General features: G+C 43.3%; 1 long non-coding RNA gene across 1 annotated transcript; it reads right to left on the bottom strand.

Annotated features, from left to right (window-relative positions):
* Positions 1–77627: 77627 nt before the first annotated feature.
* LOC140486846 (uncharacterized) lies at positions 77628–120200 on the bottom strand. The gene is made up of 3 exons (XR_011962638.1): positions 120115–120200; positions 118882–118982; positions 77628–79574 (listed from the first exon to the last, which is right to left on the bottom strand). It is a non-coding gene; the product is annotated as an uncharacterized lncRNA (long non-coding RNA).
* Between the last annotated feature and the right edge of the window lie 23979 nt (positions 120201–144179).

The raw sequence follows: 144179 nt of genomic DNA, 5'->3' as shown, positions 1-144179 counted from the left end.
CCTTACTGACTTCTGTGCTATCTGTCAAGTTTGAAATTATGCTCTGCACATTCAAGTCTCAGTGACTCATATATATCAAAATGTGTTGAGATTATAACACTATTCCCAGTGAACACCAATGTTTACTTTCTCCTACTCTGAAAAACAACTGTCCACCAACATATTGTCTGCTTTCTGTCCCTTAGTTGACTTGAGCAATTTGGCTGGTTTAAAATTTAACAATTCCTGACGGTTAATTGTCAATTGGCATTAATCAGTGCCTTCTCCATGGCAGTGCCAATCAATTAGTATTCTCCACTCACATAGTATAGATACTTATTTTCATTTCTGAATTTGTATTCTTGAGAAATATCCTGATGAGTGCAAGAAAAAGTTTTTTTTTCAGCAATGTTCAAGTATATTTTATAACACTTCGTCAAAAGCCTTTGGAGAGGCTTTAAACCCATCAACGCATGCTCATCAAATCTCCCTAGAATGTCTTCAACAAATCCATCAAGTTAGGCAAATGCAAAGGCAAAGGCCTATAAAGTCACCAAACAAAGGTATGCCTGATGATTGGGAGGATTTAAATTATCCTGCAAAGGAAAACCAAGAAACAATGAAGAAGTGAAATACAGAATATGAATAAGCCAGCAGGAAACATAAAAGCATGATGATAGCTTCTGTGTGGGGAATAAGGAAATGGTAGAGAAACTAAACAAATACTTTGCGCAGAATATTTACAGTTTTTGTGGTGTGAGTCGTGTCAGGTTTTTTGAAAGAATTCTTTCTGCAACCTTGAGAGATTTCTCACCATATCTTACCAAACATACCTCAGTAAATAGCTACCCCACCTGTATGTCATCTCTTACTTCTGATTCAATCCTTACCTTATCACGAACTGTTCCCAGAATACTGTGGCTCTCACTATATATCCATCAAAAGACGAATAACCTTGACACCAGCACCATACTTAAAAGGTCCCTGTGAACCAAGATGAGCACTGGCATTCCAAAGCAGCCCTGCCCAGTCAAGGATGTTTTATGGAGATATTGAGATGGGAAAAATGGCACCACAATTCTCTGACAATGACACGGAAGTCCTGGTCTCAGGACTAGTGAAAGGGACAGAAGTCATCTTCCTGCAGAATGGCAGAAGAGGTCACATACTACAGCTTGCACACTGACCATGTTGTCAGTCTCATTCACTGCACAACACTTCCAACCACTCACCATGGCAGCTTTATGGTACCTTGCAGATACTGCCAGCATGTCTCCACCATCAATGCAATGAAATGATCAGCTTTCCCCAGAAGCCACAATCTCAACATCTGAGGAGGCCTCTGTGGAAGTGTAGACAGGGCTGTCTTTTGCACCACCTCTAGTCCAGAAACTGACACTTTGATGGGAAATTCTGCCTTAGAAAATGTAGGACCATAACCTGGTGAGCACCTCACTACAACATCTTTACAACTGGCTGAGCAATAAAACCCCCATTTCCTTGGCTCTTAGTTGATTGATTAAGTCTATGTACCTGCTCAGCCCAGTCATGAGATCAACCAATAATATCAGCAATATATTATACACATATTACACATATAGAAATAGGAACAGGTGTGACAGACAAGTGTGTGGGATGAAATGGTCATCATTGCCCAGAAGTTCATCTACCATGAAGAGCCAGGTCCAGCACTTCTAGGGTCTGTTGGCGGGGTGCACATATTTGCTCTTTATCATCCCAGTCAGTTGTCCTCAGGACCAAAGACATATGACAATTGTACAGGGATCCTGGTGTACATTCCAGGTCCCTTACTCACAAGGTACCACTTGGTATCCGGATGCCACCAGGCAGAGGAGGAGCTGCATACAGATCCTTCAGAATTCTCTGCTCAAAACATTCTAGACATGGCCAAGCCCTCCACTGCCATCCTTCCTAGTGTCCTTCATCCCTTGAAGTTCAAGACAAAAAGAGTCCACTTTCTTCTGGCAAGAAGAGTCCGACATGTCTGGCCGAGATTGCCCAATTAAACCTCAGGGTCAACAGGCTCCCTTCATCCCAGTTGTGGAACCAAGGAATACGCAAAAGCAAAATGGTAGGGAAAGGTAAAAGAAAACTTATTGAGAGCACTTTGGTGGCAGAGGTGACAATGCACTCTACATGATTTGGTATGTTTCTGGAAATTGCACTATTTTGACTTTACATATGATTATCTATCTCTCTACATAGCCTCAACTGTAACTGAAACTGCGTGATACATAATGAAAGGGAAGTGATGGACACCTGAAGGTGCTGAAGAACGCCCTCATAAGAATAGGGTACAATGCTCAACTCATCAATCGCCACAGCAAGAAACCATAACGACCTCCTCAGGAGACAGTCACAGGATGCAACCAATAGGGTACCCCTCATTGTCCAGAACTTCCCGGGAGCAGAGAAACTATGCCATGTTCTTCACAGCCTGAAACACATTATCAATGAGGATGAGTATCTCGTCAAGACCTTCCCTACACCTCCACTTCTCACCTTTAAACAACCACCAAACCTTAAACTGACCATTGTTTGCAGCAAACTGCCCAGACTTCGGGACAACGTCGACCACAATACTATACAACCCTGACATGGCAACCACTGCAAGACGTGTCAGAGTATCGACATGGATACTACATTACATGTGGGGACACCTCCCACCCATATACGCGACAGGCACTCATGTGACTCGGCCAACGTTGTCTATCTCATATGCTATAGGCAAGGATGCCCCGAGGAATAGTACATGGGGAGACCAAACAAACACTACACCAGATGAATGGACACCACGCAACAATCACTAAACAGGGATGTTCCCTCCTAGTCAAGGAACACTTCACCTCAGATCTTTGGGTGACCATCCTCCAGGGCAGACTTTGGGATATGCAACAACGCAGAGTGGCTGAGCAATGGCTGATAGCCAAGTTCGGTAGCCATGGGGATGGCCTCAACTGGGTTCCTGTCACACTGCAGGTGACTCCATTACACTACACACTCTCACACACACAAGCACACATACATACACACTCTTACATACACACACACTCACATTCTGTCTCAGACACACAGACACACACTCTCCACCCCACACTGCACACACCCTTTCATTGGCTTTTACTCCATCTCTCTCTCTCTCTCTCTCTCACACACACACTCTCTCTCTCTCTCTCTCTCTCTCTCTCTGTCCCCCTCTGTCTCCCGCCACCGCCCCTCATAATAATGTACGCACACATATAAGTCTATGGGGTGAATTTGCATTTGCAGAATTGTAATTGCATATACATTCTACTTTGTTCAAAGACCACACAATCTACAGACTGTCAACCCATGTAACATTTTATAAATTCCTATTTTGGAAATAGAACCAGTCTGACGCAAGATTGGGATACAGACAGACTCTAACCTCACACCTTTAATACATTGTCTGAGTTGACATGTCACCTATTTTTATAAAACCTTAAGTTATCTTGAGAATGTGACTTAAAAGAAGTTCTAGGATTTACATATTAATGAAACAAAACCTGCAACCCATTTTAAAAGATGAAAGACTTAACAGCAATCTAGGTTTGTTCAATATATCCTTTTAATTGCATGACACTGTGATTTTTTGCTATAAATCCTGTGTCTTACGATCCTGCCCCACTACTTACCTGATGAAGCAGCAGCGCTCCGAAAACTAGTTCTTCCAAATATGCCTGTGGACTATAACCTGGTGTTGTGTGATTTTTAACTTTGTCCACCCAAGCCCAACAATGGCATCTCTACAACATAATTTCATGGCCACACAGGATGTACTATGTATTGATGTGTGTGCTGAGAGCTGTGGAGGCAAGATGAAGAAGGTGTGTAGAGGGCAATTGGTCCTGCTAACACTACTGCCCCTCATCCTGTAACATCCCGATTCTTCCCCTAGCCTCTTTGTCCAAGTATTTTTGTGATTTGGTTAGACAGTGATGTCTGTGGCAAGGAAGTGCTTGGCAAACAGTGAGCCAGGAATTAGTGACCCCATAGCTGTGTGTTCTTCCAACATGTGGGTCGAGTCAGTTACCCTGCTCACTCAAGTGCAGTTGCTGCTTTTTTATCCATTGCACACTTTTAATTTTTAGCATGATGGAAGTTGACAATGAGCTCTCCTTGGCTAGTCTTTTGCAGCCTCCACCTTTTCATGTTGGTATCACTCTAAACTCCTTCCTGGTAGCCTATCCCAAGAACTCCATAGTCTTCAACACATCCTCACGTATCCTTCAAAGCTATCTACATGAACCTTCAGTTGCCCATCTTTCAGTCCAAGTCCTTGTCATATGAGGTGATCGTGACAGGTGTGTTCATACTTTGTAGCAATCCCTTGAAGCCAGAGTGCTCTTGCAAGTATCAGCACAAGCCGAAAGGACAGTATCTCAATTTCTGCTTGGGAACCCTGCAGCCTTCAGAAATCAATATTGAGTTCAATCATTTTCAAGCCTCAACACCTTCATCCATGTCTTTTTCCTACCCCCATCAGAAGAGAAATTAATAGTTAACATTTCAGGTCCAGTGACCCTTCCTCAGAGCCTTCCTCACCAGACCCAAAACATTAGCTTTGATTTCTCTCCACGGTTGCTGCCAGACCTGCTGAATTTTTCCAGCAACTTCTGTTTTTATTTCTGATTTACAGCATCTGTAGTTCTTTTGGTTTTTATTTAGTAGGAATATATGGGTTATTTTCAGGTTGTTAGGTTGTGAATGGTCATATACCACAATGATCAGTGTTTGGGCCCCAGCTATTCACAATGGTTCAGTGAGGATACATTGAACTCCCTGCTCTGCATCATTCTGTAGTCTGTCTCCATTTAAGTAATGTTGTTATTCTATTTTTCATGCCACAGTGGCTAAGTTCACATTTCACACATTATATTCAATCTGTTAATGTTTGCCTCCTCACTTAATATATCTATTTTTGTTTGTTTGCTTCTCACAACTTGCTTTTCTACCCATCTTTGTATCACCAATAAATTTGCCTACAAACACTGGGTTTTTTTTAAGTCTAAGGCCCCAAGACTGACCCTATCACATCCCCTAGTTACAGTTGACATCCTAAAAATCATCCATTTATCATGATTTTGTTTACTGAAAAACAGCCAATCATCTTTTCATGCTAATATGTTACCCCCCAACATCACAAGAATTTACCTTGCTCATTAACCATTTATGTGGAGCCTTACTCGAGTGCCTTTTTGAAATCCAAGTATACCGCACCTACTTCCTCATTATCCAACTTAATTACTATATCTGAAAGAACAGTAATCAGTTTATGAAACTTTTTTTTCTTAAAAGTATGTTGATTCGGTAAAATATAATTTAGGACTTCTATACTTTGAGGCAAGCTAGCTTCATAATCAATTGCCACAGGTTTCCATTTTCTATCCCATTTTATATTCAATATCTTTAGCCATCCAGGGAACTATACCTTTGGTTGCCCTGCCTTTACCCCTCCTGGAAATGTTTCTCAATCTATGTATTCAATCTATTTCTACTTTGAACACCTCTCACAATCCAGTTGCTATTTTGCCTATCAATTTTTAATGCCAATCTCTCTGCACCAGATCTTATTGAAGTTACCTCATATTTTTATTGAAGTTACATATTTTTACACTTGTTTGTTCCACGCCCATATGTGCAACTATTCTTTAAATCTACTTTCATTATTATCACTGTTTCCCAAATGTTCATTGAGTTAAATACACTCCACTTAATCCATTTTATTCCTCCGCTCTATTATCATCCTCACAAGTATAAAAATATATCAATCATCAAACTTGTCTTGTGTATTTTTCAGGAATTCTTACTTTGTTATTCTTTTTAATATTACTATTTTAATCATAATGGGAGAATTCAAGTTCTAATTGTCTAATTGTTCTTGAATCTTTCTGGAATTTGCTTGTAAAATTGCTCCTCCATTTCCTTTCTTAATTTTTTAGCCTATAGTCTACACTCAGTAGCATAGTAGCTCCAAGAGATTCGTCTTTAACTCGAACCAAATAATTTTCTGTCTTTTAACCCTCGATTACATTGTCCCTCTATAATGCTATAATAGTTTCTCTGAACAATCCCCACTTGGTTCCTTGGTAACAAACACAAAAATGGAAGGAGAAAATCCCATCTTTTGTTAGAAGGTAGTACCTTTCTTATTTCTTCCTTTCCCCATCTTTAGGACCAGCTATCTCCCTCATTCTTGATCAACGTTTCTATTATTTTTACCAGAAAATAATTAAATTGCGCCTGCCACTCATCAACATGCAATGTACATTTATGTGCATTAATTCTAAAACGATCTTAACTGCATTACATTTCTCATTGTATGATCCCTCCTACTTCTGAACTGTTTGTTACTCTAGTTTCCATTTCCAGTCCTCTTTGTATCTTTTTTCCTCTCTCTAGTGCCCTTTCCCCATAGCACTAGGTATCCTTCCATGAGGATGTTGATCCCAGTAATAGGATGTAACTTTATTACTATGAGCAGGTTTGTACTCCCTCAAAACCAATCAGAATATCTTGCAAATCTGAAGCCTTTCCTCCTGTGTTTGTGCAACCATGCTTGAACTCATGATTTTTTGGACTCGGAGCTAAGAGTTTTTTGCCGTAGGTTGCCCAAAGTAATTTACAGACTTTATAGCAAATATTTTTAAAAGAGAAAACTTCTCAAACTTAATCAAAAAGAATCGCTATATTTTGGATTTCTAAAGCTTCAACATTTATGATCCCAGAGCAAAGATTAAGATGACTTTTTAACAGTGATCAGAAAGCTAAGGGTTAAAAGGCAAACACTTGGTTCCTTAGTAACAAACACAAAAAGAGGAAGGAGAAAATCTGGCAGCATGGTGGCTCAGTGGCTAGCACTGCTGCCTCACAGAACCAGGGACCAGGGTTTGATCCCAGCCTCAGGCAACTGGCTGTGTGAAGTCTGCACATTTTCCTCATGTCTGTGCGGGTTTCCTCCAGGTGCTCTGGATTCCCCCCACAGACCAAAGATGTGCAGGTTAGGTGAATTGGCCAAGTTAAATTGCCTATAGCCTTCAGGGATATGTCGATTAGGTGCATTAGTCAGGGTAAATGTAGAGTAATAGGGTAGAGGAATTGGTCTGGGTGGGTTATTCTTTATAGAGTCGGTGTGGACGTGTTGTGCTGAAGGGCCTGTTTCCACACTATAGGGATTCTATTATTCTTTTGTTGAGCTGGTAATACCAGTACAGCCAGAACTGAAGCAAGGCAAAACCCGTGGCTTTGCTTACAGGTCCTGTTGTGCAAATGTTTTGAAACACAAATAAGTCCCACGTGGCCCAACCTCCTACCATCTGCAGGCAAGGAGCACGCCAGAGCGAAACAGAAAAACAAGCAAACTGAAACACTAGGTTATGTACATTTGGCAGCATGCCCAGTACAGAGAGTAACCTGCCACACCAGTCCCTTTGTCTTATACAACAACATACGAGGGTGTCTGCTGTTAATCGGCCTTGACTGCTCAGCTCTTATCAGCTACTATCTCTCCTCTGATAAAAGTACATGCACCTGTTTTGTCATGTGTCTCCAATCTTTGTTTGTGTGTAAAGTCTGAAATTCGAGTGTTACACAACCAAAAAAACTAAATGTACATGACCTTTCTTTCATTATCAGTTTAACCACAGCAGCCCCTCATGGAAAAAATCCCACAATATAATCCAATGCAATCTCTCCAGGCTAAGCTTGAGAGGGTCCAACAGAGAAAGGGGTTCCTGGAGCAATCATTTCAATGCAGAAATGATATTTCATTACTAAACCAGTGGGTTATCTACCTAAACAACAGCTTGACAACTTGTATGACTGTTACTCAAACAAACATCAGAGCAGAGGGAAAGGGAGCTGAGCAAAAAGGGGAAAATGTTTAGGAGGGTTCACCAATAGAATACTTGCAAGGACAGCTATGAAAGGGGAGTGTCTCAGGTTTGGGTGAATTGGTGAAGCAAAGCATAAGTTTAAAGAGGAAATCCCAGAGTACACAGACCAGTGGATATGGAAAAAGGAGAGTCATAAACTGATTGCAACTTACGATTGCTGTTAGTGGCCTGACATACTGTTGATTGGACTAATATGCTATGAAAATCACAGCTAGAGGATAGCCATTAAACAAACTTGCTTTACTGATAAAATTGGAACAGATATTTCTCATTCTGAGTGCTGCCAGCAAGCCATCATCGAAAGGAACCCAGACAAAATAATTTCAATCAAACTGCAACACCAAAACTCTTGAAATGGACTAGTCAACCCCAACGTCCATGCTACCAATATCCAATGTAATGGCTGAAATATTTTATCTATATTTATCATGAATGAATCAATATTGATTCAAATATTATTCTTTAACCTTTATCTGTTTTGAATCAGTAATAACTCCAATATCCTATCACCAAGTCACCCTCGTGCATAGTACTTAACACTGATCTGGCTTCCTCACAGCCAGCTTTTAGTGTGAACAGAACATCAACACTTCTGTTTCTGTCTGTCAGCCATAGCTCCCTGATTGGACAAGGTTAACAGCCCCAATCAGGGAAGTCAGATTCTATGAGGTCCACCTGGCTGATCTAGTTATGATCACCACATCCCTCCCTCTAAGTCTGGGGACATAGGCCTGTTCTTTTTCTTGTAGCCTTTCCTGGGCCATTCTTGCAATGGGTCCAGTTCCTCCAATTCAGCCTCAGCTACTGGTAACATGTACTGGACCATAGCTCACTCCTTGCGCCCTGAGCATCTCAGAAGAAATTCAACCTCTTCTTCAGGTGGTATAGGCATTAAGGCTGCAACATTTGCAGTGTCCATCTCAGACTAAGATTTCTTCGACACGAGGTGGTCAGAACCCCAAGGTACCAACAGCCTTTCCAGCTGTTCTGAGAGGCCAGGTGTGCTTTGCTCCTGCCCCATTTGCATGTTTTCAGCTTTCAGTTGGTCCATATGCTTGTTCAGGACTGCTTCACCTATCTGAACTTTGTACATTACAGGGCTTGACCTCACGTCAACCATGCCTTTTACCCATGCAGGGCCATTTCTGTGGTTTAGGCACCAAACTTCGATCCCTGAAGTAAACTGTCTCTCTTGTATCTGACATTGGCATTCCTGGTGCTGTTTCACCATCTACCCCTCCCTTCTACTGCCCCCACCAGGTCTCAGAAGATCAGATTTAACCTGGTATGGTGTTTCTCTCCATTGGCAGTTCTGCTGGAGCTATCCCTGTAGTTGCGTGAGGAGTAGTCTGATATCAACTAGGAACTGGGATAATCTGGTATTGAGTGAAGCTGTAAACTGCTTCTTTAAGCCTGCCTTTAAAGTTTGCACTGCTGTATCCATTGGATTATTGAACAATGGATAGTATGGAGCTTTTCGTTTCTGCTGAATGGCATTCAGCTTTAGGAAATATTTGAATTTCCTGCTGGTTAAATGATGGCCCAATGTTTGTGACCAACACTTCCAGGAGCCCAGGATTGCAAAAGATGCTCATACTTTTCTATCATCGTCCTTCTGTTTGGTGAATGAACTCTATGCACATCCAAAGATTTTGAGTGGGTGTCCGCAATGACTAAGAACATTGAGCTCATGAAAGGGCAAACATTGTTGATGTGTAACCAAGTCCAGGGTTTACCCAGCAATTCCCATGAATGTCGGGGAGCTGCTGGCAGTAATTTTTATCCTTGTTGGCACTCCAGGCACTCCCCAATTATGTCTGCATCTAATCTTGGCCAACAAACATAATTTCTTGCAAACATCTTCATTTTGGACACCCCTGGATGACCCTGCTGGAGATCAGCCAATATCTGGTGGTGACTTTTGCTCGGGATAATTCCTCTTGCTCCCCATAATAAAATGCTGTGCTTCTACGATGATCTGGTCTTGCTTGCTCCAGAAAAGTTTCAATTCTGGTTTTGATGGTCCTTTTGTTTCCCCCATCACCACCAACTGTTTTAATTTTGCCATTATCAGATCTTTTTGCATCACAGTCTGACATTGTCAGCTGTGACCAGAAGGATATCCAGAACTTTAAAAACAGAACAGCCTCTCCTAGTCGCAACACCACAGATGGCGTATCTGCTCACAGGAGGCAGCTCAAAGCACCTGCATTTGTGACTAGGCCTGCTGGACAATGTTCTGGATTAGTGGTGCTGGAAGGGATTAAATGACAAAGCTTTCTACTGTGCCTTGGTACACGTGACAATAAATTGACGTTTCGGGCTTTTGCCCGAAACGTCAATTTCGAAGCTACTTGGATGCTGCCTGAACTGCTGTGCTCTTCCAGCACCACTAATCCAGAATCTGGTTTCCAGCATCTGCTGTCATTGTTTTTACCCTGCTGGACAATGTTTCAACTTTTAATTGCATGCATTTAAAATGACAGCCCACCAATGAATTCAACCTGAAGCTATGAGCAGCATGGCCTTGTCCTCTTTGAGTAGCCTTAGCAGGGGTTTGTGGTTTGTTATGATTACAAATTTATGTTTGTAGAGGTCTTGGTGAAACTTTGTCACGTTAAAATGTCTGCCAAACTTTCCTTCTCTCTCTGGGTAGATTTGCACTCTACATCAGACAAAGTCCCAGAAGCCTATGCTATTGGGTGTTCCTTTTCATTGGGCCATCTGTGAACCAACACTACCACATAATGTGCCAAAACCTTATTCGTTGATAGCTGCTTCTTCACTTCACTGCTATGTCTTGGCTACAAGACCATTCAAAGTTTGTGAGAAGATTTGTGAGACACGTTTTCAGTAGCAGATATAAAAGTGCCAAGCTGGAGGCCAGGTTACTTATGAACTTTCCATAATAATTCATCAATCCAAGGAAAGACCGAAGCTCAGATACAGACGTGGAAGTCGGGGTACCTTTGATTGCTATCATTGTATCATCGAACAGCTGTAATCTAGTCTTGTCGACTCTGTCGCCCAAGTAGATCACTTGAGATGCCTGGAACACATAATTTTCCCTTCTAAGGTAAACACCCTCCTTGGAGATACGTCTAAGGACTATGTCCAAGTTCTCTAAGTGCTCTTTATTGGTCTTCCCCATTATTAGCACATCATGAAGATAAATGGCAACCTGCAGTACACTTTGTAAAATGTTCTCCATCGTCTGCTGAGAAATAGCACAGGCTGATGATACCACAATTGGGAGTCTCATATATTGGTCCAAACCGATATGCGTATTATTGTAGCATACTTCTGGAAATCCTCAGGTAACCGCAATTACAGGTACACATGGCTCATGTTCAGTTTCATGAAGGACAGCCCCCCACCCCCCCCCCCAACCCCCCCCCCCGACACCCCGATCAGCTTTGCATAGAAGTCCTCTATGGGAGAGATTGAGTATTTATCCAGCTGCAATAAGTATTTTGCCATTTGTTTAAACTCCCCAAAAAGATGAACTGACCTGTCAGACTTCACAATTGACACAATCAATGCTACCAATTTTGCAAACTGTACAAGTTTGATGATTCCTTCACATTTTAGCCTCCTGATTTCTGCTTCTGTGTTTGCACAAAAAGCAAATAGAAGTGAGTGGGCTTTGCAGAATCATGGAATTGTGTCCACGTCAGCATAAAGTTGACCTTGGCTCTTTTGATAATCCCTAGACCCTCCTGAAAAACGTATGGTTATTTAAGTAGGACTTCACTCAGGCAGCCATTTTCTAATCAAAAAAGGTTGAGGCAATCAAGATGAATTTTTTTCAACCAATTTTGCCCCATCAGGCTTGGTCTGGAGCCTTTTACTACAATCAATGGTAACTGAACCAACTGTGTCTCATATGAGACTGGAACTGAAGTTGTACCCTTCATCTGTAAAGGTTCCCTGGTATGGGTTCTCAGTCTAGCTAAGGCCTTATAAGCTTTAAGGGTTGGAGTCCAGAACGAATTTTGTTAAAGACTGATTCTGCAATCACTGATACAGCCCTGCCACTATGAACTTCCATTAGCACCGGGTGACCATTTAACCAGGTGTTTATCTTGATTGGTTATGATTTGAATGTTGCTAAGCATTTTAACTGTTCCAAGCCAGAATTAGGTGAAGATTCCAGGAAGTGCACTCTTCTGGATACCAGCCAATGAATTCTGTTACACAATTCCGATCTAGTGGGACTCTTTAGCTGTGTCGAGTCCACATACTGGCAGCAATTGCAATGGCTAGCTGACCTGGATCCTAAAGAAAACATTAACTGTTTAGTTGACGCTTGACTTTGTTTTGGGATTTTGCTGTGGGCTGACCTAGAGTCTGTCTGTTTAGGATATGTCCTGACTGAGGCTATGCAATTACCTTCACTCAAGAGGTGTTCTCCAAGCTCAGTCAGCCTGGTGAGGGTGTCCAATTTCATCACAATACTCTGCAACACATATACTCCTGTTGTTGCATTTCCTAATGACAAAGCTAGTTGTAGAGTCTATTTGAAATTGTTGGGCTTCAGCTAGCAGGTGCATTTGCATGGTTACAGCATGAATCCCACATACAAAAGGTTTCTCAGCATCTCATTAAGGGTTACACCAAAGTCACATGCCTCAGCCAGTCTTCCTGACTTCGTCAAAACTTCCAACAGGAATTCCCCTGGTTTTCAAAAGTATCTCAGAATTAGAGGAGACTTGGGTAATAATATTCCTTAACTATATCTGTCAACTCTTGAAAGGTTTCAGTGTCCGGTACCTCAGAAAATGTTAGGCTCCTAATAACCGATAAAGCTGTGGGTTCACAATCTGTCAGGAGAATGACTCATTGCTTTTCAACTGCCCCAATTTCATTTGCCCAGAAAAAGATAACACATTCTTTCCACATATTGGACCCAGTCTTCGTTGGTAGGATTGAATAAGTCAAGCTTCCCAATTAACAGTACAATGCAAGAGGTGTTCACCCCAACTCCAGGATGACTGTTATGAGCGAATTTCTTCAGGAGTATTTTTCTTTCTCTTGTTGCCACTGAAATAGGCCCACAGAGGCTGGAATCCTGTCACCAAGAAACCCTTTATTTACACTTGCATAGTAGTTGACACTTGTCCATCTTCTGCAGAGCCGGCCCTGAGAGTGAACAGAACCTCTGTCAGCCAGGGCTCCCTGATTGGAGCTGTTAACCTGTTATGACATCCATTTGGCTGACCTTATTACAATCACTACACACTTATTTACATTCCCTTGCCTTCCTTCCTGGTCTTTACACACTTTTCATAAAGTTAGTAATTGTTCTTTTAGGGCTTGCTAATTTTACCTCCTGAAGCCTTTAGTTACTCCTTGTAAAGTCTCCTTTACGAAGGCCTCTGTATTTTCTTAATATAACTAACTGTTCTCTCTTTTCCCAATGCGTCCAGTGCTTCATACTGACTTCTGAATGAAGTTTGCCTTTGGAGTGCAAACTTCACTTTTAGTTTCTTCCATAACTATTGCTCTCTCTCATTGTCAGTAATATCATTTCAGGGGCAGACTAATAGTGTCTTCTTAAAGCCATATTGTTCTTAAAATAGTGAACTGCTTTACCTGTCCTTCTGGGCATTTTGGATTTTTTTCCTTGTGTGGTGATGGGATTTTGCTTTCAGATGGAGATTTTACCTAATGCAGTAATGCTAATGTTGCCTCCTATAACATTAGAAACTAGATAAGAATGGTAAGAATCATGGTAAGAATCCAAAAAAAAAAGTTTATTACAGCTAACTTTTAAAATTCCATTCATGGGATATAGGCTAGGACTAGCATATATTGCCCATCCCTCGATGCCCATGATTAGATTAGATGAGATTCCCTGCAGTGTGGAAACAGGCCCTTCAGCCCAAGCAGTCCAAACCTACCCTCCGAACAGTAACCCACCCAGACCCATTTCCCCGACTAATGCACCTAGCTCTATGGGTAATGAGAAGGTGGTAATGAGCTGTCTTCTTGAACTGTTGCAGTCTACTTCATGAAGGTACACCTTTAATGCTATAAGGAAGGCAATTCCAGGATTATAAAGAATAGTAATATGTTTTAAAGTCAGGGTGGTATTTGGCCTGGAGGAGAACTTGCAGGTGGTGGTGTTCCCCTATATCTGCTAATCTAGTTCTTCTAGATAGTAGTGTCGAGTGTTTGAAAAGTGCACAGTGCTGAAACTGAACATCAGTGGTAGAGGAAGTGAATGTTTATGGATGCAGTACTGATCAAGCAGGCTGCTTTGTCCAGACTGATATTAAGCTTCCTGAATGTTGTTGGAGTTGCCTTCATCCAGGCAACTGGATTACGTTTCTGACTTGCGTTTTTGGGAAACAAGAAGTGATTACTCATTTCAGGAACCTTAGCCCTTGACTTGCTTTTGTAGCCACACTATTTATATGAATGGTCAGTTCAGTTTGTGGTCAGTGTTAATCCCAATGATATCAATAGTGCAGTATTAAGCAATGGTAATTCCATTGAATATCAAAGAGCAATGGTTAGGTTCTCTCCAGCTGGAGATGGTCATTGTTTAACATGAATGTTACTTGCCACTTGTCAGTCCAAAGCTGGACATGGGCAGCTTCACTATCTGAGGAGTCATGAGTATTCTGCAACAATTAGTGTACATCCCTGCATCTAACCTCATCATAGACGAAAGTACATCTCCACATCTGAGCTCATGATTGATGGAAGTTCATTGATGAAGCAGCTAAAGATGATTGAGCTCGGTACACTTCCTGAGGGATTATTGCAGAACTAGCTGATCCAGACCCTGAGAGACAACCGGTCCTGTTCAAGTTGACCATTTACATCATTGCTGCTTCTCATCTTGATTGGAGCATGTGAAGATCATGTGTAGGTTATTTTTATCCATTTTTTAAGAAGATAATTGAGCAGTAAAATCTTGGCCCCTATTTCTGTGATGAGGCAGAATGAACTCGTCTGATAGGTGGATCACCTGAGTTCCACGCTTAAGTATTGAGGAAAACTTCTCAGTTTTAGCCCTCATGGAGTTACTAACTGGATATTTGTTGCCTCCACTAAAGATTTTCATATGTAATTCCATGACACATTTGCATGTTTTAGGTTAAAGTAGTTACTTACAATGGTTGGAAGGTAAGATTCTTTTATGCAGTATCTCTCAGAATTATTTTTTTAGATGAAGACATTGAACCTTTCAAGATTAATATTCTGCAAAGTCTTCAGAGTGTGTACATCTCCTGGATTCTGTATCCTTAAATATATGAAGTCTCTCAAATGACAAGTGGTTCACAGCTAATGCTTGGGCTTTCAGGCAAGTCTGCCAGTGTTGGGGCACTCTGTCCCCAGGGCACAACAGTTGATAACTGGAGTCTCTGTGAAAAATGAAGAACAGGAGGAAGGTATTCAGTCCCATGAGCTTGTTCTGCCATTCAGTCAGATAATAGTTATCCTGTATTTTAACTGCATATTCTTGGCAACTTTACCTAACAAAGATTTTAAAGATCATGAAAACATCAGGTGATTCAGAATTGACAGCCTTTCAGTGGAGCAAAGTTCCAGATTTTATTACTCTTTGTGCCTCTCACACCTCTGTTTCCACAATTTACACCTCCAAGAACAAACATTAGCGGTTCAAGGACTTAATCAATAAAACTAAGATAACGTGGTCAGCTGCCTCTGCTGTTTCCTCTCTAAACTCACTTTAAAGTTTTCCTTCTCTTTGTCTTCAGCTTATAATATTTATTTAATTTCTCTCCTATCTCCTTTCTCCGAACTAATTTTGGGCTGCTTCCTATTCCAACTAAACTGCTCACCATTCAACTTTCTTTTCATCTCCCATGTTAATGTTCTCTCCCCTCAGATATTCCTTCTTGCTCCTTCTTTCAAATCTATTTCCATCAACCATCTTCTAAAAAAAATCAATCCTTTGACCCCACCATCCTTGAAAATTACCACTCCATCTCAAATCTCCCATTCCTATCCATATTCCTTGAAGTTTTTTTCATCATTCTCACCTTTTTTGGATCTCATGTTTGAACCCTTCAAATCAGACCATATCTTTGTCAAGAGTGTGTTGCTGGAAAAGCACAGCAGGTCAGGCAGCATCTGAGGAGCAGGAGAATCGATGTTTCGGGCCAGAACCCTTCATCAGCCATGGACACCTGCATGGGCCCCAGCTATGTCTGTATCTTTGTCAGTTACATAAAACAGTTCATCTTCCGGAGTTACACCGGCATCACTCCCCACCCCTTCCTCCGCTACATTGATGACTGCATCGGCGCCACCTCGTGCTCCCACGAGGTGGTCAAACAGTTCATCAACTTCACAAATACTTCCCACCCTGATCTCAAATTCACCTGGGCCATCTCTGGCACCTCCCTCCCCTTCCTAGGACTCTCCATTTCCATCCATGAGGACCAAAAATAAAAACTCCTGATGAAGGGCTCTGGCCCGAAACATCAATTCTTCTGCTCCATGGATGCTGCCTGACCTGCTGAGCTTTTCCAGCAACACACTCTCGACTCTGATCTCCAGCATCTGCAGACCTCACTTTCTCCATAGAGTGGATAGCAAAGCTCTTTTCCCTAGCTTTGGAGTGAAAAGATCGGAGTGCTGCTCTTTTATCAGGACAGCTCCAAAAACTACTGCTTCCAAATAAACCTGTTGGACTATAACCTGATGTTGTGTGATTTTTAACTTTGTCCACCCCAGTCCAACATCAACCCCTCCACATCATGGATATTATTTAAGAACTTGCCATGAGATGATGAAGCAGATTTACGCAGAGGGTGGTTCATATATAGAATGAATTGCCAGAGGAAGTGGTGGATGCAAGTACAGTTACAACATTTAAAAGACATTTAGACAGGTACATAAATATGAAAGGAGATGGACCATATGCAGGCAAATGGGACTAGTTTAGTTTGGGAAACTTGGTCAGCATGAACAAGTTGGACTGAAGGGTCTGTTCCATGCTGTATGACTCTATGACTCGATGAAGTGTTGAGTATCCTGTTTACATTAAGTTTCCCTGGACAACAGCAGTAGACTTGAGATAGAAAGGTTGGTTTCGGAACATCTTGGTGTATTGCAGTGGCAGGCAATTGGAAACTCGGGGTTATCTTTACAAGTAGAAGGTAGGTCAAAGTGGTCACCCAGTCTGCGACTTGTCTCCCCAGTGTAGAGGCAATCATATTGTGAGCAACGAATACAATAGAATAGATTGAATAAAGTGCAGGTAAATTGCTGCTTCTCCTGGATGGTGTTTGTCAGACTTCAGATGGTGAGGAGTCTTCCAGTTCTTCCGATTACATCTGCCACTTCAACTGTGTTCCCATCTTCTACTTAGACACTTTACAGCCTTCAGGACTCAAAATCAAGTTTAACAATTTCAGAGCATGGACAGTCCTTTCAGTACAGGCAATTCATTTTTAACAACTCAAAGTACCCAATATCATCTATATAGCTTCTTTTCTTCCCATTGTCTCCCTGGCCTTTTTTACCTCTCCGTCGCTGTGCTCCCTCTCCACATACCTGCTCACCCCGCATCACCGCCGCGCCCACCCCCCCCCAACCCTGTCATCAGTGTAAATGCCACCTTTTCTTAGCTGCTTCTAGTTCTGAAGAAGGGTCATAAAACTCCAAATGTAAAATCTCTTTTCTCTCCATAGATGCTGCCAGATCTGCTGAGTTTCTCCAACAATTTCTGTTTTTCTTTGTTTCAGATCTCCAGCATCCACAGAGTTTGTTTTATTTCACAATTACATGACTATTCATCAGGCAAAGAATAACCCTGACTATAAAAACATTTCAGCACACAGTGCAAACCATAAGATTGCATTTTAAATTGCAACATGTAAGTTTTCAACATTACTGCCAAATTGGAAAGTAGCTTTACACTATGGACTTGTATAATTGAATGGTTAGAGAATTTCAGAATCTTTATGTATGATTGTTTAGAGCCAGCAGAGAGAGATTTTTATCCAATATACTAGCTTCAAAACTAGTTTTAGAGATGAAGGATAAGTGTCTGATCAGCTGTCCTGCCCAGTACTAGATGTGCGTAACAACAGTGATTGACTCACTATTTAACACAGTCTCAGAATATGAAAAGACACTATCTGACACACTATCCCAGAATGTATAAGTGACTAATTCGCTGATTCAGACAATGAATGGCGTACAACTCATTGTCCTATATGTGATGATACTATGGCTTTAAGAGGCACATTTTGTCCTGTTTTTTTTCAGAGAAGTTTTGAGCCATAGTTACCAAATTGCCTCTTCCAAGCCAATAAAGTAAATAGTTTATGAGGTTTTGAGGCTTTTTTAAAGTTAGAACAATAGAAGCAGCATAAATGGGTCAAGTCAGGCTCCCACAGAACCAAGGTTTTAGTTTAACTTTGATTTGTTGTTTAGGTTTTCAAGTTGGTTGTGAAAGCTGCTATATATCTCTCAGCCACAGCAAAAAGCTTGAGTTCTCTGTCTCTGCCAGAGGTTTCTCTTGGTAATCTTTTCTCCAGGACTGAAGAAACATCGCATGTGAGAAATTTATTTTACTGAATTTTCCTTTGTCAAGGGTGTGTTTATGGGATGTTGCTATAGTTAAAAAAAAATTCCCCACACTACCGCCTAACAGTAGTAGTGGAGATGTTGCTATATTTGAACAGTTGCTGTTTAGAAATTAAATAATCTATTGTTCTGTTAAATTTTCCAAATGAGTTGAAGTGATACCAGTTCTTCTTTCTTTTGTTTGTATTTTAACTGGGTATAAGAAGAAAGTGCGTTTTGCTTAAAGCAGAGTAGCGTGACCCATCGAATTACATCTGGAATACAGCACCTTACAGCGCCTTGAATTGACAAAAGTTAGTGTTTTGTCTATCTCTGTGATATATTTGAAGGAAGTTTGGTCTGGTACATAATCTTGCAATTCCTGAGTTTGAAAGGACAATGCCTAAATTACTGGTCCAGAGTGAGAAATGGCAAAATTAATCCTACTGTGGAACTGATTCTCTAATTTAACATTTTCAATCAGAAAAGAACATTTGATATTCCTGGATATCCAGTTCTTCACCTTCTCTTATTGCTTGTTAGCCAACACCTTGTCACCTGATGCCATAACTATATATATCCTTTTGTTAAATGTTAGCAATTGTAGACTGTGCATGACAACTTTTTTGATAAATTACTGTCATCTGTTCTATTGGCAAAGGCATACTTTCTGTTTGCAATAATGATATAACTTCCTTCTCACTATCACATCATTTCCTCATGGAAAGCGTACTTCAGTTAGATTAAGTTGGACACAGTTCCCGCCCAGTGGCTACACTGGAATCACTCTGCACTGATAAGAAATAGGATCGGTTTAATTTAACGTTAACAATAAACAAACTTTATATTAAAGTTTCTCATATTAATAACTTTCTATTTGGCCTGGATGCTACTCTTTGATTTACTAATATTTTGATGAGTCTTGATATGAGTTCATTTGTTTAAGTTGTCTCTCTCATACAAGTGGCCTATCAGTACAGATGGTCTCTCTACACCCATGGTCTTTGTACTGGTGGTCTTCTTACATATGGTTTGTGGCTGTCATATTTTTCTTGTGGTTAGTGAGATCAAAGAAAATATATGCTGTGATTGCTGACCTGCAGCCTTACGCACGACAGTAATTCATGTTTCATTGGCCGCTAATTACACCTCATTTAGGACAAATGAACTAGATCATGTCTCAGATTTAAACATGAGCAACCCAACCCATTGACTAATTCCTGTGAGATTTGCATAAACTTGACTTGTTGGTGTTACACAAAAGAAGCTCTTGAATTTTAGATTGTCAATCTCACATGACAGAGCAGGTAGAAAATAACACAACTCATGATCCATGAGAGTGTTTTCAATTGAGTTGTGTTCTCTAGTTCTTTTACATTGCCTTTGTGCTGACAGTTGATTCAAATCAAAGTCACTTCCTTTTAGCTGCAAGCCATGATCCCCAGTGCTTTTCCGAGTACTTTTTGAATCTCCTTTGCAACTGTGCAACACATTTTACAAAAGTTTTCTTCTAGTCCAACAATTAAGGAAGAATGGATTCTGTTTAACTTGGCACACAAGACTTATAAATCCACCACTGGCATTTGATCTCGTTTTCATAAGATCATAGAATCCCTACAAGTGTGGAAACAGGCCCTTCAGCCCAACATATTTTTTCTGCATCAGGTTTGTAGAGTGCCATTTAAAATAAACTCACCTCAAAACCCCTCTAGGTGTTATCAAATACCTTTGCCTGTATTCTGGCATTTCTCCATTCCTATACATCCACATCAGTGGAGCCAGCATACCCACATCTGGAGGTACTGGCTTTACTTAAATTTATGAAAATTTGGGACAAACTAGATAGAAGTTGAATCACTAATACAAGATTTCACAGTTTAAATTAAAACTAAGAGATTTAGGAGAATGAACAGAATACCTTTTCATATACAGTATTGTGAGGCTATAGAATTCATGTGATTGAAGCAAAGACAACAGTAACCTTTAAAAAACAATAGATTGACAGTTGAATAAAAGGATATGGGAACTGGAAAGACACATTAGATTCAGATTACTGCTCATGTGGTAGATAAACACCAATATGTACAATTGAGTTGAATGGCCTGTACCTGTAATTTCTATTTGTGGATTTAAGACCCACCACAAAACTTGGGCATATAAACTGAGTTGATACTTCCAACACTGAGGGAGTGCTGCATTACTGGAGCTATCAACAGCAAATAGTAGCACTTTGTCAAAAGGAGGTTGTGTAATCCAAAGGTGGTTCATGTGATTCAGTCAATAACTTCTTGAATTCATTCACCCTGAAAGTATGATGCAAAACTACCTTAAATTCATTAGTGATTAATTTTCCACCTTTACACATTATTGTGTAGAACTTACAATATGGAAACGGACCATTCACCCAAAACAGTCTATATTGATGTTTTAGATTACTTACAGTGTGGAAACAGGCCCTTCGGCCCAACAAGTCCACACCGCCCCGCCGAAGCGCAACCCACCCATACATCTACCCATTACCTAACACTACGGGCAATTTAGCATGGCCAATTCACCTGACCTGCACATCTTTGGACTGTGGGAGGAAACCGGACCACCCGGAGGAAACCCACGCAGACACAGGGAGAATGTGCAAACTCCACACAGTCAGTCACCTGAGGCGGGAATTGAACCCGGGTCTCTGGCGCTGTGAGGCAGCAGTGCTAACCACTGTGCCACCGTGCCGCCCTAATGTTTAGCATCCAATGAGCAGTAGATCTAATCCTATTTGCTCAAATTCCTTTATTCCCTTTTCCTTGAACTACTTATATAATCCGTTCTTGAATATTGTTGCTGTCTTCAGTTCAATAATTTGAAACTTCCAAAGCTGCAGCTTCGCATTTATACATAACACACACTACTAATTTCCTCTGTCTTTTTGTTGAGACGCTGCCAATGAATTTTTCAAAAGGAAGCTTCTTTTTTGTTATTCATTCATGGGGTTGAGGGCGTTACTGGCTAGTCCAGCATTTATTGCCCATCCCTAATTGCCTAGAGGGCAGTTAAGAGTCAACCAATTTGCTTGCAGAGCACAATAGGATACTAAAACACATTCTGAGTAATGTGTTGCAAGGTTTGGTTCCACAGCACAGTTTCTTGCTGCCAAGTGTACTGTTTTACCACCAAAGTGACATCTACATCATAGATACAAACTCCTGAGTATCATTTCTGGTGAAGACTTTAGCGCACGTGTAGGAAACATTTGCAGAAAGTATGCAAAGTTGGCATATTGAGGCAACACTCAATATTTTTTGTTGCCAGTGCTGTCATTTTGAAGCCCAAAGCTTGACTTAAAACTGTCTCTGAAACATGCACAACTTAGCAGTCTTCTCAACAGTGCTAATTGTAGGGATAATATTTAAGTCAGTTGATGATTGATTTCCACCATGTTTATCTGCAGTTTTAGGTGATTTTGCAAGTTATTTGAAGTTGCCTAAGACTGCAGAGAGTAGTGTGATACATGCTGAAGGATTTTGTCCTGACTGATATCCCAGGGGGAGTTTTACTGGTGCAGTTGATGAGGGTTTAAACTAAAATGGCAGGGGAATGTGGCCTATACAGGGAAATAGGAGAGAGTGAAACCAGAACAAAAATAGAAGACAAGGAGTGCAAAATAGAAAAAACTGATAGGCAGAAAATTCAAGGGCAAGAATCAAACAGGACTACTGAAATAAGGAAATCATGTTTCACAAACTTGATTGGGTTTTTTGAAGAAGTAACAAAGAGGATTGATGAGGGCAGAGCAGTAGATGTGACCTATATGAACTTCAGTAAGGCGTTCGACAAGGTTCCCTATGGAAGACTGGTAAGCAAGGTTAGATCTCATGGAATACAGGGAAAATTAGCCATTTGGATTCAGAACAGGCTCAAAGGTAGAAGACAGAGGGTGGTGGTGGAGGGTTGCTTTTCAGACTGGAGTCTGTGACCAGAGGAGTGCCACAAGGATCAGTGCTGGGTCCACTACTTTTCGTCATTTACATAAATGCTTTGGATGTGAGTATAAGATGTTAGTAGGTTTGCAGATGACACCAAAATTGGAAGTGTAGTGGATAGCAAAGAAGGTTACCTCAGATTACAACAGGATCTTGATCAGATGGGCCAATGGGCTGAGAAGTGGCAGATGGAGTTTAATTTCAATAAATGTGAGGTGCTGCATTTTGGGAAAGCAAATCTTAGCAGGACGTATACACTTAAGGTCCTTGGGAGTATTGCTGAATAAAGAGACCTTGGAGTGCAGGTTCACAACTCCTTGAAAGTGGAGTCGCATGTAGATGGGATAGTGAAGAAGGCGTTTGGTAAGTCTTCCTTTATTGGTCAGCATACAGGAGCTTGGAGGTCATGTTGCAGCTATACAGGATATTGGTTAGGCCACTGTTGGAATATTACATGCAATTCTGGCCTGCTTCCTATCAGAAAGATGCTGTGAAACTTGAAAGGGTTCAGAAAAGATTTACAAGGGTGTTGCCAGGGTTAGAGGATTTGAGCTATAGGGAGAGGTTGAATATGCTAGGGCTGTGTTCTCTGGAGCATTGAAGGCTGAGGGGTGATCTTATAGAGGTTTACAAAATTATGAGGGGCATGGATAGGGTAAACAGGCAAATTCTTTTCCCTGGGCTGAGTGAGTCCAGAACTAGAGGGCATAGATTTAGGGTGAGAAGGGAAAGATATAAAAGAAACCTAAGGGGCAACCTTTTCACGCAGAGGGTGGTACGTGTATGGAATGAGCTGCCAGAGGAGGTGTTGGAGGCTGGTACAATTGCAACATTTAAAAGGTATCTGGATGGGTGTATGAATAGGAAGGGTTTGGAGGGATATTGGCCGGGTGCTGACAGGTGGGACTAGATTGGGTTGGGATATCTGGTCGGGTTGGACCGAAGGGTTTGTTTCCTTGCTGTATATCTCTATGACTCTATGATTCTATAACTACACAGATGCAGGTATCCCATCATCAAGTCATCCTTCACTTACATGAGCACAGTGCGTAGACTCCAACCAGCTAGCTCAGTGTCAGTCACTGGAGAGGAGATTCTCTGAGACTCCGGTTTATTTATTTTTTAATGTTTTAACATTTTTATTTAATCTATTTTTTTAATCAACGTGTTCAGAGATGTTATTACAGGAGCAGGTGGGACTTGAACTCACCCCTGGTCCAAAGGTAGTGACTCTATGACAGCACCATAAAGATGACTGGAACTCAGGGTTCTTCTGAGATTTGAACCTAGGACCCCTTGTACATCTACAATGTATTTGGCCCTAAGTGAGAATCATAAACCTAGACTATTGAGCCATTGCCAAAGCCAAATTAGATTATTGTCCAAGTCCAGAATTGAACCAGCGAATCTTAGATCCTCAGCTCAGCACTCTCCTAACTGAGCTATTTCAGTTAAGCAATCACTAACAATTACAATGAGGCTAGTTCCTCTATTCCACATTTTGCAGAATTCAGATTTCACCATCTGCTTTATCTGGACTTGAGCACAAGGCCCACAAGATTCTAAATTGCTAGTCCAGCAAGATTCCCACCATACCACCACTTCATAGCTGTCAGCCAAGACTCCCTGATGGTTCCAGGTTAACAACCCCAATCAGGGATCTCACACTCAATGAGATCCACCCTGCTAACTTCAGTCCAATCACTATATTCCTCTCCTGCTAAGTCTGGGGATGCATGTCTGTATTTTTATCTTGTAGCTTCTCCTGGGATGTTTTTGCTTCCAGGTCTGGTTCTTCAGATTCTGACTCAGACATGGGCAATGTATACCAGACTGTGGCCTGTCTCTTGTGCCTGGAGTGTCTTGGGAGAAATTCCTCCTCTTAACAGCTGGTAACAGTATCAAGGCTGCATCCATCTCAAATTCTGAGGTTCTTCAATGTTAGAGGATTTGACAAGACAAGTTGATGAGGATCAAGCAGTGGATGTGGTGTATTTGGATTTCAGTAAGGCATTTGATAAGGGTCCCCATGGTAGACTCATTCAGAAGGTTAGGAAGTATGGGATACAGGGAAATATAGCTGTATGGATACAGAATTGGCTGGTTGAAAGAAGACAGCGAGTGGTAGTGGATTTAAAGTATTCTGCCTGGAGGTCAGTGACCAGTGGTGTCCCACAGGGATCTATTCTTGGGCCTTTGCTCTTTGTAGTTTTTATAAATGACTGGTACAAATATGTGGAAGGGTGGGTTAGTAAGTTTACCAATAAAACAAAGGTCATTGGTGTTGTAGATAGAGTCGGAAGCTGTTGCAGGCTACAACAAGACATTGACAGGATGCAAAGCTGGGCTGAGAAGTGGAAAATGGAGTTCAACCTGGATAAATGTGAAGTGATTCATTTTGGAAGGTTGAATTTGAATGCTGATTACAGGATTCTTGACAATGTGGAGCAAAAGCTGGATCTTGGGGTCCACGTACATAGACCCCTCAAAGTTGCTACCCAAGTTGAAAGGGTTGTTAAAAAGGCATTTGGTGTTTTGGCTTTCATTAACAAGGGGATTGAGTTTAAGAGCCACAAGGTTTTGCTGCAGCTCTGTAAAACCCTGGTTAGACCACACTTGGAATATTATGTCCATTTCTGGTCGCCTCATTATGGGAAGAATGTAGATACTCTAGAAAGGGTGCAGAGGAGATTTACCAGGATGCTGCCTGGATTGGAGGGCATGTCTTGTGAAGAGAGGTTGAGTGAACTGGGGCTTTTCACACTGGAGAGGAGGAAAAGAGGTGACTTGACAGAGGTGTACAGATGAGAGGCTTAGATAGAGTAGATAGCCAGAGACATTTCCCCAGGGCAGAAATGGCTGTCATGAGGGGTCATAATTTTAAGGTGATTGGAGGAAGGTATGGGGGAGATGTCAGAGATTGGTCCTTTATGGAGAGAGTGGTGGGTGTGTGGAATGCACTGCCAGCAGTGGCAGTGAAATCAGAGACATTAGGGACTTTTAAGCAATTGCTGGACAAGCACATGGATGGTAATAAATTGAGGGGTGTGTGGTTTAGATTGATCTTAGATTAAGACAAATGCTTGGCACAACATCGTGGGCCGAAGGGCCTATACTGTGCTGTACTGTTCAATGTTCTAGATGGAAGGGCCGAACACACAGTTCCTGACAACCTATCTGGCTGTTCTGAGGGGCCAGGTATGTTTTGCTCCTGCCCCGTTTGCAACGTATCAGCTTTCATGCGATCCACATGTTTGTTCAGGACTGCCTCAATTATCCAAACTTTGTATGTCAAGGGTCACCTCATGGTGACCTTGCCTCATACCTTTGCAGGGCCATTTCTGTGGTTTTGACATGAAACTTCAATCCCTGAAGTAAACTGTCTCTCTCACTTAGAGGTACCTGGCGTTAGTATTTCTGATGTCATTTCACCCTCCCCCTTCCAGAATATCAGGTTGAACCTCGTGCAGAGTTTTCTCCCCACCACCAACTCTGCTGGAGCTGTACCCATAGTTGCGTGAGGAGTGGTCCTATTATCAAACAAGAACTGGGACTGTTTGGTCTTGAGTGAAGCCGTAGGCTATTTCTTTAGGCCTGCCTTCAACATTTGGACTGCATTTTCTGCCAGACCACTGGACAATGGATGTACTGGAGGTATGGAGTTAGTTTTATGACTTTAGGAAATACTCAAAATCCCTGCTGGTAAATGGTGTCCAATTATCTTTGACAATTCATGTCAAGGAATCCATGTATGACAAACAATGCTCGCAGCTTTTCAATTGTCATACCTGAGTTTCTTGAATAACCTTTATGCACGTCCAACCACTTTGAATGGGCATCCACAATGACCAAGAATACTAGGCCATGAAAGAACTGGCATAGTCGACTTGTGACTGAATCCAGCATTAACCTGGTCATTCTCATGAATGTAGGGGATCTGCTGGCAGTCATTTTTGTTCTTGTTGGCTCTCCAGGCATTACCCCACCAATCCTGGCTATCAGACATAACGTTTCACCAACACCTTCATTTTGAAACCCCTGGATGACCCTAGTAGAGTTCAGCCAGTATCTGGAGGTAACCTTTACTCAGGATAACCATTCTTTCTCCCCACAATAATATGCCATCCTGTACGGTGATCTGGTCTCACCAGATCCAGAAAGGTTTCAATTCTGGTTACGATGGTCCTTCTGTTTCTCCCATTACCACCAGCTGTTTGCATTTTGCCAGGACAGGATTTTTTGTGTCCACAATTGGATATTGTCAGCGTTGGCTGGAGGGGTGTCTAGAAAACTAGAACAGGCTATTCCAGGAGAGGCTCCACCTGTAGCATAACTGCCAGTGGGAGGCAGCTTAAGGCATCCACATTAGCCACTTGGCCTCCTGGACAGTGTTCCAACTTGTAAATTGTATGCATTTAGAATAAGGACCCAATGCTGAATTGGACCTGAAGCTATGGATGGCATGGCCTTTCTTCTTTAAGTAGCCCTAGCAGGGGTTTGTGACATTACCATTACAAATTTACATCCATATTGGTATAGATTGAACTTTCTCACACCAAAGATGACCGCAAAGCCTTCCTTCTCTAACTGGGTATATCTGCACTCTGCATCAGCCAAAATCCAAGAGGCGTACACTATTGGGCATTTCTCTTGGCTGGGGCACCAGCAACCAGATACCAAGAGGGGAAGCACCACATCTTGCTTGGGATCATAGAATCCCTACAGTGTGGAAACAGGCCCTGCAGCCCAACAAGTCCACACTGAACCTCTGAAGAGTATCCCACCCAAAACCGCTCCCCTACATTTACCCCTGACTAACACACCTAACCTAAGCATCCCTGAACGCTATGGGCAATTTAGCATGGCCAATTCACCTAATCTGCACATTGTTGGACTGTGGGAGGAAACACCAGCAGACACAGAGAGAACGTGCTAACTCCACACGGACAGTCACCTGAGGCTGGAATCGAACCCAGGTCCCTGGCGCTGTGAGGCCACAGTGCTAACCACTGAGTCACCGTGCTGACACAGGTACAGGTGAATGTTAAGAGTTTGTGAGTCCATTCAGTATTCTAACAACAGTAGGATAGAAACTTTTTCGAAACTGCCTGGTGCATGTGTTCAGGCATTTCTACATTCTCTCCAATGGTAGAGATTGTAGAAAAGCATTGCCAAAGGTGAGATGGATCTTTGAGAATGCTGATGGTCTTTCCTTGACAGCGGGCCTGGTAGATGGATTCTATAGATGGGAGGTTGCCTTTGTGATTGTCCGGGCCGAGTTCACCACTCTCTGTAACTGTCTCTGGTACAGTTGCCTTACCAAGTAGTGATACATCCAGACAGAATGCACTCAATGGCGCACCTATAAAAGTTGGCAAGGGTATTCGCCGTCATGGTCCAACCGTTAAGGGTATTATTGTCGCATACTTCTGGGAATACTCATCTAACTGCAATTTCAGGTACACATGGCTCCAGTTCAGCTTCGTGAAGGACAGCTCCCCCACTGCCCCCATCAGCTTTGCATATGTCCTCTACATGAGAAATTAGGCATTTATCCAGCTGGGATTAGCAGTTTGCCATTTGTTTAAAATCCCCACAAAGGTGAATTGATCTGTTAGGTTCACAATTGGTATGACCAGTGCTACCCATTCCACAAACTGTACTGGTTTGATGATTTCTTCAATGTTGAGCCTCCTGATTTCTGCCTCTACTTTTGCACCACTGCAAATAGCAGTGTGCAGGTCCTGCAGAATCATGGAATTGCTTCCTGGTCAACATGCAAGTTTGCTTTGGCTCCTTTGCTAGTCCTTACACCTTCCTGAAAAACATTTGGGTATTTAATTTGGGTGTCACTCAGGCAGCCATTTTCTAATTGAAAATTGTTAAGCCAATGAAGATGGATCTGTCTCAACCAATTTTGCCCTATTAAGCTTGGACTCCAGCCTTTTATTTCAATCAGTGGTAACTGAACCAGTTGCTTCTTATAAGAGACCAGAATTGAAGTTGTACCCTTAATCTCCCTTGTATAGATTCTCAGCCTGGCTGAGATCTCATACCAGCTTAAGCATTGGAGTCCAGAGCAAAGTTTGTTAAAAACTGGTTCCGCAATCACTGATACAGCCACACCGATATTGACCTCCATTAAAACTGGGCAATTATTTAACCAGATGCTTATCTCAACTGGTTCTGATTTGGATGTTGCTCAGCAATTTAACTGTTTCAAACCAGCTGTAGGTGGACTATCCAGGTTGTGCACTCTCCTGGATACCAGCCTATGAGTTCTGTGACTTAATTCAGGCCTAGTGGAATTCTTTTGCTGTCTCAAGTCCGCATACCAGGCAGCAACTACAATGCCATGCTGGCCAGGATCCTCAAGAAAATTTTAACCATTTGGGCTGACACTCGGGTTTGTTTTGGGGTTTTGCTGTGTGCTTACCTACAGTCCCTTTGCTTAGGATATGTCCTGAGTGAAGCTATGCAATTCTCTACATCAGATGGTGTCCCCCAAGCTCAATCGGCCTGGCGAGTGTATCCACTTCCATCAATTTACCCTGTAACACATATGCTCCACTTGCTGCATTTTCTGATGTCAAAGCCAGTTGTCATGCTTGTTTGAAATCATTGCACTCCAGCTAGTAGGCACTTTTGCACAGTCACATCATTAATCCCACATACCAAACGGTCTCTCAGCATCTCATTAAGGGGTAAACCAACTCACATGACCAGGTTCTCGAACTGCCAAGTAAAATCAACAGCATTTCAGAATCAGAGGAGGCTTGGGGGTCATAATATCCCTTAGATAAATCGATCAACTCTTAAAAGGTTTCAGTACCTGGTGCCTCAGGGAACATCAAGCTCCTAATTCTAAAAACAGTAGCGGTTCCACAAACTGTCAGAAGAACTACTTGTTGATTTTGGCAGCCCAAATGACATTTGCCTAGAAAAATTAACATTCTTTCCACACAGCGGGCCCAGTCTTTGATGACAGGATCAAACAAGTCAATCTTCCCAAATAACAGCATAATGCCAGAAATATTTACCCCCACCTCAAAGACGATTCAGCAAATCTCTTCAGGGGCATGTCCCAGTCTCGTTACCACTGAAATAACTCTACAAAGGCCCGTCACCAAGTCACAGTTTAATTACACATGTATAATAAATGACACTGACCCAGCTAGCGCAGAACCAGCTCCCTGGAGAAAACAGAACCCCTGACACTCCTGTTTATTTTTATCTTTTTTCTTTTTTTTTCCTTTTTTCCCTTGTTTACTTATTTTAATTTTCCCCCACACTCCTGCTTAAAGCGGTAGTGCTTATTTTCCCCCAGCACCTATGTCGTGTGTGTGCAGGTGCAGGACACAGTGAAGAACAACAAGTGCATAAATCTTTATTTATATTCCCCCACCAAGAAGAAAGGAAACATAGAGTAGCCAGTGACAAGCTGTGCTCTTCTCAACAAAGGGCAATGCTGTGTGATCAAAAAAGAAGTGAAGGGGAGGGCAGGGATTAAATTAAAATAGAGTTGGAGGGGGAAATAAAACACTCCAGTCCCTCTCCCTGAACAGCTCAAGGGTGACACTCCTGTTTATTGAAAAAAAAATTCAGAACCTTTGACACTTCTGTTGTTTTTTTGTTTTTTTTTCCTTTGACTCCACAATACCACCTAACTGCAGTAGTGCCTATCTTTCCCCAGCATCCATGCTGTATGTGCAGGTGTGAGACCCAGTGAAGAACGACAGGTGTACAAATCTTTATTCAGTTTCCACCACCAGGAAGAAAGGAAACACCCGAGTGGCCAGTGACAAGCAATGGCCTTCTCATCAAAGGGCAATGCTGTGTGATCAAAACAGTGAAGGGAAGGATAGGGACTAAATCAAGATAGAGTTGGACGGGGAAATAATGCACTCCACTCCCTGCGGTGCCCACCTCTCCCTGAACAACTCCAGGGTGTTGGTGGACACCGCGTGCTCCTTCTCCAGAGACACCCGGGCTCTAACGTAACCACGGAAGAGGGGCAGGCAGTCGGCCCTAACGACCCCCTCCACGGCCCGCTGTCTGGACCTGTTTACGGCCAGTTTGGCCAGGCCCAGGAGCAGACCCTGGATGTCAGTGACAAAGCCAGGAGGAGGGACCAAAGTGACCAGCGGTACCACAGCATGGCAGCCACGAGCTGGTTTATGACCAGCACTCGACTCCTGTAAGATAGCACTTGGAGCAGTCCTGTCCAGCGGCCTAGGCGAGCCGAGACTTTGGCCTCTAGCTCCTGCCAGTTGGCCGGCCAGGATTCCTCAGCCGGGCTGAGGTAGACCCCCAGGTAGAGGAGATGGGTGGTACTCCAGCTGAACCCCCGTAACTCCTCCAGCAGAGAGTCCACCCGCCACGGACCGACCAGTAGTCCAGAACATTTGGCCCAGTTGATCCTGGCAGAAGACGCCGCCGAGTACACGGCCTGGCACTCGCGCATCCTCCCCAGGTCAGCCGGGTCGGTGAAAATGAGGAGCACGTAGTCGGCGTAGGCCGAGAGAACCAGCCCCGTGCTTGCACCGCGCAGAACCAGCCCCGATAACCTCCTCCGCAAGAGGCGCAGGAAAGGCTCCACGCACAGGGAATACAGCTGGCCAGACAGGGGGCAGCTTTGACGCACTCCTCTCCCGAAGCGAAGGGGCACCGTCAGGGACCCGTTAACTTTAACCAGACACTCTGCGGCGGCGTACAAAAGCCGGATCCGGGCGACGAACCGCGTCCCGAACCCAAATGCCCGCAGACTCCCGAGCAGGTACTCGTGATCGACCCTGTCGAACGCCTTCTCCTGGTCGAGAGACAGGAAGACGCTCGGCAGACCAGCCCGTCGACAGAAATGGATCAGGTCCCGGACCAGGTGGACGTTGTCGTGTATCCTCCGGCCCGGGACCGTGTAGGGCTGGTCCGGGTGAATCATGTGGGCCAGCACGGAAGCCAGGAGAGAAGACAACACCCTGGCGAAGATTTTGTAGTCCGTGCTGAGGAGGGAGACCGGACGCCAGTTCTTCAAGGAACGAAGGTCCCCCTTCTTTGGCAGCAGGACGATGACTGCCCTGCGCCAAGAAAGGGGCAGCTGTCCTCCATTTAGACACTCCCCCAGGACCTGTGCGTAGTCGCTCCCCAGGACGTCCCAGAACGCCCTAAAGAACTCCACAGTCAGCCTGTCCAGCCCCGGGGTTTTGCCCCTCGAGAGCGCCGGTCAGCTCCTCTAAAGTGACGGGAGCGTTGAGCCTTCCGGCGTCCTCCGGGCTGAGCTGCGGCAGGTCCTCCCACAGAACTCTGCGAGCGTCCTCGCTGGACGGATCCGGAGAGAACAGAGCCGTGTAATAGTTTCGGACGTGGGCCCTGACGCCCTCCGGATCCGAGACGAGGGACCCGTCATCGGCCAGCAGCACAAGGAGCTGCTGATGGGTGCCATGCCTTTTTTCCAGCGAGTAGAAGAAGGGGGAGCCGCGGTCCAGGTCCTGGAGGAGCTGGATCCGCGACCTCACGTACGCGCCCCGAGCCCCGACGAGCTGCAGGTCCCAGAGCGCGGCCTTCTTCTCTTCGTACACCCCGCGCAGGGCCGGGTCTGCGTCAGGCTGACCGAGGCGTGACTCCAGGTCGAGCATCTCCCTCTCCAACTCCCTGATCCTGGATTTCCGCCTCTTGGTCGACCCTCTCGCGTACTCCTGACAGAAGACGCGGACATGAGCCTTGCCTACATCCCACCATAGCTTCAGGGAGGGGAAGCTTCCCCGCTTCCTTCTCCAGCCGGCCCAGAAACGACGAAACGAGTCCCGGAACCGCTCGTCCTCCAGCAGCAGGTTGTTAAAGTGCCAGTACGCGGAGCCGAGCCCGGCGCCGAACGGAAGGAGTTCCGCCCATACCAGGTGATGGTCCGTGCACCTGCCGCGTGGAGGCCTTCGGAAAACAGGAGGCATACGCCCGCGAAACGTACAGGCGGTCGATTCTGGACGCTCCGACCCCAGGCCTCATGAAGGTCATTAACAGTTGGCTGTGGTTTTAAATCTGGATCTTCTTGTATGTCTGGTGCATGTTGTAGGATGGCTAAAAGGAGGATTCTCCTCATAAGTATCAGATGGAACACTTTGTCTACTGCTGTAGCCTGCAAAGAGGAGTCCATTTACTGCACTGACCATTATCCATTGTCTGTCTGTGGAGTCAAGGTTGCACTTATAGGTCTCTCCCCTTTAGTCCTGCTTAGCACCAGACCAGTTGATGATAGATGGAGATATCTTTTAATGTTCTTCAGATTCTTTCTCAATGCTTGCTCTTTCTTCTACTTGTGATGTCTTCAACATTTGTCATTTAGCCCATTGAGTCTGTTCTGCCATTCACTAATTGCTGATATGTTTCTCAGTCCCATTCCCTGTCTTCTCACCATTATTACCTTACCAATCAAGAACCTAACTTTCTCTGTCTTAAATACACTCAGTGACTTGGTCACCACAGCCCACTGCAGCAATCACAGTTCCATAGATTTACTAACATCTTGCTGAAGGAATTCCTCCTCATCTCAACTCTAAAGGGTCATCCCCTCACTCTGAGGCTGTGCCCTCTGGTCCTGGTCTCAGCTCCTAGTTGGAACACTTTCTCAATGTTCCCTCTGTCCAGACCTTTAAGTATCCTTTAAGTTTCAATCAGATCCCCCCATGTCCTTCTAAACTCAATTAAGTATATACAAAGAGTTCTCAACCTCCTCATATGACAAGCCTTTCATCCCCAGGATTATTCTTGTCAACCTCCTCTGGACCCCCTGCAAGGCCAGCACATTCTTCCTTCTGAAGAAGGGTCACTGGACCTGAAATGTTAATTCTTTATTTCTCTCCACAAATTCTGCCAGACCTGCTGAGGTTTTCCAGCAACTTCTGTTTTTATTTTTGTTTCTGATTTTGAACATCTGCAATTCTTTTGGTTTTTTCATCCTTCCATAGATATGGGAACCAAAATTGCTCACAATATTCCAAATACTGTCTGACCAAAGGCTTATACATCTTTAGCAGTACATTTCTGCTCTTGTCTTCCATCTTTCTTGAAATAGATGCTAACATTGCATTTGCCTTCCCAACTGCATATTAACCTAAAGAAAATCCTGAACTAGAAATCCCATGTCCCTTTGTGTTTCAGATTTCTGAAACTTTTCCCTTCTTAGAAAATACTCTACACCTCTATTCTTTCTATCAAAGAGTAGAATCTCAGACTTTCCCACATTGTATTCCACGTGCCACTTCTTTGTCCATTCCCCCAACCTGTCCAAATCCTTCTGCACCTTCTCTGCTTCCTTAACACTACCTGCTCCTCTTCATATCTTTATGTCATCTGCAAACTTAGCAACAATGCTCTCAGTTTTTTTCATTCATATTGTTAATGCATAATGTGAATAGTTGTGGTCACAACATGGACCCATGCAGAGCTTCAATAGTCACTTCCTTTATCCCTACTATTCTCCTTCTGCCAGTCAGCCAATCCTCTATCCATGCCAGTACCTTGCCCCTAATCCCATGGGGTCTCCTCTTAGTTAGCAGCCTCCTATGTGGCACCTTACTAAAGGCCTTCTGGAAATCCAAATAGATCATGCCTAATCGCTCTCTTTTGTCTAACTTGCTGATTACCGCCTCAAAGAATTCTAACAGATTTGCCAAAGCTGTGCTCCCCTTGTCAAAGCTGTGTTGACTTCACCCTATTTTATCAGCCTTATTTTATAAGCCCATCCTTAATAATGGAATCTAAAATCTTACCAACTGCTGAGGTCAGGCTAACTAGCCCATCATTCCCTGTCTTCTTTCTCCCTCTCTTCTTAAACAGGGTGTTATATTAGCCATTTTCCAGTCCTCTGGGACCTTTCCTTCAGTGATTCTTAAAAGATCACCACCAATGACTCTACAATCTCCTCAGCTATTTTCAGAACTCGGAGGTATAGTTTATCTAGCCAGCTGATTTATCCACATTCATCCCTTTCAGCTTCCCCAGGACTTTCTCCTTTGTGATGGCTGCTACATTCATCTCCGCTGCAAACTCTCTTGAAGTTTTGGTGTGCTGCTGATGGCTTCCACTGTGGAAACCGATGTCAAGTACCTAGACAATTCCTCTGCCATTTCTTTGTTCCCCATTACTAGTTCCCCAGACTCACTTTCCAACAGACCAACATCCACTCTTGCTGCTCTCTTACGTTTTACATTTCTAAAACAAACTCTTGCAATATTCTTTTATATTACTAGTTAGCTTATTCTCATATTTCAACTTCACCTCCAATATTGCTTTCTTAGTTATCCCCTGCTGATTTTTAAAGGTTTCCTAGTCCTCTGGCTTCCCAATATTCTTAACCAAATTGTATGCTTTTTCTTTTGTTTTTACACTGTCCCCAACTTCCCTTGTCAGGCACCTTTCCCTTATCCTTCCCTTAGTATGTTTCTTTTCCTTGGGCTGAATTTCTACTATGCTTCCTGAATTATCCCAGAAACTCCTGCCATTGCTGCTTCACTGTCTTCTCGGCTCCTCTTTCCAATCAGCTCTGGCTAGCTCCTCCCTCATGTCTATGTAGTTACCTGTATTCAATTGTAATAGCACCACATGTGATTCCAGCTTCTCCTTTTCAAACTGCAGGGTGAATTCTATTATATTGTGGTGGCCTCCCCCAGGGGTTCCTTCTCCTTAAGCTCCCTCATAAGGTTTTGCTCAGTACACATCACCAAATGACAGAATTGGGTGTTCCCAAGCATGATATATCATAAAGCTGCTCCAAAAAAAATCTCATAGACATTCCACAAGTTCCTTTTCTCAAGATCCGCTACCAACCTGATTTTCCCAGTCCATCTGCATAATGAAACCCCCTATGATCATTGTAATAGTGCCTTACTACATGTCTTTTCTATTTCCTGATTAAGTTTTTAATATCCTGACTACTTCTAGAAGGCCTGTATGTTATTCACATGAGGGTCTTTTTACCTTTGCAGTTCCTAAACTCTACCCACAAAGATACTGTGCCCCCTGACTTGATATCACTTCTTGCTATCGATTTAATTTCATTTCTTACTAAAAAGGTAACCCCGCCTTTTCTGCTCACCTGTCTGTACTTTCAATTGGAATGCATATCCTTGGATATTTAGTTTCCAGCCCTGATCCCCTTGCAGCTACATCTCTATGATATCCACAACATCACATCTGCCAATTTTAATCTGCGCAGCAAACTCATTTACATTGTTTTATATCCTGAATGCATTTAAGTACAATTCCCTCAGTCCTATGTTGACTGCCCCCTTCTCATAGTTGTCTCTTCACTTGCTGTGCCTGAAGATAGATTCCTGACCCTTTCCATACTCTCTTGTCCTCCTACTGATTGCGAAAACTTTAGTAATCTCTGCTGAGTCTTCTCCCCTTTACCTTTTTCCATAACTCCCCACGCAATTGAACCCTTCCCCCCACTGGTTTAAAGCCCAATCTATAGCCCTAGTTATGATTTACGAGGACTCCAGTCCCAACACGATTCAGGTGGAGCCCATCCTATCGGAACAGCTCCTCACTTCCCAAGTACTGGTGCCAATGTCCCATGAATTCAAACCGGTTTCTCTCTCACCAATCTTTTAGCCACGCGTGTACCTATTTAATCTTGTTGTCGCTATGCCAATTTGCTTGTGGCCCATGTAGTAATCTGAAGATTATCACCTTTCTGGTTTCACTTTTTAATTTGGCCCCTAGCTGCTCATACTCCCTGAGCAGAACCTCTTTCTCCCTATGTCATTGTTGCCTACAAGAACCACAACAACTGGGCCTTCCCCTCCCACTCCAAATTCCTCTGCAGCCCAGATGACATATCCTGAACCCACACACCAGGCAGACAACACAACCTTTGGGATTCTGAATCCTGGTCGCAGTAGACAGTGTCTATTCCCCGAACGAAACTATCTCTGATTACAACTCCAGTTCTCTTTTCTCCCTCTGTCTTGAATGGCTTCATCAAACATGAGCAGAATTAGCTGGAATTATGAATAAATATGCAAAAAGTATGGAAGAAGACTGAATGCTGTTAGATTAAAGAACACAAGCAGATCTTAAAGTTGGGTTAACCAATTCAGAACTGAGATCTACTTGAACATAAAAATCACCCCTCTGGATAGAAATACCTCTAGATCATAAACTGCAACACTTGACTGATATTTTAGTACAGCAAGCATTGCAGATCACACATGGTTCAGGTACAGAATAAATCTCTGCCCATACAGTCTAAATCCAAAGGGTTGCGCATTTTGAATTCTGAGGAAGGGTCACCAGACCTGAAACATTAACTTTGGTTTCTCTTCACAGATGCTGCCAGACTTGCTGAGCTTTTCCAGCAACTTCTGTTTTTGGGTTGCACTTCTTGTGCCTTTGTGACATTTTTGTTGGGTTTTTACTACAAAATACCAATTCAATCATGACATAATCAAATTTGAACAAGGATTTTAATACGTGGTATGCTTCTGCTGACTGATTAAAAACTAGAAAAATCTTTGCTTCCAGTTACGAGGATTCATTTTATATCAGTGAAGTATTGGGAATTTCAACTTAGTACAGTTTATTACAGATTTTATTACAGTTTAGGGAATTACATGAATTTTGGACACTAACAGAGTAGCAGGTTACGTTAGGTATTGAATTGAATTGAATTAGTTTTACTGTCACACGAACTCAGATGAGTACAGTGAAAAGTTTACGAGTTGTCACTTATGGTGCTATCTTAAATACAGATATTTAGGTACAGATTCTTCACTACAAATTCTTCAGAAAAAAATTTAGCAAAATAAAAAAATAAAAAGTCCAGCATCTCAGATCATAGGAATAAAACAGAAAATTAAAAAATAAAAAGTTCAGAACAATAGTCCTTCCAACCCATGCTGGCACCTAGTCTCCAAACCATACCGGGCTTCACCTTGCACATCTCAAAGCCGGGAGATCACTCTGGAATCATCTTGAGGCCAGAAGTCTATGCTGAGGCCATGCTGGACTGCCGAGAGACCACCGTGCTGAACCAGGAGACCACCATGCTGGACCAGAAGACCATCATGCTGGGCCAGGGGACCACCATGCCAGGTCGGGACACCACCATTCTAGATGTGGAGACATTGGTGCTGAGGCGAAAGGATACCACACTAGGCTGGAGTCTGCCCCACCAGGACAAAAAAACACCACACCAAGCCAGGGGACTGCCCTGCCAGGCTGAGAAACTGCCATGCCAGCTGGAAGACTACCATACCAGACTAAGAGGATGCCTCGCTGGATCTGTGCTGTGCTATACCTGCCATGTATGCATTTGCTGGGAAATGTCAAGGAAGTTTTGCTCTGTATCTAACCTATGCTGTTCTTCTCTGAGCACGTTTGACTGAACAGACAGAAGATCTATTATTTCTCCATTGATGTTACGTGTAGTCTTTTTCCCAGAAATGATATTGGGTGAACAATGATTTACCCAAACATAGATTAAACTATTATAAAAGACAAATTATGGTAATATTTCATAATTCATTAGGGTGAATCAGAGATTGTCAAACTTTGGTACCGTGTTCTTGTTCCTAAATCATAGACTTAAGATGCTTCAGTCCATCATCTGGCTGACACATCAGTGCAGTGTTCTGAGAGTGCAATATTGATGGAGTTGCAGTTTTACTAAATCCAAACCCTATTTTGCTTTTTTCAATATATGTTAAATATTCCATGCAACAATTTAAAAAGCAGGGTAATTCTTGGCCAATATCTAACCCACAACCTAAAATAATAGTGGATTAATCTGCTCATTATCACATTGCTGTTTGAGAGAGATTGCTGAGTGCAAATTGGCTGCTGCATAATCACAAGAATGGCAACACTTCAAAAGTACTTCATTTGCTGCAGCACTTTGCAAATTTATGCATGGTCTGTATAAGTTAAGGTTGTTCTTATTTTTAAGAATGAGTTATTAGGGGATCTATAACAAATTTGTCAATGTATTTATCTCGCATGTCTCATACTGAACATTTTAAACCCAGAAGCTATAATTTCAGAAGATGCAGCAAATTGACCTTCTATGTTGTTTTTCACCAGCTGTAGATGAAGGGTGAATGGGGAATAGGTTCTCTTGATTCAGTGGACATTTAGCTGTGCAGAATTATGCCCTGCATGCGCATCAACTTTATATTTACACCCCCTTAAACTTACAGTTTTAAAAATCACTAGGGATTTTCCAAAGACTTTCAATGAGCAGTTGTTGGTGAGTTCTTTGATTTTCTATCTAAGTTGTAGGAGGGTTGATATTAGGAGAGTTTGAGGAAAAGAGGAGAGTGTGAAACGGACTGATAAGCTAGAAGAGATACCTGTTAGGAAGGAAGATGTGTTGGACATTTTGAACAACTTGAGGATAGACAAGTCCCCCGGGCCTGACGGGATATATCCTAGGATTATGTGGGAAGCAAGAGAGGAAATTGCAGTACCGTTGGCAATGATCTTCTCGTCTTCACTGGCAACTGGGGTGGTACCAGGGGACTGGAGAGTAGCGAATGTTGTGCCCCTGTTCAAAAAAGGGAATAGGGATAACCCCGGGAATTACAGGCCAGTTAGTCTTACTTCTGTGGTAGGCAAAGTAATGGAAAGGGTACTGAGGGATAGGATTTACAAGTATCTGGAAAGACACTGCTTGATTAGGGACAGCCAGCACGGATTTGTGAAGGGTAGGTCTTGCCTTACAAGTCTTATTGAATTCTTCGAGGAGGTGACCAAGCATGTGGATGAGGGTAGAGCAGTGGATGTAGTGTACATGAATTTTAGTAAGGCATTTGATAAGGTTCCCCATGGTAGGCTTATGCGGAAAGTCAGGAGGCATGGGATAGAGGGAAATTTGGCCAATTGGATAGAAAACTGGCTAACCGGTCGAAGTCAGAGAGTGGTGGTAGATGGTAAATATTCAGCATGGAGTCCAGTTACAAGTGGAGTTCCGCAGGGATCAGTTCTGGGTCCTCTGCTGTTTGTAATTTTTATTAATGACTTAGAGGAGGGAGTCGAAGGGTGGGTCAGTAAATTTGCAGATGATACAAAGATAGGTGGAGTTGTGGACAGTGAGGAGGGCTGTTGTCGGCTGCAGAGGGACTTAGATATGATGCAGAGCTGGGCTGAGGAGTGGCAGATGGAGTTCAACCCTGCCAAGTGTGAGGTTGTCCATTTTGGAAGAACAAATAAGAATGCGGAATACAGGGTTAATGGTAGGGTTCTTGGTCAGGTGGAGGAACAGAGGGATCTTGGGGTCTATGTACATAGATCTTTGAAGGTTGCCACTCAGGTGGATAGAGTTTGTAAGAAGGCCTATGGAGTATTATCGTTCATTAGCAGAGGGATTGAATTCAAGAGTCGTGAGGTGATGTTGCAGCTGTACAGGACTTTGGTTAGGCCACATTTGGAGTACTGTGTGCAGTTCTGGTCGCCTCACTTTAGGAAAGATGTGGAAGCTTTGGAGAGGGTGCAGAGAAGATTTACCAGGATGTTGCCTGGAATGGAGAGTAGGTCGTACGAGGATAGGTTGAGAGTTCTCGGCCTTTTCTCGTTGGAACGGCGAAGGATGAGGGGTGACTTGATAGAGGTTTATAAGATGATCAGAGGAATAGATAGAGTAGACAGTCAGAAACTTTTTCCCCGGGTACAACAGAGTGTTACAAGGGGACATAAATTTAAGGTGAAGGGTGGAAGGTATAGGGGAGATGTCAGGGGTGGGTTCTTTACCCAGAGAGTGGTGGGGGCATGGAATGCGCTGCCCGAGGGAGTGGTAGAGTCAGATTCATTGGCGACCTTTAAGTGGCATTTGGATAGGTACATGGATGGGTGCTTAATCTAGGATAGAAGTGCGGCACAACATCGTGGGCCGAAGGGCCTGTTCTGTGCTGTATTGTTCTATGTTCTATGTTCTATGTTCTAAATTGTTGTGCTTTTGTTTATTGTTTGAAATTGATAAACAAGAAAAGATCAAGGTCCATGTAGTTTTGCTGTTCACCATCCTTTTAGTTGTATGATGCCAAATGAAGTAAACAGTCACATTCAGGCTTGCAGTATAAACATCCTGTTCAAAGCATTTGTTAGTCAGGGCCAGACTTACCTATTGCACAGAAATTTCACTGAACTTTAATTGGTTAATGCAGCGATCTGCTAAGTATCCATTGTCATTCTGCTTTTTTGAATGAACAAAATTCAGTTAAAAAGCCCCTTTTGGAGCTCTGTAACAAAAATGCAAACTAACAGTTTACAGAAACTTAAAAAATGAAACAAAGTTACTAAATCAAAATAACATTGTTTGGGTGATGATGCACCCCAGATTGTCACTCTGTATTGAGTCAGTTTGTTTTAGGATGTGCCCCTGGGTTAGAGAGAGAGAAACTTAGTACAGCTGACAGTTTCTTTTGGGGCGGGGTTAGCTGAAATTGTGAGGGTACCTTGCTTTCTTTGACTCATGTTTGACTGACCCACCTGTTATGGATACTATATCCCATCAAGTGTTAACACCTCCAAGACTGGAGGAAGAGGGAAGAAAGAATAAAAAGAGGTGTAGGTGGTTATGGCATGGTGGACCCATGAACCAGTGAATGAATGTTATGCAAATATCGCATGACTGTGCATTTGTCACTCTCATTGCAGTTGGGGCAAAGTAGCTGTAGAGTATCCCAGGTAATTAGGCCATCTTTGGCTTCCTAAAGAGTGCAAACAACTCAGACCTGCTGCTCCAGGCAAGGCTGAATTCATTATCCAATCATTCTGGGTCCACCTACAACTCAGCACAAGAATGAAAGACAAGAAAAAGGCTATGCAATCTTATGAAAACATGCAGCCTACATTATGTCTCCATCCCTCAGTACCATTTACTTAGTTATTTCGTAAGAATTTGTGATGTTCCTGTGATGCTTTAATACTGGTTGGTAGGTGGGGTTAACTGCCTGAACAAAATTATTAGCACTTTTAAAAACAAAGCATTATTGGCACGTGCAGCGTGTGATCATACCAGACACACCTTTCTAACACTCCACCCACCAAGAAATGCACAAACGAGCATTATTTAAACAGTTCAAATCTCAAAGCAGAAAAATACTTCTAACTCCTACCAAACACGTTCCCTTCCTGATATATAAAAAAACTCCCTGGCCCAGGGGTCAAAGGTGGCAGCGAAAATCTTGCTTGCCAGTTCCTTTTCTCTGTTTTGTAGAGCTATAGCCAATTGTGAGCTGTATTTCTTCAAAATTCCTCTGTCTGGAGGATTGGAAAAGGCCATGTTAGAAAGAGACTCAAAATAGAAGAGGAAATTAAGAGAAAGAAGTAGCAGACACAGCGACATACCTGAACTCAATCGTTTCATGTCTATCAATACCTTAAACAAAAACAGAAATGCTGGAGAAACTCAGCAAGACTGGCAGCCACTGGGAAGAGAAACAGAATTAATGTTTCAAGTTCAATATAACTCTTTTTTAGAACTGTTTTTATTTCTGTTTTATTTCAAATTTCCAGCATCCACAGTATTTTGCTTTTATTTCTTAATACTTTAGTTTTTAACAGTGCTATACAGTTGGGTAGACCATACATATGCTCTGGGTTAGCTGTCTCAGCTCAACTTGTGAAATTGACAAAGAGACCCTCCCTAAGTCCCCAGAGGGCAGTCAAGTGCCAATCACATTGCTGTGGGTCTGGAGTCACATGTAGGCCAGACCAAGTAAGGACAGCAGTTTCCTTCCCTAAAGGACATTAGTGAACCAGATGGGCTTTTCTGACAATCAACAACATTTCTTCATTACACTCCGAACTCCAGATTCCATGACAGGCCTTGAAACCAGGTGCCCAGAACGTTCCAGAGTTTGGATTAATAATCTAGCAATAATACCATTAGGCTATTGCCTCCCCCTTGTGAGTGATATTAATTAATAAAGTGAATTTATTAGTTCCTAAATGCAGGGAGAAATAATAACACAATACACATGCACACAGATTTGGAATAAGAAATTAGTCCAAGAATGAGTATTTGATCAGAATATTTGATCATTACAGCCATTACATTGGAATGTACCAGTAGAATTAATGTTGGTAGTTGACCACAGAGTCAGAGGCATACAGTACAGAAACAGACCCTTCCGTCCAACTAGTCCACGCTGACCATGCTCCCAAACTAAACTAGTCCCATCTGCCCACATTTTCCCATATTCCTCCAAACCTTTCCTATTCATGCACCTATCCATATGTCTTTTAAATATTATCATTGTACCTGCATTCACCACTTCCTCTGGCAGTTGATTCCACACATTAACCAACCTCTGTGTAAAAAAAGGTTGCCCTTCATGTCCTATTTAAATCTTTCTCCTCTCACCTTAAAAAACACCCTCTAGTTTTGAACTCCCCCATCTTAGGGAAAATACCTTTGCTATTCACCATATCTATGCCCCTCATAATTTTATAAACTTCTATAAGATCACCCCTCAACCTTCTACACTCCAGTGAAATAAGTCTTTTATAACTCAAACCTTTTCTAAATCTTTTCTAAACCCTCTCCAGTTTAATAATACTTTCCCTATATTAGGGCAACCAGAATTGAATACAGTACTCCAGAGGAGGCCTCACCAACATCCGGTACAACCTCTACGTGACGCCCCAACTCCTGTACTCAAAGGTCTGAGCAATGATGGCAAGCATGCTAAACACCTTCTTAACCCCTCAATCTATATGTGATGCAAACTTTAATGAATTATGTACCTGAACCCCTATGTTTCTCTGTTGTACAACATACCCAGGACGTTATCATTTACTGTACAAGTCCTGCCCTGGTTTGTTTTACTAAAATACAATTCCTTGCATTTATCTAAAATAAAAACCATCCGCAAATCCTCAGCTCACTGACCGAATTGATCAAGATTTCTTTGTAATCGTAGATAGCCTTCTTCACTGTCCACTATACCACCAATTTTGGTGTCATTCGCCAACTTACTAACCATGCCCCTTATATTCTAATCCAAATCATTTATATAAATGACAAACAAAAAAGTTTGATAAGTGAAACAGCACTGATCATCGGCCTCCAGTCCAAAAAACACCCCTCCACCACCACTCTTTGTCTCAGTTAAGTTATTTTTGTATCCAATTCAACAAAGAAACCTTGCTGATTGTCTTTTGAAAAACTGGCACGGAAGTTATAGGTCTTATTGAAGAATGGAAAAGCTGTAGTAGATGGGATTCCAGAGAAGATTTTAAACTTGGAGGACCAGAGCTTACCTGTCATCTCCATCAAATGTTCCTGGAAATCTGGGACAATCTTAGTGATATATGGCCATCATCAATGTTTTCAAGAAAGGAGACAAACTGGACTGTAGGAACTAACAACGAATTTCCCTATGGAGATATGGGCATGATTTTCACTGTTAAGTAACTCCAAGAAATAGCAGGAACAACACCAACCACTCTACATGACCTTCATTGATCTTACCAAAGTTTTTAACTTAGTCAGTCATAAAGTCATTGAATAATACAGCACGGAAACAGACCCATCCAAATCATCTGTGCCAACCAGACATCCCAATCTGACCTAGTCCCATTGCTAGCATTTATTCCTTCCTATTCATATACCCATCCAGATGCCTTTTAAATGTTGCCTCCAGAAGACCACTGTCAAAGACGAGCAGTCCAGAAAAATTCATCAACATCCTCTGTCTCCTTCATCTGCTTCCTTAAGTTGTCTTTTGCTTGCTCTTTGATTCTCCGGCAACATAGTGATATCAAGGTTAAAGTGTCTGAGTTTACAGGCAACAATGGCAGTTCTTCATTGGGATCATTGTCTTGCTCATTATCTATTTCCCTCTGTACCTCAATAGCACCACTACCAGGTGGATTCCTATCCAATCGCGAGGCATTACCATTTCCTCATCAGCAAGTCATTTCTAATGCAGCAGCATTCGGGGGCAGCTTCTGTCTCAATTTCTATGAGAGAGATCAGATCCAGTGTTTTTAACAAGTGTTCACTTTGTTGTGCTGCTATCGAAGAAATTCCAGTCACTACCTCAATGAGGTGTTCTAGACTTCTGAAGATTTCAGATAACCAGACCAGAGTATTACATTTGCAGTGCCACCTTAGCCCCCACTGGCTGAGGTTGTCTGGCCATGCATATTAACACAGTCAGGGAAAATGCCAGACACTTTCTCTTGCAGCTTTTTGTTCTCCCAGCAGATTCAGCAAGTTTCTCAGTGACTACCAGAGATGTTGTCAACTTTGATCCCACCAGGTTTTTGACATTGTTCATAGACAGAGTGGGGACAACTTCTATGGTGATGACACAAGGGCATATTCCAGATGCACTTGGAAAAAGGGAGTGGTATGTGCTCTCCTTCATTTCCTTTCACCAGCACTTTGGCACTTCCCGCATTCGTTGGTGGGAAAGTGATAAACTTTTCCAGCAGTACAATTTGGCTGATCCTGGTACCTCTCACCTTACCCTGGGGAAGTCTGGCCATTTTTCCTTTAGATGCAAATCCGCAGTAATCCTAAAGTATTAATTTGCCTCATCTGCACTCTCAGGAGTGTTTTCACAGAGATTTTCAGATGCAATCAGAACCTGACCTCTCTCTTATGCTGGGTAAAAACAATGACTGCAGATGCTGAAAACCAAATACTGGATTAGTGGTGCTGGAAGAGCACAGCATTTCAGGCAGCATCCAACGAGCAGCGAAATCGATGTTTTGGGCAAAAGCCCTTCATCAGGAATAAAGGCAGTGAGCCTGAAGCATGGAGAGATAAGCTAGAGGGCCTGAAGCATGGAGAGATCTCTTATGCTCTCTGATTCTCCCATTCTCCATATGAAGTTTATTTCCTGATGTATCTCATTCATTTTTTTTCTGAAGCCTTCAGCAATGTGCTCCAGAAGGCCTGATGTTTCAGTAGCCAAAATACACAGGCTTCTGGATCTCACTTTCCATTTCAGCACCACTCTTTCGATCCTGAAAAGGAGTCCCAGCATTTCACTCTCCCATGGGTGCTCAGTTTCCATTACTTTCCTCACTTCCAACCTTTCCAGTTGGTCAGAGGTGACTAAACAAGAGTTTGTATGCCAAGAGGGACTTGTGGATCAGCTCATAATCCTCAGCCAGTAACTATGACTCTTGTAGATGGTTCTCCCAATAGACCCTTCTCTGGCTAGTTACCTCTGTGGCAATTTTAAACGTGATTTTGCTTGCCATAGCAACAATTGTGTCTCCTTACTGGCCCTGCTCATAAACAGCAATAGCATTTACTATTGGCTGAGCAAACTCTGAGAAAAATCACAACATGAGAAGAGTTCTACAGGGTGCATGGATCAGGATACTTAGCAGTGCGAGGTATCACTTACCAAAGGAGAGTAAAAAATGGAGGGTTTGAATGACGCCCATCAACCCACATGGCATGCATCCTGGATAAACAATCTCCCTGCAGTTGCGTTATTGCAGTGCCCTGTGAAAAATGCCAACTGTCACACAAGTTCCAGCCCTTATATTAGCACTGGTAAAAAGTCCGTTTCCACACAGACAGATGAAATAGAAGAGAGACTCAAGAGACTACAATACCTTCCCTACACAGATCAGGAATTCCTGTGGATGTAGACAAGCCTATTATAGAAGAAACCACATGGGCCACCCACCCACTGGAGGTTAATAGTGTTATTAAGTCACAGATCTTTTATAATAAAAATTATAAATTGAGAACAAAAACTTTGATTGATAAGGTTGACAATACTTCCAGTGACTAAACAATTGGTGATGTGGAGGTGCCGGTGTTGGACTGGGTTGAACAAAGTTAAAAGTCACATAACACCAGGTTATAGTCCAATGGATTTATTTGAAAACACTAGCTTTCTGAGGACTGCTCCTTCATCGATGAAGGAACAGCACTCCGAAAGCTAGTGTCTTCAAATAAACCCATTGGACTATAACTCGGTGGGGTATGATTTTTGACCTTAAACAATCGATATGACAGCATTTACAGTACCAGGCGTTATCAAGCTGACATGCGACAGGATGGTGATACATTACCTCAGTGGTGAATTGTTTTGTATGTTCTGTAACCCCCTACTCTTGATAGTTGGCAACTTTTGAGTCCACTTGGTGAGAAACACCAAATAAGAAAAATTCAAATAAGGTGTTCCAAGTGTCAGAAAAGAAGAGAATGCCATGCAATAGCCGGTCATGATGCAAACTCTAATGGGGAGGTGAGGAGGGCCAGCCAAACAACTAGGAGCCTGTGCATGCACTAAGTGTGAGTTCATATGTTCATCAGAAATTGGCCTTGGCTAACATGAGTGACATAGACATGCAGAGCAAAGCAATGAAAGTCCTGGAGACCCTAAAAGCCAATTCAAGTCCAAGAAGAAGAAATTATAAGTGGACAGAAGAAGAAACAAATCCTCTTTGACAATTGAAATAGTAATTTGTAGTACGTTCATATATAAATAAAAAGATTCTAAGCACCTTTACAGCTAAAACACTGATAAGCACAGAATGTTACAGAATATCCAAGTGGCAGCCCAAACACCAATGGCTGTAGCTCCTGAAGAGGAAAACCTAAAGATTGGTCCAATTAATAAAGCCCAAATGGAGATTACCCAATGAACCAAAAGGGCACCTGCAATTTTAAACATCATGACATTGATATCAACTAACTCAGGCTGAAGAACTGTTAAATAAGAAAGGTGACGCGTGATGTAAGAGCTCTGGGATTAAGACTCATGGAAAGCATCGCAAACTTCCTAATCAGTGTGGATGAACCCCCTAAAATTACTCCAGGGCCAAATAAAGGAAAAGCAGGAAAGTATAAAAGATATGGATGTGTGAAGAATATTCATAGAATTCATAGATCCCATTGGTGTGAAAAAAATCAATGGACAGATGAAAAATCATAGTTCAGGGAAACATAATTACTGTTTAAGAATGATAGGCAACAACAGGCCCAGATGAAATTGGAAGATATCCACTATGGTGATGCTATATGTCTACCCAGACTCTTCTCCCTATGGTTAAAATCAAGCACAAGTCTCGGACAGTCCTGATTCTGAAACAGACAATATGGAATGCTTGAAAAATATTGATAACTGGAAGCACATTCAATTGGTCCCATTCTGTTCCATATGTTATGGCAAAATTACAGCAAAAAGCAAATTATAGCATAAACCCTAGGCAGAAGAATTTTTTTTAACATTGAAGCCAGCTATAACAAAAACACCACACTCTTGGACAACATTATAGATTTAGATTACTTACAGTGTGGAAACAGGCCCTTCGGCCCAACAAGTCCACACCGACCCTCTGAAGAACAACCCAGCCCCCTACACCTAACACTACAGGCAATTTAGTATGGCCAATTCACCTAATCTGCATATTTTTTGGACTGTGGGAGGAAACCAGAAGGAACCCCATGCAGACACAGGGAGAATGTGCAAACTCCACACAGACAGTTGCCTGAGGTGGGAATTGAACCCAGGTCTCTAGCACTGTGAGGCAGCAGTGCTAACCACTGTGCCACTGGGACACCCACATGGTTTTAGTTTTTATTGTCACGTGTACTCAAGTACAGGAGTGAAAAGTGTACAATATTTGCCATTCCTGGTGCCATCTTAGGTACAAAAATAGAAAAATAAAGAAATAAATTTAAAAATTCAATACTATAGTTCGTCTTAATATAAAGTAGAAAAATAAAGAAATAATGTTAGAAGCTAAACATAACAGACCTTTCTTAAGCTATGGGTTTGCAGATGCTCCACACTGGGCTCATCCCTGTACTGTGTACACTTTCACCTGTGCTAGGATAAGTCTCACCTTGGCTCACCAGCCACAATGCCGCCCACCACAGCTTTGCTCGACAGCCATTTCACCTCTGACCTCCGCTGGCCACCATCTGGGCTCACCAGGTTTCACTTCCAAGTGCCGTTTCACTGCTGACTGCCATCTGGAATCGCCAGGCTTCACCACATTCAAAATCTGTGGAAATAATAACTTGGATACAGTGAAAGAACTGCACAATTTCAAGGTCCTAAAGGAGATTGAGACCTTTCTAGAGAAAGAAAAGCAAAAGCCATAACAGAAACAGATAAGTCCATGAACCAACCTGGTCCGGAACAAATATTAAAAGGAGGCAGTACCACAGACCAACTACAAAGCATGGAGGGAATGGGAACTGCCTAAATGGTTGGAGTTTGAATGTCAGGGATCTGGGATCAAATATCATAAAAATGATAAGGTCTTAAATTCTTATCATTCAACATCTTATAGTATTAAAACATCAAGGCTGTTCGTTAGCTTGTTGTAATCTATACCCCATTAGGACTATCCTATCAAGAGATAGACCATACATATGTAAGGAGAGTTAAAGATTTGAGGCCCCACTGGAAACATAGGTCCACATATCTGGAAACTGTCCATTCATTAAAAATGCATGGATTAAATGACACAATAAAATCATGTCAAAACTACAACAATTAGGACATTGTTTAGTGAACCATGGCTGAAAGATAAAGATGACTCATTATCAAAACCTGATTTGATATTTATGAAAGAACGTGTGACTGCAGTGGTGGACGTTACAACTCAGGACCACAATAAAACATTTGGAATAAACTTGAGTTGAAAAAATGAAAACTTATAAAACATCTAGGCCAGGAGATAAAGGAACTGACAGGAGACTTTGAGCCTGTGCAACTCGGTTTCATCGGGAAGTGGTTTGAGTTGACTAACCCCCTCATGCTGTTCCTGGGAATACAGGGAAACAAATCCTTTCCTCAGGATTTATCAAGATTAACCATTTCCCTGAAGATTGAACTTTTTTCAAATATTTACCAGCAGGTGAAAGAATAACTGAATCTATCCGGCTTTCTGCCGTGGACGTCAAAACTAACCCTACAGTGCCAGGGTTATGTTCAAGGGCATTTAGTGTTGATACCAGCACAGTGAATTATAAAATTTGGTGGTGGTAAAACACATGTTTAGTGTTTGGAAGTTTAATTTTTAATTTCATATTCAATGTTATAAAGTTTGGCATTTAAATTTTAATGTTAATAATGTAGTAATTAATGATCCTGGATTCTTGCAACAAATGGCACCTCAGTTGATGTTAATGTTCTCAAACAACTAATCCCAACTGCTCTCAGTTATTTGTCCCAACTATTGGTGAGTATCCCTGCTTGGTGAATTGGATCTTTTAGTCTTTCTTGATGTGACACATAGCCTCACAGCATCATAGACTCGGGTTTGATTTCACCCTCAGGTGACTGTGTGGAGTTTGCTCATTCTCAACATGTCTGCATGGGTTTCCTCAGGGTGCACCAGTTTCCTCCCACAGTCCAAAGATGTGCAGGTTAGGCAGCTTGGCCACGCTAAATTGCCCATAGTGTCCATGGCTGTGCAGGCTAGGTGGGTAGGCCATGGGAAATGCAGGTTTATAGTGATAGGATAGGGTGTGGGTCTGTGTGGGATGCAATTTGGAGGATCAGTGTGGCCTTGATGGGGTGAATGGCCAGCTTCCACACTGAAGAGATCCTATCCTATGAGTTACATAATATGCTGATGGAAGTAGACTGAGGCTTGTCAGGCTGACTGAGCTTGGGGGACACCACTTGAGTGAAGACAATTGCATAGCTTCATTCAGGCCATATTATCAACAGAGGAACTCTAGGTCAGCCCACAGCAAAATCCCAATACAAAGCCAAGCCTTGGCCAAACAGTTAACATTTTCTTTAGGCATCAGACCGCTAAGCCATTGTAGTTGCTGCCAGAATGCAGACTAAAGATAGCAAATGAGTCGCAATAGGCCTGAATTGAGTAAGAAAACTCATAGGCCAGTATCAAGGAGAGTGCGCAAATTGGAAAAACCACCTACATCTAGCTTGGAACATTTAAATTGCTTAGCAACATCCCAATCAGAACTAACCAAAATAAATGCCTGATTAAATGGTCACCTGGTTCTAATGGAGGTCAATACTGGCACAGCTCTATCAGTGATTACAGAATCAGTCATTAACAAAATTTGCTCTGGACTCCAATCCTTAAGTTTGCGCAAGACATTGGCTAGACAGAGAACCTATACCAGATAACTTTTACAGATTAAGTGTACAACTTCAGTTCTGATCTCATATGAGAAGCAGCTGGTTCAGTTACCACTGATGTAGTAAAAAGTTCCGGACCAAGCCTGATAGGGCAAAATTGGTTGAAAAAGATTAATCTTGATTGGTACAACATTTTGTATCAGAAAATGTCTGCTTGAGTGAAGTCCTAGTTAAATACCCAGAAGATTTTCAGGAGTAGCTAGGGACTATCAAAGGAGCCAAGGTCACCTTGTATGTTGACCAGGAAGCAGTTCCACAATTCTGTATGGCTCACCCACTGCCATTTGCCTTAAGGGCAAAAGTACAGGCAGAAATCAGGAGGCTGGAAAGCGAAGGTATCAAACTAGTGAATTTTGTGGAATAGTCATCACTGGTTGTGGGGATTTTAAACAAACGATAAACCGCTTCTCACAACTGGATAAATACCCAATCCCTTATATAGAGTGCTTATATGCAAAGCTGGCAGGAGGTGGGGTTGTCCTTCACAAAGCTGAGGCAGGAATAACTGCAATTGCGGTTAAATGAAGATTCCCAGAAGTATGAATTAGAATTCCTACTGTGTGGAAACAGGCCTTTCAGCCCCACAAGTCCACACTAACCCTCCAAAGAGTATCCCACCCAGACCCATTCCCCTACATTCTACCCCTGACTCATGCACCTAACCTATACATCCAAGAACACTATGGGCACATGGCCAATTCACCTAACCTTTGGACTGTGGGAGGAAACTATAGCAGCCAGAGGAAACATACAGAAATGGGGAGAATGTGCAAACTCCACACAGACAGTTGCCCAAGGTTGGAATCAAACCCGGGTCCCTGGCGCTGTGAGGCAGCAGTGCTAACCATTGTGCCATTGTACCACCCTATACTTTCATCAATGCCCATGAGGGTTTCTATCAATATACGAGGCTGCCAACTGGTACATCATCAACCTGTGCCATTTTTCAGCAGATGGTAGAGAACATTTTACAAAGTCTACCCTCACTCGTCATTTATCTGGATGACATGCTAATAACAGTGAGGGCTGGTAAAGAGCATTTGATCAATTTGGAAGAGTCCCTAGACATTTCTCAGAAGGGAAAATATGCATTCCAGGCACCCATAAGTGACCTACTTTACTGTAGAATCAACAAGACCGGCTTGTACCTGTTGGAAGATAAAGTGAGGGTAATCAAAGGTGCCCCAGCTCCCATGTCTGTACTGGAGGTTAGGTCTTTCCTTGGATTGGTGAATTATTATGGAAAGTTCATAGATAACCTGGCCTCCATTCTGGCACACTCATATCTGCTTTTGAAAAAGGGTCAGCCTTGGAAATGGTCTCATAGCCAAGACATAACCTTTAGGGAAGTGAGGAAGCAGTTATCATCGTCAATGGTGTTGGCACATTATGATTCCAAGTGAGATCTGGTGCTGACATTTGATGTCTCCCCATATGTAGTGTTGTCTCATGGAAGGCCTAATGGAGAGGATTGTCCATTAGCATATGCATCCTGGACTTTGGCAGATTTAGAATGCAAATGTGCCCAGATAAAGAAGGAAGGTTTGGCGTTCATCTTTACTTTGAAAAAGTTCCACCAAAACCTTTTACGAATGTTAATTTGTAATAGTAACTGACCACAAACACCCGCTAGGGGTATTCAAAGAGGATAAGGCTGTGCCACCCATAGCTTCAGGTTGAATTCAGCAGTGGTTTCTTATCCTAAGTGCATACAATTACAAGTTGGAATACCATCCGGGAGGCCAGGTATCAAATGCGAATGCCTGAGTACCTCCCTCTGGTAGATACATCACTGGGGTGCTACCACTGGAAGAATCATTTTTCATTTTAAACTTGCTGGACACGCTTCTGGTCACCACTGACAATATCAGATTCTGGGCACAAAACTAAAACAGCTGGTGATGATGGGGGAAACAAAAGGGGTATCATAACCAGAATTGAAACTTTTCCAGACCTGGTGAGACCAGATCATCGCAGAGGACAGCATTGTATTATGGGGATAAAGAGTCAATCTCCTGAAGGATGCCACCAGATACCAGCTGAATTCCACCAGGAGTGTCTGAGATAAAGATGTTGGTGAGAAGTTATGTCTGATGGCCAGGATTGAATGTAGACATAGCCATATTGGTGGGGCAGTGCCCAGAGTGCCAACAAATACAAAAACATGACTAGCAGCTCCACCACATTCATGGAAATGGCCAGGTAAATTCAGTTACACGTTGACAATGCTGGTTCTTTCATGGGCTCAATTTTCTTGGTCATCGTGGACTCTGACCCAAAGTGGTTGGAGTGCATAAGAATTCAGTTGTCAAACACAAAATGACAATAGAAAAATTGCAAGCACTTTTTGCAATACACTGGCCCCTGAAAATTTAATTACAGACAATGGGCCATTATTTGCCAGCAGGAAAGTCAAGTATTTCCTAAAGTTGGGCGGTGTAAAATTATAGGTCCATACCATCCATCATTCAATGGGTCTGACCAAAAGAGTAGTCTAAACTTTGAAGGTGAGCTTTCAGAATCAGCCTATAGCTTCACTCGCTAACCAAATAGGAACCAGGAGAGTTTGGTATCAGACCATATCTCTCGTACTACAGGAGATAGTTCCAATAGAGAAGACTCCACACCAGGTTAAATCTGAAATTCCCAAACCTGGGATGGTTGGTGAAATGGTATCAGGAGCGCTAATGCCAGACACAAGTCTCCCCTAAGTGAGAGAAACCGGTTACTTCCAGGGACAAAATTTGTCGCAGAAACTACAGAAATGGCCCGGCATGGTTAACTCAAGATCAGGTCCCATTACATACAAAGTTTGGATAGTTGAAGTGCTCCTGAACAAGCCTGTGGACAACATGACATCTGTAAACTCGCAAACAGGGCTGGAGAAAACTATATCTGGCCCCTCCGAACAGCTGGAAAGGCCAGCGGAACCTGTGAGTTCTCCCCCTCCATCGAGCATTGAAGAAACCTCAGCGTCTGAGATGGACACAGTGAACGTCGCAGCCTTGATGTCTTACTGCCTGAAGAAGAGAATAAGTTCCTTCCAGATGATCTGAGCACAAGAGGTGACCTATGGTCTGTTACATGCTGCCAGTATCCGAGGCTGAGGTGGAAGAACCAGACCTGGTGCAAAAATGCCTCAGCAGAGGCTACAAGAACAGGCATACATCCCTGGACTTAGTGGGGGATGGATGTAGTGATTGTAATGATGTCAGCCAGGTGGATCTCAAAATATGAGTTCCTTGATTGAGGCTATTAACCCTAGCGTCCTGGCTGAAAGATATAAACAGGAGTATCAGAAGTTCTGTTCAATCTGAGATCTGGCTCTGAGGAAGCCAGACAAGGGTCAGGCACTTTGCACATGTAAACAAAGGGTGACTTGGTGATGTGGAGTTAGTTCAGAGAGTGCTTACATATCACAATGAGCATTGTCACCATTGACATTAGGCTCCATGAAATATACCTGCAAGGAAAGTGAAAGGGTCAGAAAATAAATTTAAACCTAGGCTACAGAGGTAAGAACACCTCAGAATTTACTTAAGCTTAAAACAGCCAAATTTAAATAAATGTAGTGGAAGAAGCTAGCTGACAAAATGTCGGAAAAATTAAAGGTTTCAAAGGACTGAGGCTCACCGATCAAGCCATAATTTCAACAGGAAGAATTATAATAGCTGCACCAGAAAAGGTATTTTAAAAAAGTCGTGTGGAAGAAAATGCTTGATATTTTAGATCATGAAAGTTGGAAAAATGTCCACTTTATCTGGGAAGAAGTGGGAAAGCTCCATTTTGGCTGCAGGATGTGAGAAAACTGTTGATTAGTGATACCCACCATTTGGAAAACAGCAAACCTTGGATAGGGAACCAAAATCCAGTAAGCAGTACAGATATACCATATTATAAAGAAATACACTTTAAAAGCTTGAAAGTTGGAGCTTGGGGCTGACATGTACTTGGATTCTGCTGGATTTCATCCTCAGGCCTTAAAAGAAGTTGCAAGTGAGATTGTTGATGCATTGATTTTAATTTTCCAAAACTTCCTGAATTTGGGACAAGCCCATTAAATCGGAAGATAGAAAATGTAACACTTTACTCAACAATGGTGGGAGACAGAAAACATGAAACTACAGGTCATTCAACTTAACACCTCCTATAGGAAAAATGTTCAAATCTATTATGAAAGATGGAATTGCAAAACACTTAGATATATTCATGGTAACTGAACAGAATCCATGTGGTTTTGTGAAAAGGAAGTCACATCAATCAATCTATTGAGGTTCTTTGAGGAGCCAACATGTGCTGTGCATAAAGGGGAACAAGTGGATGTACATACTTAGATTTACTGAAGGCATACGATAAAGTGACACAAAGGTTATTGTGGAAGATAAAAGGTGTTGCTACAGGGGTAGCATATTGGCATGGATAGAAGATTGATTGGATAACAGGAAGCAGAGACCAAGCATAAATGATTTCTTTAAAACAAGGATGGCCAGTGGCTCACATACAACATCCCCCTTCTGGCTTGACACTGAAATTCAGAAACTGGCTAAGTTAATACACCAGAGCTGAAAATGTGTTGCTGGAAAAGTGCAGCAGGTCAGGCAGCATCCAAGGAGCAGGAGAATCGACGTTTTGGGCATCAGCCCTTCTTCAGGAGGGCTGATGCCCGAAGCGTCGATTCTCCTGCTCCTTGGATGCTGCCTGACCTGCTGCGCTTTTCCAGCAACACATTTTCAGCTCTGATCTCCAGCATCTGCAGTCCTCACTTTCTCCTCTAAGTTAATACACCGTTATATTTAATGTGTCTGATTAAGGATGATGTTATTGACAGAGACAACAATCATACAGGGCATCAGTCAGACTGCATCCTGTACAGGCTTGGCCTTTAACCTCTCGAATTTAGAATTACCAAAGGTGACTGTATTGAAACATTTAAGACCCTAAGGGGATTTGACCAGGTAGATAAGCTAAGAAAGTTTCCTCTTGTTGGAGAATCTAGAACCAGGAGTCATAGTTAAAAATAAGGAGTTATCCATTTAAAACATAGAAGTGGAGAAATTAGTATATCAGAGGATGGTGAGCCAATGGAATTTTCTTTGTCAAAAAGCACTGAAAGCAGAATCTTTAAATATTCTTAAAGCAGAAGTAAATAGATTCTCAATTTCCAAGGGGGGGGGGGGGGTGAACAATTACTGCGATATACAATAATGTAGATTTAAGATTAAAATTAGATCAGTAGTGATCTTATTGAATGGCAGAAAAGAGTCAAACGGCCAAGAAACCTACTCTTGTTCCTTGTTCATGTGTTCATAAAATATCCAGGAGACTATAGAAATGTTTGAAGATATCCTAAATCTACTGATAATTAGTTCAATATAAGAACAAATGAAATTCTTGAATGAGAAAGAATTGACAGAAGAATTTAGCTTCCAGGAGAATTTGTAGACAATTTCATCAATGGCTTCTACAAATTAATGAAAACCTCTGAATTTGGCCTTTGAAAGAAAATTCAGAAAGATATATAGAGACTTCCTGAGAGGAGAAGATCAACAGTGCCTCAAGAGAATAACAGGGTCCATTCACTTTTTGAGGTATGGACAACCTAAGGAGGCAAGAGGCATGCCTCCACAGAGAACAAACCAATACCTGATGCAAAAATCAGTACCAGCACTGTTGGACAGCAAGGGCACACAAACACAGACAATATCCAGCTGTCATGAAGGAACGCACATTTGCAGAAATGTAGGTCACTTCCAAAAGATGTGCAGAAGTAAGACAAAGTTTCTCAAAGTAAGTCCTAGTGGTCATACATGTGATGACATCTACAAAATAGAACACCCACTACATTTAGAAAAGCAATTGCATTTGAAAAGGTACCTACATTGGAGATGATATTAGAGGCATTCCTAGGAGAGCTTACTAATGCAGACAAGCCAGAAGAGGTGGAATTTGTCAATGTCAGTGCATAGCATTTGATTTTGTTCTTTATTCAGAAGCAAGTATTACTGTCCTGTCTGAAAATCATTTACCATGATTGAAACAGAAGTTATACCCTCCTAAGATATGACTACATAACATAGGTGGAATCACTATCAGAAGCATGAATGCTGCAAGTTACACTATGACATTATGCACATTAGAAAATTGAAAATGTGTCTGTTGCTCACAGCTGACCAACTTCATGTCTGAGTCTGCATGGATATATTGACCTCAACATAAACACAGGTGACCAAAGGGCCTGTTTTTATGCTGTATGCCTTTATGATTCAATATTTGCCTGCACTTGGAGTATTGTGAGCAGATCTGCACTACACATGAAGAAGGACATATTGGCCTTGGAAGGAGTAAAACATAGGTTTATAAGAATGACACCCGATCTTCAGGAATTATGTTATGAGGAGAGATTATACAAATTAGGCCTGTTTGCTCTAGAAATGTAAAGGTTATTGGATGATCTGATCAAAGGCTTTTAGAGAGGCAAAATATTTGAAAAGAACCTGAGGGGTAACTTCTTCATGCAGAGGGTGGTGCATGCGTGGAATGAGCTGCCAGAGGAAGTGGTGGAGGCTGGTACAATTACAACATTTAAAAGGCATCTGGAGGGGTATATAGAAAGGAAGGATTTAGATAGTGCTGTATAACTCTATGAATCTATTCAAAGTTTGTGAGAAGATTTGTAGCTTGGGTGCTCGTTGTTGTGGTTCTGTTCGCCAAGGTGGGAATTTGTGTTGCAGATGTTTCGTCCCCTGTCTAGGTGACATCCTCAGTGCTTGGGAGCCTCCTGTGAAGCGCTTCTGTGATCTTTCCTCTGGCATTTATAGTGGTTTGAATCTGTCGCTTCCGGTTGTCAGTTCCAATATACCGGCCACTGCAACGGACAGCTGGAACTGACAACCGGAAGCGGCAGATACAAGTCACTATAAATGCCGGAGGAAACAACACAGAAGCGCTTCACAGAAGGCTCCCAAGCACTGAGGAGGTCACCTAGACAGGGGACGAAACGTCTGCAACACAAATTCCCAGCTCGGCGAACAGAGCTACAACATCTATGAATCTATACCTTTATATTATTAGAAGATTTGGAGGGGATAGTAAACTTCCCAGAGAACATCTGGGCCAGAAGTTGTCCAACCACTGCTCCTGGAACAAGCCTAGAGAAACCAGTAAAACCACCTGCATCTACCATTGCCTTTCCAGCTACCTTTCCCCCTGTCCCACCCCCACCCTCCGATTTATCTCTCAGCCCCCTACCCCCACCACATTTCTGATGAAGGGCTTACACCCAAAATGCCAATACTCCTGCTCCTCGGATGCTGCCTGACCTGCTGCGCTTTTCCAGTGCCACATTTTTCGACTCTTTCCAGACTAATGGCATAATTCAAACAACTGAAGCAGTCCAGTGACATCACTTACTTTGGAATAAGACAGCTGTCAACAGAAAGGAAATCACATACTTGACAGGACTGGTGGATGTGTTTAATCATCTGTTTTCTAAAACAGAGCAGATAATGCCAGTGGCAATGATTATGCTGAGTGAGCAGCAATCTTTCAGTCACACAACTGAGAGTCTGAAAAGGTTTACATCAGCAGGCAAACAGTAAATAAAATCACCAAATTTATGCAGCAATTAAAGTGTTAAAATTTAAAACAGAACAAAACAATATGAGAATGTGAAATGTCACCAGGAGCATATTCTCAGATAACATGTCAAATAATGGGAGGTGTGAAATGTCCTTACTACCCCAGTAACTGTGATGTTGTTTACTTCAAATTAGACCTCTTGAAAAGAGGGATTAGTTATGATTTTCAAGATTTTCTAAAATATAAGACTTAACAATAAACAAAACAGCTAGGATTTGGTGGGATACAAGGAGAAAATTCTTAAAACTAGAATTAACTTTTTAAAATCACATGTCAGAACACAGCAACAATTTGTTTTTGACTGTTGAGAGTTGAGTTTCCTGAGCTGGAACTCCTCTTACAAGTTGAGACAAGAATGCTCCATCCTATTAAGAAAATATACTGGACTATGAGTATAACCTTCTTCACATATTTGTTTCAATATCTGATTACTTCATTAGGTAGTTTTAAAGACTGTGAAACTAAAGTTAAATTGTCATGTTAAGGCAAAGTTTAATTACCATATACTCTATGATATAGTAATCCAGATTTCATTCTTACAATAAAAAATCATAAGCAAGTAGTAAAAGATTGCAGTTGTATGCTTAATTCCTGACAAAAAAAACATGAACAGATAACAATATCCTACAATTTGGATTATATGGACTAATATTGACTAATTTAAGCAAGTTATTTTTGCTATAATATACCTATACATATATTCTATCCAGAGCTAACTTTGCTGGTCTAGCACCTCCTGAACACATTCCCTGTAAGCTGCCAGGTCTCCCAGCACACTGATTGTGGCATTGACTTCCAGTCCCTGAATTTGTGTCCTTGTGTGGGCCTTTGAGGCCCACACAGCCAGTAAGAAAATTAGGCGGAATGCAACTCCTAACGAGTAGCATTTCACTGTAGGACACCTTGTATAGGTGGTAATTAATATAATCATCTAAAGTTTCTTGTTGTTGAGGTTTTAGGTTAACAATAAATTTGCCTGAATAAGTCTAATTTGCCAGGAACATAAAGATAGGAGAACCATTAACAAAACAGCTACAATGGGTGAGAGAGAGACAGAAAAGAGATGAGTTACACATGTCTAAAAGGAGCAAGACAAATATCCATAGTCTCAGGACATATTCAAGAAGAACTTGTTTGATCTAAAGCATCCACGAGACTCAATGCTAAATCTGTTTCTCTCTCTCCACAGATGCTGCCAGACTTGCTGAACTTCTCCAGCATTCTTTGAGTTTGTCCCATAATGAGAAAATTTATTTTGGAGATATTTGGGAAGGAATATTGCTTTGCATGTTTGAAGAAATCACTTCAAATAAGTTGACTGGGAATTTCTACTGAAGAGGGTACAGCCTTAATTTAACATCTTATCTGAAAGCTGGTATGTCTAAAGTGCTTACTTCCTCATTCTGCATTCAAATGTGAGCCCACATTATATTTTCAAATCATGGGAAAAAACTGATCCCACTAGTGGAATACAATATAATGAGAGAGCACATATTTAAGATAATTGTCAAAAAGAAGCAATGGCGACACAAAGCAAAACATTTTCACGAAGTGAATTGTTAATATTTGGAATGTGCCGCCTAAGCTTATGATGGTAGCAGGTTCAATTGAGTCATTCTAAAGCAAAGTAGACTGTCACCTGCAAAGGATGACTGAGAGGGTTATGGGAAGACGTCAGGAAAATGGTACATTTTGAAAGCTGGTACAGAGACAACAGGCTGAATAGCCATCTTCTGTGCTGTAACAATTGTGATTCCAATGCAAGTGATTAATTCATTTTCACTTTAAGTTAGAAGGGTTACATTTCAGTTCCACCCCAAAGGTTTCAGCATCAATGAGGCTATGATGCCCTATCAGAAGGTTTGTTTTTCAGATGAAACATGCAATGAGACCCCTCCACTGCCCTTTCAGATGGATGTCAAAGATTCCTAAGCACCATTTCAAAGGTGTACTGGGAAGTACTCCCTGATCTGATCATGTCATCATTGCTGTTCATTATTGTTTGTTGGAACTTGCTGTGTGCAAATTGGCTGACTTGTTTTCTATATTACAAAAGTGACTTCAAAAGATATTTAATAAACTCTAATGCACTTTGAGACATGTTGAGGTTGTGAAACATTCTATATTAATGCAAGTCTTTTATTATTGAGTCAGAAGTGAGATTGCTACCACTGTCAAAGCAATGCAGAGATGTTTGCTGATATCTCTCTCAACAGAATTGTTTCCCATCAATCAAGCAGGATAGTAAGATATATGAGGTCCATATGCCATGCTTAAGAAAATGAAAATTGACTCCCCTGCCCACCCCTACCCCACTTCCCAACCTTGGCACATTGTGAGACATTAGCTGCTGTCAAACAGAAGTTTGATTGTCCTGATTAGTTGTGTAATCAGACTTACTAATGCTGCGTTCCAGACTTGGTGGTGCCGTCAGGTACTCACCTGACCGGAGGTTAGGAATTGTAATTTAGTATATGTTTAACAAAACTGCAATAGCTGAGATAACTGAAAGGCAGGGAGGTGCTTTCACACATTAATCGATTTAATGTCAGCAAATTCCAGAGTAATTTTTTTTTTACCATTTGTACCCGTTCTTTGTCTTCCCTGCAAAAGTGGTGTCTCTCACTTGGGTTCATGTTTTAACCTCTGTGAAGGCATCACAGGGGTTCAGGTGTTATCCCCTGCAGATGCTGACTCTCATTGAGGTTCAGGTCTCTTCTTGGACAGGGTAAATCACAATGAGGTTTGCAGAGAAAATGAAGTTTTCTGAAGTTGAGAGGTAACATAAAGGAATAATTGGACTTGGAGTGGTAGTTTGCAAAGATAAAGTAGGTTGATTGTTTTGCATTGAAGTTAATGATAGTGGTTTGGATGCTGCCTGGATAAAGTTAGCCTTGGGACATAAACAGAAGTTAAATCATTGCAGTTTAGTGGGAAGGGATTTAAGAGAATCTGTAAGTTAAGCTTGAGCAGAGCAGGTGGAGACATAGGAGTAAAACCAGAGGAGGATATAGGATCAGCAGAAAGGTAAATCAAAAGCCTGGAGCAAAACATAGAGAATGCATCAGAATAGAATGGCAACTCCTTGCATTGACCACTGATGATCACTAGCCTGAAGTAACTTTTCATTCAGGTCATTTGCATTTTGTGCTTAGCTGAAAGGAAACTGAAATTGCTTAATAAACTATTAAATCATAGAGTTATACAGCACATAGTTAAACAGACCCTTCAGTCCAACTCATCCTCAACAACCAGATATCCTAAATTAATCTAGTCCCATTTGCCAACATTTGACCCATATCCCTGTTAAACTTTCATATTCGTGTATCCATCCAGATCTCTTTTAAATGTTGTAATTGTACCGGCCTCCACTACCTTCTCTGGCTGCTCATTCCATACACGCACCACCCTCTGTGTGAAAACGTTACCCCTCAGGCCCCTTTTAATCTTTTCCCTCTCAACTTAAGCCTATGCCCTCTAGTTTTGAATTCCCCTACTCTGGAAAACGTGTGCCATTCAAAGTGTTAGTATACCAATCTAGACTGCAACTGAGGCAGCTTAGGATTTAAGCAGGTTGCAAGATAGTTAGGTGTATAATTTCCAGCTGAGCTTGGATTCCTGCCTGTGTACATACAGTAACCACAGAAAAAGAGAAATGCTTAATAGACTATCTTAAACAAACTGCAAATGTCAAATGCCTGATTGAGATATTTGTACAATAGCTATGCAAAATCAATAAGCTTTGTGTGTACAGTCAAAGAAGAAGCTGAAGGAAGCATTACTTAGCTAATATGGAACTTAAATCAAACTGCTACGGTGTGATATGCTACTGTCATATCTTTGGTGATTGGAACGCTCAGAAAGAGCATGTATATCCCCTTTCATGTAGTCATTTCAGGGGGACAGTGCTGAAATTGAGATCCATTATTTTCCTGGCTGTCATTTTTCCATCGGGACAAGTGAGGAGACATATGGAAAAACTGGGAATTGCCTGTGTTTTGAACCTGCTGATAAACTTTAGTCTATTTGAGGGAATCTGACTGCTAGCATCATCACAGGACTGCACAGATCAGAGGAAAATCCTCAATGCAAGGCACTCCCTTACTATTGCATTGAAGTCTCAGTCTCAATTATGTGCGCAAGCCTTTGCATGGGGACTTGAACCAGATGCAAGAATGTTCTCACTGTACCAAGGCTGACATTGCTCATAAGCACCATATATCTCCCCAATGAGAGTGTGGGAACATAAGTAAGCCTAAATTTCTGATTAGCAACACAGCTTTAAGATTAGAAGGTTTGTTATAGACAAAAAGGATCAGGTCATGTGTGAAACCAAAATGGTTCCTGAGCTATTGAGATATTGGAAATGGCACAAAGAAAAGATTAGATTAGATTACATAAAATATGGAAACAGGCCCTTCAGCCCAACAAGTCCACACTGACCCATTCCCCTACATTTACCCCTTCACCTAACACTACAGGCAATTTAGCATGGCCAATTCACCTAACTACACATTTTTGGACTATGGGAGGAAACCCACACAGACAAACTCCACACAGTCAGTCACCTGAGGTGGGAATTGAACCCAGGTCTCTGGCACTGTGAGGCAGCAGTGCTAACCATTGTGTCACCATGCCGCCCACAAAAGATCTAGCTCAGCAGTATCCATTGTTTTCTTGTCATGACAGTCCTCCCTCAAATCTCCCACATGCGACTCTTGAGTTATGAACAGAGGTGCAGAGGTAGTTTCCTGTATTCTGCCTTCTTGAAGAACCCTCTCCACGTGGCCTGCAACCAAATTTAAGCAGTCCACTTACAGTATATAATGATGATGTGGAGGTGCCAGTGTTGGACTGGGGTGGACAAAGTTAAAAATCACACAAAACCAGGTTATAGTCCAACAGGTTTATTTGGATGTATTAGCTTTTGGAGCATTGCTCCTTCATCAGATAGCTAGCTTATTACCCATCAGGTACAAACGTCTTGACTGGATGTTAATTGAATACTCAGAGACGTAGTCTAGTCTCCACTAAGATGGATTGTCTTGAGTATGACATCATTTTTACACCATCTGCTTCAGACAGGGGAGTTCCCAACACTGACCCAAAGACAAACTCCTGGGCATATAATAAAAGACGTATTCTGAAATTTGCTAGAGCTATCTTTGCAGGAGTATGTAATCAGTGATATATGTTTAGAATCTTTCTTCAGGAGGCTGAATGTGTTGCACATGAAATGAATTACACTTAATCTACAAGAGGAATAAACTTGATGCAGCATAGCCTTTTCTTGGTTAAAATTAAATCTTAAGCAATTGAGGTTGAACATTGATTGACCAGTTTTGTGCCTAGATTTGTTTTAATTGCATTTGTTGTAGGGACATGTATAAAATATTGGCTCAATAGCTTCCAAAACATGTTTGGATTAGAAAGAAAGGAAGTGTAAAAAAAGACTGATCACATTTGACACAATGCCTACCTTTGGGTGGTGGTGAAAAGAGAACATTGTGCAATAGATTGAACTGGATTGACAGTCTATGTCACCTGAGAAATTTCCAGGTAAATTCCAGCTAATTCACTCCTATACAAAATAATGAGGGGAAATAGGATTTCATTGGCTGGATTGTTGTATGACTGAGAGATATGTTTAGGTTCACGAAAGCCAAAGTAAGAATTTCGAAATGATATTGATTTTCCTGTGTATTTCCAATTCCTCATCATTTATATGGCTCTTTCACAGTCTGAGAATGCATCTGGGTGAAATGCACATCTTGCCCAACTGGCATTGAACTCCCCAGCATAAAAGAGGGATGAAAATCACATTTCTTGTACCCTACCTTTTTTGTTGGCACATGTACATTTAATTGATCAAAATTACACACATTTCCTTTTATGAGTTATGAAGAAATCCACCAAAATGGGAAGTTGTTGCAAGATAAGTGCAGCAACTTTCCTTAGGGTTGGATTTTATGGGGCACCTTTACCTCTTTCCCTATGGATAAAAATGTCAGTGTGGAGGAATGAATACCTTACAGATAATTTTCCATTGATAGGTTAGAGGTGAGACTTCTATTTTTCAAGGACAGGAAGGCCACCTCACAGAAGTTTCTGGCCAGTTGAATGACTCACAGCTCTGTTGTCCCTGCACTGGCCACTACCAGCATGATACACAAGCAGTTTGCAGTGGAGATTATTGCTGGAGCTAAAAGCAAGGTAAACAGGCAGCTGGGTGGGAGTACTAGACTTAGCCAATGTGAGGCTGGCAAGCCCTGGTGAGGGTAGTAGAAGACTGGGTTTGAGGTCTGGGTGAAGAATAAAAGGGAAAGTGTGATCTTGAGGGAGGGAGGCAGGTCTCAGTGAGGAGAGTAGAGGGTGCTTATGGACAGTGAGAGCCCAAAGAATTCAGACACAGAATTTGGAAAGAGCCAGTTGCCAAGAAATTGAGGGTCATGATTACCTTCCCGGCTGTTGGAAGTGCATGCTTTAGGGTTCCCTTCACTAGAGGCCTTCTCGCAACAGGTTGCACAGCTTTGCCACACTGTTAGGACAGGTATACCCATCTCAACTTTATCATATCAAAGTACGTTTATCTTATACTGTATAGTTTCTCAGTTGATTAGATCCTCAGCACTATATGCCTCTTTTTTGCATCATGATGCCTTCATGCTTTGGACCACGCATTAGTGAGCAAGGAAATTCAGTTTGCCGTTGCTTCAAATGTATCTTGCAGATAGCAGGGATCTGCTCCCATATGGAAGCCCAGCAGCTTTAGCTTGTGGGCTGATATCAGATTGGATAAAAGGACACCATGCATTCCTATGGTGGGGGAGGGGGGTGGGGGGGTGGTGGTGGGGAGGTGGGGGGTGTGAACCTAACAAGGGAGTCACTGATGGAATGGTCTCTGCAGAACACAGATAAGAGTGTTCTGCAAACACCATTCCCTCCATGCCTCCCTTGTTAGGTCCGCACATTTTTCCCCCCCCCCACCCCCCAGCACATCCTCCACATCTGGCACCTTCCCTTGCCATTGCATGAGGAGTAAAACCTGCGCCGCACCTCTCCCCTCACCTCTGTCCAAGGCCCCAAAGATTCATTTCACATACAATGGAGATTTTCCTGTACATCCATGCACCTCATCCAGTGCTCTCAATGTGATGTCCTCTACATCGGGGAGACAGGATGTGTTCAGGGAACATCTTTGGGACACCTGCACCAAAATTCTCTACCATCCTATGTCCAACCACTTCAACTCCCTCTTCCACTCTCCACAAGGATATGCAAATCCTGGGCCTCCACCATTACCAAATCAAAGCCACTGCTAACTGGAGGAAGAATGCCTCATATTGCACCTTGGGACCCTACAACCACACAGCATCAACATTGACTTCATTAGATTCCAAATCTCCCATCCCCCAACCTCATCCCAGATCCAATCCTCCAACTCAGCACCACCCTCTTGACCTGACCTGTCCTATGTACGCATCTTCCTTCCCAACTATCCGCTACACCCTTTCCAACAACCTATCATAATTATCCCCCCACCTGTATCCATCAATGCCTTCCCACCCACCTTGCCCCCAGCCCCAACTCCACCCTTCTATTTATCTTTCAGTCCCCTTCCCCCACCACATTTCTGATGAAGGGCTTATGCCCGAAATGTCGAATCTCCTGTTGTTCGGATATTTCCTGACCCGCTGTGTTTTTCCAGTGCCACACATTTTGACTCTGACTCTCCAGCATCTGCAGTCCTCACTTTCTCCTCACCAGGGCCTGCCAGCCTCACACTGGCTAAATCCCTCCCTCCCCACTACCGCCCATTTATCTTGCTTCTGGCTCCAGCTACAATCTCCACTGCGGACTGCCTGCCCATCACTCCTGTAGTGATTAGTGCTGCTCCTGCTTGGCACTGCAGAGACGACAGAGCTGCCAGCCATTCAACTGGTCAACAACTTCTCTGAGGCAGCCTTCTTCCCAAAGGATAGAAGTCTCACTTCCAAAGTATTAATGAAAAATTATCCAGAAGGTATTAATTCTTCCTCAGTGTTATTTTTAACCTCCTGGAGGCAGGCAAATGAAAAATCCAGCCTGAAGGAAAGTTGCTGCACTTTGCCAAGTAGCCAGTGTGTTTATGCTAGAGTGAGGCATTTCACTTAAATATGGACGGAGCATGGGCCCAGAGGATGACAGGATGTGTTTCAGTCTCAGAATATTCTCCAAGTGCAGGGTGTAGTCAGCTGCATAATGTGTGGTGATAATAACACCGTTTATGTGAATGCTTAGAGATGCATGAACTAAAAGGCTATTACCTCCTTAATGTGCAATTCAACTGTGACTGCAATGGGGTCTTATATGTCTGCACATGCTATTCTGGCAACTGTCATGATTTATTCTCAGGATGTCCAGTTGCATAGAATGTTTAGACCACCTGCCACTACACCTGGATATTCAGCAATGAATACTACCATCCAAATGGGATGTTTTCTCGTAAAATCCCATTTCTCACCCAGAGAGAAGGCACAATGAGAGCCACTTTCAAAGTGGAACACTCATTGAACAGGCCTTCTAAAGTAGAGGTTCAGGCACTTGGTGGGTTCAACAGGCTCCATACAGTATGCAACTAAGGTCCTGCACGTGTTCCAGTGACCTTTTGTGATCTAATTATTGTGTGCCTGGTAAGAGGTTGGGCATATCACATCCTAGGTCATCAATTATATAATGACACAAGGGGAATGGAGGAGATGTTTTTTCTTGAGGTGCCCTTGAGAGTGAGTCAGGAAGTGTTCAGTTTTATATTTCTTTCAATGCTGGTCATGCTTCAAAATAGTTACATCAGGAAGGGAGGTCTGTTGAGAGTCATCTCTTCTCCTATTGCTGATTCTACTTTTCTTTTGCAATCTTAGCCCTACAATCCTATCCAACCCACAATCATCTGTGGCCTGGGTCCCTTGGCTCCCCTGGTGACATTGCCAAGTAATCCATGGCTGTCAATCTCTGATTGACATATTGTCCTTTGGGGAGAGTGGAATTTTCACACAGGGATCTTTAATCTCAAAGCAAGCCTGCACTGCTCAATTAAGTGCTTGCTTAGCAGTTAATTTGGTGTAGGTCTTCCCAAAAGAAGGCAATGCAGAGCTCTCACTTTCCTGCAATGTACTATTTGAAGGTTGCAATATACAAAAAAATTACCCACAGAGCTTTCCTGCAAGTGGTCAAGTTTCCCACTGCCTCCAATGAATACTGCCCAGTGAGTGGGAGCGTTGTACTTATAGAAGGAATATAAAAGAAAAGTTGAGGAGAATGAATCATCATGGATCACGTAAAATAGAGAAAAACAGATGAGTTTCAAAGGAAATCTTTAGCAGCTGGCTGGCTGCTGATGGCAGAACAATTCTTTCTCAGTGCCATTGCCTACGTTGGGTGGACATTGTTGACTGCTGGATGCTACACCAAAAGTATTTTGCTGACTTCAGTAAAATGAATGCATTAGCGTCAGCATGAGGCACCTGTGTGAACATACTTGTTGACAACTTTCATCTTTAAAATAATAAAGCATCCCAAAGGACCTCATTGTACTGTAATCAGATAATAATTGTCATTGACTCAAAGAAGGAGACGTTAGAACAGGTGAATAAAACTTGATAAAAGAGGTAGATTTTTAAGAAGCGTGTTAAAAGTGGAGAGAGGGACAGAAATATTCAGAAAGGGAACTTCAGAACTTTGGGCTAAGTCAGCTGAAGGCACAGCTGCTGATGGAGGAGAAAAGGAAGTGATGATTGTGTAAGAGGCCACAGGGAGGAAATGTAGAGATCTTGTGAGGTTGGTCTGTAGAAGCCTTGAAAAGAGATACGAAGCCAAGAAGAGATTAACCAACGATGTATCAAAATGTTGGCATAGCAGCTGCTGCCCTTGCATGTTAATGAAATTTGCAGCCCAGTCTGATAGCTATTTCCCAAACACAGGGAATAGTTTGAGAAGGAATAACAGTGACTAAAATTTACTGTTTAGCAGCCTCAACCAAATCTATGCAAACATCCATTAAATTAAACCATAATCAAGTTCTAAAGGTAGGATCACGTGCCAAAATATTTCTCATTCATGTTCATTGTATTCAATTTCTGATCCCACAAACATTCCTCAAATCAAACTCAGACTAGCAACAAGCTTTAGAGTCATAGAGATGTACAGAATGGAAACAGACCCTTCTGTCCAACCCGTCCATGCTAACCAGATATCCCAACCCAATTTAGTCCCACCTGCCAGCACCCGGATAATATCCCTCCAAACCATTCCGATTCATATACCCATCCAAATGCCTTTTAAATCTTGCAATTGTACCAGCCTCCACCACATCCTCTGGCAGCTCATTCCATACACGTACCACCCTCTGTGTGAAAACGTTGCCCCTTTGGACTCTTTTATATCTTGCCCCTCTTCCCCTAAACCTATGCCCTCTAGTTCAGGACTCCTCAAACGCCACAGAAAAGACTTTGCCTACTTATCCTATCCATGTCCCTCATAATTTTGTAAACCAAAGGTCACCCCTCAGCCTCTGACACTTCAGGGAAAACAGCCCCAGCCTGTTTAGCCTCTCCCTGTAGCTCAGATCCTCCAACCCTGGCAACATCCTTGTAAATCTTTTTGGAACCCCTTCGAGTTTCACAACATCTTTCCGATAGGAAGGAGACCAGAATTGCACGCAATATTCCAACAGTGGCCTAACCAATGTCCTGTACAGCCGCAACATGACCTCCCAACTCCTGTACTGAATACTCTGACCAATAAAAGAAAGCATACCTAATGCCTTCTTCACTATCCTATCTACCTGCGACTCCACTTTCAAAGAACTATGAACCTACATTCCAAGGTCTTTTTGTTCAGCAACACTCCCTAGGACCTTACCATTAAGTGTATAAGTCCTGCTAAGATTTGCTTTCTCAAAATGCAACACCTCACATTTATCTGAATTAAACTCCATCTACCACTTTTCAGCCCATTGGCCCATCTGGTCAAGATCCTGTTGCAATCTGAGGTAACCCTTTTCAATGTCCACTACACCTCCAATTTTGGTGTCATCTGCAAATTTACTAACTGTACCTCTTATGTTCACATCCAAATCATTTATGTAAATGACAAAAAGTAGAGGACCCAACACCAATCCTTGTGGCACTCCCCTGTCACAGGCCTCCAGTCTGAAAAACAACTCTCCACCACCACCCTCTGTCTTCTACCTTTGAGCCAGTTCTGTATCCAAATGGCTAGTTTAGTTCAAAGGTTGTTTAGGTTTTGAGAACTCCAGCTTTCACTGCTGCATACTATTAAGCTCTAGACATTACATGAATGTGTACAGACTCCAAGGTCTCAGTTTCCATATGTGACCTATGAAGAATTCACTGGGCAGCAATGCAGCTGGGCAGCAATGGGGGCTAGAATTAATGCTACACTTCTGTATTAGGGAGTTGATAATTAACTTGTTCAACATTTAACCTACTGTGCTGAGAAGACCAACATAAATGTCAGAGGTGACAGGTGACTCAACTGCCGACTGGAGAGCCTGTGTTTCCGTCACACAGCCTCTTTTTGAGAACACCCACTGCACCTCATGCCAATTAAGCACTTAGCAGGGCAATGATGGATCTTTACCAGGATCAAGGAAGTTAGAGGCTCACATCCCACCTACTGGGAACTGTTGAAATGTTAGAGGCTAGCAGCTTCTATCTATTCAGCAGTGCCACTGGGGAGCCAGTGCTATACTAATCCACGGTCTTGAGACAAGCATGGATCCAGGCGTAGACCAGTGATGGTAGAAAAGGTGTTGGGAGCAAGGACAAATTTTGGTTTTCAGCAGCCCACCATTTTCCCAATGCTGAAGCACACAATGAGACACTAAGCATTCTGAATGAGAGACAATCAAACATCAATCTTGTCCTCTCCCTGTCTGGGGATCTTGTCTGTGGCAGTTGGCAGGATATCTCTCCCTAGGTCTTCTCACCACACATCTAATTGTGATGCAGGATGAAAGGTGGTGACATACCAAACCACCACCCAGCAGCACAAGTCAATGCCCTCTGACTATTAAACTCTCTACTTTGAGGTGAACAAGATTCTGCCCCATGTGTGCATAATTGAAGGAAACAGGCTGATTAGATTAGATTAGATTAGATTAGATTACTTACAGTGTGGAAACAGGCCCTTCGGCCCAACAAGTCCACACCGACCCGCCGAAGCGCAACCCACCCATACCCCTACATTTACCCCTTACCTAACACTAAGGGCAATTTAGCATGGCCAATTCACCTAACCTGCACATCTTTGGACTGTGGGAGGAAACCGGGCACCCGGAGGAAACCCACGCAGACACGGGGAGAACGTGCAAACTCCACACAGTCGGTTGCCTGAGGCGGGAATTGAACCCGGGTCTCTGGCGCTGTGAGGCAGCAATGCTAACCACTGTGCCACCGTGCCGCTGAGGTGCAGAGGTTTCTGCAGTCGAAGTCGATTGATGTTGTCAAGAATCAAACATGAAACACTGCAGAAGGAACTTTATTCTGCATCAAATCCATGCTGATGGCACAAAATAAAACAGAGTTTTACTCAGTCTCTAAGCTGCACTGCACCTGTCCTTGGTGTCAGAAATAGGAGTAGTCCTGCTGTTTATTTTCCACAACCTATTGTGTGTAAAATTAAGTCAAAAAAGGGATTCTAATCTTGCAGGAGACATACTTTGAAACAGATTTAAAGAGTTGAAATACATTATGATTTGGATAATAATTAATGCTGTTCAGAATTATACAGCCTAACTTGATTATTTCATATATTCAGAGTTGGTCTCCCACATTCTATTTATGTAAATTTGAAATCATTCAAAGTTCTGCTGCCCATATCTGAACTTGCTGTAAATTCGATTTCCCTCTCAACCTGTGCTCACTATCCTCCTTTAGCTACTGGTCAAATAATGCCTTGATTTTTTTTTAAAATTGCCATGTCTTCATGTCCGTCCTTCATTTTGCCATCTCTGTCTCTTTAATTAGATTAGATTAGATTACTTACAGTGTGGAAACAGGCCCTTCGGCCCAACAAGTCCACACCGCCCCGCCGAAGCGTAACCCACCCATACCCCTACATCTACATCTACATCTACCCCTTACCTAACACTACGGGCAATTTAGCATGGCCAATTCACCTGGCCTGCACATCTTTGGACTGTGGGAGGAAACCGGAGCACCCGGAGGAAACCCACGCAGACACGGGGAGAACGTGCAAACTCCACACAGTCAGTCGCCTGAGGCGGGAATTGAACCCGGGTCTCTGGCGCTGATTCACCAAATCAACAATCTTCTGCGATATCTGTGCTCTTCAAATTGGATTTTTATGAAATCCAAATTATTTGTGGAGCAATTATAATCTCTGTGCTTTCAGGTGCCTGGGATCTAAGAAAATCCCTGCTCACATTTCTTCACTTTCTGCCCCACTCTCCTTCTAGAAATGTACCTCTTTGACCTAATTTAACTTAATAACTCTTTATGTTGCTCAATATTAATCTTAGCTTTATCACAGAATTATTATAGTGCAGAAGGAGACCATTCATTCATCATGCTTGCACTAACTTTATCACCTAGTGCCAATCTCCTGCTTTTTCTCCATATACATACACATTACTCTCCAAAAAAATCCAATATCATCTTGAATGCTTTGATTGAACCAGTTTCCACCACATTTCCAGATAATGCATTCCATACCCGAATAGACCTTTCTCACATCACCCTTGCTTTGTTTGCACATCACTTTAAAACTATACCCTTGTTTCTTTTACAAGCAGAATCAACTTCTCCCTGTCTACTCTGTCCAGAATATCACACCTGGAACCATTCTTGTAAATCACTTCTGCATTGTCTCTAATGCATTTATACCTTTGTTATAATGTGACACCCTCAACCGCACGTTGACTGCTCCTGTAAACTGTCTTTGGACATGTTATTCTTTTCAAGATGCAATATAAATGAATTGTTTTTGAGGTGGCTGAGGCTGGTAGCTGAAGAATCTGATTTGATAACTCACTTAATACCAGATAAAAGAGTGTTGTTGCAGGGGTTAGTGAAATTCCTGTTCTAGAGTCATAGAGTCATAGAGATGTACAGCATCGAAACTGACCCTTCGGTCCAACCTGTCCATGCCGACCAGATATCCCAACCCAATCTAGTCCCACCTGCCAGCACCCGGCCCATATCCCTCCAAACCCTTCCTATTCATATACCCATGCAAATGCCTCTTAAATGTTGTAATTGCACCAGCCTCCACCACATCCTCTGGCAGCTCATTCCATACACGTACCACCCTCTGTGTGAAAAAGTTGCCCCTTAGGTCTCTTTTATATCTTGCCCCTCTTACCCTAAACCTATGTCCTCTAGTTCTGGACTCCCCGATCCCAGGGAAAAGACTTTATCTATTTATCCTATCCATGCCCCTCATAATTTTGTAAACCTCTATAAGGTCACCCCTCAGCCTTCGACACTCCAGGGAAAACAGCCCCAGCCTGTTTAGCCTCTCCCTGTAGCTCAGATCCTCCAACCCTGGCAACATCCTTGTAAATCTTTTCTGAACCCTTTCAAGTTTCACAACATCTTTCCGATAGGAAGGAGACCAGAATTGCACGCAATATTCCAACAGTGGCCTAATGAATGTCCTGTACAGCCGCAACATGACCTCCCAACTCCTGTACTCAATACTCTGACCAATAAAGGAAAGCATACCAAACACCTTCTCCACTATCCTATCTACCTGTGACTCCACTTTCAAGGAACTATGAACCTGCACTCCAAGATCTCTTTGTTCAGCAACACTCCCTAGGACCTTACTATTGAGTGTATAAGTCCTGCTAAGGTTTGCTTTCCCAAAATGCAGCACCTCACATTTATCTGAATTAAACTCCATCTGCCACTTCTCAGCCCATTGGCCCATCTGGTCCAGATCCTGTTGTAATCTGAGGTAACCCTCTTCACTGTCCACTACACCTCCAATTTTGGTGTCATCTGCAAACTTACCAACTGTACCTCTTATGCTCACATCCTAATCATTTATGTAAATGACAAAAAATAGAGGACCCAGCACTGATCTTTGTGGCACTCCACTGGTCACAGGCCTCCAGTCTGAAAAACAACCCTCCACCACCTCCCTCTGACTTCTACCTTTGAGCCAGTTCTGTGTCCAAATGGCTAGTTCTCCCTATATTCCATGAGATCTAACCTTGCTAATTAGTCTCCCGTGGGGAACCTTGTCGAACGCCTTACTAACGTCCGTATAGATCACATCTACTGCAGCCATTTTCAGAATCCTCCTCTTTCTTATCTGTTTCTTCATTTGATGAATATATATCAACCTCCTCTTGCTTATCCTCAGAGATAGTAAAACAGGCTATTGCTTTATCCTCATCCAGTTGGAGGTTTCCTCGCTGCGATATGCTGTGCAGCATATACATCAACTGTTTGTGTATAACTTTCCATGATATAGAGGAGAGCTGCATCAATGTGATTGTGGTGCCTGAATCTCATCATTGAAATGCCAATGGCCTGCTTGATCATGCTCCTGGTGGCAATATAGTTGGTGCTGTAGCTGCCCTGTGCCTCTGATAATGAACTCCTAAAGGCTGTCATCAGCCAAAGTCTTAATGAGTAACTCGTCTTTCTAAAAGATAACTCCAGCTCTACATTGGTAACTGAAATACATGAGGGAGTTGTGGCAGCTGCAGGCAATTTTGTGCATACACCAAGGGAATATCCTATTGTGGTCACATTGATTGAGTGAAAGTACTTCTTCTTGACAAAAGTATCTGATTTCTAAATTGGGGTTCTCATCACAACATATACTGGCAAATGGAATTGGTTTAATTTTGGATTCTGGTTGGCGTGGACAAATTGGACTGAAGGATCTGTTTCCATGCTGTCCAGTTGTATGACCCTATGACTTTATGAGTAAAATTGATTATGTCCTTTGTGATATGAGAATGGATATGTTAGGGAGATGATAATGTATAGTTTGATGTAACAACTATATCAGCGGTCTTGTGCAAGAGACGGTGAAGAGATGATGGAGCAGTCTGTACTGGTGAGAGATGTACTTACATAGAACACTATTATATACACTCACATTAATAAAAGTTTTCAGAAGCCTACCAGAATCAGTCAGCTGCCACTCTTAGGTAAAGGGAAACATTGCAGGCCACACACTGTCAAGAAGAGACAGGGATAGTTATCTCTCCAATGTGCAGAATAGAATCTTGAGCTATAATCCTGTAGGCAACACAAACCATTCTATTCCTCATGGAAGCCTGCAAGTTGGGTGAAGTCTTTGGCTGTCTGAGTTTGAAATGATCAAATCCAAGAAAAACTGATGTGCTCCTCCTTCCATGAGCAAATGGCATTAGTCATATCCTTTCTGCAGCTGTGTGCTGCCAACTGTGAAATACCAGCAAAGTCACCTGATGTGCTTTAGAAAGAGCCTAAGGTGTAGAAGTTTAATGTGAGCATTACCTTCACATCCACTGGCAGGACATGGGAGTGGTTGATGGATTGTGGCTCCAGTTAGTGTAGCATGTGACATGTTTATGACAACCTCTTGAGTCATCTTAAGCCTCCTCCAGTTTAGTTTTGCATCAGATCATTTGCATCTATAGACCCTCCTCTTGGGTTTGACCTCCTCTTGCTTTGTGCTGCTGGCAGTACAACCTCTTCCTCTTGACCTATAGTCCATCCTGTAGCTGTTCTTGCTTAATGCCATAATGGCTTCTATGTGAAGGGGAACCATGCCTACATTCTATGCTCCCTAGCACAAAGCATCCTTTAAAAGCAAGAGTGTCTTCCTTGCACTTGTGTGCAATTATTAGTGGGACAAATGACAAATCCCACCCCTTAATTCATAACAATTGAAGTTTCTGACATATCCTGATCACAAAATATTAGTTTAAATTTAAAGCCACAGAGGGAGCTCAGTTCTCCAAAGTGGTGCTCTGTCTATCCAAAAATAACATGACTGAAACAAAGCTAAGACCTGGTCTGCACTACACACTCTGAACACCAGACAGTGGGGATACAAAAATCCGATTTAAATGGAGATAGCTGGCAACTTACATTAACAACTGTCTCTGGGAAGCACAGATATGTAAATCCCAGGAGGTCCACAATGAAATCCCCACGAAAATCAGCAATAACATATGAGGAGATAGCGATTTCTGATTCGCAAGGATTTTTGGCATTTTTACCAGGCTGACTGTTACAGTTAAAATCTGCACCATTGTGCCAACTTGCTTTCCAGTTTGTCTTTGCATAATCTATACATTTACTTTCAGTGCAATTGATCCATTCATCAAAGTTATGAACATAGATTGTAGGTAGTTAAGGAACTATTGGTTGCATTTGCCAACATGACAGTGGCCCAATTATTCAGTTTTCAATGTCCTGGTTCCATTTTTTACATTCTATAAGAGCTTCCATAGGTATATTGTGATAAAATAGGCTGAAAGTTGTTCACCCGTCTCCAGGGAAGCCTTTGTCTGTAAAGGATATTGAAGACAAAAAAAGTCTGGTTATGGAGTGAGCTTTGTCCATCTTAATGTCAGACAGCTTCATTGGTTCAATAACAGAATAGAGGAAGGAAGCCTCCAGGGTAGAGAGATAAATGGGGGGGGGGGGGGGGGGGGGGGGGGGGGAGGGGCGGCTGGGGAGAAGGTAGCAAAGGTGAATGGGGGTGGGGATGGAGGTGATAGGTCAAAGGGGAGGGTGGAGCGGATAGCTGGGAAGAGAGATTGGCAGGTAGGACCAATAAAAGTTCATGTATGAATCCAGCCAAATTAAAGTCAATATTTGACATGAACACATCACTGTGGTAGCTCTTACCAATTTTTAAAATGCAATCTCACAGAATCACAGAAGTGTGCTGCACAGAATAAGGCCACTTAGCCCATATCGTGCCTGCACTGGTTCACCTGCACATCCACCAATCTCATTTATTCTATCCGTTGCTCCCGATGTGGTCTCCTCTACTCTGGGGAGACTGGATGCCTCCTAGCAGAGCGCTTCACGGAACATCTCCGGGACACCCGCACCAATCAACCCTACCGCCCCATGGCCCAACATTTCATCTCCCCCTCCCACTCTGCCGAGGACATGCAGGTCCTGGGCCTCCTCCACCGCCGCTCCCTCACCAGCCGATCCCTGGAGGAAGAACGCCTCATCTTCCACCTCGGAACACTTCAACCCCAGGGCATCAATGTGGACTTCACCAGTTTCCTCATTTCCCCTCCCCCCACCTCACCCCAGTTCCAACCTTCCAGCTCAGCACTGTCCCCATGACTGGTCCTACCTGCCAATCTCCCTTCCCACCAATCCGCTCCACCCTCCCCTTTGACCTATCACCTCCATCCCCACCCCCATTCACCTTTGCTACTTTCTCTCCAGCCCCGCCCCCCACCATTTATCTCTCTACCCTGGAGGCTTCCTGCTTCTATTCCTGATGAAGGGCTTTTGCCCAAAATGTCGATTTTCCTGCTCCTCGGATGCTGCCTGACCTGCTGTGCTTTTCCAGCACCACTTTGATCTAAACTCATTAAATGAGCATCAGTGCCTAATTCCAATCTCCTGATTTTAACTGAGGAAAGTAATGGCTGGATATTGAATCTAGATCACTGTTTGGAAAGCTGCTATGCTCATCATTATACCACCATCTCCCTTTTATAAAATCATAATGACTCTGTTTGATGGTATTATGATTTTCTAAATATGCTGCAGCTACTTTCTACCAATATAGTGAACTGGATGTGTGTTTTTGCAAGGATTGTGTATTGGATATTGGATATGTAATGCATCTACATTGTTTCTGTGATTCTCTACTCTGAGCGTTCCTGATCTCAGCTTGAGTGCAAGACATAGCTCAGTTTCTTTCTGTCAGATGAAAATCAGTGAGAATTCTTCCTATGAAAACTAGTTCCCACATCTCCCAGCAGGACAGAATGTCAGTCATGGCTCAGCTGGTATCATTCTTTACCTGTAATCCAGTGCTTTGCAAACTATTTCCAATGGGACTGCATTTTAACACTTGAAAAGTAACATGACCCTAGATATCAACAAATAATAAACAGCAATAAAACTACACAGTAACATTCAGAATATAATTAAAGATTGAGCATTAAAGATCAACATAGGAACAAATCATATATAAATATTAAAATCTGTTTTGAAGTCTTTTGTAAAAATGTTATTTTATGTACTTATCAATCCATTATTTCAACTGAGCAGCTCTAGTTCATGGGCCTTGGCCTGGAAGCCTAGAATACTGATAATATTTGCATTTTTATTCAGTATTACTGATATATAGAAACTGTCGAAGAACTTTTCCAGACTCAGACCTTCAGGATTGATAAACTTTATTCCATGATATCATGGAGAGCACATCTTTCCTAATCACGGTCCAGTGCTACTCCAAAGTGCTCCCGATCTCCGCAGATTTATATCGTACAACAAATGCCGAGCTGACAGTTTCTCAGGACTGTACATAACAAGCTATTGTTTTCAGTCCTTAAGTCAATACATGTTCCAGATATTACATTCACCCATTGGTAATGTCTAGCTGGGTTGGAGTTTTGCTTAACAGGTGGTTGCAAACAAACAAGTCAGCAAAACAAAGAACTGCAGACAAGCAGGCCATCAAAACAGCTTCCACTATCCCTCCTTTTTGATCATAAGATCAAAAAGGCAAAATATAGCTGGAGCCTGGGGGGGGGGGGGGGGTGGCGTTATCCGGCAGTGGAGGCTCGGAATCAGAAGGGAAATCGTAAGGGTTTGATGTGTCAGAACGAGCAGGTTCAGGCTCTTGGGGTTCTGTGTCAGGGTAAGAGCTTTCAGTGAGGGGGACTTTGACCAACTGGGAAGTTAATGGGACTGAGGGCAATAACAGTGAGCCAAAGCATGCAAAGCACTGCTTAAGGCAGATGACAAGAACCGAAATGATAACACAAATGAAGATAAGTACCATAAGGCCCTGTAGGAGGGCCTGTACTCAGGAACCAAACCATCCACCCATCCACCTCCACACATCCCAAGGGGAGCTAGTGTCACAGAGCTTGGAGGCAGCCTTTCAAATGTGATCGGTGAAGTTGGTAAGGTTCTCATTGGAATCGGGTATATAGGTGCAACATTTGGAGCCAATGAGCGCACAGGTGCCTCCTTTCTTGACCAGTAGATAATCTAAAGCAATTTGTTTTGGAGGGCCACTGTGCAAATGGCAACTACCTCTGAACTAAGTTGGTCAATGGCTGCAGCCATGTTGTTCACTATTTCTTGAAGGACTGAGGCCAATTTTCTGACCTCCTTTGCCAGTCGAGTGGTCCCATAAGAGAGGAAGAGAATGGAAAAGAACCGCTCAGTTTCAGTTATAGCTCTCTTGGTGTGAGGCCAAGGCTGTTGGAATGGGGAGGAGTGCGGGTGATAATTAAGGAGGACCATATACACTACATACCCAGGGGGCTGGCAACCAGGGGTCGGCCTTTGTGGCTGCAAATGAAATAGGTGCCATTATAAGTACTTAAGTAATTGGTCTGAGTTCCAGTCCAAAGAGGTTTGAATGTGGTATTTTTATTAGTCTTGTTGGCAACTTCAAGGTTAAGGATATTCCCATTGGAAGTGGATCGACACGCAGATGGAGTAAGGAGTAGGAAAGGGAACATTCACTGGTTCCAGTATTCCATCCCTGATGTGTGGTTCCCATGGGTATTAATGAGGAACAGAGCCAGGGGGTGTATGCGAAAGGTTGTACTTAGGTTGGAAACAACCCTTATACTTTTCTGTATTATAACCTGTGGACTCCCAAGTAAATTTATCTTTATTGGAATAAATGGTCCCATCGGGGCCTTGCATAAAAGAGTCGTGAGACTCCCAGTCAAACCTATCTCCCCACTAGGTGGAAATATCGGAGGAGCTGTTTTGTTTCAATCACCATTCAGCTGTTTTGGATTCATTAAATGGAATGGATCTCAGGGGATTCCTCCCTTAGAATGTATGGGGATATGGGCGCATACCCAAGCTAGAGCAGTTAACCATATGTGAATAAGAAAGTCATGTAAAGAAAAGTATTGACATGCAACTCCCTTGTAACAAAGTTAATCTTTCCATCTTCTTTGTTCCCCTCATGTCCAGTCAGCATGAACAAAGCAATGAGGAGCACAGAGAAATGGCAATCAGTATCTACATACTGCGGCTGGTGGGTGAGCTGGTGCCTCCGGCATTTTCTGCTTGTGTCCTTTCGGGGGTTACACTCTCTTGCAGCGAGTTCCATGCACCCAATCAGGTCTTCCCTTGATCTTGATAGCCTTCTGGGTTACCAGGAGGATGAAGTACGGGCCTTTCCACCTTGGAGAAAGAGAATTATTTTCCAATGATTTTATCATGACATAGTCCCCAGGTTAGAACGGATGCATTGGGCCATCACTAGGTGCAAGAATGGCCTCCTTTACCAGATCATGGTTACAGATAATCATCTTAGAGAGTGCTTTGACATAATCTAGAAGAGCTTCCTGTGTCAAGAGTAATGCTGTATCCACAGGAAATTTGGGAGAATGCCCCTGTGGGCATTGGTGTCCCCATCAGGATCTCGAACGGGCTAAGTCCTGTGCTTCTGTTGACCTGGGTTCTTATGGTATACAGGGGTAAGGGTAGGAGCATCTGGCCAAGGCAGGCCCGTGTCCTGTGTGATCTTTGTCAGAGTGGTTTTAAGTATACCATTCATCCGTTCCACCATACCTGAAGACGGGCTGATAGGGAATATGATATTTCCATGCGATGTCTAGAGCTTTACTAACATTTTCTGTGACTGCGGTGGTAAAGTGAGTGCCTCTGTCATGGTCAAGGCTCCCTGGAATTCCAAACCTAGGGATCCCACCCTTCATGAGGTATTGGACCACTGTTCTAGCATTGTCTTTCCTTGAGGGGAAGGCTTCTACCCATTTAGAAAGTATGTCGACAATTACCAACATGTACTTGAAAACCTGTTTAGCTGGTATGTGAACAAAATCAACCTGTAAATGATTAAAGGGTCCGTCTGGGACTGGCAGATGATCATACTTGGCTAAAGATTTAGCATTATTATTTTGTAGACATATTAGACATTTTGTTACTAGTGTTGTGCTGCTGCTGCAAAGCCTGGTGCATACCAAGCTTGTCATACTGCGTGTATCAACCCTCCTTTTCCTGCATGGCCAATCCCATGGGCAGCTAGCGCAAGAACATGCAAGTAGCTTTAGGGCAAATGAACCTTCTGTCAGGGTGAACCACAAGCCCCAATGGGGATTCCTTAGCTCCTATGTCTTTTTCGGCTTGTGGAACATGTTGCTGTGCTGCCCATATTCCCTCTACTAGATCTAAAACCTTAGTTGCTTCCCCGGCCTTAGGAGCTTGTAGTACCCATACAGTGGGAGCTAATGCTGCTTGCCGAGCAGCTTGGTCAGTGCAAGCATGTCCTCAGGCAATTGGGTCATCAGCGGCGGTATGGGCGGCACAATTTATCACAGCCAAAGCAGAGGGGAGCATTATAGTTTATAAAAGATTGTTGATGAGCAGGGCATGCTGCAAAGGCCTCCCAGAAGAGGTAATAAATCCTCTATGTTCCACTGGGTTCCAAAATCACATACCACTCCAAAGGCATATCTGGAACTCGGTGTAAGTGTTAACAGCAAGGATACAGGCCCTGGTAAGGGCAAACAGTTCGGCTGCCTGCGCATAAGTCCCTTACGGCACACAGCGGATTCTAGGGTTTCAAAGGTGTGCATAACGCATAGCCAGCTAGCATTTGGTGATCTGAGGGCCAAAAAGAGGAGCCGTCTGTGAAAAGAATCATGTCTGGGTTGTCGAATGGAATTTCAGAGAGGTCAGGGCTGACAACCTCTTGGATTACATGTAGACAATCATTGTTGTCTGCCGGGAATCTTGTGTAACAGGAAGAAGGGTGGCGGGGTCTAAAGCGGGGCGTGCTGAAGCATAAGATTAGTGTGAGAAAGTAGGATGACCTCACAGCCAGTTCTCCTTGATGATGTAAAATGCTGAGTTGCTGCTGAATTAAGTAGCAGGGAGACCGAATGAGGAACAGAAACTGTGCAAAGGTAATCGAGTACAATAGGCGGGGACTTTTCTACCATTACAGCGGCAGCCACCACAGCTCCTAAACAGGCCTGCATTCCCCCTACAAGAGGTGGTAATTGTACAGAATAAGAAGCTAAAGGGCATCAGAGATCCCAATGCATCTGCATTAGAACACTGGATGCATATCCTTCTTTTTCTTTAACATAAAGCTGAAACTGCTACATATCATCAGGGATACCCAGAGCAGGCGTAAAGGTTAAGCACTGTTTAGGTATCTGAAAGGCTTGTGCCATATCAGGGGTCCAGTTCACCTGGGTTGGGTGGTTTGGAGAGACGCATCAATGACTGGATAGTCTGGTATCCAATGTCAGCAGTAATTCACTATGACCAAAAAGGACAAAAGCTCAGTTCGTGTAGTGGGAGGAGAGAGGTTAAAGATGGCCATTATGCAATCTTGAGACAGTGCTCTGAGATCATGCATAAGCTCATAGCTCAAATATTGTCCTGTCTTTTGGCAGAGCAGCATCTTTTCATCAGAGACCTTATGTCCATCCTGAGCCCGACAGTAGAACAATGCAACAGTATCATACATACAGGCATCAGGTGAATTGGAGGCCACTAATAAATCATCAGCATACTGAACCAAGGTGTTTTTACATAGTGGATGGAGATCTTTCAGGGTCCAGTATACCACAGAGGCATATACAGCGGGGCTCTGCATGTACCCTTGGGGAAAGAGTGTCCATGTATATTGGCGGCACCCATAAGTAAAAGCAAAAAAGGTACTGGCTATCCAATGACAATTTAATGAAGGAAAAGACCGAGCAGAGGTCAATGACAGCAAAACAAGTGGCAGCAGCAGGGAGGCTAGTCAGTGTGGAAGGCAGATTAAGGTAGAGGTCTGAAATAGCAGAAGAAGATGGGTCAGGGTCGGTAAAGATAAGCAGCAGTGCAGTGAAGCATGCACAGAAAACAGTCTGTCTGAACTAACCAGCAAAGGAAGGTGGTGGGAGTGGGGGGGGGGGAAACTGAGGGACATGCAACAAATGTAGGAGGAAAGAAATAAGACAAGCCCTTACAAGGTTGCCCGGAACGTCCATACATAAAAGGAAGGAGTAGGAGAGGACAGAGGTGGAAGAGCGGTCATGGCAGTCTGTAAAAGAGGGTAATTGAAAACAAGGAGCTCCAAGGTGAGGCCCTGTGGAAAACAATGAACAGAAACATTCAGTTTACAGAGAGTCTAGCGACCGAGAAGGGCAACCAGACAGGAAGGGGAGATTATAGCCGTGTCGGGGACCATCAACGGACCGACGACAATAGGCACGGGGGTAGAAAGATGTTCAACCATGGGCAGTCCACAGACACTCACAGTGGAAACTGTGTTGGAGCTGAGAGGAAGGGCCGCTGAGGGAGATGCAGATGTTTAGATGGCTCCAGAGGCCAACAAAACTGAGACAAAATGACCCCCCCATTTCAACATCCATCATGGGGTTTTCCAACAGGGAATGAGAGAGTCGTATTGAGACGGCCTGCAAGACCTTCCTCATGCAGCACTCCTAAACATCAGGGGTGTGGGGAAAAGGGTCATGAAGAGTATAGGCAGCCTGTTGAGGCTGTTGCTATGCAGGAAGTTGATGGTGCTGCTGTAACAATTGTTGAGGGGGACTGGACTGTCATTCCTGCGCCCAATTTTCCATATGTACTGCACCTGTCTCTGTTTTTACTGCTTCGTTGCTATCCCTGTCCCTGGCTTTGTCCTTGATTCCATGCCTGTGTTAATCAGGGGTATGCATCTTTTTCCTTCTTATAATTGAAAAGACCCTGTCGGTCCATATTGGTAAGGGCAGTGAGGAGGGGATTCCATTTCATCTCCTGCCAGTTGAGGTTATGGGATTTGAAAGTCTGGGTGTGGCAGGGCTGCATGCAATTGACAAGAGTCTAGACCACTAAATGATCATTATCTGAGAGAAGAATGCCTGCAGATGAATCCCAAACTTCCTTAAAGCGAGCAAGGAAATCAAGCATCGGCTCATTAGCCTTTTGCAAACAGCGCATAACTTCGCCAGAGTCCGCCTGATGCCATGCTATTGTCATAATTGTAAGGTTACCGCTAGCCTCAAGCCATCTTGCAGAAGCCCACAGTGTCGAGGGGATCACAAGGGAGGCTTTTATGGCTGCCCAGTGGGTCCCATAATCCAGATACATGAAAGTATGGACATCCTAGGGCAAGCAATTTGTAACCACTGCAGATTTGTACTAGCCAATTATAAATTGGTGTTGGGTGTTTGAGTGGATCAGGGGCATCTTGGAGCATGCTGTGGACTTCGGTGTGGGTCCAGGGCTTATCGAAAGGCGCATTGCCAATCTTTCCTTGGAGACATTGATCTGTGCAAGACATCATCTTCAAGCAAAAGGCATACCCAGCAGTGGACGTGGAGGAGACAGTGGAGTTGAAATCCCCCTGGTGCAGTTCATCAGTGTTGCCCCTCAAGGTCCCTGGTTGTTTGTGGGAGGGGGGTTTCCCAGGGGGATTATCAGGGGGTTGAGTCAGAGGGGCTGGAGGACACGTTTTTGTTTCAGCAGCTGGAAGAGCAGGAGCATCGACCAAGGGGCTGACGGGAAGGTGAATCACTGATTTAAAAACTTACCTCATGAATAGGTGGAGCACAGGCTGAGTAGGAGCGGACAAAGGGCGGCTGGGTAAGTGAAGTTATACATTTGGGTGGTTGCATTACCTGATACACTACTTAGGTAGTGTCTCTCACCCATCCTCCTCCTCTAACCAAAACAAAGGTTCTGTGCACCAGATTGGTAAGATAACTAGTTTTTATTTTATTCTTTATATTTCTACAGTCACTTTGCGACTTTAGAATAGTGGGAATGGGGGTTAAATGTTCTTTCTGCGGTAAGGGTCACCACGAGTATCCCTGCTGACTTCATTTGCGGGAAGCACACCCAACTCAAGCTCCGCGCTAGGGAAAACTGCATTAGGGAACTAGAGCTGGAGCTGGATGAACTTTCGATGATTCGGGAGGCGGAGGGGGTTATTGAGAGTAGTCACAAGGAGGTAGTCACATCTCAGGTGCAAGAAAAAGGCAGAAGGGCTACAGACAGGGGACGGAGAGGGAACTGGCATGCAGTGCAGGGAACCCCTGTGGCCGTTCCCCTCAAGTACAAGTATATCGCTTTGGATACTGTTGGGGGTGGGGGGTAGTGGGGAGGAGGGGGAATGACTTACCAGGGATAAACCATGGTGCACAGGTCTCTGGCACAGAGTTTGTCCCTGTTGCTCAGAAGGGAAGAGGTGGAGGTGAGCAGAGCATTAATCATTGGGGACTCCATAGTTAGGGGGACGGATAGGAGGTTCTGTGGATTGGTGTGTTGCCTCCTAGGTGCCAGGGTTCATGATGTCTTGGATCATGTTTTCAGGATCCTTGAGGGGAAGGGGAGCAGCACCAAGTCATGGCCCACATAGATACTAACGAATAGGTAGGAAAATAGATGGGGATTTAAGACAGAAATTCAGGGAGCTAGGGTGGAAGGTTAGTGCCAGAACAAATAGTGGTGTTATTTCTAGTTTGTTGTCCGTGCCATGTGCTAGAGAGGTGAGGAATAGAGAGAGAGAGAGGAGTTGAACATGTGGCTACAGGGATGGTGCAGGATGGAGGGTTTTGGATACCTGGATAATCATTGCTCATTCTGGGGTAGGTGGGATCTCTACAAACAGGATAGTCTACACCTGAATCAAAGGGGTACCAATATCCTGTGGGGGATGTTTGCTAATGCTCTTCAGGTTTAAACTAATTCAGCATCGAGATGGGAACCTAAATTTTAGTTCCAGCATCCAGGAGGTTGAGAGCAGTGAGGTTAGAAATGAGGTTTCAAAGTCGCAGGAGTTCACCTGCAAGCAGGAAGGTGGTTTGAAGTGTGTCTACTTCAAAGTCAGGAACATCTGGAATAAGGTGGGTGAGCTTGCAGTATGGGTTGGTACCTGGAACTTCGATGTTGTGGCCATTTCAGTGACATGGATAGAGCAGGGACAGGAATGGTTGTTGCAGGTTCCGAGATTTAGATGTTTCAGTAAGAATAGAGAAGTTGGTAAAAGAGGGGGAGCTATGACTTTGTTAGTCAAGGACACTATTACAGTGGAAGAAAGGATGTTTGAGTATAAGTCTACTGAGGTAGTATAGGCTGAGGTTAGAAACAGGAAAGGAGAGGTTACCCTGTTGGGACTTTTCTATCGACCTCCGAATAGTTCCAGTGATGCAGAGGAAAGGACAGCAAAGATGATTCTGGATAGGAGCAAGAGAGTAACAGAGTAGTAGTTATGGGGGACTTCAACTTTCCAAATATTGACTAGAAATATTATAGTTCGAGTACTTTAGGTGGGTCAGTGTTTGTCCAATGTGTGCAGGTTGGCTTCCTGACAGCGTGTACACAAGCCAACAAGGGGTGAGGCCACATAGGATTTGTTACTGGGTAATGAACCTGGCCTGTTGTTAGATTTGGAGGGAGATGAGCACTTTGGTGATAGTGACCACAATTCGATTAAGTTTACTTTAGCAATAGAAAGCGATAGGTATATAACGCAGGCCAAGAATTATGGCTCGGGGAAAGACAATTATGATGCGAATCAGCAAGATTTAGGAGGCACAGAATGGGGAAGGAAACTGCAGAGGATGGGCACAATTAAAATGTGGAGCTTATTCAAGGAACAGCTACTGCATGTCTTTGACAAGTATGTACCTGTCAGTTGAAAAGGAAGTGGTCGAGCGAGGGAACTGTAGTTGACTAAAGAAGTTGAATCTCTTGTCAAGAGGAGGAAGAAGGTTTATGTTAGAATGAGACGTGAAGGCTTAGTTTGGGCACTTGAGAGTTACAAATTAGCCAGGAAAGACCTAACAGAGAACTATGAAGAGCAGGAGGGAACATAAGAAGTTGTTGGCAGAAAGGATCAAGGAAAAACCTAAAGCTTTCTATAGGTATGTCAGGAATAAAAGAATGACTAGAGAGAGATTAGGGCCAATGAATAGTAGTGGGAAGTGTGCATGGAGTTTGAGGAGATAGGGGAAGTGCTAAATGAATATTTTTTGTCAGTATTCACACTGGAAAAAGACCATGTTCTTGAGGAGAATACTGAGATACAAGCTACTACACTAAATAGGATTGAGGTTCACAAGGAGGAGGTTTTAGCAATTCTGGAAAGTGTGAAAATAGATAAGTCCCCTGGGCCGGATGGGATTTATCCTAGAATTCTCTGGGATACCAGGGAGGAGATTGCAGAGTCTTTGGCTTTGATCTTTATGTCATCATTGTCTACAGGAATAGTGCCAGAAAACTGAAGGATAGTAAATGTTGTACCCTTGTTCAAGAAGGGGAGTAGAGACAACCCTGGTAATTATAGACCAGTGATCCTTACTTTGGTTGTAGGTAAGGTGTTGGAAAAGGTTTTAAGAGATAAGATTTATAATCATCTGGAGAGGAATAAGTTGATTAGGGATAGTTTTGTGGAGGGAGGTAATGCCTCACAAACCTTAATGGGTTCTTTGAGAATGGTGACCAAACTGGTGGATGAGGGTAAAGCAGTTGATGTGGTGTATGTGGATCTATAAGGTGTTTGATAAGGTTCCCCACAGTAGGCTATTGGACAAAATATGGAGGCATGGGATTGATGGTGATTTAGTGGTTTGGATCAGTAATTGGCTAGCTGAAAGAAGACAGAGGGAAGGTGGTTGATGGGAAATGTTCATCCTGGAGTTCAGTTACTAGTGGTGTACCACAAGGATCTGTTTTGGGGCCAGTACTATTTGTCATTTTTATAAATGAGCTGAAAATGTGTTGCTGGAAAAGCACAGCAGGTCAGGCAGCATCCAAGGAGCAGGAGAATCGACATTTCAGGCATAAGTACTTCTTCAGGGCTCATGCCCGAAATGTTGATTCTCCTGCTCCTTGGATGCTGCCTTACCTGCTGCGCTTTTCCAGTAACACATTTTCAGCTCTGATCTCCAGCATCTGCAGTCCTCACTTTCTCCTATTTTTATAAATGATCCAGATGAGGGCATAGAAGGATGGGTCAGTAAATTTGGGGATGACACTAAGGTCGATGGAGTTGTGGATAGTGTTGAAGGATATTGCAGGTTACAGAGAGACATAGATACGCTGCAAAGCTGGGCTGAGAGTGGCAAATGGAGTTTAATGCAGAAAAGTGTGAGGTGATTCACTTTGGCAGGAGCAACAGGAATACAGAGTACTGGGCTAATGGTAAGATTCTTGGTAGTGTAGATGAGCAGAGAGATCTCGCTGTCCATGTACATAGATCCCTCAAAGTTGCCATCTAGGTTGGTAGGGCTGTTTAGAAGGCATATGGCGTGTTAGCTTTTCTTGGGAGAGGGATTGTGTTTTGGAGCCACAAGGCCATGCTGCAGTTTATAAAACTCTGGTGCGGCCGGACTGGGAGTACTGCGTACAGTTCTGGTCACTGTATTATAGGAAGGATGTGGAAGCTTTGGTAAGGGTTCAGAGGAGATTTACTCAGATATTGCCTGGTATGGAGGGAAGGTCTTATGAGGAAAGGCTGAGAAACTTGAGGCTGTTTTCTTTAGAGAGAAGAAGTTTGAAAGGTGACTTAATTAAGATATATAAGATAATTAAAGGGTTAGATAGGGTGGGCAGTGACAGCCTTTTCCTCAGATGGTGATGGCTAGCACAAGGAGACATAGCTTTAAATTGAGGGGTGATGGATATAGGACAGATGTCAGAGGTAGTTTCTTTACTCAGAGTAGTAGGGGCATGGAACCACTGCCTGCAACAGTAGTAGACTTGTCAACTTTAAGAGTATTTGAATGATCATGGATAAACATATGGATGATAATGGAATAGCGTTGCATAGGTAGGCTTCTGATTGGTTCCACAGGTCAGTGCAATATCGAGGGCCGAAGGGCCTGTACTGTGCTGTAATGTTCTATGTTCAATGTTCTATGAAAGTGACAATTTCATCCATAAGAGGGTCAGGGTCCAGGGTGGGGACGAGGATCTTAGGGTACTGAGGACTATAAGGTGGTGAGGCAGAAGTCGGGGGCCAAGAAGAGGAAAATGTTATCAGGTGGCTGATGGCCTTTTGCGATCTTCTTTAAATTTATCAAAACACCGGAGCTTGTAATAAGTTTCCCAAGAGGGGTCGCCGTACCCACTCTCAATGTCTGTCCTCCAATAGTCAATCTTTTCCAATTGGGAGGCACGGTGGCACAGTGGTTAGCACTGTTGCCTCACAGCACCAAAGATCTGAGTTCAATTCCCGCCTCAGGAGACTGACTGTGTGGGGTTTGCACATTCTCCCCGTGTCTGCGTGGGTTTCCTCCGGGTGCTCCAGTTTCCTCCCACAGTCCAAAAATGTGCAGGTCAGGTGAATTGGCCATGCTAAATTGCCCGTAGTGTTAGGTATAGGGGTAAGTGTAGAGGAATGGGTCTGGGTGGGTGGCGGGTCGGTGTGGACTTATTGGGCCAAAGGGCCTGTTTCCACACTGTAAGTAATCTAATCTAATTTAAAGGAGTCTCCATAAGGCCAGTTGCTGTGGGACCACCCATATAGGTTGGAAGTGAAAGAAATAATATCTACTGTCACCTGTCTCCTTCCAAACAATATTGGCCGGTGACCCTGGTGGCACAAGGGGGTCTCCTACCTTTTGCATTGAATGTATTTACCGTGGGGGCTTCTGCATTTTCTTAAAGGGGACAAATGGGCTGTCCTTCTCGGTGTGACACGATTATCTGTCCTCAGGGCCGGCCTGTCTTTCTGATGTTTAGAGGTCATTGACCCCATCATCACCTCCTCAGTTCTGAAGCGCGGATCTACAATCTGTGGGGAAATAAATAACAAAGTCTAGAGTAGAGTGGTGCTGGAAAAGCACAGCGGGTCAGGCAGCATCTGAGGAGTGAGAAAATCAACGTTTTCATGATGAAGGACTTTTGCCTGAAATGTCGATTTTCTTGCTCTTCAGACCCTGCCTGACCTGCTGTGCTTTTCCAGCACCACTCTAATCTAGACTCTGGTTTCCAGCATCTGCAGTCCTCATTTTTTGCCCACACAGACAAACAAACACTGGCGCCATTGTCAATCCCTCAAGGTCACCTTAAAATGTTTTTTGTCATACGGCAGCGGTCTTTCCAATCCCATCTTGTCACAGTGATTTTCCCTAACTTGGGATCAGCCGGAGTACTCAGGTTAGGATCACGCAGGCAGCCACTTCATACTTTAGGTTCGCTTAAGATCCTGTAATTAAGGGATCCCGCCGACTAATGCCAGATTGTCGAAGAAATTTTCTGGACTTAAGCATTGACAAATTTTGTTGCATGATATCATAGGGAGCACACCTTCCCTAATCACGGTTTGGTGCTACTCCAAAGTGCTCCCGATCTCTGCAGATTTATATCTTACAACAGATGCTGAGCTGACAGTTTCTCAGGACTGTACATAACCAGTTATCGTTTTCAGTCCTTGAGTCAATACATACTCCAGGTACTACATTCACACATTGATAATGTCTGGCTGGATTGTGGTTTTGCTTAACAGATGGTTGCAGACAAACAAATCAGCAAAACAAAAAGCTACAAAGCAGCAGACCAGCAAAACAGCTTCCACAGAAACATAAGGTCAAGTTGCTAAAAACTTACTTTTACATTGATTTTCAAATCAGATGAATCAAATGAATTTTTAATTTTCTACTGAGAATTTCAATAGACACAAAATGGTATTTGTAGCCCCAGAAAAGCAATTTCACACAGATTCTACCATATAAAATGTAGCTTTAATATAAAATGGATTGGATTTACAAGACAAGAAACTGACCTGAATGTAGATTCATACTCTTTCCAAAATGGGAAAATGGAAAGTGGAGTGTGAAATAATTGCAGAGGCCAGTATCCCATTGCCAAGTCACTCTTTGTTTACTTTATTTTTCTGATGAAGGGCTTTTGCCCAAAACATCGATTCTCCAGCTCCTTGGATGCTGCTTGACCTGCTGTGCTTTTCCAGCACCACACTTTCGACTTTATTTATTTGTGCACAGTACACTGACTGTGGCCAGCCTGTTCTGAGTCACTGCTCAATTGAGGAGAACCTAATGTGGTTACATTTTTTTCCCTCAATTGAGGAGATTCTAATCTCCAATTTTTATTTTCTCTTTTCTGAGATTCTAATCTCCTGGTTAAATTGTTTTTGTTTTGACCAGGTCCCATCCCCCAGTCACCTTTTTATTTACTGTGGCCAGGCTGATCGGAGTCAGTCCTCAACTGAACAGAATCTAATCTGGTTGCGTATTTTTCTCAACTGAGGAGATTCTAACTTTTTTTTTTCCTTCTTTTCTGAATTCCTAATCTCCTGGTTTATATATATGTTTGGCCAGGTCCCATCACCAAGTCACTCTTTATAAATCTGCTCGGAGTCAGTCCTCAACTAAGAAGATTCTAATCTCCTGTTTTTTTTATTTTTCTTTTCTGAGATTCTAATCTCCCAGTTATATATTGCTTTTCTTTTTTTTCTTAGTACACATTGACTTTGTGGCCAGCCAGCGTAGGAATCAGTCCTCAACTGAGAAGATTCTAATATCCTTATCATGTTCTTCATGTAAAAATAAACGTAATCTTCTGGTCTTTTTTTTTAAAAAAAAGGAAGGCAATGTCTTCAGTCGAGAGACCTTTTCCTCACAGTATACCGACTGTGGTCAGTCAGCTCAGAGTCAACAAAGGAGATTTTAAATCTCCAGGTTCTATATTTTTTTCTTTTTTCCTTTTCTGAAGAGATTCTAATCTCCTGACTTCTTAAAATAAAAATCCCCCACACTGCTGCCAAACAGCAGTAATGCTTATTTCTCCCCATTACCCATGTTATGTGCATGTATGTGTAGGACACAGTGAAGTAACACTGAATGCAGAGAACTTTATTTGTATTCTACCAGCAGGAAGAAAAATCACCCGAGTGGCCAGTGAGAAGCAGCGCCCTTCTCTTATCTCCTGGTTATATTTATTTTAAAGAAGTGATGCATTGGGCCTATGGAAACCTCCCTTTCTTCACTCCATTTCTCACATCTTTCCTGTGTCTCAGTTCTCCGCATATCCAACTCCCACTCAGAATGCCTAAAGTGCAATCTAGTTTGGTTGAGTACAAACTACAGGAGCAGAAAAATCTGTCTAACTGAACTAACTGCACACAGTCCGGTGTCCCATCCCTAAGTCACTTTTATTTGCCAATGCACAGTACGCTGGCTGTGGCCAGACAGCTCAGAATCAATCCTCAACTGGGAGATTCTAATCTCCTGGCTTTTTAAAATTTTATTAAACAGTACAAAATACAGTTAACAATAAACAGAATGCAGCAGTTCACAAAAATACCACTATATATAGGGGAAAGGGCGGCAAAGCCAAACCCCAAACCCCACCATTCAGGGAGATGAGGACATTCATCCCCATTCATCATAAAAGATAACAGTCACAAACACAGACAAGACAGTACAATCAAAGGAGGAACAGTGCATAGAACACAGATCCAATATAGTTATAAAAAAAGACACCTGACACCCATCCGCATCACATACTGATCAGACCATCCTTGACTAGCCTTCCTGCAGGACAGTCGTCGGCCTTCCGGTCTCCGGCCACCTTGAATACTGACTGAACCTCCCCAGGCCTGCTTTCTTCCAGGCTGGTCGTCAACCACCCAGCTCCCAGTCACCCCACGTACCGACCGGACTACCCTGGGCCGCTTTTCTACGAGCTTGTTCTTGGGTTCCAGTCTCCGGCCACCCTGCATACTGACTGACCCTCCTAGCCCGCTTTTCTCTGGCACTGGCGTCAGCCACTGGCTCCCGGTCACCCCTGACATGCTTTCCTACAGTTGGGCTGTCGGCCATCCAGCACTCGGCTGCCCTGTGTACTGACTGACCCTTTCTCCTGGCCAGAGTTCCTATGTACCGGCCATCGGCTGTCTGGCTCCCAGCCTCCCTGCACACTGACCAGTCCTTCTCCGGTCAGCCTTCCTACGGGCTGCTGTCGGACGCCTGGCTCAGCTTCCCCACATACTGCCCGGCCTGCCCTATTCTGACTTTCCTGCGAGGACGCTATCAGTTGCCAGGCCCTGCCCATCCCACATACAGACAGACTCCTCCTGGCCCACTTTTCTCCAGGCCAGTCGTCAACCCTGCGGCCCCAGCCAGCCTGCAAACTGACCAGCTTTCCTAAGAGCATGCTGTCAGCTGCCTAGCCCCCCAACTACCCTGCGTAGTAACAGAAAACCCCCAGCCCGCTTTCCCCCTGGCCAGTCATTGACCCTCCAGCGCCTGGGTTGCCCCAAGTATTGAGTAGCCCGCTGATGTCCGCACTCAAAACACAATTAATGACAAGACCCACATACATTAACAGAATTCACAAAATCCCCACAATACAGCTTCCCACCCAAAGGCAGAGTCCACGAACAAAGGCAGAGTCCATGCCCAAAAGCTGTTAATTAACCCCCCACATTCAGGTGTTCAGTCTCTTTAGAAGCCTGGCCCATCCACAGTGAACCAGGCCCGCTCACAGGAACACAGTACATTGTGAAGCTGCAGTTAACTCACAGGGGTTTGGTCCACTCCCAAAGGCAGAATCCACAGCACACATGCAGGTGTTCAATCTCCACAGAAGCCTGGTCCATCCAAAGGACAAGGCCCACTCACAGGAACACAGTACATTGTAATGGCGCAGTTAACTCACTGGGGTTTGGTCCCTTCCAGGATGCAGAGTCCACTCCAGGATGCAGCAATTGCTCACCTCCTAGCATATATACAGGTGTTCAGTCTTTATAGAGTCCTAGTCACCACAAAGGGCCAAACTACCTAAAAAAAGACCAGCTTATCTGGAAAGATGTACTTTCTCACAAGGGTTCAGTCCAAACACCAAAAAAAGTGAAAGCATATTCCAAAAAAAAGTGCAAGGGCTAAGCCCTGGCACAAAATCAGCATAGTCCTTTTCTCAAAGTAAAAGGGAAAAGAGCATTGTGCAGACTGTAACCAGCCAATGAAACAACAGTTCCCTAATGAGAACTGAGTTATTCCTGAAAAACGGGCAATTTGGAAATCAGTTCTCAATAAGAAAGGAATACCATCCCCAGTAGAGGGCTCTCTATGCAGGAGTCCTCCCCCTTTCTCTCAGGGATCTGGGGTGGAGGGTGCTGCATGCAGATGGTGGTGGTTTACGGACTCCCAGCCCAACTGCTTGCTTGTTCTGTGGTGTTGTGGAGTCCGTGGACCGTGAATATATGGGGTGTGGGCATTTGCACTTACCTGTTAAGTTTTCTGGAGAACCTCCTCCTCTGCTTTTGGCTGCACTTCAGTCCCACGCTCCTGATGTTTGGGCACTTTTTTGATTGTCCAGCATTGCCCTTTGATGAGAAGGGTATTGCTTGTCACTGGCTACTTGGGTGTTTCCTTTTTTCTTGGTGGTGGAAAATGAATAAAGATTTACACACCTCACTGGACTGATCCGGAGAGAACAGAGCCATGTAATTGGAGTGAATTTGGGCCCTGACACCCTCCAGATCTGAGGCAAGGGACCCGTCGTCAGCCAGCAGCACTAGGAGCTCCTAACGGCTGTCACACCTTTTTTCCAGCGAGTAGAAAAAGGAGGAGCCATGGTCCAGGTCCTGGAGGAGCTGGATCCGCGACCTCATGTACGTGCTCCAGGACCCGATGAGCTGCAGGTCCCGGAATGCGGCCTTCTTCTCTTTATACACGCCCTACAGGGCCGTGTCCATATCAGGCTGACCGAGATGAGACTCCAAGTCAAGCACCTCCTTCTCCAACCCCTCGATCCTTGATTTCCACCTCTTCGTCGGCCCCTCACATACTCCTGACAGAAAACACAATGTGGGCCTTGCCTACATCCCACCATAGCCTCAGGGAATGGAAGCTTCCCTGCTCCCTTCTCCAGCCGGCCCAGGACCGACGAAACGAGTCCTGGAACCTCTCGTTCTCCAGCAGTAGGTCATTAAAGTGCCAGTACGAGGACCTAGGCCAAGCACTGAACTGAAGGACCTCCGCCCACACTGGGTGATGATCCGTGCACAGCACCTGCTGCACGGAGGCCGCGAAACGTACAGGTGGTGAATTCTGGACGCTCAGACTCCAGGCCTCACAAAGGTGAAGTCGATGGAGATTCCGCCAGATGTCCACCAGGTCAAGGGACTTAACCAAGTCCCCCAACCTCCTCCCCGACACCAAACCAGACCGGGCACCACCACGGTCCCTGTCCATGAAGATGCAGTTAAAATGTCCCCTGAGGATAACACACTGGCTCTCATTGATGGAGGCAAGATGAGCGGACACTTCTCCATAGAAGGGCATTTGACTCGGTGTGACTACGGGAGCGAAGACGTTCACAAAATGAAGCACTGTGTCCCCCAGCCAAACCGTCAGGTGAAGCAAACGGCCTGGCACTGGCTCCCTGACCCCCAAGATCTCCGGCTGAAAATGCGGGGCCAACCAGATAGCCACCCCGCCAGATCTGCGGGTTAAATTACTCATGTAGATCCCCTCCCCCTCCCCCTCCATTTCAGGAGCCAGGTGGCTTTGTCTCCCAAAGCACACCGCATACTTCCCGTCTCAAAGAGTCAAGAAGGTCTGGAATCTGCGCTGACTCCCTGCTGCCGTTGATGTTGAGGCTGGCTATAGTTATCTTCATGTCAGCAGTATTATGCAACCACCACCAGTACAATTAAAACCTCTATACATTTACTGGGAGGACATGTGAGGGGCTCAGAAATTCCCTAGCCCTCAGCAGGAGTACACTGAGAAAGTTCCTGATGCGCTTTCGCTTGTTGGTGTCCAGCACAGGTGCTTGGTATGCAGCCTGAGCCAACCAGTATACCAGCTTGAAGGAGCTTGAGCAGTCAAATGCTAGTTGGGCTCTATTCTGACGACTTCGAGTTTCCTCAACAAATTCCTGAAGTTCTCCGAGGGGGATGAGGGGGAGCTCAGTGGGGGACAACTGAGAGTCAAAGATGTTTCTGGCAGATGGACACCACATCATCCCCAGTATCCACCACCGAGCCCCCAAACCCTCCTCCAGGAAGTCGCCCTCAGTCACTGGCCCCTCCCCATAGTGAGAGTGGTGGCTTGTCCGGCACACTGACCTCAACCCCCCAGCAACCCCACCCCAGGGTCACCGATGGTAACCTCCTCAGTGCACCCCTTCCCGGAATGCTCAGAGGTCAGGTCATTGAGTGGCAGAGGCTCGGGCCCTGTTCCTCTCCCAACACCGAGACACCTGGCTCCTCAGGGAAAAAGTCCTCCCCCAGGGCCAAGATGCCTGGAAAAACAGTCTGGGAGGGCAGAGTGAGGATAAGACCTTCCTCCTCTCCCCCACTCAATGACCCAGCAGTATCAAAAGGTAACAGCTCGCATCATGGCCCACGTTGGTTTGTAGTTCATCCCCAGAGGTTGGTGGAACAATGGCAGCAGATGGACCTGCTATAGCCCCCAGGGGTTCAGGCAGATGAGGCCACAGTACAGGACAGGCAAGAGATGCCATGGGCTCATCCCCTGGGGAGGGAGAGCACTGCTGGTGTGTCACCGGGAAGCATCTCCTCTCCAGGGGGTGACACCGCTTCCCCAAGGAGGCAGAGGGTACTTTATGGGCCCCCCTCCCCCTTGGTGATCATGGGGCCTGAGGCTCCTCCCCCCCCCCCCAACCTCTCCAGGAACACTATTGGCTGGGGGAAAGCAGAGGGTACGGCAAGGGCTGGGAGAGTCAGTTATGTCACGACCTATCCTGGCCTTGGGATGTCAGGTGGTGGGTGGGGCAGGGCTCCGGATCCTCAGGGTCAGGTGTTGTGGTGTGGGCATCAGCCACACGTTTCCCAGGGCTTATCACTGTGGGGCAGGAGTTAATCACAAGGCTAGGGGCATAGATTCCCTGGGATTGATGCCACAGGGTGGGGTTCAGGGACTACGGATATTCTGGTGCCGGGGTCAATGGGGTAAAGTACAGGCACAGGATCGGAGGGGTGCGGATCAGGGTTCCCACACCAGGGCAACATTGGCATAGCCGCAGTAATTTTTGTACCGGTGTAGGGCAGGGTGAGGGTCCAATCCCGAGGGAGGGTGACATAGACTCGCTGCACAGGTGGAACCCTTTCTCCACGCCTTCTCTCCGGTGGGATGCTCACCACCCACCCTGCCAGAGGCTGAGGTACCAGTAGCCCCTGGCTTAACCCCTGCTGACAGGGCTTGTGGTGTTGCCCTCAAGGAGAAGAAGTGGGTGCAGCAGCACCACCTATGACTGCTGGTGTGGGTTGGGCAGTTCTTTCTTACGTGCCCCACCTTGTTGCACAAGTGGTAGCACATGCAGTCCGGAAGACGCGGTAGGCCGTGCCTTTGGAGGAGGGTAAATGAGCCCTCAGTGACCTCCTCCCGGGCCAGGCAGATAAACACCTGACATCAGAAGAAGTACATATGTCTGAGGGTGGGGTCCTTCAGACCCAGCAAGAGCGTTTGGACACCTGACCAGATCTCCCCTAGTGTTTGGAGATGGGGGACAAGGAGCTCACCAGCAATGAAGGGCAGAGCATTGGAAATCATGACCCACTGTGCTGTGACCTCTAAAGGGTCAACAGGTAGGAATGTCCTGCCCATGAGCCCCTTCTACTCAGCCAGGTGGACTGCCTCAGTCCGAAGGAAAAAAATAGCCTTCCCATACATTCGGGCTGCAGCGACAATGGCTAATGAGCCAACCACGCTAGCCACGGCCCTATGGTGGCATGGTGGCTCAGTGGTTAGCACTGCTGCCTTACAGCACCAGGGACCCAGGTTCAATTCCTGTCTTGGGTAACTGTCTGCGTGGGATTCCTTTGGGTGCTCCAGTTTCCTCCCACAATCCAAAGATGTGCAGGTTAGGTGAGGTGGCTATGCTAAACTGCCCATACTGTTAGATGCATTAGTTGGGGTAAATAGAGAGTAGAGGGATGGGTTTGGGTGGTTACTCTTTGGAGGGTCAGTGTGGACTTGTTGGGCCAAAGTCCCTGTTTCCATACTGTAGGGAATCTGATCTAATCTAATGCAGGCCTTGATGGTCATGTTCGGGTGCAGATACACCTTAACCCCCAGGCATTTATTCAGGTGCCTGAAGGGGAGGGGGTCAAGGTTGTAGCTGGGGCTGGAGCAGCCATGCCTAAGGCAGCAGCTCCCCCAGCATAGGTTCAGCTGGGGGCATGCGATCAAGGGGCTCGCCCTGTTGTGCTGCTGGCTGGTATACTGCAGCACTAGTGGATGCAGACCCCATGCAACAGTAACAGTCTTAAGTCTAGGGTGGAGCCTAGGCAGCAGCAGTGGAGGCAGGCCCCAGGTGTGGCTGGGGTCCTTGTAGCACCAACAGGCTCAGGCAGCAGCAGTAACAGGCCCAAGTTGATGGAGCCCAGGCAGCAGCAGCAGTGCTGAGGTGTAGGCAAGCCCCAGGCTGCAGCCATGTTGCGGGTAGCTGCTTGCACAGCTCAAAAATAAGGGAATCAAAAAAACAATATATAAACCAAAAGAACAAATGCCTTCCTTAAACAAGAGGAAATAAAAAGAAAATTCTCCTCCTCCAAAACACAGGAACCAACTATAGCAGGAACACACCGATTATGGCACCAGCCAGGTCAGAGTCAGTCCCCTAAATTGAGGAGATACTAAATCTGCTGGTCATTTTTTTAAAAAATCTGTGGTAGTGCTTATTTTTCCCCAGCATCCATGCAGTGTGGGTGCGGGTGTAGGACACAGTGAAGAACACCAGGTGTTTAAATTTTTATTTGTATTGCACCACCAGGAAGAAAACACCTGAGTGGCCAGTGACAAGCAGCACCCTTCTCAAAAGGGGGATCAAAAAAGGTGAAGGGAAGGGCAGGGATTAAAAGAGTTGGAGGGGGAAATAAAACACTCCATTCCCTGTGGTGCCCACCTCTCCCTGAACGTTTCAGACACAGGGAGAATGTCTGAGTTATGTGGAGTTCGCACAGTCACCTGAAGCTGGAATCGAACCCAGGCCCCTGGCACTATGAGGCAGCAGTGCTAATCACTAAGCCACCGTGCCACCACATTCTTTTAATTTTAATTGAACAATACACAGTTTACAAAACAATTAAATGTTAACAACTGTGTACAAAGTAACAGCAATTTACAAGGCATAGGAGCAGCAAAGCCAGGCCCCAAATCCCACCATTCAACCAGTTTTCAGGGAAATGAGGACAAACTTCAAACCCCAGTTTCAGTCATCACATAAGAGTAACAATGACAAATACGTATGAGACAGTCCAATTACATTAAAATAGTACATTTTAAAAAGTACATAAAATACAGATCCCCAGCAATCCACCCATCTCTCCCACCTTCCAGCCATTCTAAGACAGCCTGCCCTATACCCTTTCTGGCTCTCAGTCCATCCCATTCCCTTTTTGGCTCTTGGTCTGCCCTGACACACCTTCTGGCTACCTCTAGAACAGCCCTAGGTCTTCCCCAATCCCCCAGGATGACAGCGAGCAGGACGGCCTACCCACCTAGATTCCCTAACTACCCTTCACACCTTCTGACCACCTCCAGGACAGCCTGCCCCAGTACTTGCCCACAGTGAAAGCACTAAGGACAGCCTACCAACCTTCTGGCTCAGTCTGCCCCTATGTGCCACCTGGCTCTTGCCCACATGCCATTCAGCATGTGGACTGCCCTGACACACCTTCTAGCCACCTCTAGGATAGCCCATCCCTTTTCCTAGGACGATTGCGAGCAAGGTAGCCCACAAGCTTTCCGGATCTTGGCCTGCCCCAATGCACCTTCTGGCTTTCAGCTACTCTGACACACCTTCCGATCACCTCTAGGGCTGCCCGTCCCGATTACCCCTTCTTCGGACGACAGCACTCAGAATGGCCTATCCACCTTCTGGGCTCTCTGGGTGACCAGCATGGGGGTGGTCTACCCACCCTCTGCTTTTCAGAGCAGCCTACCCACCTGCCAACTCTTGTGTTGACAGTTTTCAGGATGACCTCTGAGCCTCCCAGATCACAGAGATGTCTGCCAGACCCAGGGACACAAGACAGTGCAGGTGATAACTCCATTGTCAGAAATGGAGTCCACTCCAAACTGCAGAGTCCATTGCTGAAAAACAGAGTCCACAACCGAGGGCAGAGGCCACTCCTGAAGGCAGCAAATGCACACCCCACAGCACACAGGTGTTCAGTTTCCATAGAGTCCTGGCCTATCCACACAGAACCAGGCCCACTCACAGGAACACAGTATATTGTAAAGGTGCAGTTAACTCACAGGAGTTTGATCTACTCCTGAACTCCAGGATGCAAGTGCTCACCTCCCAGCGTGCGCGCGCGCACACACACACACAGGTGTTCAGTCTTTACAGAGGTCTGGTCCTAGGGCCAAGCCTACCCACAGGAATAACTCATCTGGAATGATGTATTTTCTCACAAGGGTTCAGTCCAAACACCAAAAAACAGTGAAGACACCCAAATAAACAAAGAAAATTAGAGTGTAAGGGCTAAGCTCTTTCACAAAATCAACACTGTCCTTTTCTCAAAGTAAAAGAGAAAAGAATAGCACACAGGTCATAACCAGCCAGTGACACAACAATCCCCTAATGAGAACTGAGTTACACCTGAAACACATTGACTGTGTGGCACAAGTAATTTAGAAATCAGTTCTCAATAAAAAGGAATACTTCTATCTTCCTGCTGGTGGAAATTGAATAAAGATTTGTGCACCTTGTGTCTCACACCTGCACACACACACACAACATGGGTGGTGGGGAAAAAATAAGTACTACCACAGTTAGGTGGTAGTGTGGGGGTTAAATAAAGAAAAAAAAGAAAATAAACAGGAGTGTCTCAAAAAAAATGAAAAGGAATATTAATTAACAAGCTGGCTAAATAATTCAGCCAGTTCAGGAATAAGTTTCCTCCAAAATGCAGAAAGCAACAACAGCCAGTAACACATCAACTGTGGCCCAGCCAGCACAGAATCAGTCCCCTAAGTGTAAGCTCCACATGGACAGTTGCCTGAGGGTGGAATTGAATCTGGGTCACTGGCACTATGAGGCAACAGTGCTAACCACTAAGCCACCATATCTCCTGGTTATATTCATATATATGTTTTCTTTTCTAACGCACTTTTCTTTTTTAACAACTCCTATATTTTTTTTCTCTCTTACCCCTGCACTACTGCCCAACTGCGATACTGCTTATTTTTTCCCCAGTGCCCACGGTGTGTGTGTGTGTGTGTGTGCATGCAGGTGTGAGACCCAGTGAGGAACAACAAGTGTACAAATCTTTATTCAATTTCCACCACCAGGAAGAAAAGAAACACCAGGGTGGCCAGTGACAAGCAATGGCCTTCTCAGAGGGCAATGCTGCATGATCAAAAAAGTAAAGGGAAGAGCAGGGATTATATCAAAATAGAGTTGGAGGGGGAAATAAAACATTCCACTCCCTGCAGGGCTCACCTCTCCAGATACAGGGTAAATGTGCTAACTCCACACAGACAGTCACCCAAGGCTAGAATCAAACCCAGGTCCCTGGTGCTATGAGGCAGCAGTGCTAACCAGTGAGCCACCATGCTACCCCAATCACCAAGCTATATGTTTTATATATTGGTCGGTCTGGGCTTTCCTGGTTAGGGCCATTCTCCTGGGCCAATCCAGAACCTCAGTCAACAAGGTCCACCTGGTTCTAAACACTACAGAGTGTTTCTGAATAGACAGAGAATGTAACATGTGACAGATATTGGCCACAGAGATTTCAGTCATCCTTTCCATACTCCCCAGTGAGAGAAAACTCACTGAGACCCCTCTCTACCCTGTACACACCGACACACACACACATTATAATCAGCCTCTCTTCCACCACAAGTAAATACACACACTGTAATCAGCTTGTTACCCACCCCTATAGAAACAATGGATTCAGCCTCTCCCACCCCACAGAATAGAATCGATGCCCTAGCCAGAAGAGACGTAGGGGTGGCCGGATGGGTGGGACAGTGGCTTGCTGGGGTCTGTATTGTATGCATTGTTTTTTATGTAATTGGACTGTCTTTTATGTACAAATGTCATTGTTATTGTTTTGTAATGATTGAAACTGAGGTTTGAGGTTTGTCCTCATTTCCCTGAAAACTGGTTGAATGGTGGGGTTTGGGGCCTAGCTTTGCCATTCCTCTCCCTTGTAAAATTGCTATTTCTCTGTGTACAGCTGTTAATGCTAATTGTTTTGTTAACTGTGTATTGTTTAATAAAATTTTTAAAAAAAGAAAATCAATGCCCTCTTCTGAGATGAATTTGGAGGCTGGAGACATCTAATGAGGCAGTTAGGTATTTGGGGTCACTGCCTTCTTTCCACCTCTACCTCAGTTAAGTTCAGACCAGGAAGGCTCATGGACAGATTCTCCACCCCATCACCATTTGAGGCTCCTCACTTAAGGGCTCCATCTTTATGCCATGAGATTTCAATGACAGGTGGGACAATCACCATGTTGGAATTCTATAAAGATAACCCTGATATATTTGCTTGAGCACTTCCACAGTGGTAAGATGGGGATCCTTGTTAAAAGGCACAGTATCTGATTGAGAGATCCAGCATCAAGTTATGGATGGAGGGGGTATAGTTACAGAAAGCCACACTATTGCCCTGGTTACTGACTACCCACTCTCCTGGGATCCCATTCTGCCGTTAATCAGCAGTGGCCTGGGTCCTCGTGATCCAAGGCATCTCCCTAGACGCTTTGCCAGCAGCTTCCACTGGCTCTGTCAATGCTATTTACAGTGCAGAGCTGCTAGATTCTGACTGGTGGCAGCTCTTGGAACAGGCTTCCATCCACATGGTCCTTGATTACTGGCAAAGCTGACGCTGGTCACTTCATTGCCTATTTTTTTAGGAAAGCCTGCTGCAATGTAAGGGTCTTGTTGATGCTCAAGCTAGCAGACGAAACCCCCATCCCTTCAATTAAATACTACCCACTATGGAAAGCAGCCCCTCGACACGCAATATATTTACTCGTCCTTATGCTCGCACATACACACTGTAATTATCCACTGTCCCTCTTTTACATATTGGGCTAGGTCTTATGGCTGCAAATTGTGTGGACCTCTTACCTTCTCTGTGCATGTAAAATAGATTGTGATAATGTTGGGTCAGCACAAAATGTCATTGCATATATCTAAAATTGTGAAAGGAGATTGGATGTGGAAGAGGTAAGGAGGGGTTGAGACAGGTAAACTGGTAGCTATGATTAACTTCCTGTGCATGGAATAACCCTTATCACACACAATCTCCTGGTCTAGACTCCCAGCTCAGCATAAAGGCCTACTTTGTGTCATTACTTGGCTGCCTCCCACCAGGCAGTTGCCTGGCAGTCTGACACTGCATTTGCCACACAGTAGGTGGGGGTGGGAACAGATCACTCACTTTCCATTCTGCTTCTCTCACACTGCCAAAGACCACAAAATCCAACCAATGCTGCAATCAATAACTTTGCTTCTATCAAAGAATCAGAAGTTGAAATATTCACTGATGATTGTACAATGTTCAGCACCATTCATGACTCCTCAGTAAATGAAGCAGTCTCTGTCCATAAGCAGGTAAAAATAAGGACTGCAGATGCTGGAAACCAGAGTCTAGATTGGAATGGTGCTGGAAAAACACAGCAGGACAGGCAGCATCTGAGGAGCAGGTAAATCGACATTTCGGGCAAAAGCCCTTCATCAGGAATAGAGGCAGGGTGCCTGCAGAGTGGAGAGATAAATGAGAGGCGTGTGTGTGGGGGGGAGGGGGGGGGGGGGAGGGGAGAAAGTAATATAGAGTACAATAGGTGAATGGGGTGGGGATGGAGGTGATAGGTCATAGGGGAGAGTGGGGGAAGGTAGCAAAAATTACAATGGGTGAATAGGGTTGGGAATGAAGGTGATAGGTCAGAGAGGAGGGTGGAGTGGATAGGTGGAAAGGAAGATAGGCAAATAGGACAGGTCATGACGGCGGTGCTGAGCTGGAAGTTTGGAGCTGGGGTGAGGTGGGAGAAGGGGAAATGAGGAAACTGGTGAAGTCCAAATTGATGCCATGGGGTTGAAGTGTTCTGAGGCGGAAGATGAGGCGTTCTTCCTCCAGGTGTTGGCTGGTGAGGGAGCGATGGTGAAGGAGGCCCAGGACCTGCATGTCCTCAGCAGAGTGGGATGGGGAGTTGAAATGTTGGGCCACAGGGCGGTGGGGTTGATTGGTGCGGGTGTCCCGGAGATGTTCCCTAAAGTGCTCTGCTAGGAGGCGTCCAGTCTCCCCAATGTAGAGGAGACCGCATTGAGTCTCCATCCCCATTCACCCATTGTACTCTTTGCTACCTTCCCCACCCTCCTCTCTGACCTATCACCTCCATCCCCACCCCCATTCACTATTGTACTCTATGCTACTTTCTCCCCACCTCATCCCCCCTCTCATTTATCTCTCCACTCAGCAGGCACCCTGCCTCTATTCCTGATGAAGGTCTTTTGCCCGAAACGTCGATTTTCCTGCTCCTCGGATGCTGCCTGACCTGCTCTATCCATAAGCAGCAAGACCTGGTCACTATCCAGATTTGGGCTGATAAGCCACTATTTAAGAAAGGTGGTATGGAAAAACTAGGGAACTATAGACCGGTGAGCCTGACATCAATGGTGGGAAGTTGTTGGACAGGATCCTGACGGACAGGATGTACATGTATTTGGAAAGGCAAGGACTGATTAGGGATAGTCAACATGACTTTGTGCACGGGAAATTGTGTTACACGATCTTGATTGAGTTTTTTTGAAAAAGTAACAAAGAGGATTGATGAGGATAGAATTTCAGCATGAACTTCAGTAAGGCGTTCGACAAGGTTCCTCAAGGTAGACTGGTTAGCAAGATTAAATCACATGGAATACAGGGAGAACTAATCATTTGGATACAGAAGTGGCTCAAAGATAGAAAACAGAGGGTAATGGTGGAGGGTTGTTTTTCAGACTGGAAGCCTATAACCAGCGGTGTGCCACAAGGAACGGTGACGAGTTCACTGCTTTTCATCATTTATATAAATGGTCGGGATGTGAACAGAGGAGGTATGATTAGTAAGTTTGCAGATGACACCAAAATTGGTGGTGTAGTGGATAATGAAGAAGGTTACCTCAGAGTACAACAGGAGCTTGATCAAGTGGGCCAATGGGCTGAGGATTGGCAGATGGAGTTTAATCTAGATAAATGTGAGGTGTTGCATTTGGAAAGGCAAATCAGGGCAGGACTTATACACTGAATGGTAAGGTCCTGGGGAGCGTTGCTGAACACAGAGATCTTGGAGTGCAGGTTCATAGTTCCTTGAAAGTGGAGACCCAGCTACATGTGATAGTGAAGGCGGCATTTGGTATATATGGCGGCATGGTGACTCAGTGGTTAGCGCTGCTGTCTCACAGCACCAGGGATCTGGGTTCAATTCCAGCCTCAGGCAACTGTCTGTGTGGTGTGTGCACATTCTCCCAATGTCTATGTGGATTTCTTCCGTGTGCTCAGGTTTCCTCCAATAGTCCAAAGATGGGCATGTTAGGTGGATTGGCTATGCTAAATTGCCTGTAGTGATTAGGGATGTGCAGGTTAAGTGAATTAGCCATGAGAAATGCAGAGTTATGGGAATAGGGTAGGGGGGGTGAGTCTAGGTGGGATGCTCTTCGAACAGTTGGTGTGAACTTGTTGGGTTGAATGGCCTGTTTCTACACTGTAGGGATTCAATGATTATTGGTCAGTGCATTGAGTATAGGAGTTGGGAGGTCATGTAGCCCTTGTACAGGACATTGGTTAGGCCAATGTTTGAATACTGCATACAGTTCTGGTCTCACTGCTATAGGAAGGATGCTATGAAACTTGAAAGGGTTCTGAAAACATTTACAAGGATGTTGCCAGGGTTGGAGGGTTTGATCTATAGGGAGAGGTTGAATACGATGGGGTTATTTCCCATGAGCATCAGAGGCTGAGGGGTTACCTTATAGAGTTTATAAAATCATGAGGGGCATGGATAGGGTGAATAGCCAAGGTCTTTCCCCAGGATGGGGATGTCCAAAACTAGAGGGCATAGGTTTAAGGTGAGAGGAGAAAGATTTAAAAGGGATCTAAAGGGCAAATATTTCACACAGAGGTGGTGCGTATATGGAATGAGCTGCCAGAGAAAGTTTAAAAGGCATCTGGATGGGTATCTGAATAGGAAGAGTCTAGAGGGATATGGGCAAAATGCTGACAAATGGGACTAGATTAATTTAGGATATCTGGCCAACAAGGACGAGTTGGACTAAAAGGTCTGTCTTCATGCTATAACGCTTTATGACTCTACGAATCTAAGTGGCAAGTAACATTCACACGACACATAGGCGAAGATCATCTCCAAACAGAGAATCCAACCATTGTTCCTTGACACTCAATAGCATTACCATTGTTGAGTCACTGAGCACAGGTAGCCTGGGGTTTTCTATTGGTCATAAACTTTATGCACCAGGTATACAAATGTCATGGCTACTAGAGCAGGTCAGAGGCTAGGAATTCTGCAATGAGTAACTCACCTCCTGACTCCCCACAGCCTATTCACTATCTACAAGGCACAAGTCAGGATTGTGATGAAATACTCTGCATTTGCCTGGATGAATGTAGCTCAAAGAATACTTACTAAGCTTGCCACAATCCAGGGTGCTTGATTGGCACCCCATCCACCACTTTCAACATTCACTCCCTTCACTACTGAACTGGCATCATTTCCAAAATATATGAGAACACCCTCCACTATCAAATTTCCCTCCAAGCCACACGCACCCTTAATTGGAACTACATCACTGTTTCATTACTGTCGCTGGGTCAAAATTGTGAAAATCCCTTTCTAACAGCACTGTGGTGACCCTATACCCAAGGACTGCAGCAATTCAAGATGCTAGGCTCACCACCACATTCTCCATGGAAATTTAAGAATGGACAATAAATGCTGGCCTAGTCTGTGACATCCATATCCATGACCAATTTAAAATAAATTAACCTCACCTCCACAAATACCACATTACACATACTGTAATCACGTCACCAGCACACATGGAGTATCAACAATTCATCCCCACTATGCACACAGGTCAGCCAATGCTAGTAGCACTGCAGATAGCATTATTCTGCAGATAACATTTTTAAGTGGTCTTAAGAAGAAGAAAAATATCCTGAGCTGAGAGATGGCAATGCTACACACCACCTGGGTCTTGGTGCCACAGTGAGAGGTAGTCCTGAGGAATTGAAGGTTGTGACCACAATTACTTTACTGTGAGCCCAGTTGGAATCATGAACCACATTTTTGAAGCCATCGCTCTAGTTAGAAGGTTGTTGCTTAAAATTCTGAAACAGAATTTAATGTTAGTTTGTGGAGAGGCCCATGGAAAAATTCACCTATTTGCCTCTCTGAACTATAGAACATCGAACAATACAATGCAGAACAGCCCCTTTGGCCCTCGATGTTACGCCAACCTGTGAACTAATCTAAGCCCATCTCCCTACATTATCCCATCATCATCCATGTGCTTATCCAAGAACTGTTTAAATCTCCCTAATATGGCCGAGTTAACTACATTGGCAGGTAGGGCATTCCATGCCCTTACCAGTCTCTTGAGTAAAGAAGCTGCCTCTGACATCTGTCTTAAATCTATCACCCCTCAATTGTAACTATGCCCCCTTGTGCAAGCCAATGTTATCATCCTAGGAAAAAGACTTACACTGTCTACCTATCTAATCCTCTAATCGTCTTGTATGTCTTTTATCAAATCCCCTCTTAACCTTCTTCTTTCCAATGAGAATAAACCCAAGTCTCTCAGCCTTTCCTCATAAGACCTTCCCTCTAGACCAGGCAACATACTGGTAAATCTCCTCTGCACCTTTTCCAATGCTTCCACATCCTTTCTGTAGTGGGGTGACCAGAACTGTACACAATATTCCAAGTGCGACTGCAATCGTGTTTTGTATAGTTGCAGCATGACATTGCGGCTCCGGAACTCAATCCCTCTACCAACAAAACCTAACACACTGTATGCTCTCTTAACAGCATTATTAACTTGGGTGGCAACTTTCAGGGATTTATGTACATGGTCTCCAAGATCCCTCTGCACATTCATACTACCAAGAATCTTTCCATTGACCCAGTATTCTGCTTTCCTGTTATTCTTCCCAAAGCGAATCACTTCACATTTATCTGCATTGAACTCCATTTGCCGCCTCTAGCCCAATTCTGCAGTTTATCCAAGTCCTCCTGCAACATTCTTCCACACTGTCCACTACTCCACCAACTTTAGTGTCATCTGCAAACTTACTAACCTATCCACCTATGCCTGCGTATAAGTCATTTATAAAAGTGACAAACAGCAGTGGTCCCAAAATAGATCCTTGTGGCACAGCACTAGTAACTGGACTTCAGGCTGAATATTTTCCATCAACCAGCAATTGTTGCCTTCTTAAAGAAAGCCAGTTTCTAATCCAAACTACTAAATCACCCTCAATCCCATGCCTCTGCATTTTCTCCAACAGCCTACAATGTGGAAACTTATCAAAGGCCTTACTGAAATCCATGTACACCACAAAGGTGAGGTGATGTGTGATGTGGTAAAAGACCTGGGAGAGACAAACTAAAAATCACTTAAGTAAATTAAAGAAATAATAAATTTACTTAAATCAAGGTATTGCTTTTAAAATATTTGGCTGGATTGGGAGGTGGGATTGTGCTAATATTTTTGGATTGAGTCTGTGAGTGGATTCTGTGTGAATAGATCAACATAAACCACATCCCGCAAGATCCAATGAGAGTAAGGAAGCTCTAAAATAACTGTCTTAGTCTCCCGCAGGAGCAGCTGCCCCACGATCTGTGCCCATAATGATGGGCCCAGGAGTGCAAACCTGCAGCTGTGTGACACAATGGCTCAGGCTGTTCATCTATTCAGCATTGATTCTTCTTTAGAATTCTGACATAGAAGGTACTTCTATGAGTGGAACGTCACCATGATCCCAGATCTTTAATTATTCTATCTGATCAATCTACTCAGTTCGTGCTGTATATTATATTCCAACAATAAAGGCAAATTCTAAACTGTTAGGCATCCTGGGACAATGAGAGGGATGTGCATAGTCAGTTGGCAATGCAAACTGCAAAGCATCAATGCCTTAAAGAACACACAGCTCACAGACCTTTTATGTAAGAGGTAGCGCATTCTGTTACCCAGCAACGCAAAGTGATCAAGGAGAATCTGTTTACCAACAGAATTCAGCCAGATAGTTTGAGTTGGATATGTGCTACTGGGAAGTGAGAACAAAGGAATAATCTGTAAGATAGGGGAATGTAGTAGAGACAAGAAGGAAGGGTAAGATAGAAGTAAAGAAGGACTAAGGGTTCAAAGAGGATGTAGCATGAAGAGACAGAAAAGGTTAGAATGGGATTAATGGATTGTAAAATTTGGTGTGGTATTGGTTAGACAGTGACTTCATTCTTTAGAGTCAATACCTTGCCCCGCTCATTATTAGTCATCAAAGGAGCAGTGAATTGACAAGCAGCTTGTGACCTGTTAGTGGACCAGTGGCAGCAACTATTCACTCTAACCAGCAAACCATACCACCATTCTAATCTGCTCCTTTCCCAATGCCCCTCATCTCACTTAATCAGTCCTGAGATGGCAGACAGATCCTACTTATCCTCCCTGGATGCTGCAGTTGGTAAAATCTGTCCATGATGTGGTCCTGAGCTACACAGCTGAGGATGGAGAAATATTTTCTGACCTGTTAATGTAATAGCTGGAGAGACAAACTGATCTGCAACTAACCATCAATTCCAGTGAGAGTGACCACTTTCAGAAAACCTGAACCCCAGTGACAGCCAACACCATCAGGGATAAATAAGGGATTAATATTATTGAAGGGTGGTTAAGGAGGCATTTAGAATGTTTGTCTTCATTGCTTAGACCTTTGAGTATACAAGTTGGGATGTCTTGTCGAGGTTGTCCAGGATGTTAGTGAGGCCTCTTCTGGAGTACAGTGTGCAGTTCTGGTTGTCCTGCTAATAGGAAGGCTTTAATCAACTTGGAGAGGGTTCAGAGAAGATTTGCTGGAATGTTACTAGGAATGAAGCGTTTCAGTTATAGAACATAGAACTAGAACAATACAGCACAGAACAGGTCCTTTGGTCCACGATGTTGTGCCGAATATTTGTCCTAGCTTAAGCACCTATCCATGTACCTATCCAATTGCCGTTTAAAGGTCACCAAATGATTCTGACTCTGCCACTCCCACAGGCAGTGCATTCCATGCCATTCCACATCTTTCCTAAAGTGAGGCGACCAGAACTACACACAGTGCTCCAAATGTGGCCTTACCAAGGTCCTGTACAGCTGCAACATCACCTCACGATTCTTGAATTCAATCCCTCTGCTAATGAACGCTAATACACCATAGGCCTCCTTACAAGCTCTATCCACCTGAGTGGCAACTTTCAAAGAGCTATGAACATAGACCCCAAGATCCCTCTGCTCCTCCACCTTACTAAGAACCCTACCGTTAACCCTGTATTCCGCATTCTTATTTGTCCTTCCAAAATGGACAACCTCACACTTGACAGGGTTGAACTCCATCTGCCACTCCTCAGCCCAGCTCTGCATATTATCAAAGTCCCATTGCAGCCGACAACAGCCCTCCTCACTATCCACAACTCCACCAATCTTTGTATCGTCTGCAAATTTACTGACCCACCCCTCGACTCCCTCTTCCAAGTCATTAATAAAAATTACAAACAGCAGAGGACCCAGAACTGATCCCTGCGGAACTCCACTTGTAACTGGGCTCCAGGCTGAATATTTACCATCTACCACCACTCTCTGACTTAGACCGGTTAGCCAGTTCTCTATCCAACCTGCCAAATTTCCCACTATCCCATGCCTCCTGACTTTCCCCATAAGCCTACCATGGGGAACCTTATCAAATGCCTTACTAAAGTCCATGTACACTACATCCACTGCTTTACCCTCATACACATGCTTGGTCACCTCCTTAAAGAATTCAATAAGACTTGTAAGGCAAGACCTACCCCTCACAAATCCGTGCTGGCTGTCCCTAATCAAGCAGTGTCTTTCCAGATACTCATACTTTTTTCACTGAAGCATAGGAGTTGAGAGGTGACCTTATAGAGTTTTCTAAAATAATGAGGGGTATAGATAAGCTGAAAGACAGGTGTCATTTCCCGAGGGTGGGGGATTACAGACTAAGCGGTATATTTTTAAGGTGAGAAGAGAAACATTATAAAATGACATGGGGGCAATATTTTTTACAGAAAAATTGGTTCATGTATAGGATGAACTTCCAGAGGAAGTGGTGGGTGCAGGTACAATTACAACATTTAAAAGACATTTGGATTAGTACATGAATAAGAAATGTTTGGAGGGATATGGGCCAAGCGCAGGCAGGTCGGACTAGTTTAGTTTAGGATTATGGTTGGCATGGACTGGTTGGACTGAAAGGTCTGTTTCCGTGCTGTATAACTCTCTCTCTCTTATAAAAAGAATAATAAAACGTTTTGATGAAATGTAATTATGCTAAAGACTTGTGCAATTTGGTTAGTTGTGTTCAATGTTGGTTTTAACTATATCTCAGCTTGTACTACAGAACAGGAAGAGACAGTGTATCTCTCTAGTTTGCATGGATCTGAGCATTGATTATAGGTATGTGTTGGGTAATCAGTAACTCCTTTTACTACTGAGAATATTTAGAGCAGATGTAATTATCAGTCCATAAATAAGCCTGCAGTGTTTACCTTCAGCCAAACTGAGGTGTTATAAAAGTATCTGGTGCTATCTCAGCCCTGAAATTTGATATCAGCAGAAGGTTCTTGCAGCTGATGTTCATTCTTATCAGCAGCAATTTACATTCAGTCAGGAAGGATGTTTCTTTCTTCAATTTTATTGGTCTCTTGTCCAACCAAACACAAATCTCTGTTTGTTTTAGGATTCTACCACTGAAAATGTGCTCCTCCCTCACCTGAGATACTTTGACCAGATATGGATTTCATTCACAATCTCCCCTTCAATGTTTCCTTGATTGATCAACTTCCCTGCGTAAGGCCAAGACAGTGTGCCCTGCCATGATATTTGACAGTGGAAAGCTTCATATTCACCTACCAAACCTGTCCTTGCTGAATATCCATACCGACACTTCACAGCAGGAGTCACAGGATCATGATGAGGAGCTGAAAGCTTAGCTGATTGCTTCCTCCCTAGCCCTGGGTTGCTTACACCAATTCAACATGTTTACATTTTCTAATTCACTTGTTAAGGTATTAAAATATGTGTCAGGACCTGCTGGTCATGTCTTTTTCCGTTTATTTGTGTTGACTATATGATTTCCTCAATTTGGCAAGGTTTATTAAAATACTTGCAACAAAGCTTTTGTGTAAGTTTATATATATTTGCTTGCAATCTGTTCAATTAGGCCTGATTTTCTGCAATAACTTGGCTGCTCTCAGTCTTCAGCCCCACACTGCATCCAATCTTGTGACTTCCTCAAACTACTGATTCTTGCTCAGGACTGGTCTCACTTACACACCTGGTACCTCAACTGAGTCACCAGAATGAATGCATAAACATATGTAGAGTCAGCAAACTGCTCAGCTAAAGTAGCTGTCAAATAAGCTGTATTTTGCCTCATCTAACTTCCACATCACTTACTTTCAGACAGGTGTCAATGCATCAGAGCTGGGATCCTGGCTAATTTCCCCTCACTCATCCAGTGGTGTTGAGAACAGATTTTGTTCACCCACTGTTGAACCTGCAGCACCTAATGAACACCCAAACAACTCAGATTGTTAACACTGCTTCTTGCCAAGGTTTTCCATTTTATATCTCAATCATTTGGAGATAATCTGTGTCACCGACAAGGAAGAGTCTATGTCCCAAATCAATTTAAAGTGGGACAAGTTTGTAACATCCAACTAGCCTGCAGCTGCTCCAGACTGTTCAGCCCCTGAAAAAGACATGACCAGCAGGTCCTGACACATATTTTAACACCTTGACATTTTGCATAATGGGAGTGAATCATAAAGGGTTTGATTCATTGAAATTCTATGCAATGGGAGTGAATAGGAAGAGATTTTGTCCATTGTATTTCAGGATTAAATATGAATGGGTTTGGCAATGCAATGGACATAAATGCAATAAATTGTGATCATTGGGATTCTGCATAATTTGGAGTAAACAAAAAGGGCATAAATCCATTGGGATTCTGGACAATGGGACCAAGCCAATCAAATGAATTTTGTGAACATTGGCTTTTATTTAAAATTTCCAACCTTTACAGTATGTTACTTCCGATTTTGAATAAGTGCTGTATTGATCCTAAAATTACTCTGGTAATAGATGGATCTTTGGGTAACAAGTACTCCAAAACTAATTGTTGATTTGGATACTTGGAGACAGTAAGAACTGTAGATGCTGGAAGCCAGAGCCAATAGATATGGAGCTGGAGAAGCACAGCAGGTCAGACAGATCAGAGTAGCAAGACAGTCAACATTTCGGGGTCTGATGAAGGGTCTTGGCCTGATACTTTGATCTTCCTGCTCTTCTAGTGCTGACTGACTTGCTGTGCTTCTCCAGCTCTGCACCTATTGACACTGTTGATTTGGATAAATCCAAAAATATATCTAGAAACAGCTTTCTCTGAAGGAAAGTGTGGAATATCTTCAAAAAGGCAGCAATATTGTTACCTTTTTGGTTTCAAGTGGAACAATAAGCAAGTTCACATTTTTAAAAAGCTGGTCTCTGCTACCTAAGTGTGGAATCTTATAGGAGTCCAAGTAGCATGGCTATGGCAAGAAGTGTGACAAAAATCAGATGACAAGTCTGATAAAGAGGTTTATAAAATCATGAGGGACATGGACAGACAATGTCTTTTCCTGGGGTGGGGAGTCCAGAACTGGAGGGCATAGGTTTAGGGTGAGAGGGGACAGATTTAAAAGGGACTTAAGGGGCAATGTTTTCATGCAGAGGGTGGTGCGTGTATGGAATGAGCTGCCAGAGGAAGTGGTACAATTACAACATTTAAAGGCACCTGGATGGCTATATGAATAGGAAGAGATACAAGCCAGGTGCTGGCAAATGGGACTAAATTAGTTTAGGATATCTGGTTGGCATGGACAGGTTGGACTGAACAGTCTGTTTCAGTGACATACATCTCGATGACTATGACTCTAAATACAGCTCACTGCTTGCTCCTATTTACACCTACATCGGAAACTGGGCACCAATACCTCAGAGCATGCCTTATGGCCACCAGCCACATTCATGGACATTGGCATCTGACAAGTACCAGTTTCTAAGAACCCTCATGGCAGATCCTGATTCACTTCAGGATGCTCCTGCAGTTCAGTGCTGCACTTGGGACTGCGTCATAGCACACCATCAGCCTTGGATGCTCACAGCATCTTACCTTGTCTTACCTTTTTTGACCTTTGCCCCCTCCGCGAGAGACACTATTTTCAAATTACAGTTGTTGCCTTGCTGTTTAGCACAGATACAAAGCCTGGATTTTGTCATGGTCGTCAGCATGCTTAAGTTAAGTCAATGGGGATAGGCTTTGCTGAGGGGTTCCCTGCACAGTAATTCAAGGTCAGCCTCCAAGACCTGTCCAGAGCCTGCACAAAGCAGTCAGAGTCAGGGTCCTCTCCACATGAAGTTGAGGAGCTGATTGTCAGGCAGCCCACCAACTGCCTTGATTCTTTCTAACCTATTATGGGGTGTTTTTATTGTGGAAGGAGAGAGAGAGAGGCAGGTATTAGGGGAGATGAAAGTGGATGGCTTAGCAACTACAGCTTATGCAGGTGGGGAGGTTTCCCAAGTGGAGAGGTCATGCAGGATTAATGGTGTTGGGGGCTTGAGTGGATGACAGCAGGTAAGGGAAAATGACGCATGTGATATTGAGGTTGGTAGAGCTTAAGCTTTGGTGGGGAGTGAGTATAGTAGCAGGAGTAGAATGAATAGGAGGTAATGGAGAGAATATGATAGCACTTACCTTGGCAGAGTGGGGGGTGGGGGGGAACTTTGGCCTTCCAATAGTTCTGCACATTTCCCTGGATAGCTGAGACTGCTTTAACACAAGTGCCAAACTCAGACCAGGTTGGCATGGTCTGATGATCCACTGCTAATCCTGGAGGAAGAGGACCGTCCTGCTTGGACACAACCCCATCCAATACGATCAACAGGATTCTGCCCTCTTGCCTGCTATGTTTGAGGCAAATGTTAGCAACTGTGTAGGGCAGTTCTGGACTATCAGTGTTGTCCGGAAGCATCAGGGGCTTTCAAAAATGGCATGGATGCAATGGAGGACAGCCTTGCTGTGCCACATTGTTTTGGCAATGATGTATGGTAAGATGGCTCAGAATTGGATGCAAAAGTTACCATAAGGAACTGATAATTAATGAGATGAGTTTGGTAAAATATAGCAAGAAAACTAGCTAGATCCCATGGTGACAAAACCTCCAAAAAACATGACACAACTCAGAAAGACATAAGGTTCAGACCTATTTGTCGACCTCACTTGCTGAACAGAGCTGTAGTTTCATATTCATTTCAAACTCCAGTATTTCTCTGATTTGATGATAAGTACATCATCCTATTCAAAGTTTGGGAGAAGATTTGTAGCTCGGGTGCTCGTTGTTGTGGTTCTGTTCGCCGAGCTGGGAATTTGTCTTGCAAACGTTTCGTCCCCTGTCTAGGTGACATCCTCAGTGCTTGGGAGCCTCCTGTGAAGCGCTTCTGTGCTGTTTCCTCCGGCATTTATAGTGGCCTGTCTCTGCCGCATCCGGTTGTCAGTTCGAGCTGTCTGCTGTAGTGGCCGGTATATTGGGTCCAGGTTGATGTGTTTGTTGATAGAGTCTGTGGATGAGTGCCATGCTTCTAGGAATTCCCTGGCTGTTCTCTGTTTGGCTTGCCCTATAATGGTAGTGTTGTCCCAGTCGAATTCATGTTGCTTGTCGTCTGTGTGTGTGGCTACTAAGGATAGCTGGTCGTGTCGTTTCGTGGCTAGTTGGTGTTCGTGTATACGGATCGTTAACTGTCTTCCAGTTTGTCCGATGTAGTGTTTTCTGCAGTCCTTGCATGGGATTTTGTACACTACATTAGTTTTGCTCATGTTGGGTGTCGGGTCCTTTTGTTCTGGTGAGTTGTTGTCTGAGCGTGGCTGTTGGTTTGTGTGCTGTTATGAGTCCTAGTGGTCGCAGTAGTCTGGCTGTCAGTTCAGAAATGCTCCTGATGTATGGTAGTGTGGCTAGTCCTTTGGGCTGCGGCATGTCCTCGTTCCGTTGTCTCTCCCTTAGGCATCTGTTGATGAAATTGCGAGGGTATCTGTTTTTGGCCAAAAACTTTGTATAGGTGTTCCTCTTCCTCTTTTTGTAGTTCTGGTGTGCTGCAGTGTGTTGTGTCCTGATGCAACTTCGTTTGTGTGTGTTGGGGTGGTTGCTTTCATAGTTTAGGATTTGGTCTGTGTGTCGCTTTCCTGTAAACCTTTGTGGTGAATTCTCCGTTCGGTGTTCTCTGTACCATCACGTCTAGGAATGGGAGTTGGTTGTCCTTTTCTTCCTCTCTTATTAATTATTACAAAGTAATGCAAAAGTTAGAACAAACAGTCTTACCACAATTTCAACCCAAACTCTGGGTCAGATACGTGGATGACACCTTTGTAATAATTAAAAACACAGAAATAGAGAACACACACCAGATCATCAACGCCACACTCACAGGAATCCGATTCACTAGAGAGGAAGAAAAGGACAACCAACTCCCATTCCTAGACGTGATGGTACAGAGAACACCGAACGGAGAATTCACCACAAAGGTTTACAGGAAAGCTACACACAGACCAAATCCTAAACTATGAAAGCAACCACCCCAACACACACAAACGAAGTTGCATCAGGACACAACACACTGCAGCACACCAGAACTACAAAAAGGAGAAGAGGAACACCTATACAAAGTATTCGCCAAAAACGGATACCCTCGCAATTTCATCAACAGATGCCTAAGGGAGAGACAACGGAACGAGGACATGCCGCAACCCAAAGGACTAGCCACACTACCATACATCAGGAGCATTTCTGAACTGACAGCCAGACTACTGCGACCACTAGGACTCATAACAGCACACAAACCAACAGCCACGCTCAGACAACAACTCACCAGAACAAAGGACCCGATACCCAACATGAGCAAAACTAATGTAGTGTACAAAATCCCATGCAAGGACTGCACAAAACACTACATAGGACCAACAGGAAGACAGTTAACGATCCGTATACACGAACACCAACTAGCCACGAAACGACACGACCAGCTATCCTTAGTAGCCACACACACAGACGACAAGCAACATGAATTCGACTGGGACAACACTACCATTATAGGGCAAGCCAAACAGAGAACAGCCAGGGAATTCCTAGAGGCATGGCACTCATCCACAGACTCTATCAACAAACACATCAACCTGGACCCAATATACCGGCCACTACAGCGGACAGCTCGAACTGACAACCGGATGCGGCAGAGACAGGCCACTATAAATGCCGGAGGAAACAGCACAGAAGCGCTTCACAGGAGGCTCCCATGCACTGAGGATGTCACCTAGACAGGGGACGAAATGTTTGCAAGACAAATTCCCAGCTCGGCGAACAGAACCACAACAACGAGCACCCGAGCTACAAATCTTCTCCCAAACTTTGAATAGGATGATGTACTTATCATCAAATCAGAGAAATAATGGAGTTTGAAATGAATATGAAACTATAGCTCTGTTCAGCAAGTGAGGTCGACAAATAGGTCTGAACCTTATGTCTTTCTGAGTTGTGTCATGTTTTTTGGAGGTTTTGTCACCATGGGATCTAGCTAGTTTTCTTGCTATATTTTACCAAACTCATCTCATTAATTATCAGTTCCTTATGGTAACTTTTGCATCCAATTCTGAGCCATCTTACCATACATCATTGCCAAAACAATGTGGCACAGCAAGGCTGTCCTCCATTGCATCCATGCCATTTTTGAAAGCCCCTGATGCTTCCGGACAACACTGATAGTCCAGAACTGCCCTACAAGACAAATTCCCAGCTCGGCGAACAGAACCACAACAACATCATCCTATTCTGTAAAAACACTACCTAGTGCCACACAGAGCAAGTAGTTTTTGCAGACTCCATCACTGGCTTGTGCTGATTTAGTAGATCTCAGTTGGGGCAGTTGAGATGCTACAATTGATCTCAGGATCAAAGCTGGCAAAAGGAAAACCAAATGGAGTATTTGCTATTGATTGTGTGCAGCAATCCTTGCTGGAAAATTCATTTGCTTAATTCGGGGGATAGCATTCTGTTTAACTGAGATGCTTCACTCCAGCTGCTGACATTCAAATCTGGATGTTCCACATGGATGAAAATCCGATGGAAAAATTAGTGAGCCAAAATTCCCTTGCTAATCAGGCTTCACATCTGTCGATTGAAATTCCCAACTGCTGATTAAGGTTCTCACCCGCTACTGAGATTTCTGTTCATGATCGAGATTTGCTTTAATAATTGAAACTCAGCACTGGAGATTGCATCTGTAATTCAGATTCCCACAGAGATCCTCACACATGATTGAGAGTCCCATCCACTTATTGAAATTCCCTTTTCAAAACATTCCTTTTCACCCTCCCTTGATAGTTCTGTATTGAAAAAATGGGATACTGGGTTCTTTCGTACATGATCAGAAACATTTGCAATAGCATATTTTCATTAATCCTCTGAAATTTAGTTCACAGTGACAGTCAGTCTAGGAATGTCTAGCATTGACCTCTGGACTGTGATGAGTTAGCTGATTTCTGCCAGGTGAAACAGTCTGGGCTTTATTTGGCCTCAGCCCCCTTAGGTTAGGGAGCAACAAAATCCTCCATAACTCCCACTCTTAAGCATCACCCAGTGACATTCGCTATACAGTGTACTGCAGATGTCGAGTGAGAATAACATTTTGCTATGTTGGGATGCTACCCACGGTCAAGTAGCCTGGCAGCGTTAAGTATCTAATTTCAAGCCTAAAGAATGGCCACTTGTTTGGGTTACCAGAGACTGGTGAATTCTACACCAGAGTCAATTTCAGGAGGAAAGGGATTTGAGGACGAAACCGAAGGAAAATAATGAAGAAAGGCGTAATATTTTTAACTGCCTTTTAAAAAGTTTCTCATCCCTTTAAAAAAAGTTGAGAACTAATTGCATGTTGTGAAGCATAGCCACGTTTACAGTGCCAGAGCTGGATTTGAGTGAGTTCTGGATAAATTAAGTGAATAGGGTGGGACTGTATCCACACTGCCCCCAGACTAAGTTGCTAAGCAACACAGAGATGGTGAGTCAGGCATAATAAACCCTGACATGCAGGAAATTAGGTCACGCATTGGAATGTGCCACTGGCACCCTGTATGGAGACAGTTTATTTTTAATCTCATCACAGTCTTTCACACTCATAAAACACTCACCAGCTTTACCTTTAAGCGTCTTTCATCATTCTATGCAAACGAGCCCACACTTCCGAATTTCCAGTAACTAGGCCTACTTTTGATGCCTGAGGACCATTTCATTAAATTCCCTAAGGGGTTAGGAAGAGTCAGACTTTTTACAAAATAATCTCTTGATTTTCAAACATATTTCAAGTATTGCCCCATGTAGATATTGATTCAATCACCTCTGCTGGTTTTAGTATTTTGGTTTTTGGAAAAGATAACTCATTTTGCTTCAATTCATTTCTTTGGGTTTAAAAGATTCATCATGTTCATTTTAGTTTTGAGTTTTACACTTATTTCTATGTTTCTTTTTTCTGATGTGCATAGATACCCAAAGTTGTATAGAGATTTTGAAAATAATCTATTCAGAAAACAATCCAAGGGGAGTTGAAGTGACTGTAAAGTCTTCCAGTACATATTCAAGAGGAGATAGAGAGATTAATAGAGGCAACACTAGAGACTTTGTCTAATGGGTGTCAAACCAATAAATGCTGCCAAGTATAGTAGCTCAATGTGCAGGTTCATCCACAGCTATGCGGGAAGGTTACCTTCCCCACAGACAGGTAACAATCAGGTATCAGGGTTGCACAGGTTATCAATGAGCTTGGCTGTTCAGTCAACATTCAGAAAACAAATTTCTTGTCAGAGATCTGGAGACATATCCTAGAGTCATTTAAGAAACAAATAGATACCAAGCACAGGAAATTGGGATAGGTGCAATGAGATAGTCAAATAGTCTTTCTCACTTACTCCTGTGATGTTATGATCCAATGTGAATAGCTCAGATAGACTATTCTTTGCTAAATGTACAAATGAGAGTCAATATCTGCAAAAGAGGAAGGAACCTGAACCACAGCAAGAGTTTTCACAGGAGGGAGATGGAATTCTATTGTGAATTGACATCTACAGAGGCAGAGGGGGGAGCTGTACCTCCAGGAAGGGTCAGCACCTTCAGGAGAGGAGGGGGAGCTGTACCTCAGGCGGAGTCAGCACCTTCAGGAGAGGAGGGGGAGCTGTACAACAGGGAGAGTCAGCACCTTCAGGAGGGGAGGGAGGCTGTACCCCAGGGAGAGGCAGCACCTTTAGGAGATGACTTTCAGAGAAAAAGATTTGAAAATTCTGCTTTATGATTATGTATGCTTGACCTGAAGATAATTTGTTCAGTGGTAAGTCATTAAGTAATGGTGGTGATTAATAGTTAGATGTTTTAATTCTCACCTGTGCCCCCTCATGCCCTCTCCCAGTCCAAACCAGCAGTTTTGAGGAGTAATACATTCACAGACACAGTGTTGACTGAACTGTGGTTTCCGTTCCATCTGACTCAAATTCCAGAACTAAAATTAGATTCTCCATGGCCTGGAGCACATTTCCTAACTCGCAGGGCACACCACAGAATGAAGGCAAATCACTTAACCTTTTGTATGCCAAGTCCCAATTGTGTTATTGGTACAGAATCAAAAAGTTTATTTAATCCCGATTGCACAGATCTTATCAGAAGCTGCAAATTAGGCATCCCATAATTCCATAATAATTTAAGTCACAGGTTCAGCTTACTTAGCAATCAATGAACTGGAGTTCTGTTAGTGTGACTGGCACTAAACCTTGTAACAGTAACTAAGCCATTGACAGAGTTCAGGCCATCTAATTATAGTGAACCAGTATAACCCTTACACTTAAGCTACTGAAACGCCGTCTCTGCAACTTGCCACACTAAACTGCAAAATCTGATGGGGATCAGCATCATGATGAAATCCTCTCAGATAGACAAATAGTTTACCAATAGAAATAGCTTAGAAAGAGGGCTCAAATGGGCTAAATGTGAAAGAAACGAAGATACATTTGGAGTGGATATGTGTAAATGCATAAAGCATAATAAATAATGTTGGTGAGCTACAGACAGATCACCACTTTAAACGATAATATAGGATTTTCTACACTGGAGAGTAGGAGGTTGAGAGGTGACCGTGTAGAGGTTCATAAAATAATGAGGGGTATAGCTTGGGTTAATGGTAGGTTCTTTTCCATAGGATGGGGAATTTAAGACTATTTTTAAGGTGAGAGGAGAGAGATTCTAAAAAATACATTGTTGCCAGGGTTGAAGGGTTTGAGCTATAGGGAGAGGTTGAACAGGCTGGGGCTGTTTTCCCTGGAGCATCGGAGGCTGAGGAGTGACCTTATAGAGATTTACAAGATCATGAGAGGCATGGATAGGATAAATAGGCAAAGTCTTTTCCCCAGGGTGGGGGAGTCTAGAACTGGAGGGCATAGGTTATGGGGGGGGGAAGATATAAAAGACCTGAGGGATAACTTTTTCATGCAGAGAGTGGTACGTGAATGGAATGAGTTGCCAGAGGAAGTGGTGGAGGCTGTACAATTGCAACATTTAAAAGGCATGTGGATGGGTATATGAATAGGAAGGGTTTGGAGGATATGGGTCGGGTGCTGGCAGGTGGGACTAGATTGGGTTGGGATATCTGGTCAGCGTGGACGGGTTGGAACAAAGGGTCTGTTTCCATGCTGTACATCTCTATGACTCTATGATCATAAGACTATAAAACATAGGGGCAGAAATAGGCCATTCAGCCCATTGAGTCCGTTCCACTGTTCAATCATGGCTGATAAGCAGTTACACTGGCATCAACCCCCACCTTTTCCTCCGCTACATCGATGACTGTATCGGCGCTACCTCGTGCTCCCATGAGGAGGTTGAACAGTTCACCCACTTTACTAACACCTTCCACCCAGACCTCAAATTTACCTGGACCGTCTCAGACTCCTCCCTCCCCTTCCTAGACCTCTCCATTTCTGTCTCGGGCAACTGACTCAACACGGACATTTACTATAAACCGACCGACTCCCACAGCTACCTAGACTAACCCTCCTCCCACCCTGCCCCCTGTAAAAACGCCATCCCATATTCCCAATTCCTTCGCCTCCGCCGCATCTGCTCCCAGGAGGACCAATTCTAATACCGAACAACCCAGCTGGCCTCCTTCTTCAAAGACCGCAATTTCCCCTCAGACATGGTTGACAATGCTCTCCACTGCATCTCCTCCACTTCCTGTTCCTCTGCCCTTGAACCCTGCCCCTCCAATCGCTACCAGGACAGAACCCCACTGGTCCTCACCTACCACCCTACCAACCTCCAGACACATTGTATCATCCTTCGTCATTTCTGCCACCTCCAAACACACCCCACCATCAAGGATATATTTCCCTCCCCTCCCCTATCAGCATTCCGGAAAGACCATCCCTCCGCGACTCCCTCGTCATGTCCACACCCCCCACCAACCCAACCTCCACTCCCGGCACCTTCCCCTGCAACCGCAAAAAATGCAAAACTTGCGCCCACACCTCCCCCCTTACCTCCCTCCAAGTCTCCAAGGGATCCTTCCATATTGGTCATAAATTCACCTGCACCTCCACACACATCATTTACTGCATCCGCTGCACCCGATGTGGCCTCCTCTACATTGGGGAGACAGGTTGCTTACTTGCAGAATGTTTCAGAGAACACCTCTGGGACACCTGAACCAACCAACCCAACTGACCTGTGGCTGAACACTTTAACTCCTCCTCCCACTCTGCCAAGGACATGCAGGTCCTTGGCCTCCTCCATCGCTAGACCATGGCAACACGACACCTGGAGGAAGAGCACCTCATCTTCTGCCTAGGAACCCTCCATCCACAAGGGATGAGTGCAGATTTCTCCAGCTTTCTCATTTCCCCTCCCCCCCCACCTTATCTCAGTCCCAACCCTTGGACTCAGCACTGCCTTCTTGACCTGCAATCTTCTTCCCGACCTGTTTGCCCCCACCCCCACTCTGGCCTATCACCCTCACCTTAACCTCCTTCCACCTATCGCATTCCCAATGCCCCTCCCCCAAGTCCCTCCTCCCTACCTTTTACCTTAGCCTGCTTGGCACACCTTCCTCACTCCTGAAGAAGGGCTTATGCCCGAAACATCGATTCTCCTGCTCCTTGGATGCTGCCTGACCTGCTGCGCTTTTCCAGCAACACATTTTTCAGCTCTGATCTCCAGCATCTGCAGTCCTCACTTTCTCCTTCCTGATAAGTTTCTCATCCCCATTCTCCTGCCTTCTCCCTGTAACCTTTGATCCCCTTGACAATCAAGAATCTATCTATCTCAGTCTTAAATACATTCAATGATCTGGCCTCCACTGCCTTCTGTGGCATTGAATTCCAGATTCACCACTCTTTAGCTGAAGAAATCTCTCCTTATCTCCATTCTAAAAGGTCTTCCCTTTAGTTTAAGGCTGTGCCCTTGAGTCCTAGTCTCTCCTACCAATGGAAACATCTTCCCAATGTCCACTCTGTACAGGCCATTCAGTATTCTGTTAGTTTCAATTAAATCCCCCCATCATACTTCTAACCTCCATCAAGTATAGACCTAACAGTTCATCAACAATGAAGACTGGGGACAACATAATCGACACCCTAAGGAATGCATGGTAGATAGGGGAATGGGGATAAAAGGAAGGTGTACAGAAACGAGTGTGTAATACTTATAATACTGAAGAGAGATGATACAGTTGGGAAAGCAATAATAATGAGCAAGATTTTCATGTCTCTGTCAAAATTGGATAAAAATTATATTCTCCCTTAATTTCCATCTTGTGCGTGTACTGAGTCAATACACAGCACTTCCAGTTTTGCCTGTTATATTGTAGGAATGAGCATTTTAAAACCCACCCCTGACTCCTTCTAATTCCATGGAGTCATGCTTGTTATTTTAGGAGATATTATTCTGTGGGACCTCAGAGCAATCATGAATCTTAAGGGAAGCCTGTTTTGGAGCCAGGAACAATTTGTCAGGCACATTTTATAGATCTTGCTGACTTCAACTGTTATGATTAGATTCTGTGTAATACATTAAAAATACTATTAATACACCAATTGATTGTACTATTTTGTCTCAAAAGGCAATTGACTAGCATGATGTAAGTTTTTCCATGCATTAGTGCATTTTATCCAGTGGATAAACTCCTCTTCTGTATTTGATTAAAAACCTGACTATAATATTTCATTTGGTCATTGTGTGTTCATTTTTCTGTTTATTTAAGATATAAGGTCTACTGATCTACTTAGTATATTAGCTATGGTCAGAGAACTCATGAGTATTTAAAATATTCAATCAATTCAAAACTACAAGCATCCATTCAAACTTGCCTTAATAAAATGTTTATTTTTATAAGATGTTCATAAAATTTCAAATCCACACACATAATTCTCTTAGTAGCACATAAAACTGCCAAATAAATAACAATGTTACCTTCAAAGCCTTCACCACCCCTCACAGGGTAAACTTATTTGTGGGTTTTCAAGCTCAGCCAAGCATTCATGATCAAATTGTATTGCATAATTGTGTGAACAAAGGCTCTATAACTGAATAATAATAATCTTGAAGTAGGTCTTGGTCTAACAAATGGCTATCTGGCTCAACAGAACACTGTCATCTTTAATTGCCAGGTTAGCAGTTGGTTTCACCTGTTTAACTTAATGAGCTAAATGAGTTGACATTTGTTGATCTAATACTGGATTAGTGGTGCTGGAAGAGCACAGCAATTCAGGCAGCATCCAACGCTCGTTGGATGCTGCCTGAATTGCTGTGCTCTTCCAGCACCACTAATCCAGTATTTGGTTTTCAGCATCTGCAGTCATTGTTTTTACCTTTTTAATTTGTTGATCTAAGACTAGTTGAAATAAAACTTAATGGGTAAAACAGTAATTGAACAAGGAAAAGCCTTCAAAAAGGGAATGACTTGATTATAGATTGGATACATTCCCCTTTTGTAAAGTCCAAACAACACTGCTCTTGTATACCTATCATTTTAATCTATTTCTGTCATGCCAAACTGATTTCTTCTTATATTAATTAATATTTTCTCCCCCTGTCCAAACTCTTCCTATCAATATGAGTAGCTCCTTCATGCCCTCTGTTATTTTACTAGTTTTCAGTTTCCTGGCTATGACCATCCACTATTCACCATAGGCACCACCTCTCTATTATACCTCCAACCCCCATGAGGGTGGCCTGAGGGTTCTCCACTCCTTCCTTAAGTCAAGACCCAACCACTCCACATTTATCACCATCCTCCTCCTCATGGGTGAATTTGTTCTCAAACTGAACTGCACAAGTTCAATTGCAAATTATTACCAAACATAATCTCATATGCCCAAAAAGAACCTCCTCTGCCCTGCAAAGGTTGATGTTACTTGAACTTGAAATATATTCAGAATCATCAGTACTGTTGGATGACAGTTTGACACTCAGTTGAAGCATCCTTTTTGCTCAGCTCCACCATTCTTTAGGTTAGACTCTGAACCTAGGCTTCACATGAAGAGCAGGAACCACTTACCTTTGTTCTGCAAAAATATCTCAATCAACAACAACATAAGCAAACTAACAGATCATTCTTGCTATTTCTGGAGTGTTGCTTTGTGTAAAATAGCTACTATGTTTAGCTGCAGTTGCTGCATTTGAAATTAGTTTATTGTATGCCAGAAGCTTTGAGATTTTTCTCAGAGGCATAGATGGGTTTGTGCCCAACTAAGCTCAGCAGATGCTGGTATCTGTGTTGAATCTTTCAATGCTTCAGGGTTATCCAGTTCTCCTGTTTGTGCTTGTTTGAACATTTCTCCATTTGGCTCATATCCCATTCCTTCTTTACCAGCAGATTGTTTCGTGAAAGGCTGTAAATATGTCAAAGCTTAATCTTCACCTAGCCTTGAAACTGTCTGCTGAAAGTTCTAGAAGATATTCTACACTTAAACAGTAAAATAGAGGACAGGATTCAATGTGGAGAGAGTGTCAGGTGCAGTAACATCACAGTTGTAATCTCCATAAGTTTAGCATGCATGGAAGAGATCTGCAGAGACCATCACTCCTAAATTGTCTTGTCAGTCCCCAACTCCCCTCACTGATATCCCTTTTGACAACATATGATGCAGTAGACCATTTATGTTGAGTGGGATGGGAAGTTTTTAGATCAAATGTGATTAAAATTAAATTCACCACCTTGTCATCACTGCCACTCCTGCATTTGACATTTAATCTTCCTACTCTGATCCTCAGCTTCTCACTCATGAACACCGGATCCCAATTCAAGACCAGGCACCATAACCTAGAGAAATGGGCACAGTCATTGAGAGTGTCGGTGTGTGTGCATGAGAGATGTGAGGTTTGAATGTACAGTTTGTATGTGTGACTATTGTACACTACAGAAGGAGATTGGCTCCCCCTAGCAGATTGAAATTGAACAAATTATTAACTAGAATCAGGCTGAGTCTCAGTAAATATGCTAACAATGAACTGAAGGAAATACTTAAATTTATATGGCATCTTTCAGAACCACAAAACATCCCAAAGCATTTGGAGAAAAATATGTACTCCTGAAGCATAGTCATTGTTACAATGTAGAAATTTTGTCAGCCAAGTTATTCTTAGCAAACTTCCATGAACAGAGGTGTGACAATTAGTGTATAAATCAGTTTTAGAGATATTATTTGAGGATAAGCATTGACAAGGTCTCTGATAAGAACTCTACTGCTCTCCTTTGAATCAGTGCCATGGAATCTTTCAATCTGCCTGAGAGTGCAGATGGGCATTCAGATCCAGTGTCTTCTCTGAAAGTATTGAAGAGATATACAGGAATTAACTGACTGGTCAGAGAAAAAATGTTGAAGCTGATTGTCATTCAGTGGTCAAGGATTTTGTAACCTCTGAATTTGAAGAGATGTATTTTGAACCCAAGGACAGCCTAAATTACACTCCATTTCTTATCTTTCTGTGCACTTCTCTGAGCAAGATTTGTTTTTGAAAGGAGAAGTTGTGGAGCCTGGCATGAATCAGGAGTGTTATTTCCATACATGATGAAATATTATTCGTGGTTGTGAAATTCACTTCAAGTCATATATTGGGCTCATGGGAATGTGAAGAGAAAACATGTGAACCAATGGGTACATTGTAGTTAAGCAGTTATTCAGAGCCCGAAACCTGCCTAGTTCAGTCTTACTCTGATACTTCCTACAGGTGGGAAAATCACGACATCCATCCTGCACTCTCAATCAGCCTGGAGGAGACTTCAGAAATGGTGAATTAGACCGAAGGGGAAATAAGGGAAGTAGGACTATTTTAATTATTGTCCATCACAGTTGACCTGAGGATGTTTTGACTAGTATGTTTTGACTGAACGACAGCACATTCACTTCCTTGAAGGATGATAGTTTCCAGTTGGATTTGTACAATAATTCAACAGATTTCAGTGACAAAAAAAACAGATTTATTAAACTTAATATCATAATTTGCCCCGGTAGGACTTGTAGTTAGTGTCCTTGTCTATCCCATTATTGTTACCGAGTATTCTGAGCTAGAGGTTAATCATGTCAGCACATCAGGTTGAATAAAACAGGTCTATAGCAAACTCCTAGAATCAGCTGATTTTAAGAACACAATGGTTTCCTAATGCAAGGTATTTTAAAGATCAGTTAGTGACTGACTTAGAAGAACTCCTGTGAATGGTGATTATATGGGGTGGATTGGAAGAGATACCTTCCTGATCCTGAAGTTACACTGTTGGTTCCTCACTTGAATTGTTAGTTACATTTGTACACAATAGAGGCTGACAATATTTTTTAAACATTGTTCACTGGATCAGAACTTGAGTATTGTTGAAAACAGGATCATTTTGATGAAGTTTTTCATCTTACACTCATCAGAATAATTCACAAGAATACCAATTCAAGAGGGAAACCAACAGTTAGGGTGAAAGGAAAGGCTGGTAGGTATAGGGAATGCTTGATGACTAAAGAAATTGAGGGTTTGGTTAAGAAAAAGAAGGAAGCATATGTAAGGTATAGACTTGAGAGACTGAGTGAATCCTTAGAAGAGTATAAAGTATAAAGAGTATAAAGAGGAGATAATGAAGAGGGAAATCAGGAGAGCAAAAGGGGACATGAGATAGCTTTGGCAAATAGAGTTAAAGACAATCCAAAGGACTTTTACAAATACATTAAGGACAAAAGGGTAACTAAGGAGCAAATAGGGCCCCTCAAAGATCAACAAGGTAGCCTTTGTGTGGAGCTGCAGGAGATGGGGAAAGATACTAAACGAGTGTTTTGCATCAGCATTTACTGTGGAGAAGGACATGGAAGATTTAGAATGTAGGGAAATAGATGGTGACATCTTGAAAAATGCCTGTTTTACAGAGGAGGAAGTGCTGTAAGTTTTGATATGCATAAAGGTGGATAAATTCCCAGGACCTGATCAGGTGTACCCTAGAACTCTGTAGGAAGCTAGCAAAGTGCTTGCTGGGCCTCTTGCTGAGATACGTGTATCATCGACAGTCACAGGTGAGGTGCCGGAAGACTGGAAGTTCGCTAATGTGGTGCCACTATTTAAGAAAGATAGTAAAGGACAAGCCAGGGAACTATAAACCGGTGAGGCTGATGTCGATGGTGGGCAAGTTGTTGGAGGGGATCCTGAGGGACAGGAATTACATGTATTTGGAAAGGCAAGGACTGATTAGGAATAGTCAGCATGGCTTTGTGTATGGGAAATCATGTTTCACGAAATTGTTTGAGTTTTTTTGAAAAACTAACAAAGAGGATTGATGAGGGCAGAGCAGTAGACGTGATCTATATGTACTTCAGTAAGGCATTCAGCAAGGTTCCCCATGGGAGACTGGTTAGCAAGAGTACATGTCATGGAATACAGGGAGAAATAGGCAATTGGATACAGAACTGGCTCAAAGGTAGAAGACAGAGGGTGGTGGTAGAGGATTGTTTTTCAGACTGGAGGCCTGTGACCAGTGGAGTGCCACAAGGATCGGTGCTGGGTCCACTACTTTTCATCATTTATATAAATGATTTGGATATAAATATAGGAGATATAGTTAGTAAGTTTGCAAATGACATCAAAATTGGAGGTGTAGTGGACAGCGAAGAAGGTTACCTCAGATTACAATGGGATCTTGATCAGGTGGGCCAATGGACTGAGAAGTGGCAGACTGAGTTTAATTTAGATAAATGTGAGGTGCTGCATTTTGGGAAAGCAAATCTTAGCAGGACTCATAATTCATGGTAAGGTCCAGGGGAGTGTTGCTGAACAAAGAGATCTTGGAGTGCAGGTTCATTGCTTCTTGAAATTTGAGTCATAGGTAGATAGGATAGTGAAGAAGGCGTTTGGTATGCTTTCCTTTATTGGTCAGACCATTGAGTACAGGAGTTGGGAGGTCATGTTGCGGCTGTACAGGACATTGGTTAGGCCACTTTTGGAATATTGTGTGCAATTCTGGTCTCCTTCCTACAGGAATGATGTTGTGAAACTTGAAAGGGTTCAGAAAAGATTTACAAGGATGTTGCCAGGGTTGGAGGATTTGAGCTATAGGGAGAGGTTGAATAGGCTAGGGCTGTTTTCCCTGGTGTGTCGGAGGCTGAGGGGTGACCTTATAGAGGTTTATGAAGTCATGAAGGGCATGGATAGGATAAATATACAAAGTCTTTTCCCTGGGATGGGGGAGTCCATAACTTGAGGACATAGGTTTAGGGAGAGAGGGGAAAAATATAAAAGGGACCTAAGAGACAATGTTTTCACACAGAGGGCGGTGTGTGTGTGTGGAATGAGCTGCCAGAGGAAGTGGTGGAGGCTATAACAACATTTAAAAGGCATTTGGATGGGTATATGAATAGAAAGGGTTTGGAGGGATATGGGTCAAGCACTGGCAAATGGGACTAGATTAGGTTGGTATATCTGGTTGGCTTGGATGAGTTGGACCGAAGGGTCGGTTTCCGTGCTATACATGTCTATGACTCTATTTACAATACATGAGAGGGGAGTGCTGATTGATTGGCAAGTTGACTGTGATTGATTTAAACAAAGCCTGGCATTAATTGTAGCACTCGCCAAGGTAATACCCCTCCCAAACAGTATTCTGTGTTGTGAATGATAGAGTCAATATTTTTACTGTTTATAATTGTGACGATACTATGGCTTTAAGAAGTGTATTTTGTCCTTTTTTACGAAGAGAGGTTGAGACAGAAGTGATGACTGGTCTGATCCAAGCCAATAAAGAAAACAGCATGTGAGGCTTTTGGAATTTTTCAAAGTTGGAACAATAGAAGCAGCGTGAATAGGTGGGGTCAAGCTCTCACTGAACCATGATTTTAGTTAAGCTTTCAGCGATTGCTGGGATTTTGAAGCTGGATGTGGAAGCTGTGATAGATAAAAGTTGGGGTTCTCTTCCTGCTGCTCGGATTGCATGTGAGACATTCAGTTTTACTGAACTTGTCTTTTTTGCGCAGGGTGTGTTTATGGGATGTTACTATATTAGAACACCCTTGCTGTTCAGTAGTTAAATAAGTATTATTCTATTAAATTTTCCGAAAGAATTAAGTAATTCCAATTCTTCTTTCTTCTGTTTGTTTTTTTAACTAAAGGCTAAGAATAAGAAGTGTGTTTTATTTCTAGCCTGGTACTCTGACCAATTGAATTGTATTTGGAACACAACACCTTACACTTGCCTCTAAAAATAAGAAAACATTGGGGTCTAGGACACCTTCTTAAAATATATTGAGGGGATTTGGTCTGGTCCATAACATATCCATGTCTGGTTGCTTCCATCTTTTTTCTGTATGCTTTTCATATGCTATAGCCCACAGAAGACAAAACTGCAACTATTACAACAGAATCTGGACCAGATGGGCCAATGGGCTGAGAAGTGGCAGATGGAGTTTAATTTAGATAAATGCGAGGTGCTGCATTTTGGGAAAGCAAATCTTAGCAGGACTTATACACTTAATGGCAAGGTCCTAGGGAGTGTTGCTGAACAAAGAGACCTTGGAGTGCAGGTTCATAGCTCCTTGAAAGTGGAGTCACAGGCTGATAGGATAGTGAAGAAGGTGTTTGGTATGCTTTCCTTCATTAATCAGAGTATTGAGTACAGGAGTTGGGAGGTCATGTTGCGGCTGTACAGGACATTGGTTAGGCCACTGTTGGAATATTGCGTGCAATTCTGGTCTCCTTCCTATCGGAAAGATGTTGTGAAACTTGAAAGGGTTCAGAAAAGATTTACAAGGATGTTGCCAGGGTTGGAGGATTTGAGCTACAGGGAGAGGCTGAACAGGCTGGGGCTGTTTTCCCTGGAGTGTCGGAGGCTGAGAGGTGACTTTATAGAGGTTTACAAAACTATGAGGGGCATGGATAGGATAAATAGACAAAGTCTTATCCCTGGGGTGGGGGAGTCCAGAACTAGAGAGCATAGGTTTATGGTGAGAGGGGAAAGATATAAAAGAGACCTAAGGGGCAATGTTTTCACTCAGAGGGTGGTACGGGTATGGAGTGAACTGCCAGAGGATGTGGTGGAGGCTGATACAATTGCAACATTTAAGAGGCATTTGGATAGGTATCTGAATAGGAAGGGCTTGGAGGGATATGGGCCGGATGCTGGCAGGTGAGACTAGATTGGGTTGGGATATCTGGTCAGCATGGATGGGTTGGACTGAAGGGTCTGTTTCCATGCTGTTCATCTCTATGACTCTACATACGCTACGGATGGATTTATAAGGGAACATAGAAACTGATCTCTTATGATTTCCTCAATCCATTTTCTTGTTGCAACAGAAAAAACATTAACATTTTGTCTAAACAGAAATGCTATGTGGTTCCCCTTGATCTCAACTTCCTCTCATCTTAGAAGTAAGTGGGTAGTTTACCACTGTTTAGAATTTGATGCGTTTAACATCCTTCTGGAGCTTTTGGAGGTTCAGAGTTTATTCATGGTAAACCCAGAGAATTTGGTCATCATCTCCAGTGTAATTACCTTGCACCTTCCTCTCAACAAATCACACAAATCCCAGTGAAAATTCCAATGCAGGTCATAATGAACCCACTTTAATCTATTCTACATTTCAAGCCAGAATCCCAAACTATGCTGATCTTATAAATTTAAAAAGAGTGCTTTAATCTTAGAAACATCACAATTATAAACTTGGCAGTGGGCCTACACTCTGACCTACAATATTCCAAGTGCAGGACAACCTTGATTATCCAAACGACATGGCTGGAGAGTATTTTGTTCGGATAATTGAATGTTCAGATAACACAGTTTACCCAAGTATTGGGACCTTGAGCTCTTGTTCGGATAACCTGAAATTCAGATAATTTGTGTTCGGATAACCAAGTTTGCCCTGCCTTAACTCCAAAAGCAGTTATCTCCTTCTGGTAAGTCAAATGGCTCCAGCTGAAATGTTTACCATTTTTGTAATTTACAGGTATGGTTTAATACAGAGATAGTGTCTCTTTATCAAGGTCTTTTAAGTCAGGTCAAATGTGGGATCAGGGACTTCACTCAACCTACCTGGATTTTGGCCCTTGTATTGTGTAACATCACTAACTCTGGTTGGATAGGTGCAGGTAGACATCAAGGATAAGCACAATTCTTCAGATCGAACCACCTGAAAAAAATTCTGTGATTGGTTTAGGTCAGGGGTGATCTATACCTTGATCCCATTTACCTGTCTTTAATCTATATTCCTTGATACTTAAGAAGATTAATCAATCTCAGCCTACTAATTGTCACTTGACCAAAAAACTGCAAAATTCTTTTTCCCTCTTTTTCCCTTTGAAATAAATATGGCCACGTTCTCAATTTTAAAAATCTGTTCACTTCTCCTGGGTTTCCTATGATTTTATACAATTAAATCATCCTCTCAACCTCCTGAAAACAATGGAACACATACTCTATACAGTAATTATTTTCATCCCCTATCACCCCACCCCATTATTACCACAACAACAAACAGGAAGGAGAGAAAAAGTGGCCAAAATAGAAAATTGACTGCATTTTAATCACTATTCTTCACAGAAAGCAACTACTTGTAATGCATTTGACAAGGGATTGAGGGAAGGTTGCAAGACTGAGTAATGTTATGGTGTCTTTCCTCTCTAATAAGGAGAATATCTCACCAGTCTCTCAAACATGATTAACGTGATATCAAACCTCTCCTCTAAATGGGAATTCTAATTGTTAAATAAGTCCAAGAGAAAGTTTTTGACAAATGGACTGGTAAATGTTAACTGGAAAGTTTCAAAACCAACAAGGACTTGACGAAGAAACAAGCTTACAAACAGAAGAGGAAATAGGACCCTCAGTCTTGCTGCACATATCTAATCATCAGACCGATGACTCCAAATTTCATACAATCCGTAATATTATCAGTGGACTTATCACACATCCACATTCTGCAACTTTGACTTAATGTACAGACTACCTCATCCAGGCCAAGTCTGAGCAAATTCCTCCATTGCAAATCTCAACTATCCCAATCTTTCTTGAAAATGGTGACTCTGCAAGTTAATAGAAATTGAAAACATTGCTAATCATAAATAGATATTTGTATTTGTTGGAACTGATAGCCTGAAAGCAAATATGACCATACCATCATGCCTGGAAACTGATCAGATCTACCCCAAAATTGGTGTGTGGGAAGAAAGAGGCAGAAGAGGAAGTTTGTGGGCAGCACAGTGGCTCAGTGGTTAGCACTGCAGCCTCACAGCGTCAGGGACCTGGGTTCAATTCCAGTCTCGGGTGACCATCTGTGAGCAGTTTGCACATTCTCCCTGTGTCTGCATGGATTTTCTCCTGTGCTCTGGTTTCCTCCCACGATCCAAAGATATGCAGATCAGATGAATTGGCCATGCTCAATTGCCCATAGCGTTAGGTACATTAGTGAGGGATAAATATAAGGTAGAAGAACGGGTCTGGCTGGGTTACTCTTCAGAAGGTCAGTGTGGATATATTGGGCCAAAGTGCCTGTTTCCACACTGTAGGGAATCTAATCTTAGTACATGTATATCTAACATATGTATATCTCTGTTTGTGAAACTATGTTACATGATGACAATCTCCATGGATTGCCTTCAAGTCTCTAGTAATTAAATGTTAAGCTTCTGAACACTCCTTCAAGCAAACAGGAAGAAGTTATAATGCTATTAAACTCAGTGAGGTCCCTTTTTCAACACTTTTTTTTGACAGGTGATGCAATTAGTTCAAGATCAGTGGGTTTGTAATGACAACTCTATGTCAAGTTCTTCAATGAAGAAAAGTGTTTCTGGGAAACCAATGTGATACTGCTACAGAGACAATGGGATTGAGAATTTACATGAAACATTTTGTCAGGAAAATGCACCTATAAATCAATCAGTTAAAGCATAACGAACAAAGATAGGGGTAGTGTTCAACAGGCCTTGCATACTCTCAGAATATAAGAAACTTAATCAGAGGTGAAGCCTGGTTTTATATCAAATTAATTTACTCAAAATGGGGAAGGAACAGAATATATTCCAGCAAATGTGCTGGAATGAATAACAAATTCATAAGATATTGAGCCAAGCCTCATAATTGATGGATCCCACCAAATTTAGCTAATTGTTTTAAATAAATAAAACTAACAGATCCTAAGAGAGTAGTGGAAATTCATTTTACTGTCTTTAAACTCTTTGTGTAACTGTGCTTGAAAAAAATGGATTGTATGTTATCCAGTCATACATTAATGTTAAGAAGACAAAAGATAATCAGAAACATTACTTCTGTTTCTCCCTTCATAAATGCTGCCAGATGTACTAAGTATTTTCATCAATTTCTGTTTTGATGATCAGTTATTGTCTTGTTCACTGTTGATTTTTTTACAGGGTACACACCTGTGGACTATGAGACATGATTGTCAACAGTTTCTTTGTCGCTTGATCTGCTGCCTGTCAATCCAACAAAAATCTAAATCTGATGAACCAAAGCTGTGGAGAGTAGGGAACTTAGCACAGAGTTATATGTATTTATATATGAATTTTATATGATTTTTGGCTGCTCACTGGAAGGTTTGAAGACCAGCACAATAGAAAAAGATTTGGAAAAACTTTTGGGTTTGCCAGTAGTCTTCCAATCATTGTGCCATTTTGTCAGCATCAGGAAAGGTGGCAGATGGCCACCTGCCTTGGACTAATTCAAAAATATGAATGGTTAATTGAGAACCTGTTTTCATTTCCATTCGCATTCAGACCATCACAGAGGAGGGGGTTAACTACAATCCAATGAGGACACTACCACATACACTCTGACAGACTACCACTGAATTCCTGGGCGGCCATCCTTTTCAGCCACTCTTTGGCTGAGATGTTCCAGCTACAATGGCTGCTATGTGGTAAGAGCGTGCTTGTCTTCAGCCACCCACCCTGCTTTGTGGAGCCTCCCTGACTGACCCTGGCACCCTAGACCTCATTTATCTGGCTTTGAAGGTCATTGATTCTTTCTCTTAGAGGTGCAGCCTCAGTGGTGGCCACCACTGCTAAAGGTTCTGTTGAAGCTGCAGAATTGGCATCTACTTGATTGGCTGGCAGCTCTTGGAAACAGGTGGTCATCCTATTGGCCCCAGGACAACCACTTATCTTACTGACCTCCCTAGTTGCAGCCCCATCACAAGATCCAATCCAAAGACTTCATGAAAATCAATGGTTACATAAATGTTTGGAACTTCCTTTAGTTTTAGCTTGTGTCAATGTTTTATTCCAGAATCCCTCCACCATCGATGCACAGGAAATTTAGCCAAGTGAGTCCCATATCAGTGCAAGGCCAAATGCTGGAAAGTGAGACCAGTGTAGATTTAAAGTAATTTTTGTCAGACTGAATGTTCGAAAGGGCCTCTTCTATACTACACAATTCTATGAAAAAAATTTATATTCAAAGAATAAGAAATTAACTGTTTAACATGCTAGGTTTTGTCAGCCCAACACTAGATACCAATCAGATTGTGGTTATTTAGAATCTACAGCTGGCTTTTTATGTAGAAAGGACATGACGTTGCCAATAAACAAACATCTCTGAAGCATTTGAACAGGTTAGTGCAGGTATTGTGTGAGCAACCAACTAAGTCTTGGAAACATATCTATTGGTTTTCACTTTCCTTATTGATTTTGTAGCTGAGCTTGACGACAATGTACTCGCGATGGTATCATGACCTGCAATACAGTTCCTCAAACGATACTGAGGGGAGGTTGTATAATTTACCAATCTCAACCACACAGCAGGGATAGATCCTGACTTTGAAGATAATGAAAATTAAAATGAAGTGAGATGTAAATTTGTTTGATGCATTCCTCTCTACCTCTTTGTCTATGACATTAATATAGATTACAAATAGCTGAGGCCTAGTCTTGATACCAGCAGCACTCCACTAAACACAGTCTAGAAACTTGAAAATGCTTTATTTATCACTACTCCCTGATTCCTATTCATTAGCTTATCTTCTGTCATGCTTAATATTATCACCCCAACTCCATTAGTTCTTGTCTCTTAATCTCTCAGTGTGACTGCTATGGTGTGCTGCTACGAAGAAGGATTTGTTCTGTCATGTTTCTTTTGAAGGCAATTGTTGTAAACCTGGAGCCAAGTTGTCTGCTCTGAACCCAGCTAGCTTTGTTTTTTTTAAACAAACGAAGCGGCATGCAAGGGTGGAGTCAAGCTCTCACAGAACCAGGATTTTAGTTTAACTTTCAGTAGTTGCTGGGATCTTGGAGCTGGATGTGGAAGCCGTTATTACTCTCTGTTACATCTCTTGCTGCTGCTAGAATTGCATGTGAAACAATCTATTTTACTGAATTTGCCTTTGCCAAGGATGTGTATATAGGATGTATTTGAATGATTGCTGTTTAACAATTAAATTGTCTATTATTCTGTTAAGTTTTACAGTAGAATTAAGTTACTCTGACTCTTCTTTCTTTTTGTTTGTATCTTAACTATAGGGTTAGAATAAAATGTGTTTTACTTAGAGCCTGGTAGTTTGACCAATCGAATTGCATCTGGAACACAATGCATTACATTTGTCTTTAAAAATAAGAAAAGGTTGCGACCTAGGCCATCTTCCTTATATATTTTTATGGGGTTTGGTCTGGTCCATAACAATGACACCTTGTCAAATTGTTTTCATTCATTTACATTCTGCAAAAACCTAATGGATTTGACAAATAAAACTTTTTGTCCTAATTATATTATGTATATTGAAGTGCATTATTTAGTCTGTCTTAGTAGATTTCAACAGGTTAATTGATCTGTAGTTCCCTGTTTTGTCTGTGCCTCCTTTTTTTTAAAGCTGTTACATTTCCATGCTTCCAATGTACTGGGACCATTCCATAATCTCAGTAATTTTCAAACATTATAGCCAATGGATCCACTTTCTCTGCAGTTAACTCTTTCAGAAACATAGGATGGAACTTCTGGCGAATTATTGGATTTTAGTCTCTTGAGTTTCTCTGTAAATTTTCTCTTCTGATATCATCTTAACTTCCTCAACCTTGTCAGCCCCTAACTTACCTACTATTTCTGGTATGTAATTTGCGTTCTCTACTGTGAAGGCAGACTCAACTTGCAACATTCCTAGACTCTGATCTGCTCTTGTAGTCACTGCATTTATTTGTTTCTGGTCAAAGGTTAATAGTAATAATCACCCCTCAGTGCTGGTAATACCATTAAATGTCAAGGAGCGGTGGTTAGATTGTTTCATATTGGTGATGGTCATTGCCTGGTATTTGTGTGGCATGAACATTACCTGCCACCTATCAGCCCAAATTTGGATTTGTCTAGGCATTGCTGCATTTGGACCTGGTACTTCTGTATCTGAGGCATCATGAGTGGTGTTGAACATTATGCAGCCATCAGTGAACATTCTCCTTTCTGATCTTATAATGGAGGGAAGGTTGTTGATGAAGCAGTTGAAGATGGTTGGGCCTAGGCCTACTGCAAAGACGTTCTAGATCTGAGATGACTGACTATCAAAAACCACAGCCACCTTCGCACGTACTGAGTATGGACCAGCTGAGAGCATTCCCCCAATTCTAATTGTCTCCAGTTTTCTAGGAATTTTTGCTGCCATGCTGGGTCAAAAATGACCTTGATGTTAAGTGCAGCCGCTCTCACCTACTCTCTGGAATTCAGCTCTTTTGTCCATGTTCGAACCAAGACTGTAATGAAGTCAGGAACTGAGTGGACCTGATGGAACCCAAATTGGGTGTCCACAAGTAGATTATACCTGCTTGATAGCACTATTGATGACACCCTCCATCTCTTTCCCGATGACAGTAGACAAATGGTGGCAGTAGTTGGCCAGGTTAGATTTGTCCTGCCTTTTTGTTTATAAGCCATACCTGGCAATTTTTCACATTGTTGAATAGACACCAGTATTATTGCTGTATTGAAACAGCTTGGTTAGGGCCATGGAAAGTCTTCAGTACTAATGATGGAATGCTGTCAGAGTCCATGCCTTTGCAGCAACCAGTGCCTGCATTTGTTTCTTGCTATCACATGGTGTGAATGAAATTATCTGAAGACTGGTATCTGTAATGTTGGGGACTACTGGAGGAGGCCAAGATGGATAATCCACTCTGCACTTCTAGCTGTAGGTTGTTGCAAATGCTTCATCCTTATTCTTTGCACTGATGTGTTAAGCTCTTCCAATATTGAGCATTGTACAGCTTCCTCTTTAGTTAAGGCATTTAATTGTCCACCACCATTCATGACTGGATGTGACAGGACTGCAGAGCTTAGATCTAACTCATTGGTTGTGGGATCACTTAACTATGTCTACCACTTGCTGCTTATGTTGTTTGGCATGCATGTAGTCTTATTTGGTAGCTTCACCAGGTTGACATCTCATTTTTAGGTATGCCTGGTGCTGCTCCTGATACGTTCTCTTGTACTCTTCATTGAGCTCCTGGCTTGATATTAATAGTTGACTGGAGGATATGACAGGCCATGAGGTTGCAGATTGAATTGGAATATGATTCTGCTGCTGATGTCCAACAGTGCCTCATGGATGCCCATTTTTGAGTTGCTAGCTATGTTCAAGGTCTGTCCCATTTAGCACAATGATAGTGCTACACAATACAATGTAAGGTATTATCAATGTGAAGGCAGGACATCACCTCCAAAAGGACTGTGCTGCTGTAACAAGTAGATCACCTAAGGTGATCACTGTCTACAAGTCACAAGTCAGGAATGTGATGGAATATGCCCTTCTTGCGTAGATGGGTGTAGCTCCAACAACACCTAAGAAACTGGACGTTATCCAGGACAAAGCAGACCACCTCATTGATACCATCTTTACAGACCTTCAGTCCCTACACCATTGATGCTCAGTAGCAGCAGTGTGTATTATCTACAAAATGCACTGCAGAAATTCACCAAAGCTCCTTAGATAACACATCCCAAACCCATGACCCACTAGATGATCAAGAGCAGCTGATACATGGGAACATTACCACTTACATATTCACCTCCAAACTACTCACCATCCTGACATGGAAATATATTGCTGCTCCTTTACCGTCACTGGGTCAAAATCCTAGAAATTTTCCTTAATAGCACTGTGGGTCCACCTCCAGTATATGGATGGCAGTGGCTCAAAATGGTAGCTCAAGCTTCACCCTTCTCAAGGGCAACAAAAGATGTGCAACAAATGTTGGCCTAGCTAGTGAGGCCTATATCCCTTGAACGAGTGGGATAAAAAGGAGAGAGGGTGGTGCCAGGAGGCATCCAGTAGGAGAAATAGCAACAGACAAGCTCCTCAGACATCTCCTTGCATGACACTCCACAGGTGGCCAGGCCATCTAGACCTAACCTGACCTGAACTTCAAGCTGATAGGATCCACTTGCCTCTGACAGGTAGACTTTGAACTTGTCTGGGCCATGTGGACACAAATGCCACAGGATCATCTAGGGGCTTCAGGGGAAGGGCTTTCATCTGACCAAACCTCCTAAACCAACAGACTCCAGAGCAAGGAAGGATCTTTCTGCCTCAGCTGTGAAACCTGGGACTGCACTGAGACATAATTAGAGGGAAAGATAAAAGATAACGTTTTGAAGCCACGTTGGTGGCATAGGTGACATTGTACTTCATATTAATGTTCACATTTCAATTAGTGTTAACAGTTTTACATGACTTCTGATAGTTTGCGATTTTGTCTGGCCCGAAGTATAACTGAGTTAGCATGATGCCTAACATCATGTCCATATAGGATGTACCATGGAACAATGCCTCTTTGGTGAGACCCTACTGTAGCATATGGAACCAACATGTACAAGGCATATATCGGGCAATGAATTTTGCTGACATCATTGTTCCTCTTCACCGAACATCACTATTATTTTCCTGGCCTATGCCCAAAAGTATTGATCTTGAATGAAGTGCTGAGCAATATCTGGGACAGGAACTATGCAGCACACAGGGAATCAATATATTTAGGTCATGAGGGTTTGGGAGCCCACCATTATGTAAGCTTTGCATTGAATGGTCTCTCAAAAGGACATCAGTGGATCATGTAGTGACCTCCCTCACAGGTTAAAATACTTATGCCACCCACTCCATGAGTGTAGCTGGCCATTTCCTTTCACTTGCTTTTGCACGATTTCAATGTCAAGCATGATAGACAATGAAACACAAAGGGGAACATTCTTTGGGACATGGTTTCCAGCATCCAACTCTATGTATTAGCAAGCTGCAGATATCCAGATCCCCTTTCTGATAGCCCTTCCCCTGAAGCCCCTCGATTTCAAACCCCTCCAGGTCCCTTTGCAATCCTTCGATATGAACCTGCACCCTGCTCACCTTTCTCCCTCAGCCCCTGGCATATGAGGTAACTGTGCCAGGTGTGGTCATGGACTATTCCCCCCAACTGTAGACAAATACCCTTCCCACATGATCCTATTCCTATATATGCTTTACTGTGTGCCCCATTTACAAATACTATTGCATCCCTTTCACAAATTGTCATACACACATCCCCCCATCCTGCAGCCACCAATCTTGACAAATGGCTTCCAGAGTCTCCTTCGTGCAGCTGTGACCCCCACCCCTTGTCTCCCCAACCCCATTTACCCCTTAGTTTTTCTGCATGGGGCCAATGGACTGACCATGGCCCACCCCACTGAGTGACCTAATTGGACTGCACCAAACGAGTAGTGACCAAACCACTGACTGGTGCCATTACATCCCATGACATGTGTTATTCCTCCCACTGGGACTGGTTGCTATGGAGTCAGAGGACTAATGGTTACCTTGTCCCCAGTGTGTAGAGAGATGGCCCCACTGACCAACCACCCATCTACTGCGCACCTGAGCATGGATAATCCTCTGGTCTGATATCAAAGGGTGCCTTTGACTTACTGTGCTGAGATGCCCTGACTGATAGATCCCTCTGTGAGCTTCATTAAGGTTGACTCATGTAAAACTTTGAGGTATGGCTATTTGCTTGCTTCACATGAAGTGTATTTGTTGTGTACATTGCTGTCACATGATGTAGATGTGAGACAGATGTGGCAGATTGCCAAACAACAAGATGTTCATCCCCTTGATTGAGGATTGCTGACCAGCAAGGCAAAATGCCTGCAAGTATGATTGCACTCATCGGCAAAGCAAAGTAGGGGCTAAGTGAGCAAATGCCAGGAGAAAATTATCAGTCAATATCTATGGACAAGGAGAGCATGTGGATAGATTGTCCAAAGATCATGCCCTGAGATGCTGTTTTATGGTGATCAACATGGAAATTCTTCACAGCCAGCAGTAAGTTGCTAATTACCTGCTTTGAATTTCATGTCAAGAATTCTCAGTGTCTAGTTTGCTGGCAGTGGTTTGAAGGGAAAAACTGCACATTGAAGATAGAATTATGATTGGATTCAGAGGGAGAAGCTTAAATCAGATATAATGGCATTATTGTTAAGTGAAGGTAAATAAAATGACACAAGACAGGAGCAGGCCAAAGTTGATTGTAAGGGAAGCTTAGCAGGAAGCCCGAGGAGGAGTAATGGCAGGAGGTTCTGGGGGTAATTCGGGTAGCACAGCAGAAACTCATCTCAAGGAAGAAGAAACATACTAAGGGGAAGAGGAGGAAACCCTGGATATCAAGGGATGTTCAGGGAACAGCATAAACCAAAAAAAAAGCATTAAATGTGGCGAAGATTAGTAGGAAGCCAAAGGATTGTAAAGCCTTCAAAAACCATCATAAAATAACTAAAAAGCAACTAATTAGAGAGTGCATGGGATTAAATATGAGAGTAAGCTCGTTAGTAATATAAAAGAAGATTGCAAGAGGTTTTTTTTGAATGTCTAAAAGGTAAGGGAGAGGCGAAAGTGTGCATTGGACCAGTGAAGAAAAGGCTGGAGAAGTAGTAATAGTGGAGGAATTGAACAGGTACTTTGTAACAGTTTCCACATTGGTGGTGATCTTTCAGAAAGACTGGAGTCAGAGAGGTCCCAGGGGACTGGATATGGCTAATGCAACACCCCTATTTTAGAAGAGAAGGAGGCAGAAGACAAGAAATTAGAGGCTGGTTAGCCTGACCTTGGTCACTGGTAAAATTTTACAGAGTGATTATTAAGAATGCGGTTATGGAATACTTGGAAGTGCATGAGAGGCTGAGTCAGCACAATTTCATCAAGGGAACATCATCTGTTTGGATTTCCAGAATGTCTTTGACATGGTACAGCACAGGAAATTGCTAAATAAGAGAAAAGCCCATGAGGTTAGGGCAAGGTACTGGCATGGATAGACAATTGGCTGACTGGCAGAAGGCAGAGGGTAGCGATTACGGGATTTTTTCAGGATGGCAGCCAGTGACTAGTGAAGTTCCTCAGGGATCAGTATTAGGACCACAACTATTCATGCTATACATTAGTGATCTGGATTAAGGAACTGAATTCATTGTTGCTAAGTTTGCAGATGACACAAAGATAGTTGGAGGGACAGGTAGTGTTCAGGAAGCAGGGAGGCTGCAGAAGGAACTGGACAGGCTCAAAGAGTGGGCAAAGAAGTAACTCAAAATATACAATGCAGGAAAGTGTAAGGTTATACACTTTGGTAGGAAGAATAGAGACAGAGCCTATTTACTAAATGGGAAAGGTTTCAGAAATCTGAAGCATGAAGAACTTAGAAGTCTTAGTTCAGGAATCTTTTAAGATTAAGATGCAGGCTCAGTTGGCAATTAGGGAGGCAATACAAATATTAGCATTCATTTCAAGAGAACTAGAATACAAGAGCAGAAATGTATTCCTGAGGCTGTGTAAGACTATGGTCAGACCTCAATGGGAATATTGTGAGCAATTTTGGGCCCCGTATCTAAGGAAGGATGTGCTGACATTGAAGGGGAACAGAGGAGGTTTACAAAAATAATCCAAGGAAAAAGTATTTGTCATATGCAGAGCAGTTAAGGAATCTGGGTCTGTACTTGATGAAGTTTAAAAGGGTGAGGGGGATCTGATTAAAATGTACAGAATATTGAGAGGACTGGATTTGAATTTGTTTCTACTAGTAGCGGAGACTAGGGTCCAAGAACACAGTGTCAGGGTGAAGGGACGAACTGAGATAAGGAGGCATTTATCCAGCAAGAAGATGGTTAATTTTTGGAACTCATTGCCACAGAAGGCTGTAGAGGCCAAATCATTGAGTGAATTTAAGACAGAAATAGATGGGTTCTTGATTGGTAAGGGGATCAAGGGTTACATGAAGAAGGCAGGAGAATGGAGCTTAGAAACATATCAGTCATGACTGAATGGCTTGACTCTGCTCTTAATTCTTAAAGTCTTATAGTCTTAATGAAGCGAAACAGAGTCATAGAGTCATACAGCACGGAAAGAGTAAAGTTCATGCAACTCGTGTGAAACAGAAGGTACGTTTTCTCCACTTTCTGAAATGAAAATGAAGTCCCTGTTACTTGGGGAAAAAACAAAATAGATAAATAAACAAAAAATGGTTCTCCCTTGACTCCAATGTGCAATTAATAAGGTCATTCACAAGCAATGATCCCCCTTAAAAGACAACACGCTACTGCCTAGCGTGAATCTCACCTTGAAACTCAGAACTTAGTTAAAAGACAGTGTTGTTCCCAAGTAACAGGGAATAACCCTTGCTGCACTCCTCACATGATTCTTCCATAATTTTCACTATAGCCCATGTCATTTAGGCTCCTGTAAGATTTTGGCCAAAAAGTTGAAATAGGAATGCAATTTCTTTGGAACTGAATATTTAAAAAATTATAGTGTTGGGAAATAGATTGAATCTTTATTGAGATCTTGCTAATTGTCTTAGACATATGGCTTTGCTTTTTTTTCTCTCTATCTGTATTTCACTGTGGCAACTAACTGCAAAGATTACAAATAATGTCCATCAAGCCAGGTTTCACTACTTGTCCTTTAACACCATCAGCTGGGAACATAACAATCCTGAT

This window comes from Chiloscyllium punctatum, chromosome 16 (assembly GCF_047496795.1).
Source record: "Chiloscyllium punctatum isolate Juve2018m chromosome 16, sChiPun1.3, whole genome shotgun sequence".
Classification (NCBI taxonomy): Eukaryota; Metazoa; Chordata; class Chondrichthyes; order Orectolobiformes; family Hemiscylliidae; genus Chiloscyllium; species Chiloscyllium punctatum.
This window is presented reverse-complemented; position numbering and strand designations above follow the sequence as displayed.